Genomic DNA, 144,179 nt, shown 5'->3' with positions numbered 1-144,179 from the left:
GGGTCTCTCCAGGATCCCAGCTTGTCAGGATAGGTGCCCGTGTAAACAAGTTTAAATATTGGCAGTGAGGCTGTTATCATGCAAAGCATGCCTGGGGCTGCACAGTGCAGAAAGGAAGTTGCAGCCAGCCCTCCTTCCCCCACCCAAACTCAACATCTGTGATTCAGCACTGAAGGCACCTGGTGGGTGGCCAGATGGCTGATTTACGTGCAGACTTTAACGAAGGCTTCCAGACTCACTGTTAACTCCACAGAACGGGGCTGTTTTCATATCCCTGCATCGTAAGAGCCTGGCGTGCGTTTGCACACATCCCATGACTCAGCTCAGCCTCACCAGCACAGGGAACACTAGGGCTGCCACAGCAGCAAGAGCCAGGAGACCCAGTGTCTGTCACAGCAGCTCACATAAACCTCAGGGGAACTGGCCAAGCCTGCCTCTGGGAACTAGAGACCTGGAGAAAGCCCCTGAAAGAAAGCATTCTGGTGGGATTGATTCCCTGAGGCCTCTTTAGGGCATTGTGCTTCCAACTTCTTAGATCAAAGAGGCAGCCCTAACCCTACTAGCACAGAAGCTCAGGAGTGTGGGCTAGTGGTGAGAGCCAGGGCTGGGGGTTTGGGACTCCTGGGTTCTGTTCTGCATGGTTAAGTCACAAAGTCAGACTAGGTCTGCAAACATCCCTGCTGGTTTAGCTTGTGTGGATCCAGATATGAATGGATCAAGCCCCTAACACACTTATGTGTCATGTTTGACAGGGAGAGGCTCAACCCTGGAGCTGAAGGCAGGCAAGGGAGCAGCCTGTGCTCCAGAAATCCAAGGATCCCACATGGTGTCTCTTCACTAAGCTCCGTCTCAGTCAGTAGAGGCCGACTCCTCCATCTGCGGATCAGGGAGGATCATGACCATCCCCACCTGCTGAGGTGAATAGTTAGTTCTTTCCACTTCAGTACCCTCTTCACATGGCTGCCAATTGAAACCAAACAAAACTAGAGAGCTCCCATCATTCTGGGGGAGGAAAGACTACTGCATGCACGTGCGTGTGCACGCACACACAAACTTTCTGGCAGCAAACTGCAGTCACCTCTGGGGTAGAACTTGGCAGCTCTTCAACACAAACGTTCACTCCTCAGTCTGACATCTGTTAACCTATAGGGACCATGGAGTCAATAGCAAAGCTGGAGGGGGAGAGCTTTCTCAGCAATGAAGTTTCCTCCTAGCAGGTCTCAAGACTAGCACAAAACACACCATCTTCAGAGTTAAATGAAAACCAGCCTCTGTGAAAACCCTCCCAGAAAGCAACCTGGCTACTTGACCCTGAAACAGGCTGATAATCGATGGAGAGGGCACTAAATCATCTGTACTCAGTCATGGCCCAGCAGCCACCCTCCCTGCTGCTCAGTCCCATACACTTATACCCCATTCTGTCTCCCCTGGTGCAGAGCGTCTCTTCCCACAGAGGCTTGCAGGTGGTGACTTCTCCTATCACAGTCTGCCTCTCAGTGGGCACATCTGCACCAGATGCCCACTGCACAGTTGGTACTGCACAGTCATTTAGTACTTGGTTATGCAAGTACTAAATGACTGTGCAGTAATTGGCATTACTGCACAGTAGCATCCCAGCACAGTTGCCTAGTGGTGCTTACTGCGTGATAGCTTGTTACTACTGTGCAGTAGCATTGCAGCACAATTCATGCCTGATGACGCTGCTGTGCAGTAGTAATGAGCTACTTTGCAGTAAGCGTCTCATGTAGACAGCCAGTGAGAGCTGCTCCCTGCCCTCCAAGATCTTAGCCTGCAAGTCTGTGGTAAAAGTCAGAAATTTCATCACGGCAAACTCCTGCCCTTTGGAGGAGACAATTTTACTGATCAATAAGGCACATGATTTAGGTCACATCTGAAGCGCCAGCAGCAGCCATCTTTGTTCCCATAGTGATCACTGGGTTCAATAAATACAGACATATATGAATGAGAAGAACTAAATAATGAATGTTATTGTAGAGCAGTAGGCCACCTCTGCAGACCGTTGGTCTCTCCCTATCTAACTACCCTAACTGAGGAACCATCTTTTAATTCCCAACTTATGTAGTCTTCTACGTAAGAACATGTCTTTAAATTTTATCACTACAGTTCCCTATCAGCACCTGAGGCTTGATTCTTCTCTGAAGCCTGATTCTTGTCTGCATCTTATGTAGTCACAACTGTACGAAAGAAAAACTTGCCCATGTGCTGTCTCCGCTTCTGCAATGCTGGGCCATGATCTTGATGGAGATGAGGGAGATAAACAGAGAGAATATGATGAGAGCATCAATAGCATGTGGCAGGCCAAAGAAGAGCAGGACCCAGCCCTGAGCCATCAGCCCACAGCTGAGCACCTGTATCTCACCCAACAGAGGAGTAATGACTTAGCCCCCACCCAAAAGAAATGAGTCAGGAGCTGTCCTGGTAAAGCACTCCCACCAGGATGCTATGTTGGATCCAAACACACTATCCCAAGGGCTTTTACATTTTTCCAGATTTCAGTATAGTCCTGTCTCCCTGGTAAACACTGTCTCCTACCTCTCCACAGAAGCAGGATCTATGGCCCAGCTGGTCATGGCCACGAGGACCATCCTGAGACACTTGTTGCAGAAGCGCACCCCTTCCCAGAGCTTTGAGCCTGTAGGTATACTTGACAGCATGATAGCTGAAGCAACTTACAAGATATTCTGCAGTTTTTTTAACATAATTGTTCTTTACTTTGCCTAGCACAGGAGGCAAACAGATCTAGACAAAAAATATAAAACACTGGTACACATTGCACTGCCTCAGTTTCCTCCCTGCTCCTGACCTTAGACTTAGACTTTAGGTTTAGGTCAGGGTCTTTCAGGGATTCCAGGAGCCTTTCTCTCTTACACATGACTTCTTTTCCAGAACATGGAAACTTTCTCACTTGGAGACACAGCTTTGTGCTCCATTCTTTTCTCCCTCTCTCTGCCTCAGACAGTTGATGAAAGGGCTTTTTTATTTTTATCAACCAACTTCTTTGTCAGGTGAAGCCCTGATCACTGCTTAGTTATCTCCTCCCTGGGATTCAAGCTTGGGGGAAAAAATAGTTTGCATGAACAGCAACTACCTCTTTATCCAAGGGTGCTTCATTTCAATAGAAAAAATATCAAAGTTAAATGACTCTCTGTTGTTAGCCCAGTGTCAGATGTAAGAATTTATTCTGTTACTTCTTGTAGCTATTTAAGTTACTACAAAGACAAAAGACAGGGGAGAAGGAAGACACACCCTGCATCTAAGGCAGATGCATATTGAGGGTGAAGTTACATGTTACATTTAGAGCATAAGTCTGGGGAGTGTTAAGCAGTGTTAAAGTTAGAATGTGCTGTGAGCAGTCACAAGTTAAAGGTAAATACCGCTTCTTCCCTACATGGCTCTGACTTGCCACTAGAGGGCTGGCAAACAGGTGCATGGCTAGAGGCCAGGACACCGGGGCTCTATTCCTGCTCTGGATGGGGCTAGAAGCAGTGCATCCTGGCATGCTGGAGGACCTTAAATTGCTTGTTTTATCTCCATGAAGCAGACTGAAGTTACCCTAACATGAACTAGGTAGCATGGCCTAACATTAACCTTCACCTAAAGTTGAGATGCCCAGAGGACACTTATCATGAGTTAACAAGCATTCTGGTGCAGACACTCATGTTTCAAATGCCCTTAGTATGGTCTACATGCAATATGTGACTTCACCGTCATGAGAGTTGCCAGTAGCCTACATGTGGGATTTGACCTTTTCTAAGGGTGGTCCTGAGTGCCCAGAGCCAAAAGTAGAGTTACCGTCGTTCATCCCAAATGGCTTCCTAGCTGCCCTGCCTGGAAAACCTCCAACTCCACCCAAGGGCTTGAATGTCTGCCACCTTGGCTGAGCTGGTTCGTAAAATATTAAGCAAGGCCTAGCAGCTGGGATGTAGGTACAGCTGGCACCTTTAAAAGGCCTGGCTGGCTGGCTGGCTGGCTGGGAAGGCCATCTAAATACCAGCTGGGTCATGGTTCAGGCTGCAGCCTCCAGACTGTCAGGTGCTATGCAGAGGGCTCCGTCTGTAGACAGGAAAAAGTGTCTGTGAGCAAGGCTTAGTCATAGGCAGAAGCTTGCAGCTAGCACCTTGCGAATCAGCCCTCAGTCCCTGTCAAGTAGAGTAGTCAGTGCAGGACTCACCACTGCGTCAGGAAGCTCAGATTGCTCAGCTGCTGAAGCCCTGGCCCAGTGACCTGGGCTTGCTGGAATGGGTCAGAGATGAGAGAATGGTGTGATGGAAGCACACAGGCCACATCTACATGCGACGTTGACTGTGCAGTAGCTCGTGACTACTGCGCAGTAGTGTCATGTGGCAGGAAGCGTGACACAATGTTACTGCGCAGTAGGCACGAGCTACTGTGCAGTCAACATCACAAAACAGCCATTCCTATGCACAACTACACAGTAACTCCAGTTATTGTGCAGTCGTTTTGTATAAACAAACATTAAATGACTGTGCAGTAGCGACTGCACAGCCAGCATCTCGTGTAGACCTGTCTACAGAATACTTCCTCATTGCACTCTGAAAGCTCCTCAACCCCAGAGTTTCCCTTCTTTAAACAGCTTCCCCTAGAGGTGGCTGCTCTCAGCTTCCACTCGGGTCTGATAGGAAGCAGGTAGGATTCCCCTTCCAACCCACTGCCACCCCTTGTTCACCAGGTGTATTGCTCACTATTTAGTACGCTGCCCATGCAGAGCAGCAGACTAGAGACCTGCTTCTCCACTGTCTAGAACCTAGAATAAAAAATGCCCCTCTTCTGATACAGCAGCTGAGCCAAAACCCAAGCCAATGACCCTTCAACAAATCATAAAGAACATCCTAACTCCAACCCCACAAAAACAACATGCTCTCAACTGTGCTGGAGACTCTTTGTGCATTTTCTCTCAGCCCCACCAAAAAAGGAAAGGGCAGCAGTGTGTTCTGTAGTGCTACCCTGTGCCCTGAATTAGTATGTGATCCTCTCTGCTGAGCTGCTCTGGGTTTGGAGCTGGATGATGTCCAGGGAAGGAAGTGCTGGTATGCATGCACTCTGTTTCCAGTTCTCTCTTCACCAAGCATAGCATTTTTTTATAGGTTGACTTACTGCAGCTGAGCAGAGAGGAAGGAAGCAGGGCACTCTGGCTGGCAGCCCAATCACATGACAAGGTGGGCACCACAAACGCATTGCTTATAGCTGAGATGGAACCAGTAGAGAGGTGTCCCTGTCACAGCACTGAACTGGAGAAGGCTTGAGAACTGGAGGAGCCTATAGGAAGACTGCCTCAGTGAAGCAGGCAGTATTTTCTCCTAGCCCTCCCAGTGGGAGGACTTGTAAGGAAGCAAAGGGAAGTAGGTTATAGAATTAAGCTGCATGTATGAAGCGCCTGAGACTTCAGCCTATCAGAATGGATCTCACATGCACTGTCCAGGGAACTAGACTGGATACATGAAGCCTGTGAGAGCAAGCCCCAGAGGAAGAACTTGTAGGACTGGTCCTCAGCTCTGGGTCCTACTGAGATGAGTCAGAACAAATAGACTTCATAGAGGGAACCTTTGTAACCAGGCCTCATGGGTGATACCATAGCCTCATGCCTGTAAGCTATCTGAGGCATGTGCAGTTTGTTTGCACAGTATTTGTACAATGCCTGGCCATGACTAGTGCTCCTTGGCAGTACTCAGAAAAAAAAGTGAAGGTAGAAGCTATTGAAATGAGCCTTACAGTAGGACAAGTTGTAATGACAGAGCTGACAGCAATGGAGGGAATTTTCTGGCTACTGCAGTGACACTTATGAAAGATCCCTCTCTGTGATGGCACTCCACCCCTACATGATGCCTTCAACTCTGACCTATGGACTTACTGAGGGCCCCCAGTAGTTTTGCCTACATGCCTATAAGCAGTTTCAAAAAAAATAAGATCCCTCAAAACCAAAACTAAAATGCTGGTCTCAGTTTGGGAGCTCGTTGCACATATGCCCCCTCTCTGGTCTGAGTACATACCTAAAGGCCTAAAATGGTTAGGCCTTTTGTCTTTACCATTCCTGGCACAGAATCACATTCTTCTCCAGGTCTTAGGCTGGGGTCAGGGCTACAATACTGTGTGGTACTGTAGCCCAGGTAGGGTTTTTTTAGCCTTAACAATAGAAACAAAGCATTTAGAGATGAAGAATTTTCAACTTGGTGTGTTTATCTTACTGAACACCCTTATATTTTGCCACAGCGAGCCTAGCTTCACAGGGAAGTCTAGCTTCTGCACATGTGCTTGGTGTCAGGCTCAACAACCCCCACAGAAAAGGGCCACTTTTTATTCAACTGTGCCCAGAACCAATGTGTCAGGCTCACTAAGGGCCTTGTTACATGCTACACTGTGAGCCGCACAAATGTTGATCAGCTTAGTACTAGCTTGCAGTCACACCTTCAGTTTGAGTGGTACATCTGTAGGTAGTGACTGAGTTATGCGGAACAGGAGCTGAGTTATGTGAATCAAGAGATAATCCTGCCCTGGAGTGGCGTAACTTTGAGCCACATAAACAAGTGCTTTAAGCCACTTAAAGGTGTTAACATGTGGGCAATCCAGGAGTTAAGAGCTCCAGGAACTACCCAGAAATAACATGTAACAAGGCCCTCAGGGCCAAGCCAGCATCTTCAGGACCAATGGCTCTGCCATTGTCTTGTAACAACCCTCAAAGGCATATTGAGGATGGTCTTATCCCGAGTCATGCTCTTGTTTATTTAAATTAACGTAGTCATATACCAAACTTCCTAGGACATAACCCAGTGTCATCATCAGCAAATGTCCCAATACCCAATTACATCTACTACACCAGTACCATCAAAGAGCAGCCTCATGTTCATCACACTGGTAGAGTGGGACTGTTATTTCCCATTATCCTGTGAGTCAGTAGTGAGAGAATAGAGCATGCAGACTCTGTCCGGTGATTACATGTCTAGGCCTACACATGTCTGTGGGAGTAATTAGACAAAGGGCCAGTTTCTGACCTCAGCAATCATCTTCTGGTCCCTCAGCATAGCTTCATCTCAACTCAGACCTCAGTGCCTCTAAAGCAGGTTCTGGGCTTACTGTACCCAGAAGCACAATGGCAGTGCTTGGGGATAGTGCTGTCTGGAGGGAGCTTTGATATCAGAATGATCTCTAATTGCCCAGTGCTCCTGTATGAGGCTAGTGATGGAAGGGATATTAGCTAGGGAAAAAGAAGTTTGGGTGGCACTACTGAACCTTTGAGCCCATGCTGCACTGCTCAGAACTTCATATCCAAAACCTTCATCTATACAGCCCCAGGTGACCTAGCCATTCACAGCTACTTGAATCCCAAATCACTCCCACTTGGACATCCTCAGGTGTGGCAGGACAATAGACTTTGGTCTCAAGAGTTTTTAGAAGCCCAGAGTAACAAACAGAAGATACGGTCAACTTCAGTTACTAAAACTACTAGTCTGACCCCAGGAGCCTTGTGGGAGTACTTCAGGTAGATAATATCAGGGATTGCTGGTAGAAATATCACTGCAATTGCCACAAAGAGCTATTGCTCTTTACTTTCCATAGCTCTTTTTCCTTTTACCTCTCCACACCCTCCTCTCTCTCTCTTCCTGTGACAATCCTTTCCCCTATGCTCCTGGGAAAGAGAGCACAGATAAAGCTGATAATCATAGAGCTGGATGATGTCAATTTGTTGATACCCAGAAAAGTCTTTTATACATTTCTGAAGATCTGTCTCTAAGGTAAGCTGCAGTCTGGCATCACCTGGCCTGAGATTTAGGGGAGGCTTTCCACACAGTACAGCTTAGGCATGGGAAGATGGACCCTCCAAAGTCTGAGCACTGCAGCACCTGGCCCTCAGCAGATAAATTCTCTGGAGTGACTAGGCAGAGCTCTGTTGTGGAGTGGAGCTCAGAAGCCTGGGGTTAAGAGAAAATGCTCTCCAAAAGAAGAAAGTATTTCTGAGAAGTGAGAAGCCACAGAATGAGACCCAACTGCTATATGTGAAGTCCTCACATTTTTAACTCTGGGTGCATTTCCCTTTCCCCCCATCCCAGCACTAATGCTAGTTATTTCAAGTCCCTTGAAGTTGGAACAAACCAGTAAGCAGAACCCAAAATGGCTCCCCAGGGAGGCTCCAGTTGTGCATCTCCCATGAGCCCCATTTCCACTCACAGACTTTGCCTGGGGGAGCTGTTATCTGGGACCAAAGAACAACAGACAGCAAATCCAGCGATTGCTGCTTTCTCTTCACAAGAAAATGTGATGGGTGTGATGTGACCCCCTGAACCTGCCACTAGTGTCATCGGGAGCTCAGGCACATTCAAAGCTATAAGCAACCCCTCCTTCCCTCACCCTTTGAAAAGGTTCCTTCTTCAATGTAAGAACCCCTCACTGACAAAATATATGCATATGGGGGAAGGTCCTGCACCCATGTATTGGAGGAGCATGTGAAGCACAGCACTGCTGGGAGGAATGATGGGCTTCATGCTCCAAGTCAGAGCTGAGACCCTTTGGCAGGGCTGAGCCAGGAAAGCTGGTCCTGCTTTTACCCCTACTGACTTTGCTTGGGATGCAAGCAGAGACGTTCAGTTTCTCAGGCTATTAAAGTGACAACTTTCACCAGCTTTAACTTCCCTTTAGGACACAAAGCACTATAGCAAAATTATCCCCAAACATACTTCTCCAGACACTGAGGAAAAAGGAGTTCATTTTTTTCAGGCTGCTGTTAGAGAAGAGGAGTGTGTTTCAGCCTGCCAGCTCTCCAGAATCTAGCCCTGGTCCCTCCCCCTCCTTCATAGCCCAGGAGAGAGCTCAGCGGGCCCAGCTGTCTTCTTGTTCCCACCTGGCCAGACGCAGAACATTAACAATGGCTGGTATGAATTACAGCTGGCCTTCATGGGGTCTTTGTATTGCTTTAACTGCATCTTCTTAGAAGCCCTGATAGGTAAGGAGGCATTTAGTGCCCCCCTCAACCCCCACGTGGAGGATGGAGTTTTGTTCACAAACATGTGCGCCTACCGATATAGCTTAGCCTTGCCATTTAGACTGTCACAGTGCAGCCAGTACAAACGACATGTGGAGGTCAATGTGGAGAGTTATATTCATCTCTATGGGCTGCAGTAACACATCTGCTCCTTTGTCCCGGTGCCAGAAGCAAGCCATCTTCCTCTGCTCACCCTTGGCCCCCTCCCTGCTTCATGAAGACCTGGACCTGGCTAACTCAGTTTTGTGGAAATAGCCAGCTGGAAGCTTCCCTCCTGCTTGTCTGTCAGCATGTTGAGCACTCTACTTTATGGGAGTTTTCTTGATTGCAGGCTCTGACTTGGTACCCTCTGGTAACCTTCTCCTCATTTTTCCTTTTATTCCTTGTTTAATTTGGCTGTAAACCACTGATAAATCCACTTTCTGATTCACCTACCATAGGTCCTGACCAACTAATTTCTGTGGAGGAGGTGAGATCTATTTACTCAAGGAGGCAATGAGGTCATTTTTCCCACTTCTGTCTGTAATGGAAAATGATGTCAAAAGGGAAAGAGTGGGTTCAAAACTGTGCTGGCCCAAGAATGAAATTTGTTCAGGCACGTCAAGACCAGGCATCTCCTAGAGCATCAATTCCCCGCTCTAACCACTAAACTGTTCTCCCTCCTGGAGCTAAAACCCAGAAGTCCTAGCTCTCAGTCCCATATTATAGCCACTAAACCCCACTTTTTTCTCACATTTGGGACAGGAACCCAAGATCCCAAATTGCCAGTCCTCTGCTTTCACTTTTAGACCACATTCCCCTCTCAGAGCTGGAAACAGAACACAGGAGCTTTGCTTTAACCACTAGAAGCCCTGTGTGGGGTATAGGAATTCTTGGTCCATCTACAGGAACAAACAGGCTGTGTGGAGGCTGCTTACAGTCTCAGAATACACAGCTACATCCGTTCACATCCACAGTCTTATATAGACTACACCAAAGAATGTCCCAGGCAAGGTGTGCGCCCAGCTCATCAGTGGTTCTCAACCTTTTTGGACTCAAAGCACTCCTAGTTAGACTTAAGGCACCCCTTGGAAAATGCCAGTTCTTAGTTTTCTCCCATTTTTTTGGTGACAGAAAAATAACAGAGCAAGTCTTCTGTTGCAATGCCTTAGACATTGTACCTTTTCAGTAGAAGAATGGAAAGGATGCAATGCTGAAAGAAAAGTACTTTGACCTAAACTAGATCTAATGGTCCTCCAGAAGTTTGTCTTGTAGCAAGTATTTGTTGGTACCCTTCTGGCACTGGCTTGCTCCAGCACCCCACTTTCTGTATCCCTTTGTGTATTGTGTCCCATCACAATCTAGTCTTGACCACATACCCCACTCATCCCTGTTTCTTCACTTAGACAGCCCTTATACTCCGTAAGAACCCCCCAAATGCAAGGGGAACAGCAGCAAGACACTCTGTCCAGTCACTCGCTATAGGAATATCTGGGAAGGATATAGCATTTTTGTTTCTGGGCCTCCATGAGAAAGCGCTAAGTCATAGAGACAAGTTTGAGTTCAATGAGCATGGTGAGGCCCCTGGCTTTTTCTCTCTTACATGACAAAGTTCAGCTGTCTACAGCCAGTACCCATGACAGTGGGGGGTCCAACGAAATATAGTGGCCATGGCCACTAAGAGACAAGGGGACCTTCAGGTAAGTAGGGTATGTCTCAAGGAGGTGTCCACTACATCTGCTACCTGCCACTGTCCATAATAGGGTGCTGAGCTGGATGTCCCTTTGGTCCAACCCCATAAGGCAGTTCTTCTGATTTCATTATCAGCGCAGAGACACAGACACTGTCTGGGACCTTACCGTCTACACCCAAAATAATTTGTTCATAGCAACCTGCGTTGCTACGCAGACAAGCAGCTGCAATTTGCACCAGTTGAAGATTTCCCCATTTCCTTGGCTTCATTCCCAGATATAGAAGTTATAATAATCAAGCTGGGAGCCTGTGATTGCATGGGTCCTGATGTCTGATCTGCATATGATAAGATGGGGGCCATGAGGTGATCTTTGACAAATGAGCTCCGGATGTCATGACTGATTTTATCTGCGTGCACATCACCATTTTCAAGAATCTCAGAGAGCAACTCCCCAACATCATTCTCACTGCGAGACTTGGCAGAGGGACTGAGGTGTGGTCTGGAACAACCAGCAGGCTGGGGACAGTCTGTGTAGTGAAGATACGAGGTTTTCCATATGTCATTGCTTCACTGGGCTCTACCTCTGCTGTTCAAAAGCTTCACACGGCCCTAATTTGCTCATTGGTGGAATAGCTTCTGTTGAGGCCCCAAGAATATGCTCTGCAGCAAGACACCCTTACAAATGGAGGCTCAGGGAAAGCTAACTTGGAAGCCTCTGGCAGCCTCAGCAAAATGGTGACTTCTATTAAATTTGAAAACAAATGATGCCAGAGGTCTGGTACCCCAACTTCACTCTTCATTGGGTATTAATTTTCATGTATTACACAGTGCTTCAAGATCTGCAGTGTGTTGCAGAGTTTGGGTTAAAAATATGGGCAGATCCAAGATTTTGAAAAGGAAATGTAGATAGTGATATGCATCATCATACATAAAACAGCATGCATTTTTCTTCAGTTAAAAATAAACTAGAAGCTTTAGTATGCATTAGGGGCCTAGGATTGTACTGTGTAGTTTCAGATTGAAGCAAAAACAAATTTAACTTCATTAGAATGTGTTAAAAAAACCAAAGCGCGCACACACGCACAATCTGCAGGGCTGTGAAACAGAAGCTTCTTTACCAGGAGCAGCTCACAGACTGCAGAATTGCTGCACAAAGGATAGCTTGATTGGTGGAGCACCAAGACCATTAAGAGGAGAGGGTCATTGACACCTGGGGAATAAAGAGTTTAGAAAGTATCAGATAGATTACAATGAGCCATGAAATTGAGTGACTTTGTGGTGGGTTGTTACTCCCTCAGCCAGGCCCAAGAGCCAGCCTTCCCTCTTTCCTACCTCAAACTAAACAAAATAGCAAAACATAACAAAACAAAACAAAAAACAACAACAAAACCAAGCCCACCCCTCCCCCACCTCCTAGCTCTCCTATGCACAGCAAAGACTTAACAACCCAGTGCTCCAGTGCTGCCTTTTCAGCTTCCCTCCCTCCCCAGCATCCAGGGTCAGCTCATCCTATTCTGCGGGACCTGTGGCCACAGGGGGCCCCACAGGCAAGGGGCTGTGCCCCACTTGCCCCCCACCGCCTGCACTATGTTTAAAGGGCTCAATGCAGACAGGGAGCCCCTTCCCAGCTGAGCAGGGGAGGAGTTCCTGGCTCTGCCTGGGCCCAGCCCTGGCCCTGGGGTGGGAACCCAGGCATCCCTAGCATGTGCTGCCCCAACCCTGTGACCTCAGCAGCACAGCCCACATGCACACAGCCCAGCCCCGACTATTTTATTTCAGTGAGTTTATACCACAATTAAATGCAATTCTGATTTTTTGATGGATCAGGGAGCCCCAAAACTATAACTTGCAGGGGGGCCCAAAAAATTGTGGGCCAGCCCTGCCAGCATCACCTCTCTGAGAGCTGGCCCAGAGCTTCTAGGCAGGCAGGCTATTCCTCTCTATCCCAGACGTTCCCAAACTTTTTCTTATTGCATACCTCCTTCCGTATTTACCAGCTGGCCATGTACTCATAAGAGCATACATTTTACATTTTAACCCCTTAAATGCCAATTATTATAATGAAAATTAAATCCACCATTACACAATTTCTCCCACATACCCTCAGAAATGTCTTGCATCAGGGGTATGCATACCACAGTTTGGAAACCCCTGCTCTAACCATCTGTAGCTGGGCTCCAGCCCCTGAGACATGCACCTTCTTTCACATCTCCCCTTCCAAGAGTAGAACCCGGGATACACTCTTCCATTTTAAACCCCCCGCTCCATTCTTAGGAGAAAAAATCTATATTTCCATGTGTAGTCACAAGGCAGTAGTGTTTTGAGAAAAATCAAAAGGCTGCCGGGACAGGCACCATTTTGTCAACCAGGGTTGGCCTTCTGGAGAGCATGAAGCCATATTAAAGAGGCATGGTCAGTGACCAAAAAAGTGGACCACTAGGAGGTAATAACAGAGTGTCTCAACTCCCACTTAAATTACTAGACACACCTTTTCTATTACAGCATACTTCTGTTCCTGGGGAAGGAGCTTCCTGCTGAGATACAGGATGGGGTGTTCTCCATCTTCAAACTCCTGGGAGAGAACAGCCCCTAAGCCTTACTCCAAGGCATCCACCTCATGAACTCCTTTGTTAAGTCTGAGCTGCTTGGGACTTGCACACTGCATAGTAGCCATTTTACTGTCCCAAATGCTGCTTCATGCTTGGATGACCACTGGATCCTTAGAGGTGCTCCCTTTCACAGCAGGGCAACTAGTGGGGCCTTGATGGCAGCAAATTGTGGGATGAATCACCTACACTAGCTCACTAACCCTAAAAAATGACTTCACCTGCTGTTTGGTTGCTGGCACTAGAGATTCTACCAGGGCCTTTATTTTGTCCACTAAAGGCCTGATCTTGCCATTGCTCAGTATATCTCCTAGATATCCAGTCTCTGTGCATCCCAGGTGACATTCAGCAGGGTTGGCCATGAGGCCAGCTGCTTATATTGACTTCAGCACCTTTCTCTCCCACTGGGAAGTGTTCTGCCCACATGCTGGCAAATATCACTACATCATCCAGATAGGTGGCTGCATATGCCCAGTGTGGCAGAAGTATTTTGTCCATTAGACATTGGCAGGTCACAGGGCCCCCCATGAGGACCAAAAGGTAGAGTCTGAAAGTGCTCGAGTCCTTAGGGTCTTGCAAAGGCTGTGATTTCTCAGGATGCTGGGTCCAGAGGTATTTGCCAATACCTTTTGGGTAAATCCAGGGTAGTTATGTACTTCGCATGGCCTATTCCTTCCACCATTTAATCTATTCTGGGCATAGAGTATGCATCATACTTTGAATCAGTACAAAACCAGATGGTGTGATGTGGGCTTTAGCAACAAAACAATCGGGGTACTCCACTCACCGGCAGATATCACCCCTATGTCCAGCATCTTCTTAATCTCTTGTTTTACCATTTCCTTCAGCCGTGCTACAATTCTTCGGAATCGCACTTCCCACATTGAGAGTAACCCAGTGTTTGATTAACATAATTCTGCCCGGAATAACTGTAAACACCTCTTTAAATTAGAGTCAGGTTTTTGACCAGTCAAATAAAGTTTGATAAATTGACCAATCAAATACCAGTCAAAAAAAAAGTTTTAATTGCCAATAGGTCCTAATAATACACAGAAAAAGCACAAATATTCCATTAAGCGTCTGAAAACAATTTTTTTTTAAATCATATTTCTATAAAGAAAACTACCAAAAAAATGTAGTTTTTTTTATAAAGTTGCTATAATCTTTGGTTAAAAATATGCAGTCAATAGACAATATTTGACCAGTCAATTGACCAGCTTGCCAACCCTACTTTAAATTCCTCCAGTAGGCATTTTACTTCAGCCAGTTGGTTTGGGGTCAAACACTCCCCTAGCATAAGGGCAGCCATAGGATCTGGTGGGGGATCTGCAATCCCCAGGTCAGCTCCCAGAAAACATGTAGGGATCATACAGGCTTCTCAGGCCTCCCAGAGCTTTAACAGGTTAATATGATATATCTGCAAACCCCGTCATTTCCCTACTTGAGGAACTCCATATTTTACCTCGCCTACCCTCTGCAAGGCCTCAAAAGGGCCTTGCTATTTAGCCAGCAACTTACTCTTGGAGGAGGGGAGAAGTAAGAATACTCTATCCCCTGGCTGATAAACCTGGAGCTGGGCATTTTTATAATACTGCTGTGTAGCCCTGAAATTTTCTTTTGCAACATCACCCACCAGGTCTAATCTTTCCCATACCTTCAGGACATATTGGACCACATTCTGTGTTGTGCCCTGGGCCTGCCAGGATTCTTTAAGAAATCTAGCGCACCCTGGGGCTGCCTCCCATACAACAATTCAAAGGGCAAAAAGCCCATGGAGGACTGTGGAACCTCTTGAATTGGCAAACAATAAGTACAGTAATAATCAGTCCCAAATCCAAGCCTCTTCCAGGACAAATTTTCTTAACATCCCCTTCAGTGTCCAATTAAATCTTTCAACTAATACATCCATTTGGAGATAGTACACTGAAGTCTTCACAGAATGGGCCTTCTATAAGCCCCAAACTTCTTGCAGTAACCAGGACATGAAGACTATTCCTTGGTTAGTTAAAACCTCTTGGGGAATGCCCACCCTGGAGAACTTCTGCAATAGCTTAGAGGTCACAGTTTGCACCAAGCCGAGCAAATTACCACAGCTTCAGGGTAGCAGCTCACATAGTCAAGCAGGACTAGGAAAAACTTGGACCCTCTTGAACTGGGTTCCATTGGTCCCACCAGTCCACTCTGACTTACTCAAAAGGTATGTCGACCAATGGAACAGGTACCAGTGGGACTTTGCAAGTGGGTCGGGGTGACCAGCTGGTATTCGGGGCAGGGTGCACAATAGTCCTTGATTTCTTGGTATACCCGAGGCCAGGAAAACCTTACCAGCACTCTATACTGGGTCTTTTCCACCCCCAAATGGCCTGTCCATGGTACATCATGGGTTAGTTTTAAACTGTGGCTGCAGTACTGCTTCAGCTCCAATAGTAAGACCACCAGGTCCCCATGGCCTTGTCTTTTGTCGCTCTCAACAAGAGTTCTTATTGTAACTCAAAATCAGAGTCCTGGGCTGCTAAGCTTGCATCTACTATGACCGCATTGGCCAACCTCAATCAGTCATAAAGAGGACCATATACCAGGTCTTTCCTTCGATCACAAATAAAATCTAGGCCTCCCCCACCTAATCCAGTCCGCCCTTTCAAGGAGCTCCTGGGGTATCCTGACCTTCCAAATCCTCTAGAGGGCAGTCCAGATTTCACTGAACCCCAATCTCTTTCCTTAAGGATTTCCTCTAGCTTTAGATGTCCTCCTGCCTGACCTGCTGCTGGTTTCATCATGATCTGGGTTGGGGTCCAAGAAGTTCAGGGTCTGAGAAAGGAAATATTTGTGGCTCAGTGCAACTGGGGGCAGACTGGCTTCTATTGATTCTTCAAGCCAATCACAACAATTTGGCCATTGAGCCCCAGTCTCACCCCACTACCACTAGGTAAGCTAAATGGCTGCCTGGCTGGGATCTCAGAGGAGAAGGAGGTAGCGACCCTGTAAAAGGCTTTTTTAGAAACCCTGCCTGTTTCCTCCACAGTCCAGACTTCCTGGGCCCTGAAACCTGTTGACCTTCCAAGGGATCTAGACAGTCTAATTCCACCCTATGGAATCCTCTACTTTTCAAGTGGCTTCCTCCAAGCTGGACACCCGGTGGCAACACACCCATGTGAGCTCCTACTGGGAGCCAAATCTGCTCCCAGGGCCTGGTAAGCAGCTTGCACTTCCCCAGTTAACAGAGGGGCCAACCTCATAGCCCATGCATCCTGTAGGCACCAATAGGCTGCTTTCATCTGCTCAAACATTGCAAGGAAGGCCTCCAGGTCATCTACAGGTCCCATCTCAGTGAGTACTCCCCCCTCTGGGAACTAGGTGACTCACCAACCTGGGTGGAGGGGGTCTGTCTTGACTCCAAATGGTGCCTCAGAGACTGCTGCAGGTACTACTGCTCTCTGGAGCTGCCATTGCTGGAGTTGGAGCTGCTGAAACAGCTGCTTCTGTTGTCGGGGCTGCAGCCCCTCTAGCCATCTTAGCAGGGGTCCTGTCTCTATTGCAGGAGTTAACTTAGAATGCCCGTGTTCTCCACCACATGGAGCAGGTTGTTACTCCCTTAGCCAGGTCCAGGGCCAGCCAATCATCCCCATCAGCTGGCCCAGAGTTCCTGGGCAGGCAGGCTATTACTCTCTACCCCCTGCAGCTGGACTCCAGCCCCTGAGCCATGCACCTTGTCACAGACTCCCTCAGCAGTGCCAGAGTAGAAATGCTGCTGCCACTTCTAGGCAGTTTATTTTAAACTTTGGCTGGCCCAGGAATCAAAGTAGGGTGCAAGTACACCGGTGCACCCCGCTCGGATCCGCCCCTGGTTGAAAATGCATCTTTTCTTTTCTAAAGGTGTCAGGGAACTGGGGAAGTTGGAGCTTTTGGCAATGGGTAGTGAATGTCAGAGGAAGACAGTTGGTCCATGCAGAGACTGTTGGGGGTTGTGGGATAAGTAGCAGGATAATACTCCTACAAAGATCAGTAACGAATGAATTAATACTAACTTTGATTACCCTCAGGTTCTAGCAGTTCTAATCCACAGAATCCATTACCTGGCACTGATCTGTGAAGTTTATAGAGCTCAAGGGCTTTTTCAGCAGAAGTACTTCAATTTCTGATCAACCTTCTTCCTTGGAGAATCCCAGGGGTAACAGATTCTACGACCTCTGGAATGGAATGTCAAATCCCCCTACATGTCTAAGCCTCTCATGGAAATAGTCCTAGAAAATGGCTCAGCATCTTAGCCTTAGCAAGGCTTAACAACAGTGCTACAGCTATCCTTAAAATATAGGTATGTCTTATTTGCTTCAATGAGAAAGCATAGCCTCCTCCTTCAGAAAGATGTGAATGTTTGTGGTGCCTACTTTCCTGTGAAATACACACAGAAGAATTTGCTTGAAATGATTAAATGGGCAGACAAACACATAGATTACATAAGAGTTTAGAAAACAGAAAAGTAGAAGAATCCAATATCTACTTGACACCAAAAAGATGACAGCAGGCAAATGATGAAATCAGAGCTTGGCAAAAACAAGCTGTAACAAAAAATGCCTTTGGATCTTTCATAATAAATTAAAAAGATCACCGTTTTAGTATTCCATTAAAAAAATGGTACCTCCTTTCACCTCTAGTACCAAGAGGTGCATCTACATGTTTACTTTACTGTGGAATTGACTAATTAGCTGTGCAGTAAAATGACACCACTGACATGTCCACTGGTATTAGAGCACAGTAAATTAATTAACTCTGCCCTAAAATAGTACTTTCTGAGATGGTATTATCTTAGAGCAGAGTAATTAACTATGATCAAACGCTTGTGTGGACAGTGACCGCTGGGCACAAATTGTGCCTGGTCAGAACAGCCAGCTGGGGGTCAGACCCCCGGCTCCTACCAGTCCCTCTGCCATCCAATACCAGCACCCGGAGCCCAGGATTGAACTGACCCCCCCTATCCCCTGCCAGCCTGGGGCTGCTTCGCCCCAGCTCTAAATGCTGTAGTCCCAGGCAGACATACAGATGCTGCACCCAGGAGCAGTTAACTCTGCTGCTAACTGCTCCAGAGTTTATTGTATCACCTTAATCAATGGCAACACATAGGGGGTGCACAGGGGTGCACATGCACCCCCTGAGAGCATTGGTGCATCCCCTGTCAGCCAGCGTTCCCAGGCGGGGGGGGCAGGTGAGAGCACTGGTGCCCACCCTGAGAGTGCTGGCTGGGGAGTGCTCCAGGAGAAGCGGTCCCCCCGTGGCCGATCCTGCCGATCCGGAAGTACCAACAACACGCTGCTGCCAGCTGCAGGTTGGCAGGATCAGCCGCGGGGGGACCCCCTCCCCCGCCCCAGCCTATAGGATCAGCCACAGGGGACCCCCCTCAGTTGCTAACTCTCCAGTCAGGGGGGGCAACTGCCCCCCCAACTCAGGAGGCACCAGTCGCCCATGACCTTAATAGCATGTGTACATGCACCCAGGTAGTGGCATTGGGTTCAGTAAGTCCAGATGTGAACTGCTGAATCATTACCAATGTTTGCTGATACACAGCTTCATAATGATTCACAAGGAAATCTTATTTCCTCTGTAAAGACCTACCCACCTCTTGCAACATTTGTCTGTTCCCCTGGCAGTCTTCCCATCCAAGCACTTATTTTTGTTAAAGGTTATGTTTGGGTTAAAACCAAAAGTATATTTCTATAAACTCTGTTTGTTTGTTATTGCCTAGCACATCCATCTTGAAAGTGTGTCTGGCCTGTCCTCACTGACTTGCATGTATCCAGCAGGGAAAATCCTTGGGGCCTATCCTGAGTGATACATTGATCTCAGAGAGATTCAGCTGTTGTTTGGGAGTTTCCTGCCCAGTAACAGGAACCTGACAGGTCTACGCCAGATCTGATCAGAAATTTTTCTTTGGAAAATGCTATTTCCCTGAAACTGTCACTTTTTTGGCAGTTTCTCAGTAACTCAGTGTCATCTTAGAATATTTCATCTAAATAAGAGAAAGAGAAGGTCAAGACCAGTAACAACTAGGTGAGGTGACCAGCCCAGGCATCAACTTGGGGGACAGTGAAAAACAGTGGCTGTTGCTGGCAGCCATGTCACTGAGTGACAACTGGAAGACACCCCCTGCTCCTGTGTCCTGTAGGCCTGTGTGAGTAGGCAGCTATTCGATCCGGCTTCGGATCTGGCTGCTTGAGATGTCAGCGATCCAATCTGGAGCTCCAGACCAGGTTTCTGCTTCGATCCAGCTGAAGCGGCTCCGAAGCTTCGGAGCCTCCTGGGAGATCCGGCCATAGGGTATAATGGGGAATCAATGAAATATCTATAACTTTGTTGTTTTTTGTCTGATTTGGATGAAACTTGCAGGAGTGGTAGCCTCTGCTGAGAGCATGAAGTGTGACAAGTTTTAAGAAGATCGGTGCAGGGATGTGTTTTGCCTGTCAGCAGCTTGAGGTGCAGTTTCCCCCAAATGCGTGCACGGATCTTCTTGAAACTTGGCAGGCTACACGGCCTCACCAGGGGCCACCGCCCCTGAAGCTTTCACCCCACTGTGGCGTAACACATATATGTGACATGAGTTCTGCTTTCAAGAATTTGGAGAGTAGTTCCCCCCAAGCCCCTGCACTGATCTTCTTGAAACTTGGCAGGCTTCATGCTGTCAGCGGAGGCTACCACCTCTGCAGCTTTCACCTGCCTGTGGTGTAACACATAGACATGACATGAGTTTTCCTTTCAAGAATTTGGGGTGCAGTTCCTCTCCCCGAACCCCTGCACCAATCTTCTTGAAACTTGGCAGGCTTCATGCTCTCAGCAGGGGCTACCAAGTCTGCAATGTTCATCCAAATCAGACAAAAAACAACAAAGTTATAGATATTTCATTGATTCCCCATTATACCCTGTGGCTGGATCTCCAAGGTGGCTCTGAAGCTTTTCCGAAGCTCTTTGGAAGCTCCGAACTGCTTCGGAAAGCCTAAAGAAGCCAGTGCTTCAATCCGGACATGCTGCTTCGGACACCAAAGCATCCAAAGCTTCTCCAGATCCGAAGCACAGTCCGAAGCCTCACACAGCCCTAGTGCCCTGGTCACTGGGCTGTGTTCCTATTCTACTGGTCAACACATGCAACTGGGACAGGGGAGATGCAGAATCGAGACCTTGCTCCACCTGATTCAGACCAGGGACTTATCCTCCAGGCCCCCACATCCTAGGGGTGTGCCTGACTGTCTGGGCTGGTGACTGTTGTGAAGCCAAGTTCTCATAGTCTCTCCTGTTAAAGTTGTTCCACTTTGAATAATTAACAGTATTTTGCAGGTCAGGGAAGAGACTGGCTCCATCGCCCAGAGGTTAATGGGCATCCATCTGGAATATGGGAGACCTTGGTTTCATTCTCTGCTCTGATGACTATATAATTAGTTACACAAAGTAAAGGAAAACTAACAGGAGAGATCAGCAGACATCACTGCAGAAGAGCCAAGAGCCTGGTGATAATGGAATATTCTGGGACGCAGGAAATGGAGCAGGGACTTGAGCCTGGTTCTCACTCATCCAGCATCCACATGTCTTAGACAGAGCTGGTCTCTCCCTACATGTATTTGCTGGGGCTGGTGGTTTGTTTCCTTTACAAAAAAGTTTCTGAGTTTGTGAGTTCACACCACCAAGGAACACAAACACTTTCTAGACTTTAACAATTTTTGCAGTACAGAAAAACTGTTACCTACCCATCTGCACCCTGCATACAAGCAGCCTACAACAGGCTCTCAGCCATGGTGGTGGCTCGTTGTACCCACAGGCATCCCGGCATTGCTGAGACCTTCACCCAGACAGAGCCCGAGGCCCTGGACTGCGGGGGCTACGTGGTGCGGCTGCTGGCAACTAAGCATGGGGGCACCCCCACTGGTGGGGTGTGCTCCCTGGTGGAGCCTCTGGAGGGCTGGGTGCAGGAGCTCGAGGAGGAGATGTGTCAGCTGTGCACCACCAGGGCCCACAAAGACTTCATTGATGGCTACTGCCAGACCCTTCAGAAGAAGAAAGAAGAGATGAAGACAGTAGTCAACATAATGGCTAACAAAGAAGACCCACCTGGAGCCACCTGGAAGACAGTCACCTCATGCTCCAGGAAACACAGGGCCAGGGCTGCTCCTCCCCTGGCCCTGCACAACAGGTACGCTCCCCTCCTCGCACATGAGGAAGCTCAGATGGTGACACTGGGAGAGGAGAAAGGTAAGCAGCTTGCTGCCACCCACAAGAGGAGGTGCAAGGTGGTGGGGGGAGTGGGGGGACTCCCTCATGCGGGGCACTGAGAGACCCATCTGCTGTCCAGACCCCCTAGTCTGCTGCCTCCCAGGGACTCGCATCCAAGATGTAGCAGAGAGGATCCCCAGGCTTGTCCCACACTCCGACTACTACACCATGCTCCTCATCCATGTGGGAACTAATGACATGGCCAGGAGTAATTCAGACTCGGTCATGAGCAACTACAGGGCTCTGGGGGCTGGGCTCAAGGGGTTGGGAGCCCAGGTAGTGTTTATTCTGTGCTCCCTGTTGCAGGCCATAGTCCCAGAAGGAAAGGATGCATCAAGGAAGTGAACTGGCAACTCCAGCGTTGGTGCCAATGAGAAGGCTTTGGATTCCTTACCACGGCACGCACTTTAGGGAGAAAGGACACCTGGGAAGGGATAGCATCCACCTCACAAGGAAAGGTAAGTCCCTGTTCACAGTCAGGATGGCCAATCTTCTGGACAGGGCCTTAAACTAAGATTGCTGGGGGATAGGGATACACAAATTCAAACATGTCCAGGGACCAACATACAAGTAAGCCCAGTGGATAGGGACACTGGGAAAGCCACTCTTGCGGGAGCTGAGGGAATAGTTCTCCACCAGCAGGATGGGAAGACAAGGGCCTCAGTAGGAGAACTCAAGTGCCTATATACTAATGCCAGGAGCATGGGGAACAAGCAGGAGGAGCTAGCCCTCCTACTCCCCAGTGTGAGTTATGATCTGGTAGGGATTACGGAGACTTGGTGGGACTCCTCACATGACTGGAGCATAGCTATAGAGATCTACAACCTGCATAGAAGGGACCAGGTGGGGAAGAAAGGTGGAGGCGTTGCTCTCTATGTGAAAGAGCAGTACACCTCCTTGGAGGCCGACATCAGCTCCAAAAATGGATAGCTTGAAACCCTCTGGGTCAAGTTACGGGGGGTCAGTGTAGCAAGAAAGACCTAACTGTAGGTGTATACTACAGACCACCAAACCAGGAGGAGGAACTCGATCTGGAATTCACCCAAGAATTGACTGAGGCTGCATGTGCACATGACATGGTTGTCATGGGTGATTTTAATTATCCAGACATCTCCTGGGAGGAACATTCGGCCAAGTTGGAATGACCACAATCCTTCCTGACCTGTGTCGAGGAGCTCTCCCTGACTCAGGAGCTGCAAGGGTCCAACCGGAAGTGACACTCTGCTAGACTTGGTCCTGGCCAAAGGACATGACCTGGTGACTGACTTAAATATAAAGGGAAGTCTGGGTGACAGTGACCATGAAACCATCATGTTCACTGTCCAACATAAGGCAGACAAATCGGATAGCAGGAAGTCTTGGACTTCAAAAGTAGCAAAACCCTCAGTTTTTCTTTTTTTAAAATACATTCCCTCCCCTTCCCCAACCATTTCTGACTTTCTCTCTGCCCTCTCTATCCCTTATAAGTGATTACAAGTAATACTAGGTAAACTAAGATAAGTTCTTATACTCCCTTATAGTAACAAGCCCTGTTTATATTGTAAATAGTGTTCTATTATGTTTGTATTGATTTTTACTGTTTTATATTGAATTTATATGATTTAGGCCTATGTTTGTAAAGTAATGTCAAGTTTCCATTTTGAATGTCAAGCCTCCATCCTGTGTCCTTTGCCTTGGTGTAACCTATGTTGTAACTGTGACTCATGTCTAAGCAGTCTTATGTAAATTGGTTCCTGAATGACTGGGAATGAATGTGGGTGCTTGAGGTACAATGGTAACAGGCCTCTACTGAATGATCAACTCAAGGTCTGGACCATCAACTCAATGACCGGACCATTGCCTTGCATTGACTCACCCAAAAACCACAGACCTCACCCAGGAACAGAACAGAAACCCAGCATTTGAAAGACAAAGCACCTACAGATACCAGCAACCCCACAATTGTGTCCTACCAGACAATGAGGACAGCTGGATCTGCACAGAGGCATCTGAGCAGGACTGTCCTTGCCTAGACATGTCCCTCCCATAGGAGACATAGATAGCCCACCCCTATAAAAGGGGTGTTAGAGTGAGACCGCCTGGGGATGCCCTCTCCATCTGGACCAACACTGCGCCACGCCACCTATCCACCCAGAGGCCCTGCCAGCGACCCGCTCTGGACAACACCTTGCTGGAGAAGACCCTAACTGGCTATCGAGCATCAACTTACAGCCCAGGATAGGTAGCTATCATCCACCTTTCTTCCCCAAGCAAAGGACCTGGACTCAGTCCCTACACACTTTAACTTCAATCTCTCCAACAAGCCTTTTTCTCTCCTGCTACCGTTGTGTTGGTACATGTGTGAGTGCTTGTGTGAGTGCTTGTGTGTGTGTGTGTGTGTTTGTGTGTGTGTCTGTAGGAACCAATAACTTTGTGAGCTGTATAGTACATTGCCTGTCTCATAAAACTGATAATCTTGACCCCGAGTCAGTCTCTGTTTTGCTGCAGGCTCCCAATATTCTCTCCTGCCATGGCAGGGGGTCAGACTTGATGATCTACTTAGGTCCCTTCCGACCCTACATCTATGAATCTATGAATCTATGAACTAAATTCCTCGCTCTCTGACCTCCCTCTGGGCTTTGTTCCTCTCTGCCGCTCCTATCTCCCCCGACTCTGGCTTTCTCTCCCTCTCCACTGACCTTCTTGCCCTACTCTTTGGTTTCCCAGCTCCAGTCTCCTCTCTGTTCTCTGCCTCCTCCCTGATCTCTCTCTCCATTCCCGCTTGTGTCTCACCACCTCTGCCTTCTTCCCAATCCCTATCTCTCTCTGCTTTCCCTCCACGATCTCTCCCTCCATTCCTGGTTGTGTCTCTCTCTCTGCCTCTGCCTTCTCCCTGATCCCTTCCTGTTTGTGTCCCACCACCTTTGCCTTCTCCCTGATCTCTCTCTGTCCCCCGGTGTGCCTCGCCGCCTCCGCCTTCTCCCCAATCCAGCTCCCAACACCCAGAGCCTCTCTGGTTCCCCAGCTGTCTCTGCGGCTCCCCCACAGCCTCTCCAGCTCCACCTTCATGTCTGTGGCTCCCCCGCAACACCTCCAGCTCCTCCACTGCATCCGCAGCTCCCTGCAGCTCCCTGCAGCCTCTCCAGCTCCCCTGCTCAGTCTCTGTGCTGGCTTCTCCCCAGTGTCACTCCTCCACTCTGCTGGCTTTCCACTTTTTCCTTTGATTAATTTACACTAATTAACCTTAAGTAACCTCAAGCCCCAGAAACCTTAAGTAACCCCAGGGGCCACTTGACCTCAAGTAACCCCAAGCCCCAGTGACCTCGAGTAACCCCGGGGCCACTTGACCTTAAGTAACCCTGTTAGGCTCCAGGAATGGCAAGAGATGCACGAGTGAAAGCCCGCTGTGCCCCCGCTCCCCTGAAGCCCGCCAGAGATCCCCCAGCAGCCATGGAGCCCCCCACCGACCCCCAGCACAGCCAGAGGTAAGTGGGGCCGTGGTGGGAGGGGGTTAACCCCTAGAGAGTGGGAGGAGGCGAATGAGTGGGAGCTGGGCTGGGTCCCGCCCCACCCAGGCCCCTACTTTGCCCAGCCCCGCAGGGAGCCACGTGACCAGAGCCGTGCAAACAGGCTGCGCAAACAGGCGTGCTTGTCTTCGGGCGCATGAGTTAGTGCGGAGTTCGCACAGGAGGGTGTGCGGGAGGGCCCGAGGCGCTGCATGTGAGCTCCCTAGGGTAGGTAGACTCAGGCCCAGCCCACCTACCAGTGGCATGCCACGGATAGGCACTAACCTGACCCCAAGGGTCCCCTCGGGGCCTGCGGCCCCCCCTCTGGCGCCTCAGAGATGGCCATCCAGATGGAGCTTATGGTTCCGGGCTTCACGCAGACAGAGCCCCTGGCTCTCGGCTTCGGGGGCTGCCTGTCCCTTTTCCAGGCTCTGGGGCCTGGGAGCATGGCTACCTCCCCTTGTGGGGTCTGCTCCCTTTTGGGGTCTCTGGCACGCCAGCTGGAGGAGCTCCAGGCCACAGTCCAGAGACTGCGTGCCATCAGGGACTGTTAGCAGGAGATGGACTCCTACTGCCAGGCCCTTCTCCCCCAGGAGCTGGAGAGTAGACCACAGTCTCCCTCCGGGACAAGGGAGGACTCCGGGACCTCCCATTCTGTCCAGTCAGGGGGATGGACCAAGGTGGTCAAGGGCCCTAAGGTTGCCGCACCAAGGCCCCTGCCCTGCTGGAGCTCAGCAATAGGGTACAAACCTCTTGCAGCCCCAGCAGAGCCTGCTAAATTGCCAGCTCCCGCAGGCAACACAGGCTCAACTGCAGCTACCGCCCCCGCTCTCCCCAAGACAAAACGCAAAGTGTTTGTCATGGGAGACTCCATCCTAAGGGGGACTGATGGGGTAATCTGCTGCCCCTACCCCTTAGCCAGGGAAGTCTGCTGCTTCCCAGGGGCCCGCATCTAAGACATTGCGGAGAAGATCCCTAAGCTCCTTCAGCCCACAGACCACTATCCCATTCTCCTTATTCATGTGGGCACCAATGACATAGCTCAGAGTGCTCCCAGCTGGGTCATGAGGTGCTACAGGGATTTGGGAGCGGGGCTAAAGGATCTGGGGGCACAGGTGGTGTTTTCTTCGATCCTCCCAGTCTCAGGGTATGGGCTGAGGAGGGAGAGGAGGATCCAGGTAGCGAACCAAGGACTGCGGCGCTGGTGTCATCGGGAAGGCTTTGGCTTCCATGACCACAGCTGCTGGGAAGGGATGGCCTCTACCTCTCTCCACTGGGGAAGAGGCTCTTCTCAGCCAGACTGGTTGACCTGCTCCACCAGGCTTCAAACTAAGCCCACTGGGGGACGGGGGGAATTCCGCCACTGCTGGCCCACTGAGCAACTCTTGCAAAGCCAGCAGGCCAAGGCACTTAAGGGAGCCAACCCCAGCCCTGGTACAATCTGTGGGCAAGGCAAGAGCCCCCAAGAGGACACTTGCCTGCCTGTACACAAATGCCAGGAGCTTGGGGAATAAGCAAGAGGAACTCGTCCTACTGCTTAACACAAATAATTACAACGTCATAGGGATAATGGAGACCTGGTGGGACTCCACCCATGACTGGACCACGGGTATAGATGGCTATACCCTGTACAGGAGAGATCGAGTAGATAAAAGGGGCAGGGGTGTAGCTCTCTATGTTAAGGAAAGCTACGTGTCCCTGCAAGCTGATATTGGCAACCAGGGTGGACAACTGGAGACCCTCTGGGTTAAAATCCATGGGGAACACGGCACAGGGGACACAACAGTGGGAGTCTACTACAGACCTCCCACCCAAAGTCAAGAGCTTGACCAGGAGTTCATCCAGGAACTGGTTAAGGCCGCATGCTCCAGGACCATGGTTTTCATGGGTGACTTCAACTACCCAGACATCTCATGAGAGGATCACTCAGCAAAATCTGAGCAGTCGCAAAGCTTCCTATCATGCGTGGATGACCTCTACCTGACTCAAGAAGTCTACAGGCCAACAAGAGGTAAAGCACTGCTCGACCTGGTACTGGCTACTGGGGATGACCTAATCGGCAACCTAGTGATTGATGGGAAGCTGGGTGACAGTGACCACGAGCTGATTGCCTTCACCATCCACCATAAAGCTGGCAAGTCAGTCAGCAACACTGAAGTCCTTGACTTCAGGAAAGCCAACTCTGACAAGCTCCGGAGGCTTGTCAGTGAGGCCCTAGGGGACCACGACCCCAGGGGGAGGGGAGTTGAGGAAGAGTGGTTGCTCCTCAAGGGAGCAATCCTCAATGCACAAGCTAATTCTATTCCATCTCGGAGGAAAGGCAGCAAGAGGGGACAGCAGCCCCCCTGGCTCTCCAGGGATCTAGCAGACCACCTGAGGCTAAAAAGAAAGGCCTACAAAGGATGGAGGATGGGATTCACCTCCAAGGAGGAATATTCTGCACTGGTCCAGTCCTGCAGGGAGCAAACCAGGAAAGCCAAGGCTGCAACTGAATTCCAACTAGCTCCGAGTATCAAGGACAATAAAAAGTCCTTTTTCAGATATGTGGGGAGCTGGAGGAAAAGTAAGGGCAATGTTGGACCCCCGCTATACCAGATGGGACAACTGACAACTGAGGCCCAGAAAAAAGCCAACCGATTAAAAGGGTTCTTTGCGTCGGTCTTTCATCAGTCCCATGGGACGCCCATGCCCACCACAGAACAGGGAGGTCTGGGTGAGGGAGATCCCCTGCCATCCATCAATGCTGACCTCATGAAGGAACACCTTGAGAGGCTGGAGACCTTCATGTCAGCTGGCCCTGACAATCTACACCCCAGGATACTCAAGGAGCTGGCAAGCATCATAGCTCAGCCTCTAGCACGGATCTTTGAGAACTCTTGGTGCTCTGGTGTAGTGCCCGAAGACTGGAAGAAGGCCAATGTGGTGCCTATCTTCAAGAAAAGGGGGAAAGTGGATCCAGCAAACTACAGGCCCATCAGCCTAACCTCTATCCCAGGGAAGGTCTTAGAAAAGTTTATTAAAGAGGTCATCCTTAATGGACTGGCCGATGCCAACATCTACCAAGGGTGGTAATTGACAGAAGTCAATCGTCATGGTGCCCTGTGACCAGTGGGGTCCCCGAAGGCTCTGTCCTTGGACCCATATTGTCCAACATCTTTATAAATGATGCGGACATTGGAGTCAGAAGCGGACTGGCCAAGTTCACTAATGACACCAAACTTTGGGTCAAAGGATCCACACCTGAAGACAGGAGGGCAATCCAGGCTGACCTGGACAGGCTCAGCAAATGGGCGGACGAGAACCTGATGGTGTTTAACACCGGAAAATGCAAGGTTCTCCACCTTGGGTGGAAAAACCTGCAGCATCCTTATAGGCTCGGCAGTGCTACGCTGGCTAGCACTATGGAAGAAAGAGACTTGGGGGTCATCATTGAGCACAAGATGAACATGAGCCTGCAGTGCGATGCTGCAGCTAGTAAAGTGACCAAAACGCTGGCTTGCATCCATAGATGCTTCTCAAGCAGAACCGGGACATCATTCGCCCCTTGTACTCAACCTTGGTGAGGCCACAGCTGGAGTACTGCGTCCAGTTTTGGGCTCCACAATTCAAAAAGGATGTGGAGAAGCTTGAGAGAGTCCAGAGAAGAGCCACACGCATGATCAGAGGTCAGGAAAACAGATCTTACGATGACAGGCTGAAAGCTATGGGGCTCTTTAGCCTGGAAAAGCGCAGGCTCAGGGGTCATCTGATGGCCGCCTATAAGTTTATCAGGGGTGACCACCAGTATCTGGGGGAACGTTTGTTCACCAGAGCGCCCCAAGGGATGACGAGGTTGAACGGTTATAAACTACTGCAAGACCGCTTCAGGCTGGACATAAGGAAGAATTTCTTTACTGTCCGATCCCCCAAGGTATGGAATAGCCTGCCATCAGAGGTGGTTCAAGCACCTACATTGAACACCTTCAAGAGATATTTGGATGCTTATCTTGCTGGGATCCTATGACCCCAGCTGACTTCCTGCCCTTGGGGCAGGGGGCTGGACTCGATGATCTTCCGAGGTCCCTTCCAGCCCTAATGTCTATGAAATCTATGAAATCTATGAAAAGCCCAAGCACCAAGTTACCCCAATGCCCCCTAGTGTTAACACACAGCCACGAAAGTGCATGTGTGTGTGTTTGTGTATGCATACATGTGCGTGTGAACTCATAGTGGTGTTTGTGTAGTTTGTGTGTGTGTATAATTTTGTATCGCCCTCCTGCTTAACAGCACAATATTGAGATCCCGAGTGTTGATCTGGCGCATGTCAAGTCAACATAAAAATGTAAATTTCAACAAGCTTAGGTCACTAGTAGGGCAAGTGCTGTGGGACCAGGGACTGAAGGCAAAAGGTGTGCACAAAGAGTGATTGTTCCTTAAGGACGTGAGCCTTGAAGCACAAAGGAAGTCCATTCCCATGCGGAGAAAAACTAACAGAAGGGCTAGGAAGCCCTCTTGGAGAACCAGGAAACCTCTCAAGGAAAGTCACAGTCCTCTTGAGAAAGAAGAAAGAGGCTTATAAAAAATGGAAGCTTGGGGTGGGCCCCAAGGAGGACTATTCCACGATGGCCCACTTTTGCAGGGAACAGATAAGACAGGCTAAAGCGGTGACCAAACTTAGATTAGCAATGGGAATCAAGGACAACAAGAAATCCTTCTTTAGGTACATAGGGAACAGGAGGAAAACAAATGGGAGTGTGGAGCCATTGCTTAACAACTCAGGAGAGCTGGTTACCGGCACCCAGAAGAAAGCTGAACCCTTGAATGATTACTTCAACTCCGTTTTTTACCGGACCAAGGTGAAAGCCACACCAGGTAGAGTAGAGGAAGAGCACAGTAGGAATAATCACCTGCCTACTATTGTCATAGAATTGATGTATGACGAATTAATAAAATTAGATGTAGACAAGTCAGCAGGCCTAATGATCTTCATCTGACAGTGCTGCAGGAGCTGGCCAAAGTCATTGTGGAACCCCTGGCAAAACTCTTCCACAACTTGCGGTGCTCTGGAGAAGTTCCTGAAGACTAAAAGAGGGCCAATGTTGTGCTCATCCACAAGAAGGGCAGGGGGAAGACCTGGGTAACAATAGGTCAATCAGCCTAACTTCCATCCTAGGGAAAATCCTAGAAAAGTTCATCAAGGAGTCTATCTGTGATATGCTTGCAGAAGGTAAGATTCTGAATACAGCCAGCATGGCTTCGTCATAGGCAGGTCTTGCCTTACCAACCTCATTTCCTTCTATGACCAGATAACTCGCCACCTGGACATGAGAGAACAGGTTGATATTGTATACCTAGACTTCCAAAAGGCCTTTGATCTAGTATCCCACGATGTCCTCACAAGAAAATTGGACGATTGTGGGCTTAATTCCGAGACAGTCAGGTGGACTGCAGGATAGGACCCAGAGAGTTGTAGTGAACGGATCTATGTCATCTTGGCAAGAAGTGGGCAGTGGTGTCCCACAGGAGTCGGTGCTCAGTCCACTACTTTTCAACATTTTTATTAATGATTTGTATGTGGGGGTGAAAAGCTCACTGGCCAAGTTCACAGACAATACCAAGTTATAGGGAAGTGTGGTCACACTTGAAGATAGGTTACAGTTACAGGTAGCCCTAGATAGGCCAGGAAGTTGGGTGGATTGGAACCTGATTAGACTTGATGATCTGCTCAGGTACCTTCTGACCCTACCAACTATGAAACTGATGAAGTTCAACACTGAGAAATATAAAGTGCTCCTCCTCAGGACAAGCAACCCCCAACACACCTACAGGCTTGATGGCACCAAACTGACTAACACCACAAATGAAACCTGGGAGTAATAATAGACCACAGCACGAATATGAGCCTGCAGTGTGATGCTGTAGCCAGCAGGGCAAATAATACTCTGGCATGCATCAATCAATGCATCTCTAGCAAAGCCAAGAAGGTGATTCTTCCGCTCTACTCAGCACTGGTGAGATCGCAGCTGGAGTACTGCATCCAGTTCTGGGCACCACACTTTAACAAGGACATGGACGAGTTTGAGAGAGTCCAAAGAAGAGCCACCCATATGATCAGAGTCTTAAAAGGAAAGTCATGCAAGGAAAGGCTGAGGGATCTGGGATTCTTCAGACTGAGGAAAAGAAGGCTGAGAGGGGACCTGGTAGCAGCTTACCGCTACACTAGGGGAGTACATCAAGGGCTCGGTGAGCAACTGTTCACCAGAGCACCCTTTGGGAAAACCAGGAGTAATGGCCATAAACTCTTGGAAGACCATTTCAGGCTGAACATCAGGAGAAACTTCTTCACAGCTAGGGTGACCAGACTGTGGAATAAGCTCCCTCCAGAGGTGGTGCAATTGCCTGCCCTGGAAATCTTCAAGAGGAGACTGGACAGTCACCTTGCTGGGGTCACCTGACCCCCAGTTGTCTTTGCTGCTTGGTGCAGAGGGCTGGACCCGGTGATCTTCCAAGGTCCCTTCCAGCCTTACAATATATGAATTTATGAATCTATGAAACAGGAACACACAGAATTTTTTTGGATGAGGGATCCTAACAAAGGACTGCAGTAAAATCTTACTGAGAGCCAGGAGGCTACATCAAGTCTGCATGACCCATTCTGAACTGCACACTGAGTTGCCTTAATAGAAGGTGCCCCCGCACTGCCCAGGCACATCAGCTCCCTGGCCTCATTGTGGACATTCCTGAGAAAGGAAACTCATCACTATGCTTTGCTCACTTCTCACTGCCTTTACTGGCAAAAAAGGCTACAAAGCAGCTGTCCTCCCTTATGAACTGTCCCAGCACAGGGCAGGTGCAGAGCCAACTGTCCCAGCTCTGCCTGCAGAGGGTGTGTATCAGGGACACATAGGAACTGGGAAGAGGAGGGATGGCCAAAGAATCCCAATTGCCCAACAATGCCAGGCACTCCTGCTGCCCATACAGACTGTGAAAGGAGGGGGCACAAGTGCAGGCAATCTGTTGTCCACCAATGCAGCTATCAATTCCTTCACCACTCCTATCTTTAGACCACATTTAGACACTGCTGGACTACAGTATTTTCCAGGTTATCATTTTGCTGCAAAATGAACATGACTCTTCTGCATTGGCTGATTTTATTGCTAAATCCAGAAAAGAGTGAAGGATGAGTTAGCACGTTTGAATGAAATAGGAATCCCAAGTCCTCTCCCAGCACAGCAAAACCCAGCTCTGAAGGCTTGGAGCCCTGGCATAAAGGCCAGGCACAAAAAGCACCAGTGCTCCCAGTAGAAGGGTGAATGGTTCCCAACATACAAGCATAGAGGGGAAGAGAGAAATTCATCTGTCTAGCCAGCTGCAGACCAACCAGGTTTCTTAGGAAGTGGAAGAGTCTACACAAAAAGGACAGGAGAGAACCAGGCCTGAATGGAGAGACAAAGAGAGCCAGGCTTAAGAGGCATCAACTTCTGAGTTCTCACCTAAGGCAAGCCATCACTACAAAAAAAAAATAGAACAGCTTTTCCTCCTAGGCGCTGCACTGAGCCTACTGCATAAGCTTCTCCAGGTACCTGCCTTTGCTCTTCTTCAAACAACCAAAGAAAAAACTGACCTGTTCTGTACCATTAGAGCAATTTTGATGCCCCCTTCCCCACGTACCTTCATTCAGGGAACCCCGAGTGGCCGTCATGGCTTCACACCCCTTTCCTCACATGGACTGCTGTTTTCCAGCCCCATGTGAATGGCACCTGAGCAGTCTCATTCTCTGGGGCCACACACACCTCCCATCTCTTCATCTTTCTGTCATTTCAGCCAAACAAGTTGTGTTTGGGAACTTAATACTACCCATAGAGGTTTAAAGCTTGCTGCGCACCTACTTCTCCACACACAGGCCTTGCAACCAAACTGTGACCCTTTGAAGACTGAAAAACAAGACTGAAACAGATAAAAACAATAGTCCAGGGATTTTTCTTAGGAAGAAGTGCATGGAACTGGTCCACAAGCCACATCCTGGTATGTTAGCCCTCACTGCTTAAACACTGCTTATCAGAATTGGATTCCAGTGGGACCCGTGGTGCTGCATGCATTCCAGATCGTGCTCTGCCACATCACGATGAGTATAATAATCCTGACCCTCAGCCAACAACAACAGCCTAGCTGGACAAAAGCTGAATAATTCTCTGTGACAATTTGAACCAGCAGATGGATATGCCGGTGGCAAAATGAAACACTGAAGCCTGATTCTCTCATACCCCACACCTTGTGGAATCATTTGCACTGGCACAAGTTGGGTGCATCAGAGGCTATCCTTCTGGTCTCATGCTTCTACATGCTCTGCATATTCACTTTGCACTAGTGTGCTGCAAATGGCTTCACAAGTTATAAGGCAAAAGAGAATCCAGGCTGTGGTCTTGCTTCAGTGGAACTGCTTTGTTACCATTTGTTACATGCAGTACCATGGCAAGGAAGTTTGGCGCCTGGGGCCAAGCCCACAGTAGCAGCCTGCCCTTGCCCCACATGCAGATCTGGGGGGCACATGCCCCCACCATGCTTGCCTGGGAGTGAACACAGCGGCAGGAGCTGCCTTTCCCCCATCTCCGTGCCCCCACAAAACGAGCCACTTGCAGCTCCATCCCGTGCTCCACCCTGGCTGGACAGCACCTGTTGGTGCCCTTTCACTTTGGCACCTGGGGCGGTTGCCCTGCTCACCCCCTCCCCCACCTCTTGCTACAGCACTGGTTACAGGGTTGTCATTTAATAAACTTCGCTGCTCCAAGAGTTTTCTGCAGTGGTCTCAGCTAGCACGTGGCAAAGCAAATTTCCAAGCAAAGAAGGAATTCCCCATAAGCAGTTCCTAGCTGTTGGGAGGGAATTTCCAGCACCACCTTTCCTGTTGCAATAATCCTTCTGCAAGCAACAGTGTGAGCTTTACCATATAGACAGGTTATAGGTCAACAGAAAGTAAAAGTAGAATCTCTTGCCTCTGTACTTGGTCCTGAGCTGCAGACCTGGTCATGTCATGGTCCTCCTGTCTCATGCCATTCCATCCCAGGGACCGTGTCTGCAGTGGCAGAAGGAAAGCAGAAGACAGAAGGGTAGGGACCCTGTGACAGGCATCTCCTTCAAGGTCTGCCCTTCTCAGCCACATCACATCTAGTTCCACACACCCCTCTGGCTCCTAACAACCCCAACTTCGAGAACTGCTCATAAATGATGGCTGCCCCCTCTTTATTACGTTTCTTCAGCTTGGTCCCTTGCTTATGTTTTAGCAGCCCAGTTTTCTTGGGCCTCTAAGGCTGCCAGTCTTGCCCATACCATCTCAGTTTCTGAAACGGAGAGGAAGATCCTGCTACAAGACAGGGAATGATTGCAGGAATCAGACCCTCCTAGCAGGAAATGGTGCTCAGAGTCCAGGCAATCAGATACCATCAAGGTGTTCAGATAGGACTACAGGCAATCTGAAAACTGATAGATAGATAGATAGATAGATAGATAGATAGATAGATAGATAGATAGATAGATAGATAGATAGATAAAGTGGTGGACTTACCGACATGGCCCAGCTCGAACAGGCTTGGAAAATCTTCTTTTCGATTGGTGGAGCCCATCCACCAGTCAAGTAAGGGCTGGGCAGGGCTGGCCCTGCCCCTCACACAGAGGGGGGGGCAAAGAGCCTCCCAGACCTGATTGAAGCCTGCGTTCTGCAGGTCCGGCAAGCCTTTGGAGGCGGAGCCTCCAGACTGCATAAAAGTTGCTGCGTGCCCAGAACGCGGCAGATACCGCAAGGGACTCAAGAAGAGAAAAGCTGAGCTGAGAAAAGTTGGGGAGAGCTACCCCAGCGGGCGATAGCCCTAGGCTCCTGAAGACACCATCAGAGGAACCACCACTGGAGCCTGGACCTGGGAGCAGGGAGAGCCTGCTGGGCCACCCACACGGTGCACAACCCAGTGCATGAGGCCAACCCTGGGAGCTGCACAAGGCAGCTTGGGTCCCAGGATACTTGGTGCGCATAGCAGTGCACAGGGCCACCAGACCCTGGGAACTGCATGTGGTGGCTCAGGTCTGCTACCCTCAGCATGCAACCAAGGACTCAGTGCATGCAGCAGTGCACGGCATCCCAAACCCTGGGAACTGCGCCAGGCCACTCAGGTTTGCAACCCCTCCCCAGCGTGTGGCCAGGCACCCAGAAGGCATCAGCAAGGTGCAACGGAGGACCAGCAGTCCAGGTTTTGGGACTCTCATGAGGAGCCCCAAGCCCCAATGGAAGGCAGAAGGCAGGCCCCTGGGTGGCGTCAACAAGGCACCCATGGCTCCAGAAGCCTTTCCAGCCTGCTCCCTGGATCAGTGAGTACCCAAGAAACAAGTCTGCACAGGGGAGGAAGCCCTGAAAGGAGGGTCCCGAGGGATTAGGGACCAGGTGGGGCCCATCTGGGGCTGAGGGACTACTGGGACCCTCCTCCCCCTAGGAGGGTGCCAGGGTTTGGCACCCTAGGGGAACACCCAATATTCTCAGCCACGCGGGTACCAGGAGGGGGGAAAAGACTTGAGCTTCCCATTTTGTAGATAAATAGATATCCTTCAATGTGGCCTGGGTTATGTCAGCAAGTTGAGGTTTATTTGTATTTAATTGTTGTTATTGTTCTTGCCTGAACTTATCTGTTGATACCTGTGTTTATTTGTCTAGCTATATTTACCTGTTGCTGTTGCACATATTTATCAATATTTTTTTATAAATCTGTAAAAGTCTGTATCAGTTGTATATTAATAGTTATCTTTTAAGGTTCCCTGTAAGCATTAATAAATTTGTATATAGTTAAGCTATTCCTGACTCTTTAGGGAATAGAGGGAACTGGCCAGTATTTTACAGATCCCTCTCACAGCACTTCTGCCTTCTATGTCTTCTATTTGGAGGGGAGAGCACATTGTTGGGTGCGCCCACGTTACGTTTTTAGGGCTTGTCTGCGATTTGTTAGCAGGAAATTTGATATTGTAAAATACTGTGTGTCCCTATAGAGAGCCAGAAGGGGAATCATGTCAGATCCTGCGAGTCCTCAACAATCTGGGGGAGAGGCTGGGCAAGGATCCTCTGAGCAAGGAGGGGCGACAGTTTCCCCTGGTGTTACCTCTAAATGGATTTTGGCTTTGCAGGAGGTCATCAAGGAAGTGGTAAATTTTTTCAAATGACCGAGCTGCATATAAAAGACTGAGGAACTTCTCAGGATATCTCCTAGTCCCTGCAGGAGAGGAAGGGTTTGAGGCCTGGACTGCCCACATACAGGAAACTCTGATGACATGGCAGATACCGGACGAAGAGAAGCGTCGGCGTCTTCTTGACATACTGAGGGAGCCTGCCTTTGGAGTCATCCGGACCACTAAGCTCCAAATGATGTTTTTGGACAGCAATCCCAGGGCGGGGGAGCATACTACGAACTGCTTAGTACGTTCCAACACGAAGACGAGGCTGTGTCCTCGTATTTGTGATGCTTGGAGCAGGTGTGGCAGAGAGTGGTTGCACAGGGGCCATTAGCCCAAGCAAGGTGGACCATGTGAGGCTCTGGCAGGTCCAAATAGGGGCCTGGTACAGCCTGGCCCTTATTAGGGATCTGAATCTGGCTGGTCGAAAAAACAACCCTTCTGGGTTCAGCCAGTTAGTGAAAGAAATGAGGGAGGAGGAGATCCTTCACTTCCAGGATGCCATGTGGGTCCAGGAGGGAGTCTCCTCACATCAAAGGACCTGTTAGTCGGGTAATGGCAGTGACCCCACAAGAAGAGGACCCCCCAGAGGTTGAAGAAGAGTCCTCCCTGCCAGTGTTGGCAGCCACGGTCTCCAGGGCTCCTCCTGAAAGGCATCCTTGGCCCCGATCCTTTGTCCCACCCTGGAACTAGGGTTCCAAAGCTGGAACTAGGATGCTGGGAATCTGTTATAAATGTGGGGAATACAGGCACTTAGCCCATGAGTGTACATGGCTGGACAACGTGGACCTAGTTTTTCAGCGGCTAAAGACCCAATGGGGGGTGGGATACAAGGGATGGATGGAGGAGGAGAGTCAGCTCTGCCCTGGAGCCTGCCAGAATCCCAAGCCCTGGTCCCAAATTCACTGCCCGAAGGACTAATAGGTCCTAGGACAGAGGTTCCCAGTGGCAGTGAATGGCCAAAGGTGTGTGGCCATTCTGGATTGTGGGTCACAAGCAAGGTTCCCTCTAAGCTGTGCACATGCGTGGCTGCACACAATAAAAAGTCTTTCCACACAGTAACTTCTTAATGCTGTGCATCCACCCAGAGAGGAGCTGGGCTGTGGCAACTTGTAAACTTTGGGCACGGATCGTGGTGGAGGCACCAGGGCCAGCGCGGGACACTTACCGGTGATAAGTTCCGAGTTCTCACTCCTCCGCTCCAGCGAGCTTCACCCCGAGCCCGGCGCCATGTGTCTCCTCACTTCCCAAGGTGAGGTAGGGGTGGGAATGGGGGCTAGGGCTGGGGCTGGGGCAGAGCCAAGCACCTTGCCGGTATGTTGTCACACAGAGGAGACAACATAGCCAGCATCTTAAAGAGCACCCAGGACCAGTCTGGATTTTAGGTAAAACTCCGTTTGTTCTGGTTTCATACAAACTTAACTAAAAATCAGAATCAGGCCCGCCCTCCTCTACATAAAATCTTTGCCCTCATATTCAGAAAACTGTCAGCTCACTTATGGTCTTTCTCAGGTCTTTGCAACAGAAAAAATTCTCTATTGTTTTTTGCTGGGATACAATGTATAGGCTAGCTATTGAGCTTCAGTTAGTTCTCTGTATAAGCTAGCTACTGAGCTTCAGTTAGTTACCTGCTGTTTTGGTTGCACAACACTGTGCTCGGTCTCCCTGCAGTTTATGGGCATGTACAGAGAAACGCACCAACTTGGCTAAATTGCATCCAGCTTGGGCACTAGCTTGGTTAAAGTGGACATGATTCTACCATGCACCATATAGTGTTGCTTTTTCTATCTGTGTGTTATACTGTGGGGCGGACCAAAGTGGCGCATGCCGAAATGGGGAGGTGGGACCATAGATTTAACAGATTTCATAGACGTTATTTGGGAACACACCGAAGCGGCATGCTCACGGACCGAAGCGGTGTGCTCACGGACCGAAGTGGCGTGCTTGTGGATCGCTACACCTTAGAGGGAACATTGGTCACAAGTGACCATCATATTTGAGTGCTTCTATAAAAAACATCTTCAGTACATGGTGTTGCATCCTCTTACTGGGCTGTGTCTATGTGGGCTTAGTCATAACCTGTACCCATACCGTGGGTACTTAAGAAATTCATATTAAGTTCCCCGCGTCTGTGGCTGGGATGGAGAAGAAGATGAACTCCATTGCCATAGGGTGCCCTGACCCAGGTTGGATGAAGGGGGCCTCCCTCCTCATTGGGACTGACTTCAGTATATTCCAAGTCCTGGCCCATTATTGTAAGCACTGTATGTTCTGAGACCTATGACCAGTGGGAAAGAATGGGTATGGGGAATAGGCCTGTGCGAAGTGGCTAGTATTCACTTTGGATTCGGACAATTCGGGGGACAGTGATTAGATTCGGTGATTTGAATCACTGTGCCAAATTGATTCAGCTGAATCGGATTCAGAGATTCAGCTGCTGCCAAATCTCTGAATCTCCGAATCAGCCAAGCCCATCCCCGCAGCCTTCCCCGCTCCAGCTCCCGGCACTTTGAAGAAAAAAAGCCCTGATTCAGTGGATGCTGCTGGGTGGGGGGACAATCCCCGCTGCCCCCAGTGCCCCACGCTACATGGGGGCTCTGCATGAGCCCCCTCCCCCCACTCTGGTGTCCCCCCCCCCATGGCTTCCCCACCCACTGCAGCTCTGGCCCTTTAAGAAAAAAAAGTAACCAAGAAAACCCCTGGACTCACCATTCCTGCAATGAGTGGCGATCCCGCTGCCCTGCACCACATGGGGGGGGTGTCCCAGGGTTTTTTTTGGTTTTTTTTTTCTTAAAGGGCCAGAGTCGCAGTGGGCAGGGCAGCCTTTGGGCGGGGGGGGGGGGCTGGAAGAGTGGGGGGGCACCAGGGAGGCTCATGCAGAGCCCCTCCATGCAGTGTGGGGCAGCAGGGATCGCCCCCTCCACCCCACCTGGCAGCATCTGGTGAGCACTGTGGCTTTTCCTTAAAGGGCTGGGAGCTGGGGCAGGCAGGGCAGCCATAGGAGGGGTTGGGGATGCAGGCAGGGGATCAGAGCTGGCAGGGGTCCCCTCATGGTCCCCTCCCCCACCCCCTACTTACCGGCTTCAAGTCCAGCTAAAGCTGCCTGCTGCAGCCACCGGGGACTGCCCAGATCGTCAAAGCTCTCCAAATTTTTTCCAAAGATTTGGAGAGCTTTGAATAGATTCGGACCTTTTAATTGGTCCCCTGATTCGATTCAGATTTGGAGATTTGGCCAACGAATCAGGCCGAATCTCCTCCAAATCAAATCACCACCCAAAGCTTAGCACAGTCCTAATGGGGAAATCCCTCCAGATACTGGGAGCTTTGCATTTCTCCAGGGTGGCCCTCCAGAAGATCCCTGCCCAAGGCCAGTGGGCCCTACCCACTCACTACATGCAGGTTGGTGGGGGAGCCCCAGCAGGTAGGGCCCATTGTGGTGGAGACCCTCCCTGGAAAAGGGGGATTGGGAACTTTGAGAGTCCCCAATGGAGTATTCAACACTTGAGAATTGAAAGGGGAGCAGGTCACTGTAGTGGTGGTAAATTCTTCCCTAAGGGATGTACTAGAGCACCTGGGGCAAAAAGTGGCCACTGTACAGGAGGCAGATGTGATGAATCTGGTGAAAAGGTATAGTGCCCTGCACATTGATCCGAACTGGTTTTTCTTTGGGGATTCCCCCGCACCTGAGGAAGGAAGGCCCAATCACGGAAAAAACTCCAGGACCAGGCCAACGTATTTTCCCTGCATGACTGGGATGTAGGAGAGGTGAAAGGAGTTGAGCACCAGATATGCCTTAGCAATCCCAGACCCTCTCGTGAAAGGTTGCGTTGCATACCGCTGGCCAAGATGGGGGAGGTCTGGCACCATCTGCAGGAGCTCCTCAACCACAAAATCATCACAGAATCTAAAAGTTCCTAAGCCTTGCCAGTTGTGATTGTGTGCAAAAAGAATGGGAATCTGCAGATGTGCATCGACTACTGTGTATTGAATGCCTGCACGGTGGTCAATCAATACGCTGTCCTTCAAGTGCAAGAGGCCCTGGACTGTCTTAGGGGCAGCAAATGGTTCACCATTCTGGACCTCCGCAGTAGGTAGTGCCAGATCCCATTGAGAGGCAGATAAAGAGAAAACCACCTTCATCTGCCCACTGGGGTTTTTCCAGTTTGAGTGCATGCCACAGGTCATTTTAGGGGCCCTGGCCATGTTTCAGCACTTAATGGAGAAAGTGGTCAGAGATATGCATCTAACCCAGGTGCTGGTGTATTTGGAAGACCTCATAGTGTTTGGGAAAACCCTTGAGGAGCATGACAAAAAGTTTCTCCATGTACTAGACCATCTTGAAGCTGCTGGGCTTAAGTTGGCGCTTGACAAGTTCAAATTCTGATAGGCTTCTGTCAAATATGTGGGACACATTGTATCCCAAAACGGAGTTAGCACTGACTCAAAAAAGGTCAAGGCTGTAACCACTTGGCCATGTCCTTCCAACTACAGGGAACTTCAGAGATTCCTAGGGTTTGCAGGGTTTTACAGGAGATTTGTACTGGACTACGCAGCCATCACGAGGCCCCTGAACCAACTCACCCGAGGGCATCAAATAGGGAAGTCTTCTAAGAAGCGGGGGGCCTGGGACCTGGCCCAAAGGGTTCAGAAGGTGCACAGCCCCACAGAGCCTTTTGGGGTGTGGTGGGGCGCTCAGTGTGAGGATGCATTCTTCAAAATCCTCTGGCACCTTACAGAAGCACCCATGTTGGCATATCCTGACTCAAAATTGCCCATTCATTCTGCACACAGACACCAGTCTATTGGGGCTGGGGGCTGTCCTGTATCAACTACATGAAGGATGGCAACGTTCAGTAGCTTATGCTAGTCGAACTTTAGCGCCCACTGATACCCAATACCCAGGGCGCAAGATCAAGTTCCTGGCTCTTAAGTGGGCAGTCACTAAGAAGTTCAGGGACTACTTGTATGGAACCATGTTCCAAGTATGGACCGATAACAATCCCTTGACTTACATACTGACCAGTAGGGCTGTGCAAAATTTCACCAGCTGTTTTGTTTTAATGCTGTTTCGACTCATTTCGAGCCTGAAACAGCGAAATCAAAATGAAAGAAAGGGCTTCGAAACAGCCTCAAAATGAAATGAGGGCAGTCAAAACATTTTGAAAGTTTCAAAATGTTTTGAGTTTTAAAGCTAAAGCTGGACTTGCCTACAGGAAACAGAAAGTAAGGAGAGGGAGGGGGAAGTGGGAGGAAGGACTGCTTTGACATTGACTACGTAGCTGGCCAGTGACTGTGTCATGTAGAGGCCCCAGCACCAGCCTTAACACACACAAAGTTACATGTCATGAGTTTTGCTTGTCAGCAGCCTGAGGTGCATTTTCCCAGAAACCTCTGCACCTATCTCCTTGAAAGCTGGCAGGCTTCATAGCCTCAGCAGGGACTACTACCCCTGCAGTTTTCACCCTGCTGCACCTTAACACACACACATGACACAAGTTTTGCTTTCAAGAATTGAGGTGCAGTTTCCCAGAAACCCCTGCACCTATCTCCTTGAAACTTGGCAAACTGCATGGCCTCAGAAGGGGCTACCATCCCTGCAAGCTTCATAAGAATCAGGAAAGAAATGACAAACATATAGGTAGTTTTGTGCCTCCCCATTATAGCCTATGGGAGAAACAGTAAAACAGTTTCAACCAAACGAAACAGAACAGTGCTTTCAAAACAAAACGAAACTCGAAACAAAACACTGTCCTGCTGAAACGGTGAAACAGAAGTCGAAATGAAATGGTAGTGTTTCACACAGCCCTACTGACCAGCACAAAGCTGGATGCGACCGGGCATCGGTGGGTGGCTACTCTGGCAGACTATTCATTTAGCCTGCACTACAGGGCAGGGCGACAGAACATTGATGCCGATGCCTTCTCAAGGCTGGCATCCCCAACTGATCGGGACATGCTGCTCCCAGGGACACTCCAGGTCCTCTGTAATTTGTCTGCGTGGGACCCTGTTGCTGGCGGAGTGAACACGATCTGTACAGCTGAGACCCTAGAAATACCACCCAACAGGATCCTACAGGCGCAGATACAGTATAAGACCCTAACCAATGTTCCATCTAAGGAGTAGTGGTCCGTGAGCGCGCCGCTTCGGTCCATGAGCACACTGCTTCAGTCCCACCTCCCCCTTTCAGTGTGGTCTGCCAGTAAGTGTCCCTAAGTAAGTGTCCAGGTGGGAGCAGGCAGGGTTCGGCTGCCACCCTTCTCCATGCTAACTGCTGCCCAGAGCAGTGCAGTGGAGTGCTGTGGGGCAGCCATGGGCCGGACACAATCAGTTGTAGCTTAACACCTAAAAACTTAAAATATAAGAATCTATCATGGTCATAACTGAGAAACCTATTTCTGATTTACTAGATACTGAGTATCTTACTATAGTTGTGTCAAGGTAATTTTGAATGAAAATGTGAAGCTATTTAAATGCACAGAAATATTTATTTTTTTTCATTAAAGAAAATTTCTTATAAATTCTGGATACCAAAGGAAAAAAAAAGAGGTATGTTTTGCATTCAAAACTAAATGCTTTATTAAAAAGTATTATCCATAATTAATAAATTAATTATTTGTTATTGCTGTACTCTTCAAGATTTTAGAACTAATGTGTCTCATCCTCATGTATCTAGTTTTTATGTCTAGATTGAAAGAGGAAAAAACAAGTTTTCTAATCCCATTCTGTTTAAACTTTAAATAAAGTAATAATTGATCAGAACTATCTGAATCAAGTAAAGTACAGAAAATCTCTCTCTGCACCTGCAAAAGAGGTTAATATTGCCAAAAGTTGCTTAAGACCTTCGTAAAACTCTGGTTCCGTATTTTTATCAACAAAGTTTTACCAGTTCAGTGGTTTGGTTCTTTTTAAAGTTTTGACGAAAGCACTCTATCCAAATTCACTCCCCAAGGTGAGGCAAGGCAGGGATGGGGGCTGGGGCTGGGGGCTGGCGCAGGCTCCGTGGAACTGCTCCACTCCCCAGCCTTGACACCATGTGCTTCTTCGCTCTCTGAGGCGATGCAGGGGAGCGGAGCAGTTCCCCGGAGCCAGCGGAGCCCACCCCAACCCCCGTTCCCATCCCCATCCCTGCCTCGGGGAGGAGCCGCTGCCTGCCCTGCATGAGGAGTGAGGAGCTTACCTTTGGTAAGTGTCCCACACTGGCCCCAGTGCCTCTGCCCCACTCCACACCCAGCTCCTCTCCGGGCAGGTGCGCAGCCTTAAAAAGTTTGTGTGCAGCAGAATTTTTACTTGTGCGCGGCAGCACAGGCGCAGCTTAGAGGGAACACTGACCCTAACCCCTGCTGTTCTTCCCCAGATGACAGCAGCCAAATGGTGCAGGGCCCAGGAGCAAGATCCTAATGTGAGGGACATGTTGTGGGTCTGATGGAAGAGCACTGAGCACCCTCCCCACCATTGGACAAGTCACCCCTGCAGCCCATCTCCTGATGAGAGAGTGGGAAAGGCTGCAGCTCATCGACGGGCTGCTGCACCGTGAAGTACAAGACCCAGAGGGAAGGACACTGCTGCAACTGATCCTTCCCAAGGAGCAGCAGGCGCTCACACTCAGGGCCCTGCATGATGACTTCGGTCATCTGGGCATGGAGCACACCCTGGCTCTAGCCAAGAAACATTTCTTCTGGCCCCGGATGGCGGAGGACATGAAGGATAAATGTCTCAACTGTGAGAGATACATAAAGAGGAAGACCCTTCCGACCCGAACAGCATACTTGCACACCATACAGAGCTCGCAGTCATTGGAGCTGGTGTTCATGGATTTTTTATCCATAGAGGGGGAGGGAAATCAAAAGGGCAACATATTCGCAGTGACTCATCACTTCACCTGATACACACAAGCCTTCTCCACCCACGACCAGACCACTCGGACAGTGGTAAAGGTGCTTTGGGAGAAGTACTTTTCAGTGTTTGGGCTTCCCGCACAAATACACTCGAACCAAAGCTGAGATTTTGAAAGCAAGCTACTAAGAGGTGTTTGCCATCACAGGGATTTGAAAGTCCCGAACTACCCCTTACCACCTGCAGGGGGACCCGCAACCAGAGCAATTCAACAGAACACTCCTGACTGTTCTCGGCACCTTAATACATGAGCAGAAGGCCACTTGGAGCCAGTATTTGGCTCATCTGGTACATGCATAAAATGCTACTCGTAACAGTGCCACTAGGGTCAGCCCCTGTCTACTGATGTTTGGGCAACAACCCCGATTGCCCATAGACTTGTGTTTCAGGATGGAGAAGGCCTACAAGCAGCACTTAACCCATGGGCAGTATGCCCAACAGCTGCGGAACCGGTTGAGGCGAGTGTACCGACCAGCAGCTGATGCCGTGGGGAGGAATCAACAGCGCCACAAAAAGAACTATGATGCTCATGTATGGGAGCAGGAACTGTGCCCAGGGGACCGGGTGCTTTTATGCAACCTCGGATTGGCTGGCAGACATAAGATTGCGGACCAGTGGAGGGCTGAGCCCTACACTAGAGTTCAGCAGATGGAGAACTTACTGGTATATGAGACTGTCCCAGAGGCTGGGCCTGGATGAAAGCGAGTCATACACAAAAACCTCCTGCTGCCTATAGGGGAACTGGTGGGGCCTTGCCCACCAACTCGACAATCTCCACAGGCCCAGCCCCAACTCTTGCCAAGAGGTTACACCTGCACCTGATCCTCCACCCACTGTAGTACCAGAAGACTCTGACTCCAACTCCGACTGTGGTAGGTGGTATCCATCTGAGCTCCAGCCCAGCCTGACGACTCCCACTCCAGAAAGTGAACTGGGTCCAGGGCCTGATGTGCCTGAAGCCATACCCATGGGAATTGCCGGGGAGGGTGATCCACCTGCAGGCTCACACAGAGAGATGTCTTCACCACTTCCATGCACCAGCAGAGAAGGCACTGTGGGTGACATGAGACCCGCACTGCCTGGGCCTCCTGGAAGTCCAGAGCCTGACCACAGTCCTTGCCCCAGACATGACCGTAGGCCTGTAAGGTTGTTTACTTATGATGCCCCTGGGATACCGGAAGAGGTACCCATCACCACCCCATGGGTCCAGTGAGAGTTGGGCTTGGGGAAGTGCCCTTCACCGGGGATGGTACAAGTTCCCACAGGGGGGAGTGTGGCAGAATTACCGACACAGCCCAGCTCAAACAGGCTCGGAAAATCTTCTTTTCAATTGATGGAGCCCATCCACCAGTCAGGTAAGGGCTGGGCAAGGCTGGCCCTGCCCCTCACACGGAGGTGGGGCAAAGAGCCTCCCAGACCTGATTGAAGCCTGCATCCTGCAGATCTGGCAAGCCTTTGGAGGCAGAGCCTCTGGAGTAATTAAAAGTTGCTGCATGCCCAGAACGCGGCAGACACTCAAGAAGAGTGAAGCCAAGAAAAGCTGGGGAGAGCTGCCCCAGTGGGCGATAGCCCCAGGCTCCTGAATATGCCACTGGAGGAACCACCACTGGAGCCCGGCCCTGGGAGCAGGGAGAGCCTGCTGGGGCACCCACACGGTGCACAGCCCGATGCATGCGGCTGACCCCGGAGCTGCACGAGGCAGCTCAGGTCCCAGGATACTCGGTGCACATAGCAGTGCACAGGGCCACCTGACCCTGGGAGCTGCATGTGGTGGCTCAGGTCTGCTAGCCTCGGCGTGCAGCAGAGGACTCAGTGTCCCAAACCCTGGGAATGGTGCTAAGGCACTCAGGTTTGCAACCCCTCCCCGGCATGAGGCTGGGCACCCAGAAGGCAAGGTGCAACTGTGGACCAGCAGTCCAGGTGTCAGGATCCTCATGAGGCGGCCCAAGCCCCAATGGAAGGCAAAAGGCAGGGCCCTGAGCAGCCCCGACAAGGCACCCACGCTCCAGGACCCTTCCAAGCCTGCTCCCTGGATCAATGAGTACCTGGGAAATGGGTCCCCACAGGGGAGGAAGCCCTGAAAGGAGGGTCCCAAGGGATTAGGGACCAGGTGGGGCCCATCTGGGGCTAAGGGAGTACTGGGACCCTCCTCCCCCTAGGAGGGTGCCAGGGTTTGGCACCCGAGGGGAATGCCCAATAGTCTCAGCCGCATAGGTCCCCGGAGGGGGGAAAAGAGTTGCATGTCCCATTTGATAGATAGATAGATAGATAGATAGATAGATAGATAGATAGATAGATAGATAGATAGATAGATAGATAGATAGATAGATAGATAGATAGATATCCTTCAATGTGGCCTGGGTTATGTCAGCAAGTTAAGGTTTATTTGTATCTAATTGTTATTATTGTTCTTGCCTGAACTTATCTGTTGATGCCTGTGTTTAATTGTCTAGCTATATTTACCTGTTGCTGTTGCACATATTTATCAATACTTTTTTATAAATCTGTAAAAGTCTGTATTAGTTGTATATTAATAGCTATCTTTTAAGGTTCCCTGTAAACATTAATAAATTTGTATATAGTTAAGCTATGCCTGGTCCTGGCCTGACTCTATAAGGAATAGAGGGAACTGGCCAGTATTTTACACATCCAGCTCACAGCACTTCTACCTAGCTACCTATCTCTTCTGTTTGGAGGAAGGAGCACATAGTTGGGTGCACCCAGATTATAGATAGATCAGATTAGATAGATAGATTAGATAGATCTTTCCCTCATTCCTTCACCTTCTCTTCATCAGTAGTGTTTTAACCCCCAGCTGCCAGTTGGCGAATCATTTCCAATCATCCTTCCACACTACTGGGAAGTCTGTAGCATAGGATAGGACATGTATGAGCTCCTCTGAGGTCTTAAACAGTATGAGCACCCCCATCCCACCATTTCCATGGCTTCTGTCTTTCCCTTCTTTTACCTGAGAACACCAAGTGTGAAGGGTCTGGAGACAGCAGGGACAGGAGCAAGGATCAGAGAAGAGCCTGAAAACAGCGTTGCCTACAACAGTGGTAGGTCTTACTGCTAAATTTTCTGAATAATGAGGGATGAACAACAAGAGAAGCCAAGACTGGACAAACTCACCAAAACAGAGATCTATTCCCATTGGGGTGAAGAGGCACCTGGGGTGGGGTCTGGCGGCGAGCAAGGCCCTGCCTTGCTTCGTTGGCTATTTGTCTGTCATAACCATCCCTGCAGAAACCTGTCTTTTTTCCTGTGAAAGCCCTGGCAATGCTTTTGCTAAGGCTCCCTTGGCTCTCTCTCAGTTAGACCAGAGTGAACCTATAAGTTCATCATGGGGGCACAGAAGGGACTTGGTGAGGTTTTATTCACCAAGGTGGCCCCGGGGGATACAAGAAATAATGGCCACAAGCTAGCAGAGAGCAGATTTAGACTGGACATTAGGAAGAACTTCTTCACAGTTAGAGTGGCCAAGGTCTGGAACGGGCTCCCAAGGGAGGTGGTGCTCTCCCCTACCCTGGGGGTCTTCAAGGGGAAGTTAGATAGGCATCTAGCTGGGGTCATCTAAACCCAGCACTCTTTCCTGCCTATACAGGGGGTCGGACTCGATGATCTATTGAGGTCCCTTCCAACCCTAGCATCTAGGAATCTAGGAATCTATGGACCCCAAGGGCAGTTCTTTACCTTGCCTCTGTGCAGTCCGGCTTGGGTAGGAGCCAGAAGCTCTTCCAGGCTCACTTTTCTTTCAGAGGGGATAGCCAAACAGCAAGCCCATAAGGCAGGGAATAATCCAGGCACATAGCTTTGGGGGCTGGATCTGAATTCTTGGTTAACCAAAGCCACAGATCTACTCTATTAGAGGAATCCCAAAATGAACTCTGTGGAGGCAGCTGCAGTCTCAGTCCCTCAAGGCAAATTGTGGCAAGAAGGAAGCTGCAGCCTCACAGAGACAAAATGGGTAATACTTCACCAGTGCCTCCACTCTTTCAGCAGCCTGACTCCTATGCCAGCTTCTCAATTCCTCAACTCCTTCTCCGCACCATCACCTGGACCTAAGCAAATCCATGAGCCACTGAATTTCCCCTTTCTGTGCAGGGAACATGGCCCTAAACAGATGACAGGGTCTTCCCCTCCTCCCCCCACACCCATTTTTCTGCATTGCTTGCAATAGTTCATGGCTGGTTTTCCTTGAGGAGGAGCCCACACACAGTTTGACTATCAAACCCCACATGTGGCTGGAAAGTCATGAGGGGTTGTTTCTGCTCCCTGCTGTAAGATTTGAAGAACTAGCCAACATACCGGTGAGTTCTGAGTGTCAAATATCAGAAGCAAATCTGCAGCTGGAAATTCAATTCAAGGGGACTTTACTGGCCTGATAAACCACTACAAGTGTTTCCAAAGTGAAGAGGGACAGAGAGAGAGAGAGAAACAGAGAGAGAAGATTGGGGATTGACCCCCTGCATCCATTTGTCATTGCTGTCCACTTCTGAGTGGCTGGCAGGTTGCTCTGAAGTGTACTGCCTGTCACTGCCAGCCGTGAATATTCAGGCTCCCTATCTTGCATTTCTGATCCTTCAATCCTGTTTGCATACAAATGCCCTTCAAGATAAGAAACAAATGAAGGAGACAGAGGCAGGATTGTTTCCAGAGAGAATGGTTCTCTCTACTTTTTTCCCCATGAAGAATCCAGAGCTCTAAGTCGCATCTGAGCCAGAGGCCCCATTGTTTTCCTGGGGCCATGCTACACCATTGTGTCTGGGGGAGCCAAGAGGCCAGTAAGGGGCAGTTAATTCAAAGCGTGCATCATCCCATGCGAGTGACACACTGTATTAGCTGTTCCTTGAGCGGTGTCACTGAGGGAGAAAGGTTTGTGTAAAGTAAATTATTACTGTTTACTGTCTGACAGTGCCACTGAGAGGTTCCACCCCAAATCATAGTCCTTTTGAACCAAACAAGGGAAGGAAAAGTGGGGAGGAGAGTTAAGGCTGAGGTTGAGAAAGCCCCCAGCAATGAAATACCCAAGACTGAATCTCACTCACACACAATAATTCCACAAGCTCTGAGTAGAAGGGGGACAAGACAGATGGGCATCATGCAGGGAATGGTCAAGAGCAGAAGCATAAGGAGCTTCTGTTCTCACCTCCTTAGGCAACAAGGGCACGTTTCATAAAGAGACAAGGAAAAAAGCTCAAAACTGAGAGTAAGAAATGTTTTGCACACAATGAGTAATTAATCTGTGGATCTCCCAGTCGTGGGAAGTCATTGAAATCCAAGGACTTAGCCAGATTCAAAAAGGGACTGGATGGTTATATGGGTGACAAGAATAGCCAGACTTACAACAGTCAACACTGACAGAAGGTTTTGGAAAGGATATTGGACATTGTGCTTTAGGGCTCAGACCCGTCTCTCACACAGTGATCAGACGGGTCTGAGGGAAGGACAGATTACACTTTAGCTGCCTCTTGCAAGATTCCCACACCTTCCTTTGAAACTGCTGGTACTAAGCACTGTCAGACAGGACACTGGACTAGATGGGCCTTGGGCCTAATCTGAAGTGACATTATTGGAAGCCCAGGACACAGGGGAAGCTGCAACTTCTGGTTGCCACTGTGCTGCTGGCATGAGCACAATTGTGATCACCCAGCTGCTGGCAGCAACTGCTTTTTTTCACTTCCCCCCACCCCTCCCAAGTTGGCTCCTGGGGCAGTTGCCCCAGGTTTCCCTGCCCTAGGTATGCCACTGCAAGGCCCTTCCTAAGTCCCAGTGCTGCCAACGGATGACACTGGGTTACAATTAGCATATTTTTATATTCCAGCCCCTCCATATTACCATACAGTGAAGTCATGTGGGGCCGTATTACCAACCTTTGTATTAACTGTTGATCCCTCAATATTTGGGGTTTCCCTTAAAGCCCTGGCTCTCAGAGGCAAGGGATTAGGTGTAGATTCCATTTCTGGAAATCATGGAACAAAATTCCATTCTTTAAATATGGAAGTTTCTGTGATGGTGGAGAAAAGCTCAAAAATATGACCCCAAATGGAAACTAAAAGGGCTGAGAAAAAAGAAGACAAAAAACCCACAATCCAACATACAAACTGGTCTTGAGAATACTGAATCTCAGGGAATATGAAGACCTTGAATCATCCCTGAGACATGTACCATTAGCTCTTTTCAAGCTCTGGTTTCTGTGCCTCGGCAACCCTTTCCTCAAGGAGGCTTTCTCTGGCAAGTGCTGACAACCCCCAGGATTTAATCTCAAGTTCCATGCATAACCTAATGGCTCAAAAACCAAGAGAACAAAAAAAAAAAAAAAGAACCCAGCATTTATTATTTTTTAAAGAATCTTGAGTTTTCAGAGTTCATCTCATGATGTGCCCACCCCTTTCCCAAGTCATGAGTTTTGAACATGTGCAGTTGGCATCACTGCTCTGGTCAATCTCCAGCTTTGAAAGGGTACCTGTTTTGCCTTTCTCATTGCTCCATTCTCTCAGGGTCTTGAATCATGGTCTTCTTTCTGCTCCCTGGGCACATCTACATGTGCCATTAATGCACCGCAATAAACTGCGGAGCTTATTGCTTCACAGTTTTTGCTCCAGGGAAGCACTCAGTCACACAGTTTACATGTGCATCTGGACAGAAGGAATCAGAACTTGCTGTAGAAGTGATATCTTTTATTAGACCAACTAGATTTTTGCAACAACAAAAAAAATCCTTATGTGCAAGCTTTCGGGCACAAGCACCCTTCTTTGGGCGTAGGAAAAAAGATTGCAAAAGTTCTCCTAGGTAGACATGAAAGTTCATATTTCATAGGAAAGTTGAAGGTATGGTAAAATCTCCTGTTTGGAACAGCTCGTTTTATGCAGATTAGGCTCAGAGAAAAGTTGAAATAGTCTGTTTACCTCGAAGTTGTTTAGTGGCAAGCAGGATGTAGAGGTATATTTCCTTCTGGTTATGATGTTTCACATTTCACAGAAGAGTATAAAGATGGAAGGCTCTTCTGGGCAGGAATTTTTAATGTGGTGAGGCATCTCTGGGCTCTGTGATAATGCAAATTACCTCGAACAAAGGCAGGAGTATGGTCTCAGATTTCAGGTAGTAAAACTTGCTTCCTCATAAAATTATGAAGATTTCATTTTTAAAAATGGCTAAAATTCTATATTTTCTGTGTGTCAGGTATGCAGGTTCTAGCTGTATTGGTCTAGAGGCAAAAGGAATCAGAAATCTCTGGAGAGCAGCACATTCAGCTGGGTCGGAGCAGCCCTGGCTGCCAGAACGTCCGGGAGGGTCAACCTGACAGCCTGGGGTGGCTCCAACCAAGCTCAATGTGCTGCAGAGGGGCTGACTAGGGCACAAGTGTGCTTCAGTGCAGGGCTAGCCAGCAGGCAGTCCCCATGCTGAAGCACCCTCATACCCCAACCAGCCGGCTCAGTGTCTACACATGCGCTGCTGCACATGAAAAACTCCACAGCAAAGTAGGACTTGTATTTACAAGTCCTACCCTGCTGCAGAGTTTATTAGTTTCATGCGCCCTAATGGGGCACACGTGTAGATGCCAAGACGTTTACTGCACAATTAATTACTCAACTACATAGTAAACATGTCATGTAGACATACTCCCTGAGGAGGAAATAAAAGAATTCCCCTTTAGCCCAGCTTTTGGATGAGAAAAAAAGGATCCCACCTCCTCAAGGCCTCTTCATGCTAGGGAGCTGAAGGGCTTTTCACACATAAATAGCCACAGGAGCCCCAGACTCTATGCAGCTCATATCACACGTGCTCATATCACATGTGCTTCCTTCCAGGAACCCTAAAGCAGATGTTTCTCCTCGCATACTGCACTTCACCATGGTCCGGGCCACCCCACAGTGCCAGCAGCTTGGGAGTGAGTGTACATCTACTCCTGGTTCAATCTATCTATCTGCTGAGCTGTCTCAGCAGTTTCTAACACATAGTAGTACATAGGATCTAATCTGTGACAGCTACACAGACAAAGGGACCATCTAGGGAGTAGTTCCTTCCACTCTTTCCCCGACTCCCTCTATCTGGGATGTATTCTGGGTAATGAAGGTATTGTCAGGTCTCTCCCCTATTGCTGCATCCTATTAATTTCTCAGACTTGGAACTCTTTCCTTGACTGTTCAGCTAGATCTGGAAGAAGAGCTTTGGCAAGTACTCTGGCAGCAAAATGCCAGCCCTGTGACAGCCTGCCAGTTCCTGTGGTTACACAGTCACACTCATGCAGAATGTTACAGACCCAGCTCCTAGAAGGAATGGCCTTTACATTAGTGACAGACCACTCAGGGGCACTGAATGCACACAGGCTATAAAGCACCACCCTGCTCACCACACACACAAGGAGAGGGTTTCTTGCTGGCACTGCTCGCTGCACCTCAGAGGGGACAGAGGGGACACTTTGGGTTCCAGTGGCTGCATTTAGGGGCGTGAGTATGCAAGAGTGCATGCATGTGTGTTTTGGTGGAAAGGAGCCTGCAGGTACTCTATGTATACCCAAGCCAGGGAAAGAGAGTTTTATGTGTGTGTTTTATGATGTTGGTGGGTGTGAAACTGGGAAAGCAAAAGCACTTTCCCATGCTGTGCGTGTGTGTGCACATATGTGTTGCCATGTTGCCCGCATGTGTGTGTGTGTGCGAATCTCCATGTTGTGACTAATAGGCTCTTTGTTTAACCAGAGGAGAAGGAAAAGGAAATCCACATGTAATGAATCCATTTATTTTATGGAGCTCCCCTGGAGAGGGGCAGGGGCACAGGACTCATGCAAAGAGTCAGGCCACTGCTGTTGGAAGGGGGACACCAATCTGGTTTTGATTTTCATTCATAAGTGGAGGCGGCCACACAAGCCAAAGCCTTGTAAACTCCCTGCTGAGGAGAGTGGCCCATTGGTGTGAGGCTGTCAAACCCTGTCCTGGCCATTAGTGCTGAGCAGTCCCTCTCCCCTGTCTGACTAATGCCAGACCTGCTGTACTGGCTTCCTGAGATGTGTTTCCCCATGCAGTGGCCTCCCATTATGAAACAGAAACAGAGCTGTGCTAAGTTGGGGCTGAAGCCCTTTTACTAAGGAGCAAAAATCAGGAGCAAAAAAAAAATCAGGAGGAAAATGTACTGAGCATGTGCAGTGCACAGGGAATTCTGGGATTGTATTTTCCCATTGCATGAACATTTACCTAACAGAGCCTGTCCTATGTGGGTCACAGGATAAGGACAAGTTATGGAAAAGCTACGTAATAGCAAATGCAGACCATACTTGTGGTACCTTAATAGGATGAAGCAGTGAACCCCACAGACCACCGTCATGTCCCTCCCCATCCTGTTGTATTATAAAATCCAGTGCAGACTGCACACTTCTGCCCAGAATATTTCTCCACTGACTGTAAGTACAGTATAATGCAAGCTTATGCTATGCACTTCATTTTATTCCATAATGAAATCCCACTCATCATGTACACTACATAATGTGCACTGTACTGTTACAGACCAGCACTGATTATAGACCATGATACAACCACTTTGCATGCTATACACCAGTACTGACTGCTTGGCACAATCCAGTGCACACTGCATGCTTTAAAGCAGCACTGACTGACTATACACCACAATCCAGTTTTTCTCTCATAAAATTCTGTAAGCTGCCATGTACAAAGAGCCTAGGCCAGAGACAGGATGGAGTGGAAAGACACCTGGGAGTGCTGGACTGGAGGGAATGGCTTGGAGAATATATACAACTGACTGGAGAGAACGGCTTGGAGAATATATACAACTCACTCTAATCATGTTGCACATCTCATACAAAGCATCTGGATTTGAGCAGTAAGTGGCTGGTAGAATTTTCTTTTACTGGGAGGCACATCTCAGCTAACAGACTGTCTCCTGCACCAGCTTCCCCATCACCCAGGTATAAAGACATACCAAGGATTGGAAGGGAACATGACAAAATTATGCTTAGCCACTCTGATCTTCCCTCTGATAGCATAAGATTTCTTAGAGACTGTGCATTGGTGGTATAAGATAGAGCAACCTTAGCCTGTTCTAACTTATGCTAGGACCCACAGGATTAGGGAAATGAAACCAGCTCCCTGATGACCCCAGTCTTCATCTGTGCCAAACAGTACTTGTATGCAAAGAAGCATCTGGCCTATTATCTGTGTTTTTAAGTTATAAATGGTGTATTTCAAATACAGGCAGTCCTTGACTTACAACGTTTCAAGTTACGCTTATAAATTGACACCCTGATTCAATTTTCTGATGTCAGTTTTGACTTTACAACGCTTGATCTGACGCAATGCCACACCAGCGAACAAGTTCACTGCGTCACCCATGTCCCTGGAGAACATCTGTCCAAACTTGCTTGGACACCTTCTTTAAGAAAGCAGACAAGGCTCCAGAAAAACCTGCAGCCAAGACTTCTGAGAAGACTCCAGCCAAGAACCCTTCAAAAAGTCCAACCAAGAGCCCTTCAAAGAGTCCAGCAAAGTCACCTCAAAGAAATCCTTCCAAATCAATATGACTGCAATTTACAATACAAATGCATTAATGTAGCTATATTATTCATCTATAATTGATTGAGTACAACATTCTAGGTTATTTTTGGTGAAAATAGGGTACCAGGCCTTGGTTCAGGAACCTATCACCATTTATAACATTGTTTTCTATGGGAAAAATGGTTCCGAGTTACAATGTTTCGACTTAAGACAGTTTTCAGGAACCAATTGTGTTGTAAGTCTGAGGACTGCCTGTAAATGTAAATGACACACAATTCTCACTGCTGTCAACATAAAGTTAATGTGGGATCTTCCCAAAGCAAGTCAGAAGAGCGTCACTCCAGATTCCTTCATTTCTCCACCCTGGGAATAGACGGTGAATCTTCTGTCATGTTGGAGGCCTGCTACTGAGGGATCCATCTCATCTCCACCCTCAAACTTTGAGGTTAGCTATGAAAGTGCCAGATCTTATCTAGGTACATAATTTGGATGCATGAATAAACTAATACACTCCTAATGAATACATAAATGAGCCTTTGGGAGGACTGCCTTAACATGGCAATAGGAGCTCAGTGCCAGACAGATTATGGAAAATCCACACACACCTTAGAATCATAGAAAATTAGGGTTGATAGGGTCCTCAGGAGATCATCTAGTCCATCCCCTGCTCAAGACAGAACCATCCCCACTTAGATCATCCCAGCCAAAGCTTTGTCTAGCTAGGTCTTAAAAACCTCCAAGGATGGAGATTCCACAACTTCTTTGGGTAACCTGTTCCAGTGTTTTACTACCCTTCTAGTAAGAAAATTCTTCCTAATCTCTAACCTAAACTCCCCTTGCTGCAATTTACAATTTGAGACAATTGCTCATTATTCTATCATCTGCCACCACTGAGAACAATCCAGCTCCTTCCTCTTTGCAACCACCCTTCAGGTAGTTGAAGGATGCTATTAAATCCCCTCTCAGTCTAGACTAAATAAGCCCTGTTCCCTCATTCTTTCCCTATAAGTCATGTGCCCTAGCCATCTCACCATGTTGCCCTCCGCTGGAACCTCACCAATTTGTCCACATCCTTTCTAGTGGGGGGCCCAAAACTGGACGCAGTACTCCTGATGTGACTTCACCAGTGCTGAATAGAGGGGAACAATCACTTCCCTTGACCTGCTGGCAACATTACTATCATAGATTCATAGATGTTAGGGTCGGAAGGGACCTCAATAGATCATCGAGTCCGACCCCCTGCATAAGCAAGAAAGAGTGCTGGGACTAGATGACCCCAGCTAGATACTCATCTAACCTCCTCTTGAAGACCCCCAGGGTAGGGGAGAGCACCACCTCCCTTGGGAGCCCGTTCCAGACCTTGGTCACTCTAACTGTGAAGAAGTTCTTCCTAATGTTCAATCTAAATCTGCTCTCTGCTAGCTTGTGGCCATTGTTTCTTGTAACCCCCGGGGGCGCCTTGGTGAATAAATACTCGCCAATTCCCTTCTGTGCCCCCGTGATGAACTTATAGGCAGCCACAAGGTCGCCTCTCAACCTTCTCTTGCGGAGGCTGAAAAGGTCCAGTTTCTCTAGTCTTTCCTCCTAGGGCTTGGTCTGCAGGCCCTTGACCATACGAGTTGCCCTTCTCTGGACCCTCTCCAGGTTATCCGCATCCTTCTTGAAGTGCGGCGCCCAGAAGTGCACGCAGTACTCCAACTGCGGTCTGACCAGCGCCCAATAGAGGGGAAGTATCACCTCCTTGGACCTATTCGTCATGCATCTGCTGATGCACGATAAAGTGCCATTGGCTTTTTTGATGGCTTCGTCACACTGCCAACTCATGTTCATCTTGGAGTCCACTAGGACTCCAAGATCCCTTTCCACCTCTGTGCCACCCAGCAGGTCATTCCCTAGGCTGTAGGTGTGCTGGACATTTTTCCTCCCTAGGTGCAGCACTTTGCATTTCTCCTTGTTGAACTGCATCCTGTTGTTTTCTGCCCACTTGTCCAACCTATCCAAGTCTGCCTGCAGCTGTTTCCTGCCCTCCGGCGTGTCCACTTCTCCCCATAGCTTTGTGTCATCTGCAAACTTGGACAGAGTACATTTCACTCCCTCGTCCAAGTCACTGATGAAGACATTAAAGAGTATCGGTCCAAGGACCGAGCCCTGTGGGACCCCACTGCCCACACCCTTCCAGGTCGAGACCGACCCATCCACCACAACTCTCTGGGGTCGACCCTCTAGCCAATTCGCCACCCACCGGACTGTGTAGTCATCCACGTCACAGCCTCTTAACTTGTTCACCAGTATGGGGTGGGATACCGTATCGAAGGCCTAAGTCAATGCAGCCCAGTCTGCCATTAGCCTTCTTGGCAACAAGGGCGCACACTGCCGGCTCATATTCAACTTATTGTCCACTGTAATCCCCAGGTCCTTTTCTGCAGAGCTGCTGCCCAGCCAGTCAGCCCCCAGCCAGTTCTGGTTCATGGGATTGTTCCATCCTAAGTGCAGGACTTTGCACTTGTCCTTGTTGAGCCTCATGAGGCTGAACTCCTCAATGAGTTCTTTGCCTCAGTGTTCCTAAGTGAGGGGCACGACAAGTCTCTCACTGGGGTTGTAGAGAGGCAGCAGCAAGGCACCAGACTTCCATACGTAGATCCTGAGGTGGTGCAGAGTCATTTGGAAGAACTGGATGCCTTTAAATCGGCAGGCCCGGATGGGCTCCATCCGAGGGTGCTGAAGGCACTGGCCGACATCATTGCAGAGCCACTGGCGGGAATATTCGAACGCTCGTGGCGCACGGGCCAAGTCCCAGAGGACTGGAAAAGGGCTAACGTGGTCCCCATTTTCAAAAAGGGGAGGAAGGAGGACCCAGGCAACTATAGGCCAGTCAGTCTCACCTCCATCCTTGGTAAAGTCTTTGAAAAAATTATCAAGGCTCACATTTGTGAGAGCCCGGCAGGGCAGATTATGCTGAGGGGAAACCAGCACGGGTTTGTGGCGGGCAGATCGTGCCTGACCAACCTAGTCTCTTTCTATGACCAGGTTACGAAACGCCTGGACACAGGAGGAGGGGTGGATGTCGTATACTTAGACTTCAGGAAGGCCTTCGATACGGTATCCCACCCCATACTGGTGAACAAGTTAAGAGGCTGTGACATGGATGACTGCACAGTCCGGTGGGTGGCGAATTGGCTAGAGGGTCGCACCCAAAGAGTCGTGGTGGATGGGTCGGTCTCGACCTGGAAGGGTGTGGGCAGTGGGGTCCCGCAGGGCTCGGTCCTTGGACCGATACTCTTTAATGTCTTCATCAGCGACTTGGACGAGGGAGTGAAATGTACTCTGTCCAAGTTTGCAGATGACACAAAGCTATGGGGAGAAGTGGACACGCCGGAGGGCAGGGAACAGCTGCAGGCAGACCTGGAAAGGTTGGACAAGTGGGCAGAAAACAACAGGATGCAGTTCAACAAGGAGAAATGCAAAGTGCTGCACCTAGGGAGGAAAAATGTCCAGCACACCTACAGCCTAGGGAATGACCTGCTGGGTGGCACAGAGGTGGAAAGGGATCTTGGAGTCCTAGTGGACTCCAAGATGAACATGAGCCACCAGTGTGACGAAGCCATCAGAAAAGCCAATGGCACTTTATCGTGCATCAGCAGATGCATGACGAATAGGTCCAAGGAGGTGATACTTCCCCTCTATAGGGCGCTGGTCAGACTGCAGTTGGAGTACTGCGTGCAATTCTGGGTGCCACACTTCAAGAAGGATGCGGATAACCTGGAGAGGGTCCAGAGAAGGGCAACTCGTATGGTCAAGGGCCTGCAGACCAAGCCCTACGAGGAGAAACTAGAGAAACTGGACCTTTTCAGCCTCCGCAAGCGAAGGTTGAGAGGCGAACTTGTGGCTGCCTATAAGTTCATCACGGGGGCACAGAAGGGAATTGGCGAGTATTTATTCACCAAGGCGCCCCCGGGGGGTTACAAGAAACAATGGCCACAAGCTAGCAGAAAGCAGATTTAGATTGGACATTAGGAAGAACTTCTTCACAGTTCGAGTGGCCAAGGTCTGGAACGGGCTCCCAAGGGAGGTGGTGCTCTCCCCTACCCTGGGGGTCTTCAAGAGGAGGTTGGATGAGTATCTAGCTGGGGTCATCTAGACCCAGCACTCTTTCCTGCTTATGCAGGGGGTCGGACTCGATGATCTATTGAGGTCCCTTCCGACCCTAACATCTATGAATCTATGAGATTTCTTTTGGCTCAATCCTCATTTGTCCAGGTCACGATGAATCCTAGCCCTACCCTCCAATGTATCTACTACTCTCCCTGCTTGGTGTCATCTACAAACTGGCTAAGGGTGCACTCTATGCCATCTTCCAGGTCATTGTTGAAGACATTGAACAAAACCAGCCCCAGGACCAACCCCTGGGGCACTCCACTTGATACCAGCTGCCAACTAGACATTGAGCCATTGATTATTACCCTCTGAGCCCAATGCTCCACCCAGTTTTCTACCCACCTTACAGTCCATTCATCTAGCCTGTACTTCCTTAGCTTGCCTGCGAGAATGTTGTGGGAGACTATATCAAAAGCCTTGCTAAAAATCAAGGTATCCACTGGTCCCCCACATCCACAGAGCCAGTCACCCTGTCATAGAAGGCAATCAGGTTGGTCAGGCATGACTTGCCCCTGGTGAATGCATGCCAACAGTTCCTAATCACCTTTTTCTCCTCCAAGTGCTTAGAAATGGATTCCTTGAGGATCTGCTGCATGATTTTTCCAGGGACTGAGGTGAGGCTAACTGGTCTGTAGTTCCCTGGATCCTTTTTTTTCCCTTTCTTAAATATAGGCATTATGCCTGCCCTTTTCCAATCATCCAAGACTTCTCCTGATCATGATGAGATTGCAGAGCCATTGGCCATCATTTTTTAAATCTCATCGGCCAGCTCCCTTAGCACTCTTGGGTGAATCCTGTCCAGCCCCATGAACTTGTATATGTCCAGCTTTTCTAAATAGTCCCTAACCTGTTCTTTCACCACTGTTGGCTGCTCACCTCCTCCCCAAATTCTACGGCCTGGTGCAGTAGTCAGGGAGCTGACCTTGCCTGTGAAGACTGAATCTTGCCTATGAAGATCTTGCTAACTGTCCAGCATTGCTAACTGTCTATCATTCAGGTCCCCACACATCCACCTTTACCAGAAAGAACCAGAGTTTCAGTTAATCAGCATAGGCAGAAATTCTTGTATCATTCACATACACATTGTTTTTTATGAGAAAGGCATCAGTTGTCTGCTGGCCTAATGCCTAATTGACTTCTGAAAGCAGAAGGTGGGCAACATGTTGCTCCTGGGGCAGGATTAGACCATGACTGTAGGAGGTCGGAGGAGGTCAAAGGACCATTTCTAGCTCTTTAATTCCCTCAAACCTTCTTAGCTCAGCAGGATTCACAGTGTGTGCTGCAGCAGAGAAGCAGGCCATTCCTAGGTGCCATCATTGTTTGCCCAAACAATCTTTCCACAGCTCTCCAACAACTTCTTTTTGTTAACAAAGTAAAGGCAGCAGCATCATGATTACTCTCCCAGTAATAAAGCTATCAGTTTTGTGCTGCCCTGGTAGTTCCAAGGAATACTGAACAATTTCCTCCTAAGTTCCTGGAAAACCCACAAGGCTGCACTACAAAGGCCAAGAATGCACTGCCATGAAATCCGAGGCTAAGGAATGTGCCACTGGGCAGGTTTGTCCCTGATGCCAGTGGGAATACACTGTTCCATTGCTCATGGGGCAGAATGTAGCAGTAAGGTGCTACTGAGTTCTCAGGTAAGTCCATGAAGAGTCTCACAGATGCTGCTTTTGGAGGAACTTTAAATAGCCTCCCTTCCACCACCTCACAGTTTGAAATGCGGACAGATGGGTCTAGTCCAGGGATGGGCAATTATTTTGGGCAGAGGGCTGCTTACTAAGTTTTGGCAAGCCATTGAAGGCCACATGACAGGCAGCCCAGGGCAGATTAATATTAATTTTCTAAATTTTTTAGGGGCCCCGCAGGCCGGATAGAATGGCCTGGCGGGCCGCATCCGGCCCCTGGGCCACATTTTGCCCACCCCTGGTCTAGTCATAAAGTCTATGCCTAGTAAAACATTAGGAAGAAAGCATATAACTGGTTGCATATGGCAGCCATATTTTGGAACAGCTTTCAGTAGACATTGAGTTCCACGACTACAGGTCCATGCAATCAAAACCAACAGAGACTGGCTGAAAGGTTATAATGGAGTCCTCTGGAGTTTTCACTAGGGCTGCTTGCTCTTTCAAGAGCCCCAGCTTGATGGTATCAGGGTATCTAAGAGCCAAGAAGGGCAACAACTGGTCAGGACAGGGCAATCTCCTGGCTGAATGAGAAGCAAAATGTGAACACTGTGTCTTGATTCTCTCACGTGACCAAGATTTTAACATTCTTTCCATGCGACTGAGCTGAGGTGTCCTCAGTAACACTAGAAAGAATATTGTTAAAAAGATAAGTGCTGTAGGAAGTAGCTAAATTAATTACTGTCCCTCCATACAACACTGTGGGTTGAACATTCCAGGAATTTGGGTTCCTTTGTACTATATCTGTCTCCCTAGGTTCTTACCTGGCCTCCACCATGGCACATCACAATATTTAATGTATTTATTTTCACACACCCCTGTGAGATTGAGAAGTGCTATTACCCCTGTCTTACAGACAGGCAACAAAAGTACAGTTCTGTCTACTATCTCAGTCTGGGAGGGAACAAAAATAAAAATCACACCCCTTTGCCAGTATAGTTCCATGACAAAAAATCTGGGGTGTGGAGATGCAGCTTTAACAAGAGAAGAGTGTGTTTGTCAAGTTAACCTATGTGACTCAGGTATGTGGTATCCTGCCAGCATACATGTTATGTCTACTAAAGAGCTTTTCTGACATAAACCTGTTGACACAGCATACCAGCAGGGGCTCTGTAATGTAGATGTACCCAAAATGACTTGCCCAGGGTCATGCAGGAAGCCTGTGGCAGAGCCAGAAAATGACCCCAAGTCTCGTGCATCCTACAAAAGAACCCTAACCACAAGAAGCAAGATGTTGAAATGAAGAACAGCCTAGAAGTGTCCCAAGAAACCTTACACAACCTTCAAGAAGTTGCAATCTCAACAGAGACTGGCCAAAGAAGCCACAAAAGAGTGTGAGCTATGTTACCTGGCCTGCACACAGCCATGCACCTTATGATGTACTCACACACACTGTTGTGTAGCCACATGACTTATTTACACCCTCCACAACATGCCTGTGCATACTACAAAAACACTAGAATATTGGCCAATGTCATTTCCTGCTCTCCAAATGTTCTTCTCTACCCAATTTCTCTCTAGCAATTAAATCTGCCTGCCAGCCTATTTCACATTCCTCCCTGTGTCCAGAATACAAGCCCTCTCTTTTATGAGATGTATTTCAGTCTCTCCCAAGGCCTGGCATTTGCAACATCTGGAGAGGAAGTAGAAATCAACAGGCCAATGTGCAGCATACAAGTTTCCATGGGATGGTTGGCAGGCTTGGCTCTACTGGATTCAGTGATTTGGCCACAGCCTCCAATTGCAAGGCCTTCTTGTTCATCAAGATGACACCTCCATGGGGGCGTGACAGACAAGAAATAGGACCAACCAGCTCTGCTCAATAAGAATAGGAAGCCCTTTCCTGGAATGCCTCTAGTGATCACAGGAACCCATCACCCAGGCCGTGGAGCTAAACACACGAGTCCAGAGAGAGACTGAATAAAGAAGGTCTTAGCCTGACCACAGAACACTTGCAATCAGCCCAATAAATGCTGCCACTTATAATGCAAAGTCTATTGGCTCCTGTGCTAGCTGTTTGGACAAGGTCATGACAGGACCTTCTGACTGACTCTCAGAGATTAGCCCAACCCTGATTGCAAAGGGCAAAGCAGCTGCCAGCTGAGGCCAACATACCATAGGTCTTACCAGTTCTGCTAAGAGGAGGTGACTTTCATTCAAGAGTAGTTTGCCCAGAATAATACCAGCACAGGCAACTACATGCAGATCTTACTGATCTGACCAAGGGAAAGCGACTCCTAATCAACTCCAGGTGCCACCAGATCAGTCCTGACTCACACTAGCTCCCATTAATCATAAAAGTCCGCCATTGTTTGACCGACTGACCAAGGTCCAAAGAAAAGAGCACATCTCCTCTCTCCTGGACACCCAAGCAAACCATGAGTGGAACATCACCACTAGGAAAGCTTTCCCACATATTACTCTGGCTGATGTGAGGGGTCGTTTTACAGAGAGGATGTAATGGTGCCAGAATTCTGCAAAGATTCAAGTTTCTGTGACCCTAAAGATGCCCATCCAGCCATAAACAGGCCAGTAATGGTCAATACCCACAACTATCTGGATGTACCAATCTGTCATAGGATACACAGATATATTGTGCTATGCACAAGGGATTTAGGTTATATGTAAGCCTTGTTCTGGCTAGGGGTGTACAAAGGTGGGGAACATGAAGGAGGGAAAAACAAAGCCAATGTGAATTTGTTTAAAAATTCAAGAGACTTCACAGAGAAATATCTGCAGTACCCACACCTGGGCTCAGCTCTACTCTACACGTGTATCAGCAACATGAGCTACGCCAACAGCCACGAGCATGCTGGCTGACACCCCAGGCCTCAATGACAAGCACTTTCACAGCTCCTCTCCTGCTTCCCCCATAAAATGGCAATATCTGCTGCACTACGCTGAGGCCAGCTTTCCACACTTCTTGTTGCTGCAACCACTTGCAGAGCAAGTTTCCTTACCAAGAGAGATCTCATCTTTTAAGCAGTCAATAATGCAGTTCCAGAGAGAAAGACATTCAAGAGCTCCTGGTACTTTGGAAATGAGCCCAGCATCACTTCTTTCCAACTCACCACGCCCTCTCCCCACCCCCTAAAGCCCTCAACAGAACAGGGATCTAGAAGGATTGCTTTGATTAGATGCTTTGGCCACTTAATTGTCAGACTTGCGTCTATGGCCCCCACCTCACAAGCCCAGCTGCCTCTCCCCCAGCACAGGCCAGTCTCACAGTATCAGCAGACTGTGTGGGCTGCTTCGTTTCAGGCCTGAGAAGCCTCCAGCATTCCCTCTCCAGCTGTGTTGTCGTCAGCGTCATGCTGACAGATTCAAGCAGTGAAGAGAGGGTTGTTTTTCTAACTTGTCCTCTTTTAAGAAAACTTTCCCAAGCTTACTCCTCTCCACTATAGCAGGGATCACCTGCTGCTCACTGATTTCATATTCTTAAAGGGAAACTGCAGAATAACAGATATCCAAATCACTGCATCTAGGAGAAACAAAAATAAATCACCTGAGCCCTAGCCAACCCTAGCCTGCACCGTTTCTTGTTACTTCAAGCCTAGATCTCCACACCTTCAATCCATCCCCTAATTCTGTCAATGTCCTACAATCCTGACCTGCTATTCCAGCCCCAAGCTCATACTATAGTCTGCAGGTAACCTTCAATCCTGACCTGCAGCTCTCCATGGTGTTCTAGTCAGGAGCTCCAGTTTAGTTCTGTTGACGTACCTCAGCACTGACTATTTCAGTACTGGGACCCACTTCATAATTCTTGACTTGCAGGCACACCCTACCCCATATCCAGATTTTCCTCAACCAAAACTACTGGTTGTAGAGGACAGGAACTGCTGTCCAAGATGAGATCCATTTAGTTCAGTTTCCCAGCTCTGATAATTACATCAGACACTTCAGAGGAGACAAGAACCTGCACCTAATCTACTCTTGTTCTATTCTCTGAGACTGGTTTAAACCCTAACACACACTATACCTTCCAGCATTTTCAACAGAAATAACTATTGCCCCTCTTTATATCATTGCTAGCTATATAAATGTCCAATCCTCTTTGAAATCATGCCAAGTTCTTGGTCTCAATGACTCTTGTGACAAGTTCCAAAATCTAATTACAGACAATGCCCACTTAACGCTGTTTCACTTAGTGCTATTTTGCTATAACGCTCATTTTAAATTGATACCTGATTTCACTTAGCACTCAGCAAGTTTTGTTATAATGCTCGCTGTTGTCATCTTGGGTCATTAAAAACAATCACAATCTTGGGTCGTCAAATGCTTTCAGTTTCACTTTACACTCATTTTGCTTAATGCTCGGTTTTTCAGGAACCATTTAAAAGCACTAAGTGGGGGTTGCCCGTATGTGTTGTTCAAAAAAGTATTTACTTTTATCAGCTTTGTATCAGTCACTCTGATTTCATTAGGCACGTCTACACATGCATTAATGCACCATAGTTATGGTGCATTAAGTTTAGTACCTATAACAGGTACTAACTCAATGCATATTAACCAGTACCACTGCGCAGTAGCACCAGCACACACCTTTTTAGTGACACTAATGCACAGTGGACTAATTCTACTACACATCAGCATGGCTTCTACTGTGATGCTCTAATGAGGAGAATTAGTCTACTGTGCACTTAGCATCTTGTGTAGATGTGCCCATTATGTGTCCCTTTGTTATGCAGGAGGAGGTAGAGAAACTCCCAATCTCCCTTCTCTGTAACACTGGTTAGTTTGTACTTAATATAAAGTTATCACACTCTTCCTTATTCCCCTCTTTTCTAAAGCAAATAATACCACTTTTTTTCAATTTTTTTCTGACTAAGGTGACCATATATCCCAGTTTGGCTGGGACAGTCCCAAATTTTGTAGGCCATCCCAGCATCCCAAACAGTTGGTGGTAACAGAAACAAAACTCCTCAATTGGTGGCACCTTCCCACACTGCCCAGCCTGGCTCCTCCTGGGCAGCGGCTGGAGATTGGGGGGAGGGGGGCAATGCTTCCCCTGCCTGGGGCGGAGACTGGACAGGTAGGTGGGTGGCTGTGTCCCAGATTTCCTTAAAAATAATATGGTCACCTTATTTCTGAGATTTTTTTCACTAGCCTTTGATCGTTTTTGTTCCCCTTCCTTGGAGCTCCTCTAAGGGGAGCTGGACGTGTTCAGATCAGCAGGTCCAGATGCTCTCCACCCCAGGGTGTTGAGGGAGCTAGCAGGGGTTATTGCAGGGCCCTTGGCATGGCTTTATGAGTGCTCGTGGTGCTTGGGCCAGGTGCCAGATGATTGGAAGATAGCCAATGTGGTCCCCATCTTTAAAAAAGGGAGGAGGGAGGACCCGGGCAGCTATAGGCCCATCAGTCTTACCTCAATCCTGGGGAAACTCTTTGAGAAGATCAAGGAGCACATCTGTGATGGGCCGGCATCGGGGATGATGCTCAAGGGCAACCAGCACAGTTTCATTAGGGGCAGGTCATGTCAGACCAACCTGATTGCCTTTTATGATCAGGTCCCAAAAGCATTGGATGCAGGTGTCGCCATGGATGTAGTCTTTCTGGACTTCAGCAAGGCCTTTGACACTGTCGACCACCCCATCCTCATTAAAAAACTAGGCGACTGTGGCATTGATGCCTACACAGTCAGATGGATTGCAAATTGGCTGAAGGGTCATATTCAGAGGGTGGTGGTGGATGGGTCATATTCAACTTAGGGGGAAGTGGGCAGCGGAGTCCCCCAGGGCTCGGTCCTTGGGCCCACACTGTTCAATTTCTTTATCAGCGATTTGGACGACGGGGTGAAAAGCAACCTGTTCAAATTTGCTGATGATACCAAAATTTGGGGTGAGGTGGGCACGCTAGTAAGAAGGAAAAGACTGCAGCAAGACCTGGATAGGTTGCAGGGGTGGGCTAATGAAAACAGGATGCGTTTCAATACGGACAAGTGCAGGGTGCTGCACTTGGGCAGTAGAAACCAGCAGCACACTTATAAGATGGGAAACTCCCTTCTTGAGAGCACGGAGGCAGAAAGGGATCTTGGAGTCATCATTGACTCCAAGATGAACATGGGCTGACAATGCGAGGTCATGGTCGGCAGGGCTAACCGGACCCTATCGTGCATCCACAGGTGCATCTCAAGTAGGGCCAAGGAGGTGATCCTCCCTCTCTATGCGACACTGGTCAGGCCACAGCTGGAGTACTGTGTCCAGTTCTGGGCACCCCACTTCAAGAGGGATGTGGACAACATTGAGAGGGTCCAGAGGAGGGCCACCCACATGATCTGGGGACAGCAGGGCAGACCCTACAGTGAGAAGCTACGGGACCTGAACCTGTTCAGCCTTCACAAGAGAAGGCTGAGGGGGGACCTGGTGACCGTCTATAAACTCACTAGGGGGGACCAGAAGGGTTTGGGGGAGACCTTGTTTCCCCTAGCGCCCCCAGGGATAACAAGGAATAACGGCCACAAGTTGTTTAGATTAGACATCCATAGGAACTACTTCACAGTTAGGGCAGCTAGGATCTGGAACCAACTTCCAAGGGAAGTGGTGCTGGGTCCTACTCTGGGGGTCTTTAAGAAGCGGCTTGATGCCTACATGGCTGGGGTCATTTGAGCCCAGTTTTCCTCCTGCCCAGGCAGGGGGTCGGACTTGAAGATCTACAAGGTCCCTTCTGACCCTACTTCTATGATTCTATGATATGATAATTATGCAAAATCCTTTGGGCCAGAGTGATCAGACCCACACACCATGCTCCACAGAAGACTATATGCATGACTTAGATCATGTGGCAGCACAGGTGCCACAAGTAACCTCTATATGTATCATGTGACAGATCAGTGAAAGGACAGGGAGCGCAGTGGCAGAGAGGGAGCAGAAGGCAATGTAGCAGATTGGGAAGGGAGCATGGGGAAGGAAGCAGAAAGCAGAGCAGCAGATCAGGCAGGGGAAGTGGACTGGAGTGACACGAGGATGGTGGGGGGCTAATTTGGGGCAAGCCTACCTGTAACAGGTTAGATGCCTGAGGACCATTGGGACACCCTCTATAGACCGCTTCATCCCTGCTAGGCTCTCTCTCAGCCCTGTCTCTTAAAGTCTTGCCTTGTTTTCACGCCCACCACATCTTGTTGGAAACTTAATGAAAGGGGGGCTGCCTTCAGAAACTGGTATCCACAGTACTCGCTCCCTTCTCCCATGGTCAATTTCTCAGACCCATCTTCCCTTAAGAGCTTAAGTAGTAACTTCCAACCACCTCCATAGTCACACCCATGCCTCACTGAAGGTATGCAACATCACATCCAGTGGGACACTCATCCCCAAAGCCATCAGGCCACTTCAAGCCTTTATTCCCTTGTTGGGGCCTCGACCTTCTTGGCTTTTACCCCTCTCCTCAGGGTGGGCCCTTTTGGCTCAGACCCACCACACCAAGACTGGCTTCTCGGGCTCCAGCCCTTGTATTGCCCTCTTGGGCTTCTATCATTGCACTGCCTGGGTTATGGGCTTGCTGGCCCCAAGTTGCTGCTCTTTTTGGGGCTGTGACTTCTCTAGCCCCTGTCTCTGCCCCTCTTGGGTTTGTGGGCCACCTCTTGGGCTCCAGGCCCTCTGGCCCAGGCTCTGGGCTCATTGCCCCCTCAGGCTCTGTGCCTTCTAGCTATGCCTTGAGCTTTCCCCCTAGCAGAGCTCAAGGCAACCACATGCCCCTAGGGCACTAATGAGACCTCCAAAAAACCACCCATTACAGTCCCACCCAAACCACTGGTTAGCAAACTGGCTGTAGCACAAGTCTTATTCCTTCAGGCTGTGCAACTAACCTTAGTCTTCATAGCCATCCCACTGCTCAGCTCTGCTTTTTTAAGAACCAAGCTCCATCCCTGTTGGCTTATAGCCTTCGAGGCAGGCAGCCCACACCCAATCCCTCAGAACAGAGCTTTTTCTCTGGCAGCCTGCAGAGACAGACTGCCCCCCTCTCCCTCCAGCTCTTGGCTCTTATACTGCCTAAGCCTTGCCCTAAAATTCAGGTGACTCCCCTTGTCAGCTGACTTGCCCTCGAGGTCCTTCTTTAACCCCCACTTTACTAGTTGCTACAAAAACCCTGCCCTTAAAGGAGGCACACCACTTTCCAGTAACAAGGCAAGGGTTCCTTGTTACACTGCCAAAAATGTTGGCCCCCACTGACTTTGACAATAGCAGATTAGCAGTTTCCATTTCATTCTCCATCCCATTTCTGATGCATCCATACATGAAAAAAGCCATAACATAATGCCAAACAGTGCCATTTGTTCTGACTTCTAAAATAACTATATTGAATCTCATGCTGCTGCATTCACAGCCTGAGAGAGCAAAGTCTACTCCCTGTACAAAAGGCACACTTCAAGATACTTCCAGTTTAGTCTCTGTGGTGCATTTAACCCATGACTTATCTGACGAAGGCAGCTATGAATGAAACGAATTAAAACCAATTGCCAAAGTAGGTTTTTGAGATATGGGCACTAGAAATGAGCAAAAACTCCCAATTCTTTTCATATGTGGACTGCCAAATAGTTGTTGGAGAGGGATAGCTTACTGTGAAATGACTTTTGTCCTTGGGATGAATATCCACTTAAGAATAAAACAAAACTATTAACCTCCCCTCCCCCTAAAAACCCAAACAACCCCTAAAAATCCCAAAGTTGTTCCCTAATCCAGAATGTGGTTTCTAATTCCAGCATGGGATGGTGGTTGTACAAAAGGCAGGAGCTGCTGCCCAGTGGAGCAATAGGGATGATGTTTCCAACAGGTGTGGACCAGGTGTGAAAAGTAGAAGGTTAGCGCACCCCATCCATCACTAAACAGCACATCTGCAACAAAGGAAATAAATACTAACTCAAGTCAGAATCTTGTCTGGAGATGAGCTGAATTCTCCCCTGTGGCAACTGAAAAATATCCTGTGGTATGGACTGCAGCTGTACTGATTTATTGCTGAATTGTATTTGTCCCTGTTCAAGAGGCTCTCATTGCCTCTTCTCCAAATGATAGACAAAGAGTTCTAGTGCTCTTCTGAATATCATTCCAAGTCCATTTTTGCAGTTGCAAGAGCAAACATTGAACTTGCAGTTGTCTTGCCAGGCTCATAAAAAAAGCCATCAGACTCTGGCCAAATTGAAAAGAACAGTGTGTTTTATGCACATCCATTTAAACTCTCTGATCCCCAGTATCTCACTTTCATCTCTGCTAAAAGATTAGCTTTTTCTTCTGACAGCTTCAACCTCATCTGATTCACTCAGTGAGGATATAGCCTAAAGCTCTTTTTGCGGACGATCCCTTGCTATCTTTACAACACAGCCTTGTGTGACACCATGCACGAGACTGTCTCTGTACAAATAACAGTGCATTTCCATTTTGAAGTCTCATGCAAAGGGTCAGATCCTCAGTCTCTCCTCCCCCTACCATATATACACATCATGATACTTCCAGGAAGAGGTAAGGGAAGGAACAGTGCAAGACGGTTGAGTGCTGGAGTGCAATGAACTCTGATGACCCTGAGCAGTGGAGTAATTCATATCACAAAGCTTTAAGAAATGCAATGGCATGTAGTGTTTTCATCTAATTGGTGAGAAGACAAGTGCTACTACATCTCACAGCTTCCAAATTTCCTGCAGGCCCCTGAGTAGGAAAAGAGTAAATCCCTTTCTGTGTATTCCTTTAAGAAATAATCAGTGGAAACCTGGGATGTTAAAGAACAGGAAGCAGAAAAAACACAATTAGCACTGAAGTCAACTGACTTGAGTAGCCTAACAATCTGAACTTCCTTCTAGAATTCCAGTCAACCAATCTGATTATCTGCCCAAAACATCATCCCAACTACAGAGGCTTTTCCAGAGTGAAAAATAAATGGGGAAAGAGAAAAACACACCATCACAACCCACATGCACGTACACCATGATTAGTATTTCCTTGTCATTTTAAATTTTAGAGGAGTTTGGGTTTCATAAGTTAGTACTTTTTTTTCCAAAATACCAAGAAAGGTTTTTCTATTGTGGGACTTTTTTTTTCTGAGTTGAATCAGAATCAAATACTGCCAGAAAAGCAAACCTATTTCTCTCAGGATTTGCAAAGTGATTTCTAGGTCCAGATAAAATATGCTCTGTCCATTAAGGCTTTATGTCAAGGCTCCACCCAGTACAGAATAGTGTCAAGGTTAGGTGGTACTAGCAGCACCATGATTTTAAGTTTCTGACTTCACCTGGGAAACTGTAGCAAAAAGAAACATGACCATGGTGTTTGCTGCTCCCATGAGGTAACTACTCCTGTGTGCCCTGATCTAAGAAATACTGAAGAGGCTTAAATGGCTGAAATCTCCAAAAGATGAAGGGCTCTGGGACAACCTCTGTTGGACTCTGTGTTGCAGGGTTTCAGCATAATGTTCCATAATGGCAAGAAAGAAGACTGAGCACACAAAAGGTCATAGGAAGAAGGGCAAGACAAAATGAATAGGCAAGGCTAGCTGAAAACAGGCTCCACTTAAGTTGCATACAGACCTCACACAAAGCACTGAGAATTGGTCAACAGATTGAAGCCATCTGGCTGGAGGAGTCATTAACACCAAAACCCTGCTGGAGGTCTCTCTATCATGTCCCATAATGCTCTAACATCAGAGCACAGTATTTCTCCATTCCAGGGTAGTAGAACTAAACCTGGAGACATGTGTGAGAAATGGACTCTGTACACTTTGTCATTCTAATAGCATCCTCAAAGTACATAGCTCCAGTTGGCACTCCCTCTTGCAAAAAGGTTTCAGTTCTTACCCTATGCCCTGTTATGTAAATCCTGCTGCAGTAAAAGGCTGGACATCTAATTCCTGGCACTGGGAGTACACCGCCTGCTCTGTACTCAAGAAATAGTGCATATCTTGCCACTGATGCTCTATGTGGTTTTATTGCAGGGATCAGGCTGAGGATGTGGATCTTTCTGCATTTCAAGGCTGGGCCTATGGATCCTCCTTCACTCAGAGCCTGAGAAGGTGAAGCTTATAAATGCCCACATTAAAGATGCATTTATTCATTATTAGATGCCTGTGCTCCAAAAGGGCTCAGGACAGCTTACAAGGAAAAAAACAAAATAACTTATGCAAGCAGATACAATATTAAAGAACATATATACTTATATAAAAGAAATCTACAAACAGTACCCCAGGTTAACCTTGTTGGCTAAATGCTTGCCCAGATAAAGGTCTTGTAGCAATTTTTGAAAATGGCCAGGTTCTGGCAGGACAAAGAGGGGAGGGAGTTCCAGAGCAGAGGGGTTACAACTGAGTAAACTCCCATGTGTTTTCACCAAGCGACCTTGGCACACAGATGGTACTTGCAGGAAGTTGCTCTTGGCTGATGTTATGGATCAAGGTAGGACATAAGGGAGAAGGTAGTCACTTAATGTACACAAGTTCCATACCATTTAGTGCCTTATTAGTCAAAGTCAGCACCTTGAATTGCACCCAGAAAGTTATTGGGAGCTAGCACAGACTCGGCACAGCAGTGATATTCAGAGAAGTAGTTTCTATGGTGATATAAGACCACCAAAAAGAAAGCTAGGGGACGGTTGGCATTGCACACATTGCCTGGAGGACCTCATAGGTGCATTTAGGACTTTAGTAATAACAAGAGGGAAGATGATTCTACTTCAAAATCCACTGCTATAGCAGATTACTGGTTTTGGCCCTCCGACGCCCTCAGTGAGGGACAAACATAAGATTCAGCCCACATGAAATTACACACACACACACACACACACACAATGATGTCTGAGGACACTTGGAGGACCAAGTGGATTTCTGCTCCCTTCCTGAACTCATCCCTGAACATACCTCTTGCTGAAGTAAAGCTAAACATCCATCACCACCCTGCCTCATTTTTGTCAGAACTCCCAATATGGTCATTGGTAATGCAGTTTTATCATGCCATTTAATAGTCATAAAGGGGTCACAGTGAAAAGAGCAAGAGATAGAAATGTCTCAAGACACAAGGTCACATACCACAGACATCATTTTATAGACCAGCTAATCTTTATGTACCCATTTTATCTGCAAATTAACATTGCTTGTGCTTTGATAACAATGGACAAACTACAGTACAGCAGCTGCTATGCCGGAGTGGACCATTATGAACTCATCTCTGTTTTTTTATTGTTTATTCTTTTAAGTCCTTTTTTTCACTTGGGCTGGAAAAGAAAGAAACCTCATTGCTCCTAGAGAAACTCAAGTGCTTGTTGAGAGTTCTTTGGTCTGGTTCCTTCAGTGTTGTAGCTCAGTTTCTGTTCTCTATCATCCTCTCATACAATCTAAGTTTTAAGAGTGGCAGAAGTCAAGATTCACAAGGCAACGGTTCAGCTGGTGCCATCACGTTTGCTTGCCTATACAAAAAAGTCAAAAGCTGACAAAAGCCATAGGTATTTTTTTAATTATGAAAATCTCAGAAGCCAGAAAGAAACTTCAGGGATCAAAAAGCCTCTTCCACCTGAGAAAACTTTCTCTGTGACATGTCAGTTGATGTCAGTTAAAAAAGCCACAGACAGTAGCAGCTGAAATATATAATAGAGAAAAAACTTTCAGGCTGAAGTGCTATTGCAAAAGGACGTTGGATTGAGTTCCCCACTGGATTGTACTTGTTTATACTTAGCTTGAAATCTTGGAAGGAAAATGTAATGAAATTATTACTTCGTTATTTTACTTTGAAAAATAACCGTATCCATTGGGAAAAGAAGAAAACCTTGGAAATATAAACAAGTTGTTTTCAAGTAAGTTGTTCACTTGTAGTGCCATCTCCCCTCCCTTCCTAGTATCTTCCTCCTGATTTTCTGCCTTCCATCATCATTTCATAACCCTAATTCCCCATTTCTGTCTCAATAACCTCCCCTCTCATCTTCCCCTCTCTGTTCCATAAGAGGAAAATGATTGCCAGTTCTGCAAAAGTCTAAGCATTTAAGGTATGCTGCCAGTCTATATTAACTTCTACCTGCACACCAGACCCTTGTTTGTGAAACAAACCTCACAGTAACCCAGATGATGGTTATTCATCAATGCTCAGAACAGCTTATGAACTGTAGTGGCTTATGGACTATTAAGCTATTTGTTGAATTGGACCATTGCTACCACTGCACTTGGCTGGAATGGCTAAATGATACTTAACTAAGAGTAACATTAACTGATAACATTTCTATGTAAGTAGTGAGGACTATAAATAAAACACAATGTATAAAATACACTCCTAGTCTTTTACTTTTCCAAAAGTATTTGCAAAATTAAGTGACTATTTGATTTGTAGCATATATAGATACCATAAAAATAACTACAAAAATGTACTGTGATTATTATTCAAAGTGCCAGTTTTGCCTTAGGGTAAGAGTCAATAACCTCTCTCTCGCTCTCGTCTGCACCCCCCCTTCCCTGCTAGTGGGCAGCTGCCTGGAGCAGGGATGCTGTAATACAGATTAAGTGGCAAGGGATGGTCTTTAAAATTATGGTACTATTTTAAGAAGTTTGTATTTTGTTAACATATTGTTAACAAACAATATTGTAGAAACAGAATGAGTTGCCTAATTTAAAATATTGGAAAATCAGTCTTCCATCTTAAACCACTTTTCTTTTGCCTCTGATCATTCTGCACTGGAGCATCATAATATGATTTATGATAACAATTGCAGACAACAATATTTTGCAACCAACTCACTGGCAAATTCAAAAGGTTTCCTAACTGTCGGAGGGGCTTTTCTGGATCCAAGTGCTGAATGCTGACCTGCAGTGACCCCTTCAGGAAAATATACTGTGGAGAACAAACCTGGGTGGGCCATGGGTGTGTGTGGAAACTAAATGACCTAATAGGGTTTTCCATGTCTAATGTCTTCATTTCTTTGATCAGGACTGACTGGAAGAGCCTCAACCTTCTTAATCATGCATCTTGCCATTTACAAGGAGGTATTGATACAGGGGAGACTCACACCATCCACTGGCAAGGTCAGGCCAGCTGCCCTACAGGTGAAAACGGAAAGCAATAATATGGGAAATCAATGTGAAACACAGCAAAACAACAACCCTTCAAATACGGACACACAGAAGCTAGTTCAGACAAGGAAAATAAAGCCTCACACCAGCATTTCTGACACCTAGAAAACTGCACAACACTTTGCTAAAAGTAATGTCCTTTCTTTGAGGAATGAGCCATGAAATCTTTAAACACTCTAAGCAATCAGGAACTCAGTTTCTCAGCTCATGTAAAACACAGCATTTCACTGCTGCTATCTTCATCCTACCAAACACACACCACCTTTGTGCATTGGTTTCATTTTAAGTTAGAAGGAACAGCATTCACTTCTGAATGAACACCGTCACTTGTTGCGTCCTACAGGTTTTCCTTGATGATTTCTCATTCAAGTACTGACCAGACATGGCTTGAGTTAGTACTAATAGGGTCTTAGCCCAGAGCTGAATGGTCGCTAGTTAGAAGTTTGAGAAAAAGCCTCCGTTTCTTTTCTCCTTGTTGCAACATAGATAATATTCCATGTTACTTCTCTTCTTCCCTAAATACAAGGACTTAAGAAGATGAACAAATTTGGTAACCACTCCAAAAACTAACCACTTCCAAACTGTGAGAAATCAGAAGAATGACAAATTTCCAAACTCGGAAAGATAAAACGGGCCTCTACCCAAATTGGCACATCATTTGTTTGCATCCTTGGGACTGTACAATCTACACTGTTAACAGTTATTGTAGAAAATGCTCTCAGATTAAGTAAACACTAGGAGGAAAAAATATAGTCCGCCCAAAAATTGGCATGAACATAACTAATATTCTTTTCTGCATTAAAATGTGTACTAATTAAATTCCTCCAGGAAGTTGGGGGTAAGCTATTGGAGAGGGCAAGGAAAACAAATTAAATACCGTATCTACACAACCATTAGCCTCATTTTGTAGGACCAGCGGCTTCCCAACAGTGTTGCCTAGACATCTCTAGCCAAGGGTCAAAATTATCTCAAGAAGCTCTTGAAAAGCTCCCACGCTGTTTGCCTCCTTGTCCTTTTTAGTGCTGAGCTACCATTGCATTGCCCAACTGTTGCTCTCCACTTCATCTGAAAAGCAGTCTGTGCCTTCTTGCTTTTCTGTCCTTTTGTGGCAAGCCTGCAGGGAGAAAATTTGCATAGACTGGATCTAATTTAAGATATTCTACAAACTTTCCCATCAGTTTTGTGCAGCCAGATCCTGCTTACCAGCATACATCTTTCACAGAGAAAAAATGTAATTTAAAAAACTCATAAAAATGTGGTATCTGCATCTAATCATGCTCCTAAGCCAACTCCCCATAGGGCAACTATTCCTGCACCAGAAATGGGTTAATGTTTTGCTTGGCAATAGGGTTTACAGCAGTGGCTCTCACCTTTTTAGACTCGAGGCATCCATCCATAGACTCCAGGAACCCCTTCAAAAATGCCAGCTCTTACCTTTCACTCCTTTTTTTACTACAAAAAAATATACTACAGCAGTTTTTTTGTTGCAAATAACTCAGCACAGCAGGTCAGAATGGTTTTAACACAGTGGATTCCTATTCAAAATCTCTGGGTTTATCTTGTAAATTGTGTTTGCACACCTGACCACACCAACACTGTGTGGCGCCCGTGAAAAGATCTCAAGGCATCTGGTTGAGAACCAGCGGTCTAAAGCTTGGACAAGCAAGACAATCTCCTACTACTGTAAAGCCTCGTGCTCGCAAAGCAGTGGTCCTTAACCTTTTGGCACTTCATAGTTTCTAGAGTCGGAAGGGACCTGAACAGATCAAGTCCAACCCCCTGCCCTGGGCAAGAACAAGTGCTGGGATCATAATACCCCAGCCAGATATCTAGCCAACCTCCTCTTGAAGACCCCCAAGGTAGGGGAGAGCACCACCTCCCTTGGGAGCCCATTGCAGAGCCTGGCAGCCCTAACCATAAAGTAATGCCTCCAGATATCAAGCCTGAACCTGCTCTCAATTAGTGGCTGTTATTCCTTATTATCCCACTTGAGGCACCCCTCAGAAAATGCCAGCTCCTGGTTCTGACGTGCTTTTTGACTACCAAAAAATAGTTAAAAATACATAAGAAAAAAAAGTGATCTTTTTTTCAATCTATTCCAGGTTTCCGGAACACCAATTTTCCCAGACACACAACGCGAATGAGCCTGCGTGCTGGCGTGTATCAGTTATGGATTACAGTGCACAGACTTTCCATCAGGAAGGCAGATGCATGCTAGTTACATTTTTTTTTTAAAAAACCACTGGACTACCGTATAAATTGGATTCCACGTTTAATATTTATTTTAATGAACATCCTACCACTGATCTCCCAGGTGACTCTCAGCAGTCTTCTGGAGATATCTAATCCCAGGGCAATCCTGGATGGCTGGCAACCATCCCAGAAAAAACCAAGAGTGATTCTTCTGCCACAAAGATCTCAGAAAGGCTGGAACAGGTCAGAATGGGCGTAACACGATGGATTCCAATTTGAAATCTCTGGGCTTATCCTGAAACCTTGTTCACGGCACACCAAACCATACCGAAATGGTGGCACCCTCAAAAGCATCAAGCGCCAAGGCACCCCGGCCACAAATCATCTATATAAAGCCGGGACAACCAGGATGCCCTCCTGAGGCTGGAGCGGGCGGGGAGTAGGAGGCCTGTAAACCCTCGCGCTCCCCCGCAGCAGCACCAGAACCCCCGGCAGCGGGAAGGGGAGTGTGGAAGGACAGACGGTGCCTCCTGCTGGGGAAGATGTAGGGTGGGGGGTGATCCTTATTGAGGGGAACTGCCGCAGAGAGCCTGGCTTCGCAGCCAGGGCGCTAGGGGGCAGTTTTCACTATCCAGCCCGACGAAGCGAAGCCCGCACCAAAATGGCGCCAGCGACTGAGCCTCCTTCCCGCCCGGGCTGGAGGTGCGGGCGCCCCGGAAGTGGAAGTGAGGTCACGCCCGCTTCCAAGATGGCGGCGCCCGGCTTGCTGCGTGCGGGGTGGAACCGGCTGCTCTCCGGGTTCCTCTGGGGCGGCGCCGCCCGGCTTCCGGCTCGCGGGCTCCGGCAGGGTGAGTCCTAGAGGGTCGGTGCCTGCCGGGGGGAGGTCGGGCTGGGCCGCGCTCCCCCCGGCGACACCCCCAGAGTCGGCTCCCCCCCCCCCCGACTGCGCTTGCTCCTCAGACCCGCACGGGGTGCCTCGGGCGCGGAGACCTCTAGAGGGGTCTCTGCAAGCAATGACGCATGGGGGCGTCGCTCTTTGATGACGTTGTGATGAGAGCGGGGGGGAAGCCCTGGAGCGAGGCGGTTGCCAGAGTTATGGGCTGCGAGAGAGAGGCGGGACTAAGGGCTGGGCGCCTCGTGGCAAGCCCCGCCCCCTTTAGTGGCCTCTCCTGTCTCCTGCCTGGGGGTAGCCTCAGCTTTGCTTCCCTCTCACCTGGGGCTGGAGCAGAGGCTGGCCTTTGTACCCCGTAGTCGCAAGCTGGGCTGTTGATCCACAAGCTGAGGTCCTGAGGCCCCTGCCACACGTTACATATATTATGTGCGTCAATTGCGCAATAAATTTAAACTGTCTGCCCCTGCAAAGCAATTATCCCATCATTAACTAGCGAGGCACACAATCATTGTAGAGCTGCCACACATGCCAAGTCATTACTGCACCATAAAATGGACTCTCCAGCTATAAAGAGAGACAGTGGCTAGCGAGCTAGTGCTTGAAAATGTGTAATGACTTTATAGCTGGTTTCTGTCCAGCTTTCATTTGACCGTGTAGTAGGGCCCCCTCACATCATATTGCAGGTGTTAAATGCGCAGCTAAGAGTCTGGCTGAAGAGTGCAGTACTAGGGGCCCTGCTACCTACAGGTTTCCCTCACTTTGTGCTGTGCATGCCTTCCTGGAAAACGGCATATCACTCGAATTTGCATAAAGCTTTACACTTTACAATGTAACAGATAGGGATAGGTTCCAAGACCTCAACTGTGCTGACCCCCAGATCCATTGCTACCACTTTTAGACAGTTTTGGTACTCGCCAACAGCAGACAGTACACACAAACACAGGGCACTATCATCATGGGGATGGCAACTGCAGAAACGCATGTCACAGATAACAAGCGAGGAGCACAAATCTACACAGGAGACTATATTTTGGTGTGTGTCACTCCCACAGTCCACCGCATAAAGCAGCTGACTGCGGGCTTCCACCACACCAGTCATGTAAGAGTGAATTTACCTCGCAAATTCACTCTTTTATACCAAAATAATGAATTTTTGGTATAAAAAGGGACATCGCATAAGAGCAAATTCATACATACAGGCCCTGCATAAAGCAAGAGAAACCTGTATTCAAATGAAAGCTGGTTAGAAAGCAGCTTTAGAGTCATGATGCATTTCCATGTACGAATTTCATAATAGATTGTCTCTTTATAGCTGGCAAGTCATTTTTATTGTGTAATAATGACTTTGCACGTGTGGCTGGTCTACATTTATTATGGGATTCACCAGTTAATGGTGCAATAATTACTTTGCACTTGTGGCTGGTCTTGCTTTGCACATTTATTGTGCAATTAAGCCACTTAATTTCTCCCATCCCCAGCCATAAAATGAAGATAATCTTTTCCTTCTCCAGTGTTGCAAAGAAAAAAAAAATCTATTACTAATTTAGGTATTACAGTCAAAGGAACACATTAGTAACCAATGTGAAATAGCAGTGAGTATCTGTTGTCTTCAGAATTGCACAAATTAGGAAAGACTATGGTATGTTGATTTTTACTGCGCAGACCTAAGGAAGAATGCCTTTGATTTGAAAACTTGTCTAACTCTTATCCTACCTATGCAGTTGGTCTGATGGAAGATAGCCCTATAACAAATCCTTGCCACTAGCATAATTTCTGGACCATCACGGCTACATCATCACTCTAACACTAGCAAGAATTAAGGATTTCAGTTTTACTTATCCATAGCTATGAGTGGGAGAAGTTGACACAACAATTCTGTTCTTTCGGTCTGGCCCATCTGAAGTAAGTAAGGCCCCATTCTAAGTGCTTTTGCAATTAGGAGAGCAAGAAAGCTGCAGCTGCTATATGCAGAAGCTTTAACTAGGAAAGAATTGGAATCTGGGTAGGCAAGTAAAATGCATGGGTATTTTCAGATTGCTTTTGTTTGTGCTGGTCTCTGCTGACTTCTCAAATCAAAACTAACAGCATCCAGGTAACTTTCAACTAGAAATCATCTGGAAAGTTTAAAAATTTGAAGAAAATATAAAGACACTGCAAGAATAGCAATCAAATAAGAGGTCCCCAGTTTGAAAGAACTGCATGCTACTCTGCCTTCCAGTAGAGCAGTGGTGTGCTTTGTTGCAAAGTTGCATTATTTTTTGGTATCAGAGTCCCGTATGGTTTTGGATAATTTATTGATAAAAAATCACATACTCCAGCTTGAACAAGTCTGTGACCTTGTTTTCCCTCTTTATTTCTGCAGTTGTGGAAATTACTGAAGGAAATACAACTGTTGTAAGTACTTACTTTTTTTTATCCAAATCACCATGTATACTACTTGAAAGCCATGTTGTGTTTTTCCTGTACAGGGAGAAATACAGATTCTTTTGACTTTTCTAGGATTGACTCATCAGGGTTTTTTGTAACATTGGTGTTCTGACCTATTGTGATCAATAACAGAATTACTCTCTTGTTTTTTGCCTATAGAAAAATAAGTGAAAGTTAAGAGATGACATTTCTGAGGGGTACCTTGAATCTAAAAAGCTTGGAAGTCACCATTTTAACTCTATCTTGTTGACTGAGGGAGTTTGTTGGATAGCAGGGATAGGATTTTTTCAGATGCAGGGCTATTGTAAAGGAGTGACAAGTGGCCTGGGACAAAACCTACTAGGGTCTAGGCAGAGATCCATTCTAACTTCCATCATATAACCTTGTTAGTTCATCTCCATCTAGGTTCGCAGCATCCCTTGCTATTTCAGACCTTGCTGCTCCCCTTTCTTGATCTGTACATGCCTTTTGCTTCTGATTTCTAATACACTTGCTTGTTATTTTGAATGTGTATGTAACTTTGGGTCATAAGTGATCTGAACTTTGCACTTGGGACCTAGTCAGTATTTAAGGTCTTTCCTTAAGCGAAACAGATCAACCCAGGCAGATTAGAGAGGGAAGATTACTGTGTGAAAATAAAGGAGAGGGTGAGGTTATAAAACAAATGTTAATAAATACATGTCATTAAACTCTGTACATGCAAATGCTTACAGGGTCAGGACAGGCAAAATACCAGAAGAGTTATTAAACAAATGTGCTCTTTAAACTCGGCGCACTCCCGTGCCAAGCCCAGCACATGCCCAGAAGAGGCATCGTGTTAGTTGGACCTGGCTTGCCCAACTTGTATATAGATTGGGTGCTTTAGTGGGGCTTTTTTGCCTCTTATCCAGTAGCTGATTGAACCAGCTTTAGATTAAAATTCCAAAAAGCCCCACAGATGCACCCAGTCTATACGGATGCTGCAGATCCGGGTTGAACTAACATGCTACTTCTTCCAGTAAAGCCGGGGGGTGGGGGCAGGTTGTAAGCAGCCATAGTGTTAGATTTGGAGGATTTTGTTAGAAAGATTTGCAAATTTAGTGGAGCACCAAAATTAACAGGGGTGGGAGGGTTGATTTACTACATTTGAGTTAAATACCTAAAGTTGGGCTAAGGAATGGATTTGAAGGAACTAAACCTTTCAGGTGTTTGAAAAGTAGAGATGCACCAATACATGGGTCCATATTATATCAGCACCAATAAAAGCAAAATTGACGTTATTGGTAATCAGCGTTTTTTGGCTGATTTGGACGATAACGTTGCCAATAAATGCTGTGTGTATGCATGCAGCCCAGCAGCTTGGAGAGCAGTGTCCAGCTGGTAAGTCTGTGGCAGGGAAGGGGCATGGGGGGACAGGTCGAGGCCCTGCAGTAAGGGAGGGAGTGGAGCTGGGGCAGGGGCAGGCGCTTCCCAGTCAGGGCAGGGTGCAGGACAGAGCTGCAAGCAGCTTGGCGAGGGGTGGCTCCTGCCATTGGCGCACCCTAGGGGAGGCACAAAGGGGCATATGCCCCCTGGATCTGGGTGGGGTGGGGGTGGTGCTGGGCTCTTTTTGGCAGGGGGGCTGGGCTGGGGCTATATGCAGGGTGGGTGGCAGTGTCCTGGGAGGAGGGTTCGGGAGGGGCCTACGGAAAATTCTAGGGTGACTGTAGTCCACCCCATAACATCCCCTCTCAGCACTGCTGCCCCCTGCTTCGTGCACAGCCTCAGCCCAACCCCCCGCCGGGAATAGCCTGGCGTGCTACTCCCGGCCTCAACTCACAACGGTAGCCTGCCCTCACCCCGTGCACAGATCCAGGGGGCATGTGTCCCTCCATGCCTCCCCCAGGATACACCAGCAGTGGGAGCTGCCCCACGCTCTCTGGACTAGCCGCTCATGGTCCATCCCACACCATGCCCTGCCTCACTATATAGTACCTGCCCCAGCACTAAGCCCCACTCCCTGCCTCACCGTGGGGGCTGTGACCTTCCTCCCCCCTCCCCCCCTTCTCCCCCACAGACTTACCAACCAGACGCTGCTCTCCAAGCTGCCGGGATGCATATCGGCAGTCAGATCCATATCAGCTGATATGCCTTGTTAATAATTGGCCATTGATATCGGCCCGAAAAATCTTTATCGGTGCACCCCTATTGAAAAGTGTAAATGTCAGAAGGAAGAGATTATTTGGAGCATTATCAGTAGAAATAAGTGGGAATTACTAGATGAAATTCAAGATGAATTGCAAAGGAGTGTATTTGGATTTTCTTAGTTGCTAGTGATGCTTGGGCAATGCTGGCGCATTTTCTGGGAAGTTTTGATTTTTACATTATTTCTGGTTATTTTTACATTAATAAGTGTCATGTCTTCGTTGAAACCTGAGCATCTTCATGGTGCATGTGTTCGGTATTTTAGATCTGTTTCATTATGTAAAATAAAAGACCTATCCAAGCTGCTAGATACCTTTGATATGAGACTGATGAGTAAAAGCAACCAAGGAAGTTGGGGAATGGTGAGACCTGTCTTTTTTCCCTCAAAAGAGGATCGAGCAGCATGCTTGGAAGGTCCATAGTCTGAGACTTTTTCAACCCAGTGGGGAGAATGAATCCCAAAACTGGAATGTCCTTAGGGAGAGCACCATGTTAAAAGCAGTTTATTCTTTTATAAACAAGTGGCTTTCACTTTGATGGATTTCTGAATTCTACACGGTCTTTATTTTCACAGAGGAAACGTGCTCCCTAGAGAGAGTATGTTGGAATCATTTAGACTTGAGATAACAAAATGTGTCCAAAATGGATAAAATGGTCACAACTGTCTGGCCAGATGTAGAACCAGGGGAGATCCTGACAACTTCTGATGTATAATTTTTCAGTAGCAGTGGAAGGCCCATTGATAGTCACAGAATCTCATTACAAATGGTTTACATTCATCATCAATTACAGAGACGGACATAATCCCTGCCATACTTCTTGCTACTCGACCCACCCTATCAACATTACTTCAGTCTTACCTGGATGCAGTTTCAAACAGCTTGTCCTCAGCTGTGCTTCAGTCTTTATTGAGTGTTGGGGGACATATTTAGTGTTTATCTGCTGAATAAATCTCAGATGCAAGAGGGCAGGGCTTCATTAGCATACTGGAAGTGCACAGCCTGTGCTGCCTCGTTATGCCTCCCACTGAGCCACTACGCATGGTGAATAAATGGGGTAACTGCACATGATAGTAGCCAGAAGTGGAGGAGCAGTAGCTAAAAAAAATAAAATAATAATACGCTCTCTACTTTCTCTGAGAGGGAATTATATATAGTATCAACACGGGGGCGAAATTTATATCCGTTCCCAGGATGAAATCATTCAGCAAAGCAACTAATGCAGTCTTTACTATCATCAGGTCTGAACCCAGCCTGACACCAATCAAAGCTTACGATGCAACCAGAAACTATTAAGTTGACTTGCCACAAAATGACCTTACCCAGGAATAAAAGATTAGGTACCAGCCTCTGCTTGGCTAGCTTCTCAGCTTCAAGATAGGGTTTTTGAACGACCACAAATTGAACAAAACCTAACTTAGCAAAATTGGCAGCATGTTCTCTTTTGGAGAGAGATGGGAGTTGTTCCACCCACAGCAGACCCTATTGTTTCTATGTGGAAGTCACTAGGCAAAAATGGCAGAGACCCCAAGCATTGGTTGTGGTAGAAGGCATTTCTGGAAACTCATGCCACAATGGGTGACACTGGGTCAGCTGCAGAAAACTTAATATTTGTCTCCACTTGATATTACACTGCACTGACAGAGTCTGAAAGCAGGCAGTCTGAATCTGCTAATTTTTTTCTGACAAAATAACATGGCATTCCTTCACAATGTGTGGAGGGAGGAATAAGCTGTATCGGACGTTTAGAATTAGTTAGGCTTTCGCTACTGCAAACAAATTTACCGAGTGACATTTAGTAGGCCCCTGAAGTGGTACTTAAGAAGTCTTTGCTTTCAGCATAGCCTTGGCATACAAACTTAATATTGTTGGCCCAATTGTGCATAAAAGGCACAAGGCTTTAATTATCCATGCTTTTATTATGTTCCTGCTATCTTGAGGTCCTACTGCCTTCCTAATTTTTCATTGATAGCTGAGATGCAACTTATTGTTATAGAGCTCAATTTTTTTAACTATGATTCAACTATTTAAATGAAACTTTTTGACTAATTTTGGAGAAAAGCTCTGCTAAGTTTAACCTTACCTTTCCATTCAGCTAAAAGTTGAGAGGATTCTTGCTCAAGAGCTGAAGACTTTTTTAAAAATAATGCCCGCACCTCTTTTTCCCCCTAAACCTCCACCCACCCCCGTTTCATTTGCAGGTTCCTTTAAGAGGGCTTAAGCTGCAAAGTCAGGAAACACCACCTAGCAGTGAGATGTGCTAGACCGTGGAATATTTTTCTAAAGGCAGGATAGAAGTATCATTATATAATTTAGAGCAGTGGTCTCCAACTTTTTAAAGTAGGAGATCACCTTTGGCATTTAAAAGCAACCCAAAATCTACCATGCACCCTTTCCCCCCCACCCCCGCCTCCCCCCACCCAGCAGGTAAGTCTGTCGGGAGGGAAGGGGGAGAGGCAGAGGGGAAAAAATTATTTGGGGACGCACCTCCCCAGCAGTAAGTCACACCTGGCCGGGGCCCCACTCAACTTACCCTTGCTCCTGCCTCTACAGCACTGTCCCTCACTGTGGGGACCTCAGTCTAGCCCCCGCCCGTTCCCTTCCCCATGGACTGACCTGCTGGGCTGGGGCGTGCACATGCATGCACATGGACATTCAGCCCCCAACCCCAGCCTTGAATCAACTCCAAGAAGCTCCGAGATCTACCACAAGAGGCTCCAAGATCTACTGGTGGATCAAGATCCACTGGTTGGTAACCACTGATTTAGAGTTAGATTTGAGAACATGCACGGTCTGGGGGTTATCTCCTTATACAGTGCTGAGTGTGCTGTTGGATCTCAAGTAACAGACCTTCTTTAGCTCCCCAAAGGCATGCATAAGCCTAGACTGTGCTTTCCACATGATCACTTTATCCTTCAATTTGTTTCCTAGATTGAAGGCAAAATAATAGAACATACTGAAGCACCAGCTCCTCCCAACCCTTCTGGTCAGTGCCCCATCTGTCGCTGGAACCTGAAGTACAAGTACAATTATGAGGTAAGTTTGTCAATGTTGTAATCCATGAAAAGGTTCCTCCCCCAAGTCACAGAGCTAGTTAAAGATTATTCTCATGGCTAAGCCTAGCCTTCCATTACTGAACTGCACAACCTGCTATTCTCTTAGCCTCCCGGGCATCACAGAAATTTTCAGCTGTCTCCACTTCCTGTGTCAGTGGTTCCTACAGTGCCACAGCTGTCTTTGCCCATACCTGAGACATGTAGTTGAATTCCACCCGAGTACAGATAGCTACTTCTGTGCAATCTAGGACACCTCTACATCACAGTGGCAATAGTCCTGCCCTGGATATCCCTGAGCACATCCAGCCCTCCTGCTTGCACCTGCCTGTTCCAAAACCATAAATACACCAATGAAGGTGCTCTGTGGTTGGCCCCAGCACCTGATTTCAGGCCTTCAGGCTCTAGTATGCTTGAAAGCAGCTCTTGGAACATCTCAACTGGGCTTTTCCTGGAGGTGGAGCATATGTGTGGGAGTGGGTGGGCAGGGCACGTTTAGAAGTGACCCCACTGGGGCTTGCTACCACTGCAGTGGAAACATGCCCTTAATGTCCTGCTGTGTAGTTATCTGAATTGTTCATATGTTGTCTGAAGCAGTTTGTGTAGGAATAGGGCATGTGGAAACATATGTGCATCCCTCACTGCCCATCTTCTGATCTGGAATTGATGTAGCATCCTAACAAGGCCCAATGTCAAAGATATATCATGACTCCAGTGGGTAAAAAAACCTGTTTTATAGTTAGTCTCATTCAGGTACATTCCTGACTTTTGGAAGTTCAAAAGCAAGATCTTCATTCCCAGAGAGTAATTTGACTTCTTTAAATGCTGTAAATGTATCACTGCCATCAGCTACCTTTTATAGCTGGATAGTAAGGAATGAAATTAAGCTAGTGGATTTTATGCCCCCATCTTAAAGCTCTGCCTGCAAAGGGAAACAGTCCACATTTGAAGCCCCTTTTGTGTTGATAGGAAGAGAATGTATTTCAAGAAAATATTGGGTGGGGGGAAACTGCTCTGAAGGAATTACTAAAATTGTGAAAGGTGCTAGGGAAATCCTATGGTACACTATTATTAAGGCCCTACTGAATTCACAGAGGAAGTGGCATGTACTGTGACACCCTTTCCTTCCCCATCCCGCTGCTGATTGGTGGAGGAGCCCTGCTTATGGCTCACTCCTGATTGATGGGGAGGCAAAAACTGCAATTTTAAATATGGTACTGTTTTTGCCTCCCACCGCTGATTGGCTGAGGGTCCCTGGCAGCCCCACTGCTTGCAGCTGATCAGCAGGGAGTCAAAATGGCACCATATTTAAAACCACAGTTTTTGTTTCCCTGCCAGTCAGGAGCAAGCTGCAAGCGGGGCCCCTCCACCAGTCAGCGGGGAGCAGGAAGGGAGGGAGGGGGAACCTGCAAGATCAAAGGGGCTGCAACGCATGCCACTTCTGCATGAATCCAATAAGGCCCAAAACTCAACAGTGTCTTTGGGGAAAAAAGAGCACTCGGTGACCTCTGGAAGTCCCTTCCAGCCCTACTTCTCTATGACTCTATGTGGGATATAAGACTTGGAGAATGTAGTTTTATAAGAAGAGGCTGTTTAAAGGTGTGGTTTTAAAAAATAAAACAGCTAAAATCCCAACAATCAAACAAAAATTGTGTACTGAGAATGAAAAGGAAGGGAGCCAGACAAGAGTGCACAGTTAAAAGATAAGGCAACTAAAATGCCAAATAAATTAATGCCAATGGGATTAAGGGAGATACTGATACAAATACATCTGGAGGAAAAGAAATGCTTGTGAGTAAAGAAGTCCACTACTGAGGAAGAGGCTGAAACGCCAAAATGTCTGAGCTACTCAAATATATCTGTGAGAAGAAAATTAAGGAAAGGGAAAGTTTGAATAATTAGGTAACATTGACAGTCTTGTAAATGAGCAATTGCCAAAAAAAAAAAAAAAAAAGCGGGTAAGGAAATACTTAGACATTGAATTGAAGGTCTGGATCACATGCATCCCACAGCTTCTTTAGGGATTAGCTAACAAACAAACTGCTCCATTTTCTGTTTTGCAAGGCATGAGAAACTGAGGAGGCACCAAAGGATTTGAAAATAACAGATGAGGTACCAAGTATCTGGAAAACAAAAGAGTGATCCTGAAATCTACCATTTGGTAAATCTAATTTAGTAAATTCCCCGCAAAAAAGAAACAGGAAAACATTACAAAGCGCTCACAGAATATCAGAGCCAGGAACAACAAGGAGTAATATTATGTAGGTTATTAAAAAAACACGATCAGGAAAAATCATGCCAGACAAAAATTTTTACTTTTTTTGGTTCCAGTAAATTCGAGGTCTAACTTTCACTGAAGTATCTCATAGGGTCTGATGAAAACTTACTTGGAGGTTTAAATTGGCTAGAATGTGAGGAAAACTGGGATGACGTAGTCTAGAGAAGAGAAGACTGAGTGGGATTTGACAGCTTTCTGTGTCTGAAGACTGTTATTAAAAGAGGATGGGATCAATTGTTCTGTGTCCACAGGAGAGAGGATAAGAAGTAATTGGTTTAAGTTGCAACAAGGGAGATGTAGGTTAGATATTAGAACAGGGGCAGGCAATTATTTTGAGCAGAGGGCCGTTTACCCAGTTTTGGAAGGCTGTCGAGAGCCGCATAGATAGCCCCGCCCCTTGACAGGTGCCCCGCCCCTTGACAGATGCCCCGCCCCCTATTCACCATCTTGGGACCAACGTCCCAATGTCTGGGGACCAGTGTCCCAGGGTCAGCACCAGCAGGGCCCAAAGCGTGGCACAGGCTGGCAGGGGTCCATGGAGCTGGGGTGGGCTGCTCCAGCAGGCGGTGGGGAGCTGGCCTGGCTCCATAGAGCCCTTGCCAGCTGGGACCCCGCACTCCTGCCACCCTGCTCTGGGCCCCACCGACACTGGCCCCTGGACACCAGTGCAGGCCCTGTGCTCCTACTGGCTCCTGGCCTGCTCACACCCAGTGCCTTCCAGCCCTGCGGCACAGGCTGAGGGCAGCGCAGAGCCCAGATCCCTGTGTTCACCAGCAGGGAAGAAGCTGGTGATGAGCATGGGGAAAAGTGGCCCCTCACCTGCCACTCACCTGCCAGATGCGGCCCACCCCTATATTAGAAAGAAATTTCTCACTATGAGAGTGACAGATTACCTAGAGAGGTTGTTAGAATTTAAGTTGTAAGAATTTAATTAATTCTACCTATCTGGGATACAGGTATGATCCAGCCTTTAGTAAGAGGTTCTGACTAGATGACCTCTTGTAGTCCTTTCTGGACCTATTTTTGTATGAATCAAGGAGATGAGCATTGTCAGTTAATTGAGTATAGACCAGAGGGTATTATTATCCTTAAATTGAATGCTGTAATAAATGATCAAATTGATTTGGTATGAGGGAAAGAGAGGGAAGAGTTCAGTGTGGTCTGGTGTTATAGTCAAGAGAGTGTAGAAGAACATCAAAAATGTGTGCTAAAGCTGTAGACATTTCTAAATTGGGAGGAGCTGCAAATTCCAGCAAAGAAAGTAAAACTACTGCGAAAGCAGGAATTGAGACTTACTAAGTAGTGCTAGCCATGCTTGAATGCGGATATCTTTGTTGGAATCTTTTTTCTTTCAACCCTGCCTTGCAGAGGGGCATTCTCCATTGTTTCTTCAGCCCTTGGTCTTACTGAGATTTGTGGCAGAGGAGATAGTTGGTGCCAATTACTGTAGTGGCTTATGCATGAGGATGTTCATCCACTGAGATTGGGACCCCTAGTTCATTTCATATAATAGCCATTTAGTAGCCGTTAGAGACTAGTTTTTGCTTTCCGTCAGTCTGAAATTAGATTGGAACCTGCAGCTGAAGCTTCAGCCCCCATCCTCCTCCCTGTTACATAATGCCTGGAGAAACTCCCAAGAGTAAGGGAGGAGGAAGAAAGTCGATTCTTATGTAACCTGAATTAAAGACTGGCAAACTTGACTGGTACAACCCAGTGCTAACTTTGTTAGACAAATAGAGCGGTTCCCAGGAAGAACAAGGGTGTTAGCAAAATCTGTCAAATGAGCCAACAGCCTTAGCACTGAAGGTGGTTGCAGGTATTGCGTCTGTGCTACACTTCAGCCAACTGCCCTTGGGATGGAGCATGCTGTTTGTGCATGGTTTTGTTTATCCCGTTCATGCACACAGTCAGAGGTAAAGGCCACTTGTTTATCCGTTTTCCCCCCTTCTCTGCTTTGAATCTCATTAGTTGAAGTAGGCAGTAAATATGTCATCTTTCTTTGGCAACACATAAGGGAGACCAAGCTGAGGCCTTTGCCTATGAGTCCTAGATTAATTCAGTCCAAGTTGTTTTCATCAGATGCTGCAGATTACAGGGGTGGGAATCTGGGTCCAGCCTCTCTGAGGAACTGTCGAGTGATTAAAGCAGATCTGTGGTTCCAGCCTTGGCTGTCCACTAGCACAGAATGTTAATTTCATGGAACATGACGGCAACACACGAACTTGCCAGATTTAATATTTTTTCTGTAACTGATCTACATAATACTTATTTGGGTCCCTCCCCACGCTGCCTTCCACCCTCTCTGAAATTTGACTATACCTGTTTGCTGTCTTTTTTCAGTAAGATGCATCTCAAAGTATTTTGGGAGAGGCACCTGGCATGTCAGACCTGGGACTCGTCTTTGAAAGTGCCATAATCTTTGTCCAAGTGTGCAGCACTTCAAACCAAAGGACTTGGAGAGATATAAAGAGCATCTTCCCCAGTCTTTTCCCTCTTTGCATAGAAATTGTTGATATCAACCCTGTGACTCCACAGGGAATAGCAGTAGCAGTACTTGGACCACACATACCCCAGGCAGGGGTGCTAAAGGATATCCCATGGTTATGCCATACCCCATGAAAGCCTATGGCCTACTTTGGCTTTCCAATGTTACAGAGACTCAAGCAGCTTCAAACTTAGCATTAACTCCCACCTTCAATCTCCCCAAGGAGCAATAGGGAAAACTAATAGAAAAATTTGGAAAGCTTTAACCTCCTAGGCACTCAGATTTGAATTCCTCTAATCAGTTAGTGAAGTGAGCTGTCTGCTGGATGAGAAAGTTGTTGGTACTAGGGAGAATTGGATGACTGAAGGAGTTATGACATGGAGTCTTGTCCCAGATTACTGACTCCAGTCCATTTCAGCAAACAGCCATAGTCTACTAATACAGGTAGCATAATTGGCCATTTAGTTATTGCCAACATGCGCTAGGCCAAATATTAACTGGTCCGCAGTCACCATACTTCTTTTTTGTCCTCAGCACTGAGGCTTGCTGGTGGAAGATTCCATAAGCTTTGTGGTTCCTGTTTTCTGGATAGATCATCACTCCACAAGGTTGTTGATTATGTTGTATTAGCAATAAGATACATCAACTATTTAATATAAAGGGTCTGGTTCTGAATAAAGAGATTAGGATGGAGCTAAAACAAAGGAATCATAGGAAGGTTGCAGGGAGGTAAATGGCAACAGAGTCTTGGATTCTCTGATGCAGGTTTACTTACACTGCAAAATGCAACCAAAAAATCTCTAAACTCTCTTTTACAACAAGGTTTGTGTGAATGGGGTGCTATCGCCTCAGCCATAGCACCCGGCGCACACTGTTACCCCAACAGTTCATTTTAGTACTAATTTTTGCCTGGTACCATAGTGTTGGATGTAGTATATAAACCTACATAGCTGATTTCTGTGATGTGCGTCTTGTATTAACTTGACCATAGCATAGCATAGATCAATTTTGCTTGCACCATCAGGCTAATAAGGATTCAGAAAAGGGAAGGAAACGGAGAAGGAAAAGTTTTAAAGGAATCATTGTGAAATTGAAGAGCACCAAATTATTTCTCCAGTCTGCTTAGAGGCTGGGGGCAAAGCAGGTCTGTGAGTGCTCAAGAGTGCTAGGGTTATCTACCCCAAAATGCAACCGTTCTGCATTCTCTTGCATTGCTTTATGTCAAAGGGTGTCTGACTTGTGTGGATCCATATGATGCAGTTTTGTCTGCTGTCAGGTCTCTTCGGGTTCTCAGTAATATGTGCACAGTCTGTCCACCCAGAAGATGAAAATGTTTACAACTGCAACGGAGACATATACTCCCAGTCAGCTGGTTGAGTCAGTTAGCAGGGAATGTCCAACTGATTGGGGAAAAAAAACCAAGAACAGGGTCTGCAGAGGACCCTTGGACCAACAGATGAAGATGTCTGTATATCCAGGGGGTGTGTCAGTATTGGCCAGAGGGATGTTGCTGGCATTTGTGCTGCATGTGGAAATTGAAAGCTTGTATCTGAATGCTTGACTGTTTCTTTTGTTGACCTGAATGCAACAACTGCTAAATAATGCTTAACACTTCTAGGGGTTTACGTTGTAGCCGTGTTGGTCTAAGGATATAGGCAGACAAGGTTCCTTGGGTGAATTTGATATCTTTTATTAGACCAACCCAAATGGTTGGAGAATAGTTATTAAGCAAGCTTTCGGGTTCAAAAACCCTTCATCAGGCTAAGGACGCTGCAGCAGTTGCTGCGTGCTCTTCCCAGAATACAGACCCAAAGATATCACTGAGCTTATACACTTCACCCTCACACACAACAATTTCACTTTTAATAATCAACACTTCCTCCAGATGATGGGAACAGCTATGGGCACTAAAATGGCCCCACAGTATGCCAACCTTTTTATGAGCCACCTGGAAGAAGACTTCCTTAAGAACTGCACCATCAAACCCTTGCTGTACTTACGATATATCGATGACATCTTCATCATTTGGAGTGAGAACCGGGAATCTCTAATTGAGTTCCACCAGAAATTCAACAGTCACCATCCCTCCATCCGACTTTCTTTAGAATACTCCAGCACCAACATCCCCTTTTTAGACACAATGATCAGTATCCAGAAGGGTAAAATACAGACCACAGTATACAAGAAACCCACAGACCAACACACATATCTGCACAGAACCAGCAATCACCCGAAACACACCAAAAAAGCTGTGATATACAGCCAAGCCCTTAGATACCACCGCATCTGTACTGAAGAGAACACACGGGATTGCCACCTCACCAATCTTAAAAAGGCTTTCACCCAGCAAGGACACGCCTCCAGAGAGGTAGATCGCACGTTTGAAAGAGCCACCTGGATGCCACGTGAAGAACTGCTGCAGTACAGAGGAAAAACACCCACAAATCGCACACCGCTGGTTATGACCTATCACCCATCCCTTGAACCTGTACAGAAAATCCTCAAAAAATTGCAACCCATATTAGAAAAAGACCCTATTCTTAAAAAAATCTTCCCAGAGCCACCCATCCTAGCCTTCAGACAAGCACCGAACCTCGCCAACCTCATCACCAGAAGCAAACTTCCTCAACCCCAGAACCCACCAAAAGGATCCAGACCGTGCCATGACAAGAAATGCAAAACCTGCCCCCACATCTCCACCACCCCCACTGTTACTACACCCCACAACAGAGGCATCAGCATCCCAGGATCTTACAGGTGCACCTCCAGGAATGTAGTATACCTCATCCAATGCACCAAATGCCCTGATGGAAGATATGTAGGAGAGACCAAGCAACAACTGCGCACTAGAATGAACGCACACCGGAAACCCATCAAAGACAGAAACACCCAATTACCGGTGGGGGCACATTTCTCACAGGAGGGCCACTCTCTCTCCAATCTCTTCAGTCCTGATCCTCAAGGGAAATTTACACAACACATCCCAGAGACGAGCCTATAGCTCCATTTCATCAACCTGCTGGATACTAGAGATCAGGGACTAAACATAGACACTGGATTTTTGATACATTACAATCTGCCTGGCAACTGACTCCCCAGCCCAGCCCAGCCCCTGGCTTCTTTACTTTTCATTCCATCCAGGAAGAGCACGCAGCAACTGCTGCAGCGTCCTTAGCCTGATGAAGGGTTTTTGAACCCGAAAGCTTGCTTAATAACTATTCTCCAACCATTTGGGTTGGTCTACTAAAAGATATCAAATTCACCCAAGGAACCTTGTCTGCCTAACACTTCTAGAGATCCTAAGCTGTAGGGTTAACAGCAGCATAATTTGAAAGGTCCCTGAATCCCAACTGAATCCCCAGTCTACTCCCAAGAATTTGCTGGTACCACAGCTGCTTCTTCCCAATGTAAGGTCCCTGTTTGAACAGCCCCACCTAATGGAAGCACAGGCAAAAGGTTGAAGGTCATGGTTCAGTCTCTTATGAAAAGCTTCACCTTGTCATGATCGACCAGTTTATGGAGTAGTCTCCACCCCCAAGGGACACTGTGCCCAGGGGACATGATGCATTCTGCTGTGGGAAACTGGATAAAGGCATTGAGGACTGGGCTTTGACTCAGGAGGTGCCTGCCAGTCCTGCATTCCTATGAGTGGATAGTAGAGAACAAACCTATAGCTGAGTGCCCAAGGGAGAAGCCAGACATGGCTGAACTCAAACTCTGATGTGTGACTTTAAAACAGCTTATGAGGAGTTAAAAAGTATACCGTCCTTCAGGAGTTGTGTACTTACCTAGATACGCAGTGTGCAAATTACAACAGATCACAGTCTGGAAACTGTGAAGTCGCAAAGATTGTAGATGGCATAATTACTCCCATTCGTTAAGTCTAGGGAATCCACAGAGAAAGCAGAGCCAATAGGTAGCATGATGACTGATGAAAGTCACTGCTGACAAAATGCAAGGTAATGCATGTTAGAAGGAATCTCATACATAGTGCTAGGGGCCTCTCTGACCTAAGAGTTGTAGCTGCTAGGAAGACTCTGGCTTTAATAGTTTTACCTCTTTCTCTCAGGATGTCTTATTGCTGAGTCAGTTCATCCGTTCTGATGGAGGAATGCTGCCCAAGAGGATCACAGGTCTATGTCCGGAAGAGCACAAGAAGATTGTCGTGTGTGTGAAGATGGCTCAACGAGCAGGTACTTTGTCCCCTCTGGGGACAAGCTTCATGCTCCCTTTAGGTGACATTTAAATCTTAGTGAAAGAGGGTGAAAACCTGGGGGGAACCCTCATTCGCAGGCTGCCTAGTGTCAGGACACAATGATGGCTATAGGCATTCTGCTTATCACTGTCTGCCAGGAATGAAGGAATTCCAGCAGTCTCCTTTTTGTCACCCAGCCCTTGGATCTCTCTGGCACACCTTAATCCCAGGCTGCAGATTAGTCCACCATTGCAGAAATCTATGGGGAAGGTTTCATTTCCCAGTAACCAGTGTTGAGACGACAGCATTTGAAATGGTGAGCTTTAGTGCAAGCCTCCTCTTAGCCAATTAATATTAATGTCCTTGTCTAGCTCTGCCACCTGAAGGTAACGGTGGAAATATCCAGTAAGCGAAGTTTCTTCTGCTGAATCCACGATAAATGGCAACAGATTTGAGAGGGTAGATTGTCATCCTGGAACTAAATAGATACTGATGCCCTTATTCTGGGGAAAAAGCACCATGGTGGTGTCTTCATTGTTCACATGTAGTTGAGTCTTTGATTATAAGTTTCAACTAAAATGCAACACTTCCAACAGTACTGTCCCTCTGATCTAAGCTAGGACACTGACTCAGTATTAATTCTGAGGAAAGACTGGTTCTGAACTACAGCATCTCCTGGGTTTTCTCTGTAGATCTCCCAGCTAAATACCAGTGCGGTACCAAGGGACTACTGCAAAATCTCTTACCTTTCCTTTTCTCTCTTAGGTTTGCTGCCAAACCACAAGCCTCCCCTACCTGAAGTGTTTGTTCCCAAGAAAGCCAAGCCTAAACTCAACAGGTAAACAGCCTTGACTTGTCTCTTTCTTTGCGGGGATTGGAGAAGGAAAGGCGATTCTCTCCTGAACTGGACAGCCCAGACCTACAGAGCCAGGAAGGACCCCATGCCTATAACAAGGGTTGGTGGCACTTCTGAGAAGGAAGTATCTAATGTTGTGGTTCATAGATTTATAGATTGTCAGGCCAGAAGGGACCTTGGAAGATAATTGGGCCCGGCCCCCTGTGCCAAGCAGGAAAGATAACTGGGGGTCAGGTGACCCCAGCAAGGTGATGGTGATGGTTTCTTGCCAACATTACAAAGACCAAAGACTAACTACACCTCATCCACCCATACAGAACTAGGACATGACCAGGCACATAATGTTCCCTTTCTGTTCTTCACATCCTACCAGCCTTCCCACCAATGGCAGTAGGTAGAACAGGAATGGGTGACAGCTGTTGGTGCAGCACCCTGAGGCAAACATACAGGGAAACCTGCAGCTCGGGCATGGATAGAAGGAGCTCACTGCAGGCATGCATGCATGCTGCACTCTGCCTTGTCTCCAGTTTCCCCTTTTGACTTCAGTTGTTCCTTGCCCTTGGCTTGCCCTTCCTGTGCTACAAGCTCTCATCTTCCTCTACCTTGGTATCCTATCCCCCCTTCCCCTCTCCCCACTAGTATTGAAAGGCCCCTGGCCATTGGTGAGTGAACTGAAAACCTCCCCTTCCCTTGCTCAGTGTTAGGAGGTGCTAATCCCCTGTTTATGACCTCACACTCTGTTTCCATGGGGATGTCAGAGCAGTTTATGAAGCTTGTATTAGCAGGCTGTGGGGTTACCAGAGGCCATGGGCCTGTTGTTGGAAGAATTTAGACTCCAAGCCTCAGGTTGGCCTTGAAGGTCTGATTTTGGATCTGGTTGTCTCCCATGGAGATCTGATGGGCAGTTCTTGGAAGTTTCTCTGAAATGTTGCCAGGTTGTATATCATGATGTCAGCAAGGTTCAGAAACTGGGGGTCTCCACATCAGAACCCCATGTCTGAGGACACTGAAGCCATACCAGACATAGAGTTCTGTCATCTCTAAAATACTTCATTTATATTTCTTAAAACTCTCTGGGTTTTACTTATCAGCTCTCTGTGTGTTTTGTAGCAGCTGTGGGGCAGAGTGTGGTTGCTGTTTAATGTTCACAGGCCAGCAGGATAGTACAGGATATGGACAGTCCGATGCCCCACTGGAATGGATCCCAGAGTTTAATACCCTAGCTCAGCTCAGTGCTTCCCAAACTTTTTTCCTTAGCATGACTCCATTTCTTCAGCATGGCTTCTCATTCACAACCTCCCACCTCCATCCGCTGATGTTGTGACCCCATTTGGGGTTGTGACCCACAGTTTGGGAACCACTGCTCTGTTATGTTCTTCCATGTATATTTTATGTCCCTACAGCCAGCAGCATCTAGGGGCACATCTGGTAGCACAGCACCCCCCCAAAACTAAGCTAGGGGATTGCCATTTGAATGACCCTTGCTGTTTCACCAGTACAGATCTGCAACACCCTTAGTTTTCTCTTCCAACAGGGAGGAAGGAGGTTGGGGTTTGGCTTGGCCTGGGAAGGTAAGGCAGGGGTGTGACTGGGGGAGTCAGCGTGTAGAACTGAATGGGGTAGGTTGCAAGGCCTGTGTTTGTAGTTTCCAGGGGAGAGGGGAAGGAGGGTCAAGAGAACAGGCTGGGAATTGGGGAAGATGAAGACAGAGCTGAGGGAGTCAGTTCAAGAGCTGGGATGCAGTAACAAGGGCATTTCAGGAATGCTGCTGTGGTCCTTTAGGGTATTGTCTTCTCTTATCTGTTGGAGGTAGAAAGCTCCACATTTTTGGAGTTTTGCCATGTCTCAGCTACTGTAATGGTGCAAGGGCTCTGGCCACATGCCTACCCCCACCTGTGCCTCCCACATTGCTCTCTACTACAGTAGCCAGCATTGCACAGGACAGGAGATGTTAACCACTACCTTCCTCCAGCTGTGGGGGGTGAGGTCATTACATGCCACCCAAACCGCCACCTCCTATTCCCTTCCTGGTACACATCTGCGTCAAACAATGCTCTTGTGGTAGAGACACTGGACTAGGCCTTAGAGCCTGGAACTGAGCCAGGACTCCCACTACACGTCCTGCCTGACCTTGGACAAGTCATCTATTTTTTCTGCACCTCAGTTTCCCCATCTTTAAAACCGTCTGCAAATCCATGAACACACAGGAGGTGTTCAGTGTCTGTGGTGCTGAGCACCCTAAAATCCTACAGCAAGTGGCTATGACTGAGTTGACACAGTGCTGTGAAAGTTGGGGAAATTTAACCAGTTTGCACAGCAGACCTTTGAAGTGTAACATTAGGGCTCCTGAGGGTCACTCAGCCTATCACTATGCCTCTTTTGGGCTTACTTTCAAAGGGCCCAATTCAGTTAGTGCTTTAGCTGGGGGGCTAAGATCACATAGGGAAAAGGGTGTCTCTGGAGTGACAGGCAGTTAGAGGGGTCTGGCCTCTCCCATCTATCCCTTCACAGGCTGCTGTGTTGAGTACTCTGGTCCTTGCTAGCACAGCTTTCTCCACCCCACTTCTGTTTCCTGACTTAAGTAAGAATTCAGTAGTCAGTTTTGCATTTTTGTTCTAAGCCTGGGGGTGTCCCCAGTGAGTGTATGCCAAGAGATGTCCTTATAAGAAGCTGCTGCAGTAACACCAGATGACATCCCACTCCATTTATTAAAGCTCTTGATCACCTTCTGAGGCAAGGGAAACAAAGTGAAATGTTGTTCCTTAAGTGCACCCCATGCAGCCTCTGCGCTGTCCAATTCTGCTGTTGTGCTGCTATTAGTCCGTTACTGAGTTTCCTGTATGTGTGATGTTATAGTGCCTCTGAGTGCCTGCCACCAGCTGGCCCAGTGAGCCTCTGAGTACTACTACATAGGAGAGCCAGGAAGACAGAGCACTTGACATCTCTCTGCATTTATCCCTTAAGTTGGTTAATGGAGCATCACAGGGAGCCTGTCCAGCTTTGGGGTGAAGAAATATAGCAGGTAGGTTGTGTTTGGAAAGTATGAGTTTGTAAAGTCAGGAAGAGCAGAAGCCTAATTCTTGGAGGGTGTCAGTGCTGAGGTGAGCAACTTGTGTGGATACCTAGCAGTCTTCTAGCTTTTTTAAAGTCCCCCCTCCACATTTGCTCTGTTCCTCTCTCTCCCTCAACCCCTTGTTCCCGGTCACACATTCTTTTGCTGTGGGGACCTGGCATTTCCTTCTCTGCTTTGCCCGTGTAATGAGAGTGGTTCGTGCTGTTGGTTTGGTGGAGGGTGACAGGATAGGCAGGCAGGGTTCTGTAAAAACCTGAGGTCTGCTTTCCAGGTGGCAGTGAGAGCATTGCTCCAAACTGAAGGGCAAAGTGTGTGAGCATCTTATCTGTAGTTACACATGCTCACATCCTTTCCTCACTGTTACTGAAATTCCTCTCATTGCTCCCCTGTGCAGAGAGATAAGTAACTCATTCAGCCATCTCCATCCTCCTGCTTGGCCCTTTGCCCTGACTTTAGAAATGCTGCACTCTTGTTTTGGTTGGGGCTAGGAAGGGACTGCGTAGTTCTGTATGTTGCTTTGAAAGACCTCTATGAGATGGTGTCAGGCAGGACAAATGGGATTGCGTGGGGATGGGCTGAAAATTAAAATCTTTGGTCCTTTGAAATGCTTTGTTGACAGCTGCTCCGAAGTCCTTTGAGCAAGCACTCTTGTTGGCAAGTGAAGTGGTAGGATCAGGATTGTTTCCTGAGATGGGAAGCTGATAGACTTCCTCCCACCCATCCCTATTTAAAGGCAGAAGAGAGTTGATATTAGCAGCTGTTGAAAGCAGGCTGCCTTGTACCTCAGCGCAACACTAGCTTTATTTCGTCCCCACAAGCCCCACACATCTTCCTGCTCCCTGGATAGGTACAGCAGCAGCTCAGCATCTTTGCTAGAGATAGGGGCTGGAGCTCTAACTCTGTTTTCCAAGGTTTGAACTAGATCAGAAAGTAAGGAGTATGAGAGTACATCAGGCACCGCTGGGGAGCCAGCAAGCTCTACTTTCGTATGCCTCTTGAGAACTGCAAAGCAGCAGTTCTTGGAGTTTTCCTCTGCTGTACTTGGCCTCCTCAGCCTGAAGTGAATTGAGCCGGCTTCACAGTAGGGACACTCAAGCATGTGCTGGAAGTTATCACCCATATAAGGCAAGGTGCCACAGTAAGAAATAGTCAAGGAAGATGACCGCTGCTTTAGGGAAAAAAGAGTTGCTCCCCAGCAGTTCCCACTTGGTACATTGAGATTAACTTGTTTATCCCTTCCTTCCCACCTGCAGATATTTTTGCATGCTCTATCCCTCAATAAAATGCGTCGCTCATACACGCGCTTTGCCCTGCACATACACATACAGCATGCCTTGTCTTCACATTGGTTCCTCAGGGAAAGATATACCTGCTTCCTTTTGACCTGAAACCAGTTGCATAGTGTTTCTGGTATGCAAGAGCCTCTCTTCACCCTGCTCTGTTCCCTAAAGCATGAGGAGTTACCTGGCAGCCTCCCCTTCCTCCAGTCAAGGTGCTCCAAACAATGTGGCTGGTGGTGCTTGAACCACCCATTCCTGTTTTTACTGCTCACTTGTCAGAGGAACAACAGTATATACTGGATCACTGGAAACAGTGACCTCTTGTGGGCCCTGGCAGCTTCTGAGTGACATGGGGTATCTACAGAGGAAGATGGTCTGCTTTAATCATGGGGAGAGTCCCCATTGCTGTAATTCAGAGGAGGAGTCTTGGGAGGGGCAGAAGCAAGTCTAGTGTAAGAGTGAGATGTCCACACAAGCTGTGATCTGAGCATGGTCTCGTGACAGCTTGGCTGGATGGAGGAGATCCTTAAGCAGTTCTCAGTGGCTGTCTGGACACCACCCAAGTGAGAGACCTCCTTCTGTATTTCTCATTTCTTGGGTATTACTTCTCCCCTTATTTATTAAGTTCCTGCTTGACTTATTGGCATGAACGTGAGCTTGTTAATACCACCTGTTACTTGCTTTACTAGCACAGGGCTCACTATAGAACTATGGCTCTCAAGGTACCCTGTGGCCTGTGACAGATTGTAACTCTTGTCCCATTTGCTCCTCCTCCACTGGACATTTTCAAGTACTTGGCTTAGTCTTGAGGCTTCTCCTGTTTCCACAAAATAATTCCACATTTAGGCTGAAGACAGGGGAACAACTCTTGACAGAAGATGTTCCCTAAATGTTCCTTTTCTGTATTTCATCCCATTATTCTTGGTTTTGCTTCTGTTCTGCTCTCACCTGGCATGTCATAAGCTATTTAGTGCTGCAATGACATTTATTTCAGCAGCCAGCTACAGAGGCGGGATTTTCAGAGATTTCACCAGCACTATGTGGAACTGCAAACCATATTCAGATTCCAGAGCCATGTGTGCAGGCCACACACCAGAACAGCTTGGGAAGCTGTCAAGAGCAGCTGCAGATCAAACCTCCCTCCTTGCTTTTAAGATTATAAACCTAAATAGTTGTGCAGCTTCCCTTCCAGTACGTAGATTATTAGAGTTCAAGTGCGGGTGAATGCTGATCTGAGCTGAGTCGCCATTCCAGAGGTAGAAGCTGGAGTCTGTTACGTGGATGGTGCCCAGGTTGTTCCTTTGGCAGGGACCAAAATATTGGTCCAAGCAAAACTTCATGAAGCCATCGCTTCCAAAAATGAAAGAGTTTGTAATAGGGAGGGAAAGTCACCACTTCCCTAAGCCTGAGAAGGATGCTGATCCCAAGGCATTGCCAGCAGGAGGTGCTGTGGACTGTGAGGTAGGAGTATGAGGATTTGGAGAGCTTGCAATTACTCTGTTCCCAGACTCTCACCAGAAGGAGGTATTTATAGGGGTTGAGGCAGCAACACTGAGGCAGGTAGCTCCCAGCTCCTTCAGTTATACTTCTTTGTCTGCATCTTGGATGAAAAGAAGTTGTTGTGTTAGGTGATCCCATCATATTTGCAGTTGCCAAACTAGAAGGAAGCATCCCCTGGATATTCTGCATCTTTGTCAGGCTCTGTGGATTTTCCTTTCTTCTTTCTGGGAGTTAAATCTAGCGTTGTAGCTATCTCTGTTTAGCTCAAGCAGCATGTGGTTTCCCTCATCTACACTGAAAGTCTGTAGCCTTGTTCCCTGTATTCTGTGTATTGTGTGAATTCAAAAGCAAAGAACCAAAGCGGCTGCAGGTGAGTGAAGCCAAGAGGCATCCTGGGAAGGGGATATGGCAGGGAGAAGGCAGCCGTGCCAGCACTTTGATGGAGTACTTCCTGCGCAGGCTCGAGCCCTCTGCCTTCTCTTAATCCAAACAAGAGCCAGATTGAAAAAGTTTAGTCAGGGTTCAGAAGTTCAGCCTTGAGCTGCACCAACATGGCTGCATGCAGGGCTGCAGCTGCCCCATGTGCAGGTGATTTCCTTTGCCTTAGCACATGGAAGCCCTGTGCATCTTCCCCAGGTGTTAAACAGCAGTTTCTGGATACATAGTTAGGATGTGGAAGTAGCTAATTATGCCCTTCCCAAAGCTCTCGTTTGTTGCCTGCATTATTGTAATGCCCAGTGGTCTTAGTCATTGACCAGGACACAATTAGGTTTACACAGCACCAAGCACAGAACAGAAAGATGGTTCCTGCCACTGTCGCCAGATTGATAGTCATGTTCATCTTTGGCAATCAGTGGGGCTTCAGTGCTTTGACAGCGGCTCATGTTCTTAGCAGTATGTGTCATGCATCTACACTGTGAGGCTTTATCAGGCTCCAGGCTTAGCCCTGGCATCACTGAACTGGGTAAGAGGATCCTCATTAAGTGCAAATGTTTCTTGATTGTTATAACAAAGCCTGCTGCTAAGCAGAGGAGTCCTTAAATACAACAATGGCTAGTATAGAAACTTGAATAGGTGCACAAATGACAAAAAAAGGCATTGTACGTGGAAGCCAAATTTGCTTGAAAATTCCAGGTGCTGGGCAGGTTCCTTGGCCTTCCCATGTGTGGGTCCTCCCCCTGTCCCTGCTCCCACCTTCCTGAAAAAATGAGTCCAAACAGTAAAAGTGAGGGGCTGGACAGTGAAGAGGAAAGGAGCTTTGCAGAGGAACAACTGCTTCCAGGCTTGAGGGCAGTGCTTGAATCAAGGTAAAAAAAAGCAGCAAAAAAGTAGGACAAGCTTGAGTTTTAGACAAAGCTATTAAAAACTGAAAAGGCAAACTGTGCTCCAGGAAGGGAGAGCGTCCAAATGTCTGTTTCAACTAACAATGAAAAGCCCCAGCCTGCTCTCTGCAAAGGAAGCCAAAAGGCGGGAGTGGAGGGCTGGATTAGACCTGCTCAAAGCAAAAATAACAAAAGCTTTAAAATCAGGCCATTACTAAATCCCCTTTCCTATGCAGAATTGAGATGTGCACGTCCAGCCCCCAGATGAAAATAGAGAGATTTCTTAAAAAGCCAGGGTTTGTCTAAATCTTCACACAGCATTGATGGGTATATCACATTCACAGTGCTTCCCTCTTGCAGTGAGATCATTCGTTATCATGGGAATACTTTCCCATAAGCAGATGGTCACATGACCAAAATGGCACTTGGCATTTTGTGATGGCTTGAAACAATTTGGGATTTCCATCCTCCACTGTAACTGGAGTCTCACTGTATCAGAGCTTGCTGTAGCTGGATGTCTCTGTTGCCTGTGACATGTAAAAGAAGATCTTCTCCCCTTCTGGCCATTAAAGATCTTGCAAAACCTCATCCCAAAGTAAATAGCATTAATCCCATTTTTCTAAGGAAGTGAAAGAGGCTCCAATTCTGAAGGGAAACAATAGTAGGGCACATCCACTAATGTAGAAGCATAACATTAGACATAGAAAGGGACTGACTCAGTGCATACAAATGCCCTGATTCTGTGTTGTGCAACTCTCCTTCTCATTTTGTCTGTCTTGTAGTTACTTATTTGTCCTGGCTACTTAGATTGTAAACTCCTTGAGGCAAAGACTACTTATTTGTTTGCAAAGCACCTGAGAGGCCACTTCATCTGAGTGGCAGGAGTCCTTGGATGTAATTTGTTTTTCAATTGTTTGGGACCCTAAAAGAGGGAAACATGCTGCCAAAATGTGTGTGGTCTTCCTCTATTCCATAACTGCGTGGCATCACAAACTTTTATTTTACAGCTCCCACGCATGTGGCAGAGCCTTCATTGTACAGAAAAATTAAATAGTTCCTGCACAGAGCACCTATTGGCCAAATTCATGCATGATGCACATGAGGGACAACAAAACCATCATGGGGTAGGGTGACAGATTGGGTTACACAAGGATCTTCTGATAATCCAACAGAAGCAGGCAGACAACCTCACTGGACAAAGTTTTTTACCCATCTGTTCCAAACTCTCTTTTGTCCAAGTGCTGTTTGGGAAGGTTAAACCAGGGGTTCATTTCAGATTTTCATTGTCTGACAAAATTATCTTTCTCCGAGGACCTATTATTCCCCCTCTACTGGTAGCAAAAGGTTTAAATTATAACAAAACTCCGGGGCGCCCAGCCACAGAACTAGATTTCCAGTAACTTGCTGGATATGAGATCTCAGCTTGTGCTAAAGGCCAGACACCAGCCCCCAGGTTGTTCAGATGCAGGGTTATTTGCCAGGCATCAATTGCTCTTGCTGTCTGGTTGGAATTGCTGTATTTCTCATCCCAACATCTCTTGGAATGCAAAGTTGTTTATAGGACATCATAACACATATGTGGATGAGAATAAATGATTTGGCTAGAATCCTATTTCGAGGTGCCTGCCCAATGGAAATAAAGGGAGACTTTCAGTTGAGAGTCTGGCCTTTATAACTGGTCCACTTTGTTACTCAGACTGGCTGAGGAGATGGTTTCTTAAGAACATAGAATGGGGGAATAAATATAAAGCTGGGTTTTGATACAGCAAAGGGATCCAGCCCCACATCTGGATAAACTGAATCAGATAGGCAACTTGCCAGGAGCCTTGAGGCTACACCTAATGTATGCAGAAGGAAGCTCATGGCAGTTGCTATTGGCTTCGATAGAGAGGTGCAAGATAGAAGCTCCAGGACACAAGACACCTTCTTCCTAGTACCTCTTGAACCAATAAGGTTTTTATATATTGAATCCTGTAAGAGTCCATGGTCCTCACCTCTATATTAAATAGGTAGGGAGCCCAAAGTCACACTGGCCCACCCATTTTATAGTCCTTTTCTAAGTTATTAGCCTAAGACTGAAATGATTTCTTGTTTCTTTGTTCACAGGTATCTCACCCGGTGGTCCATCAAATCTGCCAAACCTATCTGGAACAAAGGCCACAAATGGTGCAAAGTCCCCAAGGTAGTTGGACATCCTGTGCTGCAGGACAACATCAGATATGGGAACAAACCTATTTATTTGAATCACTGAGGTGCAGTGGAAATTTTTTTTTATACCAAACCAGGAGAGGAGCAAAATGTTCATTGTTTCATTGTGGCCCAGGAGATTTTGACTGTGGTTTTTGCAGCAGCAGTCCACCAGAGAAGGGAATCTCTGGAAATTTTTGCCTCAGCTCAGGTCTGCCAGTGGTCTAGGCTTTAGCACTTGTGACTGAGGGGGAAAAGGCCTTGCTGTACCCTCTGCTACTTTGCCTGTCATGATGAAAATTGTGTTAATCATTATTGAAGTGGAATATTTTTATAATCTGTAATGTCCTTAGCTTGAAGCAGAAAGCACGTGGCAGTGGCAGGCGGGCATTTGGCCTGATGACTGCACCTCATTATCATAACTCACTGGCATGATCTGACAAATATAGAACGCATTTGACATTTTGTAATGACTTGGCCTGTCATATTCTTCTTGCAAATAAATTTGTTGCAAGCTACTCCCTCAAGTTTTTTGTCTGATGCCTGGAACAGTGTATGGTTGGTGCACATGTATCATGCTTGATGAAATAACTTCATATCACACAGCTATCACCTACTGAACCCTTTGCTTCCAAAGTCTCAGCTATGGGTCTGTCAGGAAAGGAGATTAAATCTACCAGTGTTAACTGCTGCTTCCTTGCTCATGCCTGCTCTCATGTCTCCTTAAGGCTGCAAAATTATGTTACCCATGGAGGAGTACATAATAAAAGCAGGTTGAGTTGCGTACAGGTTTAGCCAGGAATCTCTGCTAGCATCTGTCATCATGTACAGGAGAAATGGGTGACCGTGGCTGGTGTTAACCAAGAAATCAAACAGGGATTGTTTATCGTTTGAATCTATGAAGGGGAAGCCCTGGAGTCAGACCCTTGTAATTGCAAGATACTGGGTCCCCTCTCAAAGAACACAAGTTGTGGATTCTGTAGCTCTAGGTTTGTCCTTTTGAACTTCTCAAATAATCCCCACTCAAACTGGATATAGAATATGCAAAACTTCAAATCACTAGGTTTCATAGTGGAACAGTAGTGACTGGGTGAGATGTGCATGAGGACTTGCTGTAGCACTTTTGCTGAGATATGTCCAAGAACAGAATTTCCAGCAAACAAGCAGGCTTAATTCCATGCCTTTTGTACAGTTAGATCTTTCATCATTGCCACTATGAGCTGGAAAGACCCTAGGTTTGGCAAAGCATGATCTCTGCAAAGTCAGACCCCTTCCCTCCCCCTCCCACCCACTGTCTGAGCTTGCCATGTAGTGCAGACTTCTAAGCAAGAGGGAAGATGCTAGAATGTAGAACAAAGGCATCTAGATGCTCCAATTTTCTACAACCAACACTTCTAATTTTCTATTGACACACGATCACAATGGACTTACATACTGCTGAGAAGATAAGGAGCAAGTCTCAGTGGCTTGGCATTCAAAGAAAAGGCCTTGGTTTGATTTCTGAGCTGAGCCTCTTCTTTCCTGAAAGAAAGTATCATTTTCTTTTACCTGATTTAGGATCTACAGTGGCAGACTGTTGAAAATTCATTTGAAAGGGCTGAGGGAAGAAGACACATAGCAAAGTATTGAGAAAATCCTTAGGGTGCCATCTGATGCACAGAAAATTCCAGCTGATGAATACAGAGCTTTCACATATGTGTTTATTAGACTAAATTCTAAATACAAATTCTCCAAGTATAAAATATAAATGGAAACATTCTGTCCTCGGTACAGGCACGAGACTCACAGCATGAAGGGCAGGTCCATATTCTTCTCACCAGTGCCAAAGTAGACATAGCCATACTGTTTAGTCATGGGGATGTGGTAGAAAGTTAATCCTAGCCATAGCAGGCTCCTCAGGATGACCACGGTGCCTCCCCTCTCTAGCTGGATGCTCCAGGATCCTATGCAACAATATACATTGGTGAGAGTCATCACAGATGACTGTGTGCTGAGGTCAGGGAGCGGTTATAGTGGGTGCCCCTAGCTAGAACATGGAAGTGAATTCAGGGGTATACAAGGCTGAGGTGGCACAGTGGCATTTCTACTACCTGACTCTGGGGGTGAAGTGATGACTGAGGAACTGCTAAATTGGTATCTGTACCCTTCTGCTCCAGCCCAATAGCAGTATGGGCTGCCTTTTGATTTCCAGGCATTCCCCTCTGGTTTAACTCAGCATGTTCCCACAGCTAGGATGGGACAGGAATTATCTCTGGTTTATGCCTAGAAGTACAGAGATGCTATACATGACCATACCAGGTACAGGGCAGAAGATATTCTAATAAGGTGTCTCTTGCCTATTTGGTCTGTCTGTGACATATAAGCTATGTATGTAGACCTGACCCAGAGAAGCTCACATGGAGTCAGGTACTGAACCAAGCCTCTGGCAACCAAGGAAGGTTAGTCTACAGCTGGGGTCTGTTTCCAGGAAGATACATGACATTAACAACAGGAAGACACAGGCCCCTGGCAAATGTTAATACAATCACAGGACTGGGATCTGAGGAAATGTATCTGTGATCACAAAAACTACATGCCCTGTCATGCCAGATGTGCACAGCAGGACACAGTTTTGGGAATCCAGGATAAAAATTCAGGTCATAATCATGTGACTGCCAGTGCATAGGAAGCCCAGTATCTGGGACCTGCTCCTGATGTCTGGTTTTCTACATGCCTGGACATTCAAAGGATGCCATGCTTCCTGCTATGCCTTTTGAACTTGTCAGTACCTGGGGAGTCTTGGATCCTAATTCTGGGTTTCACATCCACTGGCAAGTTTAAAGGCCTACAGTGCAGCCTGGCACAGGCTGTACCACGGGGGCTTACAGGTGCCAGGCAGAGGGATCCAACAGGCATCCCCTGCCTAGCAAGTCTAAAGCTCTGTGATGCAGCCCTTCCTGTGGGCTGCCTGACAAGGCATTTAAAGGTGCCAGTGTGGGGGAGCTTTTCAGTTTTCCCTCCCCTGACACCTTTACAAGCCCTGCTGTGTAGCCATACATGTTTAGCAAGGCTTAACATGCCACACATTCAAATTAAAGTGCCATGCATACTAGCCACAAAGATGTCCCACCTTAAATATGCAACATCTTTGTGGCTAGTATGTAAGGCACTTTAACTGAATCAATATTGAGTTAATTGAATTAATACTGATAATCACGTTAATTGAATTAGTAAGAATTAAATATGAAACATCTTTGTGACGGTTGCTATTTTATGGTGCGATAAATTGGTTGAACGTGTGTCATGTTACAGTTTATTGTGTGATTAACAGGGATCCAGGTTTTCCGTTTGCTGCAGAAAAATGCGGATTTTCCTCTTTAAAGGAGAAAACTGCAAGAAACAGCGGGTTTCCCCTTGCAAGATTGCAGGCTGGAAGGCTGCCAGGAGCTGCTTAGGGCTGGGAAAGTGGAGGAAGGGGACTGAAGGCAGGGGTCACCATACACATGGCCAGCATACAGCCAGGCAGGGTTGTAAGATGCAGGTAAATCTATGGGGGACAGAAATTGGAAGGCCAGGGCTTGGGGACTGTCTGGGGAGAGTATGTGGGGCATATGAGTCTGTGTATGCATGGCAGGGATGTGTAGGGAGGGTATGGGTGTGTGGGGGCTGGGGGAACAGGTGCCTACTGGGGATGGGGATGGAGCTGCAGTAGGGCAGGGAGGACAGAAAGAAGCTGCCTGCCGCTCCAGCGGAGAAAGGAAGCAGGAAGACCCTTCAGGGCTGGCAGGCTACCAGGTCAGCAGCACCAGGACTGGTGCGTATGCTCACAGGGGCAGGATGGCCGGGAAACGCTGCCAGGGGGGAAGGTGGCCAGGCAACCTGGCACAGTGTTGGAACTCCAGCCTGCAGTGCTGGGGGTGGGGCTGTGACTTGGGAGTGAGGGACAACAGCATGGGCAGGGCTGCTTAGCAGCCCAAAGCAGCTGGGGAGACAGCTGCAACTGGACACGCATCCTGGTAAATGAAGGGAACAGGGAAAGTTCTGATTTTTCCATGATAAAAACCCCCCAAAATCAAATGCCAAAATATAGGTATTTAGAATGTATTTACTCTAGTGATTGAGGCACTGGTAGGCTTCCAAATGGCTTTAAAATGGTAAATATATTAATAAAACAGTGTGTTCAACTAATACGTATATATATAGTGGCATTTCATTTTAGTTGCGGAAAAACATTTGATTTGGGGGGTTTTAATTGGAGAATTGGGGGGGGGGATTTCTTTAGAGAACCTGCAATTTTTAAACAGAGAAAACCAGGATCCCTACTAATTAACAAGATGTGCCAGGAGCCACAGAAAGGACTTTCCAGCTCCAAGCAGGATGATTTTCCCTGTTGAAGTTGCTGGAAAGGAAGACAGAAAAAGAAAAGGCAGGAACTCTTTGCAGAGCTTCCTCCAAGTTCACATAGTTTATGGAAGAAGTTAATTTTCCTCTGATTTTCTTGGCTCCACCATTGAAGCATGTGTGGGGTAAAGCAGAGGGAGAAGGATTAGTTTCAGTGTTAATTTTGATTTAGTTCTTCACAGGAGGTTAGGAGCCAGTGTGAAAATGCAGTTTCTCCTGGAAGTGAGGAGCTTGGAACCACTGAATATTTGTTTTGTGCTTGATGACAGCTCAAGAATAGTACTGGAGAGGAGAGGACAGGAGTATTTAGATTTGGTAGGAGGGACAAAGAGCTGCTGAGAAAAGAACATACAAGCTGCAGCACCAAACCATAAAATGTAGAGGACAGGGCTGCTGGTGAACCATCCAAACAAAAACAATTTAAGGACATCAGGCCCCAAATCAGGTGTACAGCAACTGGATCTGTCAGGCTATTACTGGCCCAGAGTCTAGCTAGAATGGGATCCTGTCTGCATCAGAAGCCAACAACTGCTGCTTCCAGAGCAAACTAAAAGCCGCGCAGTGGCCAATTAAACAATATTAAGCCCCATAGAAAGGATGTTTCTCCCCGCTTTCACATTTTGTGCTGATCAGTTTATGCCCTGACTCATGATTAGCCTGATCCTCTTAATCTTAGGGCCTCAGCTATGCTGTTCTCACTCAATCGTTCCAAAAGTTCTTGGAATCTCCTATTTGCCTTAGTCTTTTCCTGCAGCAAGTTCCACAAGTTTATTATACCATAAAATATGCAAAGTAATTCCTTTATTTCTTTTGATTTGCTACCTTTTTAAAGAGCTGTTCCTATCACAGACAGTTCAGAATCTAAAGGAGCAGCAAGCTGAATTCTGTGGCACAGTTGTTGAGTTTGCTGACAGACTAACTCTGGCAGCAGTATAAAATACAAGGGAAACATTCACAATGTTAAAGACCCAGGGGGTTTCAAATGCTGGATGACTAAATTATTTCTGACTCACCCAGCTGCGTATTCCCACTAAAAACAAACAGCTGGCTTTGCAGTTTATTAAAGCATTAATTAACAGGGGCAGAGGCAGGGCAGATGGATGACTACCTTTGTACCTTCCCCAGGCTGTATCATTCTTAGTTCAGCTGCTACTTAAAACCTAGACCAGTATTTTAAAAACACTAGCTTTGGAGGATGTCTTTTATGGTAATTAAAGAATTTACCTAGATAGTCTCCAGGCCTACTCACATGGTCACATGCTTGCTTTCCTTACCAGACATGTAATTAATACATGCCATGGTCCAGCCATGAGTCAAATGGAGATTATAACCATCCCACCCTCCAAAAAAGAGACAGATGGACTGTAGTGGTCTTGTATTAGAGATGCATAGATCTTATACATGTCAGCACTTAGAAAGCATGGTCATGTACACTATGGAAAAATCCCAAAAGTGACAGCTCCTTAGCGAACGTCCCATGACTAGGCTCCAACACTTTGATGGAGCAGCAGGACACTGCAGCCACCTATTGTCCATAACCAAAGCACAGACCTCCAAACAAAACTCCCCATACATTCCCCCTACAAATTTCTGTTGCTTCCAGCTGAAATAAGTACCACAAGGAGTTGATCATGAATGGCAAAAACCTGGGTCTGAATTTGCCTTTCTCTGCTGCTGCCGTTGTGAAGGAGATTAAAACAACCTCCTCCGCAGCAGCTTTTGCAAAGCCTCAACCTGAAAAACTGACCCAAGCAGCGTGCCAGCTCTTCATCTAATCCCAGATGCAACTGGCTCTGGCTGCAAGTGGTTTACATTACACGGAAGAAAGCACTGCTTAAGTCTGGGATAATTTCTTAGGCACCAAAGGCAGGTAATGCAATGACAAAATCTCTTCACTCTCCCCAGTTTTGAATCAATCCTGTGAGAAGGTGTTCAAAAGGAAAGTCTGTCCGAAGTGGGTCCTTGTCCTGCTGGGCTGGTGGACTCCTATAAGAATGATCTAGTTTGCCAGTGCTTCCTGGCATAAGGTAAGTTACCAGTATCCTTAAATATATGATACGCTGTCTCCTGTTCAATCAGGCATTTAACAGAAGTGGGTAAAGTTGGTCTCCCTGTCCTAAACAGTTTACAATTAAGGAAAAAAAGGAAGCATGAGGGCAGGCAGAGAAAGAGCAAAGATAAGGATATGGATTGTCTCACAAATCACATCTGGACTCCAACCTCCGGATAAGCTCACAAAGTAAGCAGTGGAGGGCAACCCCAGCAGTGACTGACAAGAGCCAATATTTTCAGCCCCTAGATCTGGGTTCCAGAGCTAGATACAGAACAGGTGTAAGGCCTTCTCAGGGCAAGGGTCAGCAGTCACACATCCTATCCAAACTCACTGGAACTTGCAACTCACTTAACAAAAAACACACTTCCTACACAGCTGCAGACCCTGGCAAGAGACAGCAGAGTTAATGTAAGCTTGACCAGTTCATTTCTTTCTGAGATCCCTGGCTGTTGTGATGGACAGCTGCCACTCTTTCCTGAGGGGCCTCTCATCTAAAAGGTACCATGGGACTCAGTTCTGTCATGTCATGTAAGAAAGGGTGCTGGAAGAGACTGAGCTGCTGGACTGTTCAGTCTTACCCCAGTAGAGCCCACAATCCCCAATTATAACTCTTGACAAATACAGGCAGTGCAGTTCCACTCATGATGCAGACCCCTTATGGCATGAAGTTCTTGAAAAACAGCAGATGATGCCACCTGGAGTCCTAACAAGTCACAAGTGATATTGGCTGGTAGAAGGAAACATGTAAGGAACTACCTAGAACTAAGGTCTCACCTTCCACTGCAGCATGTCTTTGCCGGTGGGTAGTCTTAGGGCTGCCAAACAGCAGCATCGGCAAGTGCTTCTGATGACCAGACAGCTGTTTCCACTCCTGTCTGATACACCCTAGCCAGTGATCAGTGCATTAACTTCTCCAACCTGGATTTCTGCACTGCATCCTACTAAGGGCTGAAGCCAAGGACCATTCAGGTGCTGAGGCTGGTGCACTATGGTCTCCCTTTGAAGGGAAGTGCATCACAACAGAGCCCTGTGCTCTACCTGCTCATCACTTTTCAGATTCACATCAATGTCTTGGTCCTTATATTCAAAAGCTTTAAAAGGATTGAACCCCACCTACCACAGCAGGTGATTCATTCCATTCCCATCATGTTTGTTGCACTCAAAGGAGAGGAAGCAGGTAAGGGAGCTTAGAGGCTTGGAGTCAAGCTGTTTTCCTTGGAGGATGAGTGGCTATGGAGCCTAGAGCTCAGTCTTGATAACAAGCAGTTTCTGCACCCTAAGTGGCCTCAGTGGTGGTAGCTGCTATTCTAGTGCACCTTCAAAACCTATGCCTAGGACTGGTGCCCTGGTCACTGCCTAGTTATGCTACTGTTTTGATACAACAATGCAAAATCCACCTTTTCAGGCAGGAAGGTTGCTACTGAATCATGTCATCAGTCATCCTAACATGACTCTCCTGGAGCCCAATAATTAGTAACTAAGCATTACAAAAGAAAAGGAAGAATATGCCTTCTTCCCTTTTGAAAGACTGCTACACACATGCATCCAATAAAATACAGTACAGAAGCAGCTCAAGGGAAGGATGAAAATGAAATGCATTGTTTATACTGTGCTTGTCCTTCCTGATGCTGCAAGCAGGCCTCACAGTGAGGTCACTGCATCTGGGAGGAAGGATGGGTTTGCGTTTAAGCATAAGATGAAGAGGCAGGACTCCTAGGTTCTGTTCCTGCCTCTGCCGTTGACTCAGCACAACCCCTGGCAAGTGATTCCACTTAGTGCTTTCTCCTTTATACAAGAGAGATAATAGCTGCCTCGCTGGGAGACTGCAAAGCTTCACTCATTAGTTTGTGAAGCATTTGGCGACTCTCAGAGGGACAGTTCTAGGAATTACAGAAATCATTTGCACTGCAGAGGAAATGTAACGTATAGGCCAAAGCCCAGCATGTGTTGTGGCCCGTACAGTGATCAGCTCAGGCCCATACCTGGGTCTGACCCCCGAGCGTGCAGTAGTCAGACAGAGACTAATGGAGCAACAAGGGCCTGGAGGTCACTGCTCTTGTGGCTGAGGTTTCCCACAATCACACTGTTCTGGTTTAAGTTTTCTTGCTTCAGAATAATAAAAAGGACAATTTACTTTTTAAGTTGCACCCGCCAAAGTTAAATAAGCTGAGCACTGTCTGTGCCGAAACGATTGCCTGTCCCAGCTCCAGAAGGGAAGGGAGGGAGCTGCTGTGTGGGAGGAAAGAGCATGGGAAAAAATCTCCTCTGGATGGAGATCTGGAGCTTCCTATTCCCTCTTTGGAGCAGGCTGCAGACCCCACCCCTCCAAATGCAGGCAAGAATTCTAAGGAGTTTACATCTTTCTAAACAAGAGGCAGCTTTGAAGATCCTGCTGCTCAACTGGTATTAGGTCACTGCTTCTTTTATGGTCTTATAACAGCTGCCAAGAGACCAGGGCTGCATTTCAAAAGTCAACCTCCCTCTCAGCTGCTTCTTCCTTTCCAGTCTCTGAGAGAAATCCATCTCGTCCCCCATGTCTGTCTCAGATCTGGCCTGGACTTGGTAAACAGAGGTGTGTAAAACACTAAAAAACGAGAGGCTTTTCAAGCAGTGTTTGTTGCCAACAAGCTTGTCCCTATAACCTGTCCCTTTTCAGAATGACCTCCAACAACACTGCTGCTTTGTCTCATTTGGGAGTGAGTCTGAGAACAGCAGCTTTATAAGTAATGCTGCCCTGACACAGACGCTCCATGTCCCAAAAGGTCACATGGGGTAATAAATGACAAGTCTTAATTCCTCTTCAAAGGAAGAAAGGTCCTGTGGCTAGAGGAGAAGGGGCCTGACTATTCACCACTAGCACCAGGCACACACTGCAATAACAGTGTCTCACACTGTTGCGATGCAGCCACCTCTGGGCAAAAATGAAGTACCTGCTTCACAGCATATATGTTAACAGCCACGAACAGGACAGCACAGCTCAGTCCCCTTCAGAGCAGCCACGCTTCACCTGACCACACTCACAGAGCTTCACTTCCTCCAACATGTACACTTCACTCTCCCAGACTTGGCAACCCTGCCCTGGGGAAAGCTTTGCACTGTTAATTGTCTGTCAACAGAGAAAAGCTGCGAAGGAGGGTGGTCACAGGGGACGGGTCCCTGTGCTCCAGCTCTCATTGGGCTGCAAGGCGCAGATATTTCTTTCCTTGTGGGCTGTCTGTGGAGCAAAGCCTTGCTGTTCTCTGAGAGGCTCAGCTCCATCACTCCACTTGCTGGCCACCAGCAGAATCTTTCCTGCTTTCTGGACACATCACCAGTGACCCACGTGTTACACTGCAGCAGCTAAAATGTCCCATTTAGTTTTGTTAATCAAAACTAAACTAAAACACAGATACAAGCAGCCACCAGAGCCAGGAAAGGGAGCCTACAAATGTAGCAAGATGTTGCCAGCAGACTCCTACCACCTTCAACCTTCCTCTTAATGAAATAAATACAGATGCACCAAGGAGTCCTGAGTAAAAAACATTTTCACCTCATGGATTTCTCTCTACATTTCCCTCTCTGGCTGTGAATCAAAGCAAAAAGACACTACTTCTTAATTCAGCACAAGCACTCTGTTTTCCCTGGGCAAGAAGACCCCCAGGGGTTGTCCTGCTCTCTCCCAGTTTTACTTTGATCAGGCACAGGGTGGAATTCATACCCCCTGCCTAGGCCCTGCTGGCCTAATACCACCTGACTTGCAGGTAGGGATTAAAATCCCTCCACCAGCCGTATTTCTATCATAGGGAAGGCAGCTGCAGATTTTGCAGAGTGCCAGGAAAATCGGGATCTGGAACGGAGTTTAGCACTACAAAGCACATTTCAAACTTGTTGAGGGGAGGATGGTTAAAATCCCAGCCTCTTCCTGACCGTTCTGATTTGGACGACCGCAACACCAATCACTTCATCTTGGGCCCTCTGTGGTGGGTTTAGAAATCCTTTGGAGTTGCAAAGCACCCTCCTCTCTTCCCATTGGATCCTGTCACACTCCATATTTCTTGCTCAGCTGGTCGCTGTGGAAACGTTTTTGGAGCGTGCCAGAAGTCACGTAGCGTCTACCTGGGGAGCCCCTGCATTAATCCGTCACCTTCGCAGATTTCTGCAAGCCCATTGGCTACCAGGAAGAAAAAGAAGGAGCCTCTCGCCCTTCCTTGCTCTGAATGAAAGGCGCTTCCTCTAAATCTTGCTGCTGGATTTCAGACTCAATTCAGCTTCTTTAAGGCTTTTGTCACGGAACAAACGTGACGTCTTTGAATGAAAGATTAATAGTTTAATGAAAGGGAGCAATGGACAGCTTTGTTCCAGCCTTAGGAGCCCTCTTCCCCTCAGAGCTTTGGGCCACTGTCGCTTTCTTAACCGAGGGGAATATTTGCCTGACTCTCAGAGGAGATTACGGCCACCTTGTAAGGCACTTTACATCGCCTGATCAAAAGGGGCTGGCCATTTTCAGGATGTGGTAATGACATGCAGGGGCTGGATTACTAGGGGTAAAGAACCTTGAATTCTGTGGCAGCACAAAGCAAGAGATACCAGGATTCCCACTCACTGCACTCCCAGGCCTCATCTCATTCACTGCACGAGGGTCAGAGGTCCACAGAGACTGTTACTTCCCTGAGTTAGGGGGGAACTAATGGGAGGGGCTTTGGAGTCTCCAACTCAATTGGAGACTAATTCCTGCCCTTTTAAGAGGAAACAAGCTATAGATCAGCATTTGTAGTAGCTTTTCTGTTAGCAGACTTAATATTCACACCAGTGGAAATAGACATAGGCTTCCCACTTGCTCAAAAGATTGAGTCACATGGTACAATGTCAGCAAGGAACAATACAGTGCCATGCGCAGGTACCCAAGCTAGTTCAGAATGAGCTTAAATACTGCAAGTAGAAAAGCCACGTTACTGCAGCACTCCACCTTGAGAAGCAGGGTCTGTTAACCCAGGGGAACCGTCACACCAATGTGGCTAGTCTGCTTCCAGTATCTAAGCCAGCTTGGGTATCTCTCCCCAGCACTATCTCCCTGTAGGCATACTTAAGAGTGAGTGACTGTCCCCAGCCATTCTTATCTCAACACAGATATACCCCTTAGACCTGCAAATGCAGAACCCCAACACACTGAATTGTGTAGAAATCCTTAGGCGGTAGGATGGTGCCATGTTGACTTGCCTTCCTCCAAAATGTCTGTGGTCAATGGAGTAAGACTGCTGCCTATTTATCTACTATGCACTGTCACAGAGAGGAATGATATGGCCCCATCCTGCAAGATACTTTTGCTGCATAGCACTCCAACTGTTCTTCTATATGGTCACTTATCATAGCAACTGCTGGTAGAGTTTAAGGGACAACAGTCTCTCTCAAAGAAATGAATGATCATTCTAAAAATCAGAGGTGGAAAAAGAAAACTGAATGTGCAAGGGGACTCTGAAGGGCATGCAGCACAGCTCCGCTACCCTGAGCAGCTGGCAAAACAATAGCCAGGACACAACATAAATGCAACTGACGTCAATGCCAACCTGTGAGCAGGAAGGATTTGCCACTTCACACATTGAGTCTTGTCAGATGCAGACTGTTCCTGACACAAGCCAGCTCAGGTAAATATTCTCTGACTTCCAGTAATACAGTGACTGCACTGGGATGTCACTTTCATGTAATTTCTCATCATTCCCTAGAATAGTTTATTCCACAGCTGATTTATGTGGTGATAAACCAGAACACCTGGTTGTAAAATGTTTTTTTTACCTGCATTTCCCATCAGATCAACAAAAAGGGCATTAGCAGAAGCAAAATGAGCAACTGACCAGGAAGCAAAGTGAAAATAGAGTTGGAGATGATTTTCTTTTTGTAGAAAAAGAAATAACTTTACATATAAAGCCTGGAGAGCTGCTGCAAGGACTCAGCCGCAGTTCTCATTATCTCACTGTAGCAGTCAGGAGGGTAAGAGACTTCCCCACAACCCTGAATTGATGGACAACGCTGCTCCAGGATAAACTCAGCCAAGGCCCCTGGCTAAACAAGACCCCTGAAGCGATGGAGAGTTGGGACCCAAAGATAGTGAATGCACCGCTTTATTCTGAACAGAAGTGAAGCCCAAGCAAAACAGGACTTCATTCCAGAAATCAGGGCAGACCATGGACAGCAAGCCCAAAACTATAACACGCGCTGACTCTAGACTTGTCGTGCTGTGCTGCCACATGAGGGATTCCAGTTTAATCAGGAACTCCCGAGCTGGCAGGGGCCCAGCTCCAGGGGGAAGGAACAACTTGTATCACTCTTTAGCAACTCACTGCAGGAGCTGCGCTGACAAGCTCTGAAGAATACGGAGTCCACTCAGCCTTGGCAGGATGAACAGGCAGGGCTGTTGTGGAGAGCTTTGAAGGGCAACATTATGGAAGAACTAAATGTGCACACATTCACATGTGCCCACACGCACACAAGCGCATGCTGGAGATGCTAGAAAAGCTTTGGAAAAGCGCACCAGCCCTTCTCAGAAGCTGTGTGAATTCCAGTAGGACATAAGAGGCTCTTCTCCAGATGTACAGATTGAAGTGTCAATATACCACATGCCGTCAGGTCTCCCCGTCCTCACCTTCTACACAAATATTCTGAAGCACTCTTCAATAGTTTTTTCTCATTTTACTTTTTGATAGCTTCCTTTACTAGGATTAGCACATAAGCCTAGTAATAATGCTGACACCATAGTGTCCCCTGCTGGAAGATCCTGTATATAACACTTCTACATCTATGCCTGTGGAGGGGTCAATTTGTTAAACACTGGAGAAACGTGGAAGGACTGTGACCTAATCTAATAATAAACTGACCTTGCTATTTGGGTCTGGGTCCCAGTTTTGAAAATTCTCTAATGTCCTTATCCACACTGATGTGCCCTACTCAAACCATGTCACTGTGCTAGTGCTTACTTATCAAAATAGCCACTATAACTAGCAAGTAACTCCAAAGGATGTAGTAGCTCAACCCCTCAGACTCAGCTGCCAAGGAGGTTATTATCTCTTTTACCTACGAGGAGGATATCTGTGAGCTATGCTGGAGAATATAGGCCATATTCTGGCCTCCTCTGCTTTAAAGCATCCTTCCCTCTGTATCACTGCACACCCCTTTCATTCATGATGAAGCCATTCCATTTGGATTTCAGTAAGGCAGCTTGAAAAGCCTTGTCCCCATGCAGCTCTTGGCAGGCAGAGAAGTAAAGTGCTCTTGCTCTCAGCTTTCACAGGGCTAAGGAGGTGCTGCTTATTGTTAAGCAATGAAAGGGGAGAGCTCAGGTCACATCTGTGAAACGTTAGCAGAGAAGGGAGGCTGGGTGAAAGTAGGTGGCCAGCACAGCATAGCACTTTGCTGGATTTTGCAAGGCCACTGGGGAGATAGGCAACCATTTGTCTTAGAGCCCCGATAACAGGCTGTCTTGCACTCCACTGGCTAGCTGAGGGCTGTAAATACCTCAGCAGACACAGACCCTTCCAATGGCTGGAGACAGAGGCTGATAGGGGATTAATCACAGGGGGGGGCTTTGAAAGGTAGTTAATTAGCTGTGTTAATGCCAGGAGATAAAGCAGGTTCAGGTCTCTTAGCTTTCCCTCCCAGCACCTGGGGCTTCTTGAGGCAGAGGTAAAAGTGCTACCCAAATGGCTTTGTGAGGGTGGCCAAAGTAAATGCAATACCAGGCTCTCTCTCCCACTCAAGAATGTAGTCTCTCAATCTGCAAAGGTCCATTAAGCACTGGCTTTCATTGTGCAGATAAAGTACACGCAAGCCAAGTTCAGAGGGGTGTACAGTACTATTTTAACCCAGTCCAGCCTACCCTTTGGAAAGTTTAAGGAAGGGCTAACATGTAAGCGTGAGGCCAAGTGGTGGTCACTAACCCCTTCACAGTACTATGGAGCAGCAAAGTGTCCTTCACTGCCTTTTGCGCCACTCTCCATTTTTTCTACAAGCTTCCATTGCATTTAACTCCTTCCTGTGGGTGAACTCCAATAAAGGGCTGTGGAGCTGAACTCTCTCATTTGGGGGGGGGGGGGAATGGTTTTTATCACAGCTTTTTGATGACCTTTATCTCTACATCAAGCTGCCTCTATTTGATCCAGTGATCTGCAGCAAATTCTTAAGTGTCGGTTTACTCCTATCACTGGCCATGGGTTGGAACCATAAAATATCTGTATTCTCATCTCCTGTTTCACTTCCTCCAAAGGATTCTTCTGCACCACTTACATCCCCTCCAATTCTCTCCAATCCCTTCCTTCCAGTCTTTTTCCATCAGTAGTTCACTCCCCTTAATTTTCACTTCCCAATCAATCCCTTGAAGTAGAAATCTTTTCATATGGTTCTCCTTCCCTTATTCAACTATTAATTCATATCCATTGAGTACTAAATCAACTGCAAGTGCACCAGCCAAGCCAAGAATTATTAGCATTCTCTTTGCCAGGCTTCTTTCCATGACCTACATGTATATGAGAGACAGCTTCAGCACTACTTGCTGAAATGTTCATATACCATGCATATTCCTGGTGAGTTGCAAGCCAGGCTGGCAACTTGCCAGAAGCTGAAAGGCTACCTAATGGGCATAAAAGTTGAGCAGATTGTCTGCTTAGACTGGAGCAAACAAGCTTATCTACAGACATATGGACAGCAAAATCTACAGGTCCCAGCATGCAATGCAGTCTGGCCATTGGGATCAAAAGGAAGCTTCACACAATCAGCTGCTTTGGTGACAGATGCTCACTATCACCAACCTCAAGGGTTCAAAACCCATGGATCAGGCAACCAAAAGTCACCAGGGTGGCTTAAATTGCAGGAGATTTAAAAAACAACAACTACATCGGATCTTTTATTTGCCTTGTGGTTGAGACTGCCAGGTTTACACTTTCATGCTTTTCTCTGAAATCACAAAGATATGAAATGAAAGCTGAGATTCTCACATCACCACTTACTTCTGAGAGCCACATTTTATGATGGGAACCCACTTGGCAGCCATCATAAATTATCTGTAGCCAATAAAAAAAAGAAAGCTCCCCCAATACAGTTGTTGCCTGACTGCTTTTAGACTGGGAAACTTGTTTCTTTAATCCCTCGGTCTGGTCCCTCTGTCTTGAAGCTGCTCCTGAAATGTTTATGGCCGCTGCAGGCTGGGAACACATATTCACACAGCTCCATCTCAGCTGTCCCCTACTCAGCATACTCATTGGAGAGAGCAGGAAGGCAAGTACCACAAGGTGTGCACTTTATTTTGCTCATCTGATTTCAGGTGGAATACAGCAGGTCAATCAGAAGCACAGAAAAGCAGACTGGCTGTGTGGGACTTGCATTATTACTGGTCAGACTACCAAGCAAGAAAGACTAATACATGAAAAGGTAACTAATTAGTTAAAACCCTTTTTGTTCCATCTCCAGAGAAGACAGGCCCAGCTTGCAATAAGGGAGTAGGCAGACAAAACAAAGAAATAGTTTTACTCAGTTCCAAACCAAGGATAAGGAGGCCATTTTAGCCTCACTCGCAATTTTAAAATGTAACAAGGGGCTTTAAGGTAACCTGCCTCTGAACTTTTACAGTCTCTGCCAAAAAGAGACCCTGGCCAGGAAAAGCAGGACATGCTTTAGGTCAAGACTAAGAAGCTCTGGCAAAGCTGTGTTTACTGTAGGTTGGGACTAAGGTGCTCGGCATAACTGGTTAGGAAAGGAGAGCCAAAGGCTGGGACAGCAGAGGATGCTTCAGCCTAAATAAAGCAACTTTGTCAGACGTGTGTAAAAGAAACTTACCCAGCATCCACCCACCCTGTGCCTGCTTCTGCCCAGTACTATCTGCTCCCTCATTTTCAAAAATAACAAGTAACAAGTTGGGGGAAAAGGAAGCTACCTTGCCAGCTGCACACTTGCCCATGGGGCAGGCTGATCCATTACTTTTAAGCTCCCAAACAGAGGTGTAAATGTCCAAGACTATGTCCAGGGCAGGCCTCCCTCCCCCTTCCTCCTGCGCCTTCTGGCCCAGAGACTGCAGCTGTGGGCAGCACACAGGAGCAGCAGTTCAAGTTTGCTGCTGATGAAAGGAGATGATGCCTCAGGTTTTTTTGCATCCACATCAAGCAAGCAAAAGAACCTCCCATTTTCAGTGGCAAGAAAATGGTGACATGTCTGCACAGCAGCAAACTCTGCTGCTGACCTACATTTCCCTTGCTGCAAGGGCTGGAGTAAGAAACTGTAAATGGAGTGGGGAACAGGAGGATGGGGCGCCCCCTACTCCAGTCTGGCACCCTTCCTGCTTTTTGTGCCCTAGTTGCACACCTGTCCTATGCTACTTATGAGACTGCTTTCCACACCTTGCAGACCAATCAGGGAGGGAGTCTCCCTTGCTGCGCTTGTGAGCAGTCCTTGCCTTGTTCCCATAACTCACCCTACTCCATACTGAATCCTTCACTAGCTGAGATGCACCTCAGCATGAGTTGCCTTTAAGAAATATCTCCTTTGCAACAAAGGCAGCAACCTTCCCAAAAGAGATGGCAAAAGCTCACCTTTCCAGTGACCTCAGATCACTATGTATGCCTCTCTTTTTTGATTCCTGTGTCCTAGTGCAGGGTTAGCCAATACACAGCCTGTGAGCCAAATGCAGCTGAAAGAGTTCTACAAAGCAACTGCCCTTATATCTAATAGGCACTGATGGGGAATTGCATAGGTGGCCCTGCAGTCTTCTGAGGTTGACATTCCACATTACAGATAAGTTCAGCCCATGTTAGGTCATATAGGCCAACAACCAGTTGCCAACACCTTTGGGGCCACCATTCTAGTGGAAGCATGGAAGGCTCCAAAGTTGTACAGCCTGCTGCAATAGCTCTGTGTTCCTAGTTTGATTAAAGAGCCCTCCCCTTAATGAACCCCAGAAGAAAAGGATCCAGAATAGGAATATGGATAAAGCCTGAACAACACAGTGCAGCACTGCTGCTACAGCACTGAGATGAGATTAATACATTTCCTTAGCAGAACAGAGAAGCCACAACCAGTAGGCAATGCTCTACTTTGAGCATGACAATAGGGTGCAAAGCAACATCATGTGTAGAGCAGTGTTTCTCAACCTTCTTATGCTTCAGGCACCCCTTGCTGGACTCAAGCCACCCCTCCATAACTTTTGTAAATTGAACACCCCATTTCAAAAACAAATGTATTTATTTGAACTTATCTCCTCACACTTCATGGCACCTTTCAAAATGGTCTTGAGACACCCCACAGCACCTGGCACCCTGGCTGAGAAATATGGGTGTAGAGACACCACAGGCTGGCTCTGAGCATGCTAGCGCTAGATTTAGAACTGGGAGCAGCATAGTTACATCAGAGTGGCACTGCAATTAGCTCCCTTTGTTCTCAGCAGAGCCAATTTGTCTGGGTGCAGCACTATGCAAATGCAGTCCCTCTGCTTCTGGTCCTGCACATGGAGCCAGATTGGGGTATCTCTGCATGGCCATACAGACATACCCTTCAAGTCAAAAGGGTAGGTCAGTCAGTTCAGTGAGGTAGACGCAGGCTCTCTTCCAGGTACACCTCTGCAGTACAGCCAGAGCAGCAGCAATCCCAAGGAAAGTTGGGCACAAGTTTTCATTTTAACCCTGTTTCTGCTTACTCCAGACTTTTCAAAACATTCAAAATGCAAGCTGAAGTCTCCTAGACTGATTTGCTGCTCTGAAGTTGATTTTTGGTCAGGTAAGTTTGAGTGTGCATGTGTGTCATGTCCAAGATAATTATACAAAGTCTGGGAAGATATATACAGCCTTGGCCTCCTCAGTCCAGCAAGCCAGGCAGGAGTCTTATGCAGAAAGCTACTGCTGTGGAGTATAACAAATCTAAATCCAGATTTGGGGACAGAAAAAGCTCATGGCACCAGAATAAGGGAATCCTTGGCCTCAGTCAGAAGCATGCAGTAATCCAGCAAAACACAGACAGAAAGAGAGAGCTAAAAACTAGAAGTAGTTAATATTTTATAAGGAGCAGACTGCATGTTTGTAGAATTAAGTGAACTTCCAAACCTAGCAGAGCAGTGAGGAATGTAACTGCAAAGCATGTGGGACTTATAAAGACTCACTCTCCCTCTATGCTACAAACTAGAACTCAGTCAGAGCTCTAGAGGCAGAAGAGCCACATAAATCCAACCTGCTGGCATCCCTTCAGAGAAAAAATCCTTTCAGAGGAGTCCCCTGTGGGCCTTTAAAGAGAAAAAAAAAAAGGACTATCCACCAGACTGATGGGATCTGAACTACAGATATGCTGTAACATGCACATGCATGCACTACTTCTTTCTCCTTTCAGTTTGTTTTATCCTGCCAGGTAACAGATTGTTATATACTGCAGCATTTCTAATACAGTTTATCAAAGGAAAGTTTGAACCCAGCCTCTCAAAGATAGGAGCCTGGCGTTAATGAGAGCCCATTTAGATAAAGGAGAGCAATACTGGGTGGGATGGGAGGTGTGAAATACTTCAACCCCCATAAACTTTCCTCTATCACTAGTAGTGTTATCTCCCCCAGCAGGGCAGCAGCTGCTCCAGACCCCAACCTAATCAGGAGGGAATGCGGAGCTCTGGCTCAGAAGAGCACTGACAGGGGTCAGAAAAATGTTACCTGCTGTAAGGATATGACAGTGCAGTTTGGGTTTGTTGGGAGCATCTTGTCACTGTAAATGTCTTGGATTTCTCAAGAGAGGGACCAAGCATCCTATTCACTTGTGCTAGACATTGCTCCTTTAGAACTGTCTTTATTAAGAGACAAAAGTCTCCTCCTAAGCAAGTCAACCACACTTTGTCCATTTTAAGATGTGGCAAGGCTACCAGCGTCACCTTCCCTTTGCTCATATCCCTTGACAGCTCTCTTAAGGAGTGTCTGTTTACCTTTGGGTATATCATGCTCCAGAGAATCCAGGAAGTCAATGGATGGGTCCAGGTCAGCCTTTTCCAGGAGTGTTTTGTTCTTCAGGTTAACAGGCTCCGTGAAGTGGAAATAGGAATTTAATTTCTTTGCCTCCGTCATGGAAAGACCTGTAATACGAGTAGTTGGAGGCCATCACCACTGTACCACACGACAAACTGTGAAGAGCTCTATTCACTCATGGCTCAGATCAGAACTACATCTTCCCTCTAACTGTGTCCCAGGGGCTGCACAGAAAGGCAGAGATCTCCTGAAAACAGATGACTGCACTATGCTGTGCTAGGGCAATTTTGCACGCACTGCTAAGAGTAATCCCTGAGTAGTACTGGGCACTGGTCACAACAAACTCCCTGTGCCCCTTTGTTTGCACCCTGTCTTCTATAGCACTTTAACTGCAATCCAACACTGCTAGAAACTCAGTGAACCAGAACATAAAGGAAACTCCACAGTCAATGGCTCTAGAGACTGAGCCGAACCAGATCCACTAGCAGTGTGAAATTCTTCTCCTCCCATCTCCCAGAATGGCCCACTTGATATTAATTATTATGTTGGAAGCCTCTGTCAGCTGAATTAAAATGGAAGCAGCAGCAGCAGATCCTTTATCCTCTGATCACCAAGTCTAGGGAGAGGAACAAGCCAGAATCCAGAGTACCAACTAGGAGGAAGTCATCTTTACTTACTGTTTTTGCATACAAAGTACATACAAGCATCCTACCCCAGTAGAGATGATATGGATTTACCTTCAAAGTTCCTGTTTTCATGGACAGGTCCAAGTGGCGTCTTCACAAACGCGCCCCGTGGGATGATACCCACTGCCCTATCTATTTGTTCTATTGTAGCTACAAGTCGGGTCTCCTCCTTAATAAAGAGCTTTAAAGAAAAAAAAAGCAAATATAAAGACCTGGCTTTCCTTACTGGAAACAAACTGAGGGTGCCTGTAGGAACCACAGTAGAATCGTCAGCTTGGAGTTTGATGGAGAATCAGATTGCACTTACCCCACTGTCATCTTCATATATCCTGTCACTGTCTTCCTTCCTCTCAGGGGATTCGTACTCATAAGAAGGATCCCCCTGGAAACGGCCCCTAAGCCCTGCAGTCTGGGCAATCATTTCCTCAGTGGCTGGGGGCAGGAGGCTCCACTCCACACAGTTCAAGCTGTCCACCACCCAAACACAATGAAGAGCAAAGGTTATTGAAGCATAGGGGCCCTCATTTTCAGACATGCTGCAGCCCCCTGGGTGCCTTGCAGGAACCATCAATGAACAGGTGATGAGCAGAAAAGCCCTATAGCTTACAATGCTGGAAACCATGTGCTTCTTCAGAGCATCAGGACACATGCCTAAGACAGAGGGGCCATGATGAGGGGCAAGAGAAGCAGATGGGGGGAGCTGCTGTGAGATCTTGTCCTCTGCTCTGCACCCCCAGAGATGGGCTAAAGAAAAGACGACCTTGTTGCTGAGGAGCTGGGCCAGGAAAGAGGTCTGTGCTTTGCACCCAGCTCTGCTCCAAGCTCTTTGGGCAGGCTCCTAGGTTTGGAAATCCACTTCTGGGGGCATGGTTTGTGGATAACTCATCAGGCTCTGTGTGGCTCTGCTGTATGATCAGTGACAAGAGGAAGCACATCAGAGTGGGAAAGCCATTTGACAGCCAGGGGCAATGGCAAAAGCCTCAATCCGATCCCCTGCCCACCCTCAAGCTCTGCAACACTAGGAAATCCCAGCCTCACACTCTTCTCAGCCACAGCCTCTGCTCCTGGACCCTGTTAGGTAGAGTTACCATATGTTCAGGTTTTCCCTGATGTCCTCTTTTTAGGTTCTCCCATGTCCATCCAGGCAATTTTTTAAAATCTGAACAAATGTCTGCGATTTTGCTCTGCCTCTGCTCAGCATCAAAGTTTTTCCTGACACTTCTTAGCTTGCCCCAGCAAGGAGCTGCTTGGGGCTGGGGACAATAAGGGAGAGCGCCTGGAGGCAGGGGCATCATGTGTGCTGAGCATGGCCCTGGCAGCTGCAGACACGTAAGTCTGTGGGGGGCAGGGGTTGGAGGGCCAGGGCTTAGGGATGGGATGGGAGGGGTGTATCAGCATGTGAGTGGGACAGGTGCCTGCCGGCACTGGGGCTAAAGCAGGGCTGGGTGGGGAGGCAGGGAAGGTGCCTGTCCCTCCAGTGGGGATAGTGGGTGGGAAGGTTCTTTGGGGGCAGCAGGGAGCTGTGTGGGCAACAGGGCCGTGGGTTGGGATTGAGGGGCACTGGCAGGGCTGAGGAGGGACAGGGGCTGTGGGTTGGGAAAGAGGAGTACTGGCAGGGCTGAGGGGGCTGTGACTTGGGAGTGAAGGGCACCAGGGGGCAGGAGACTGTGGGTCGGGGTTGCAGGGCACCAGCATGGTCTGAGGGCCAGGGTACTGTGGGTCAGGAGTGAGGGGCGGCAGCAGCAGAGCTGGAGGGGCTGTGGCTTGGAAGTGAGGAGCAGGGGCAAGGCACAGGCATATCACTGCCCCCCACATATTACTCCCTGACAGATGTCCTCTTTTCTGAAACTGGAAATATGGTAACCCTACTGTTAGGACATGACCTGACCCCAAAGTTGCAAACCCTCCTGGACTAGCAAGGAGCCTACCAAAATCAGCATCAATCTCCTGGTGGCTATTGAAAACAATATGGGAGATTGATATTGTGAATGAGTTGAACAGTACAATTAATGACCAGAGGTACACCGATACATCGGTCCCATATCGGATTGGCACCAATATAAGGAAAATTAACATTATCAGCAATCGGTCTTTTTTGGCTGATGTGGCCAATAAATGCCCCGTGCATACACGCAGCTATAGCGCAGTATGCAGGCTGCCAGAAGCACAGCCGGCAACATGGAGAGCAGCCAGGTCCAGCTGGTAAGCCTGTGTGAGGGAAGGAATGTGGGGGAGAGCAGATCAAGGCCCCTATGGTAAGGGAGTGGGGCTAGGGCTGGGGCTGGAGCTGCACAGCTGGGGTGGGGTGTGGGGCAGAGCTGTGAGTGGCACCTCAGGAGGGCATGGGGGGGCGTGTGGCCCCAGATCTGCACGCGTGGTGAGGGGCAGTGCCAGGCTCTTCCTGGTGCTTGGGCTGTGGCTGCGCTCAGGGCAGATGGCAGCAGCCCTGGGAGGGAGGCCATGGCAAATTTCAGGGGTGGCTGCAGCTCCCCCCAAAGCCCTTCTCCCAGCACTGCCACCACCCACCCTGAGTGCAGCCCAGCCCAACCCCCCTGCTGGGAAGAGCTCGGTGCCACCCCAGCCCACAGCAGCAGCCCTCCCTGCCCTGCGCAGATCTGGGAGCACGCAGCCCACTTGCCCTCCTGGGGTGCACGTAGCAGGGGGAGCGCACTCTGCCTCCCACCTCCTAGACAAGCTGCTCACAGCACTGTCCCGCGCTCCACCCCAGCTGAATCCTGGAAGCCAATGGATGGGTCCAGGCCAGCCCACTCCCTCCCTCCCGGCAGGGACCTTGACCTGCCCCCCTCGTCCCTTCCCCCACAGACTTACCAGCCAGATGCTGCTCTCCAAGCTGTCCCGCCGCATATCCCTAGTGGGATCACCATGGGCCCACGTGGCCCGTTAAAAATCAACCATCGGTACTGCCCCAAAACATCTGTATCGGTGCACCCCTCGTCATGACATTAGGTCACGTTGGAAAAAACACATCTCCTGGGCTGGCTTCGGGCAGGCCGGCCCACCTCCCCACGCACCTGTAGAGGCGCTGTGGCGGCGCGGCCAGGTCGGTGGCGCGGCCGTCGGCGATGTAGTAGGCGGCGCGCAGGCCCTGCAGGCGGCCCCAGAAGCGGACGCGCTGGAAGCGGTAGTCGCGGCGCAGCAGCAGCAGGGAGGCCCCCAGCGCCGCGCGCTTCTCTGGGCTCAGCCCCGCGCCGCCGCCCGCCGCCAGCGCCAGCGCCTGCTCCAGCCCCAGCCCGTCCGCCTCCATGGCCCCGCGCGCCCGGCAACCGCCGCCATGGAGACGCGGCGACGCGCGAGGCGGGGCGGGGCAGGGAGGGGCCGCCGGGGGCAGAGGGCAGAGGGGAGAGGGCCCCGCGCGAGGCGGAGGTCACGGGGCCCCAGCTAGCGCACTTTTTACATTAAAAAAAATCCTGTTCTCCGCGGCTGGTTGGTTTGCGGGGTGGGGGTGTTAGTCAGAGTGTGAGAGCGCAGCGCGCTGGCGCCGTGGCAACCGGGGAGGGGGGGGCTGGGAAGAATGATGGTGTTGCCGTGGCAACAGCCACGCCCCCGGCGCCATAGCAACTGGGGTAAAATGATGGTGGTGCCACGGCAACAGCCACGCCCACGACGCCACAGCGGCTGTGGGGGGAGAAATGATGGTGTCACCATGACAACAGCCACACCCGTGATGCCATAGCAACGGGGGAAATTATGGTGTTGCCATAGCAACAGCACTCCCCTCAGGGCCTGGCAGCCTCCCAGCTGGCCCTCAGGCCCTTGTGCCCAGGAAAGGGCTGGGCCCCTTGCACTGACAGGGCTGGGGGTGTTTCCATGGGACTTCACAGGAGCCTGTGGGGTGCCCTGCCTCAGTGGCGGCATCAGTATCACCAGGGCCCCGCAAAGCACGGGGGAGCAACACCCTCTTGTCTCCTAGCACACACAGGCCTCCAAATCCCTCTGGAGAGCTTGAATAACCCCCTCACCCCCATGACATAGCCACTCCAGGGAGCGTGGAGATCCTGCAAGAGGAGACACCCAGACGGCCCACAAGCCATTGCAGTGGGGAGCAGCATATTGCCCCAGGCAGAGGCAGGCCCATGCTTCTTGGGCAGCCTGATGAAAGAGATGCCTTCTGAGAGAGGCTGTGCCTGGTCCCCTCTGGCTGAGCAGACTACGGGCTGCTCCTGGGCCAAGGTGAGCCCCCCGTCCCTCCCCACAGAGACACTAGGAGAGACTCCTACTAGGACTCCCTTGGACACGTACTGCACCTTGACCTCAGGTGGCTGTGAACCCTCAGGGTAAGGCTGCAAGGCAGGTGGCTGATCAGTGTATCTTGTTTGAATGCTGCTAAGGGCTCCTTCCTTCCCCTTTCTTCAGTACACAACAGCCGCGGACCCTGTGAATTTTGCCACCACTGATGTCCTCTTCCCTAGTTACACTTATTGCAGCGTCTGCAGCAGGGATCAGGCCTGGGCTCCTGCTGGGGCAGGCAATGCTTTGGCAGGCAGGAAACGGTGCCTGCCCCAGAGAACTCACAGATCAGTGTCAGACAGACATCATGCAGAAAGTGAGTGGAAGATGAGAACAATGGGAATAAGGTGAAGTGTCTGCACAAATTGATAATGTGCACATCCTCCTGGCTCTGAATCATGTCCCAACACAATTTTTTAAAAATTCTTCATCAGATGATAATTTCCTGCATTCCCTTCAGATTTCTTCTTCACCTCACACCTGGGGGAAAATAAGTGACCCTAGGATTGCTGTCTGCCAGTTTTGTATTTTGCTGGCTTTCCCCTTCTCCCTGGTTTTTGACCCTGGTAGACAAAGCCTTGGCTGAAATGAGATAGCTGGGGACAGTCCTGCTTTGAGCTGGGGGTTGGACTACATGACCTCCTGAGGTCCCTTCCAGCCCTCATTGTCCATGATTCTATACAAAAACAACCCTCAGCTGCCTCTCTACTGAGCATTAGTACATACAATGTTAGTTCAGGGTATACTTTGCTTCCTGAGATGCACAGCACACAGCTGGCCCATTATTTTAGATTCATTCTGGTGAAGGGAGACAGGCAGAGAGCCCTGCAAACTGACAACCTCTACTTAACCACAGGTCACACAGGACACCTACTGGCCACACAGGCCTCCTGTATGCACTTTCCTATGCCATTATACCTTGCCTTGATCTGGAGGGACAACCTAGAAGAGTCCAGTCTTCATAAATCCATTTAGTCTTTCTAGAGCCAATTGCAACAATGATTTTTATTGAATGGATATCTACCCAGTAGGCACTAGATTGAGATCCCAAATCATTCTATATTGGTCAGTTGGTCATTCTACAGTGGTAGTGAATTTCCATCACTGTCAACCATAGCTGGATTCAAACCAGATGCCAAGAGCTGAAAGGCTCTTTATCCCATTACCAATGCTCTAAGCCACCCAGTCTCCAGTCTCTGCCTGTCTTGACTGAAGATTATCGAGGAGGAAATCTATAGCTTAAGGAAATTCTTCCAGGTTCAATAAAGCCTGGTGGGTAACTGTACTCAGTCTTGCTTTGTCCTGACCCCAATTACTAAATACCGATAAGGATTGGGAAGTAAGTGGTTGTATTATTTAACAAATGAAAGGTCAAAAGCGTGGCTGTTCAGCAAGGTCAAAGGTTACCATCACTGTTATTAAACAATTTGAAAGCAACCTCTCCCATCAGCAGCTGCCCCAAGATCAAGCAACAAGCAACTGAGGAGCCAGGCAGGCTGGGAAAAGCAAAGCATGGACCCCAGACAAAGTTCAGTCCGAATCCACATAGTAAGCTTAATTTCTAATATGTGCTTCAAAAACAGCAAGTTGAGCGTTCCAGAAATGCACACCACTTGGTTATCAGCACAGCTGGATCTTCTGCTGCTCCCCACATGGGCACAAATTTGTATTTGCCCCTGGAGTTTCACCCCCAGCATCATTTGGGTGAGATATTAAACTGAGGTTCCCTCCACTCATCTCTCATACAGTAGTAAAGATGACACTGCAACTTTCTAAAAAATGTCTGGAATAATGTTGGGCTCAAACCCAGACATTTCGTTTCTGACTAGACTAGTTCCAGTGCTGGAAACTATGAGGGCTGTAGCTGAATCCAGAATAGCCTCTGCAAGTTTTGCACTAAAAAGTACTCCATGACTTTGTAAAGCACTTGAGGATACCATGACTCAAAGCTGTTACAGGAAATCAATTTCTCCTCAATGTTTGTTTTGGGCATATCAGTTGAAGCAGAAGGAACAGGTGTTAAACCGCTAGCTCTCTCATGTAAATCTGTTGGGGATAGCTTAATAGTGGCCGGGTCTGTGTCTCTTTATCTGCTGGTGTAGCCCTGAAGGCCAGCTCTGGAAATTACACTGTGGGACAAATTTAGCCCTGTCCAATAATCCATTGTTGATACTGTTAACAGAGAACTAGATTTGGAACTTCTGAGGCAGCTCTCGGAGACCATAAAGGCTAGGGAAGCAGTAGTCATGGGGGACCTAAACTACCCTGACATCTGCTGGGAGACGCAGACAGCAAATTCCCACCATCCACTATCCTGTGTACAGGACCTCCACCTGACGCAGGAGGCACATGGTCCCACTAGGGAGAATGTCTTACTGGACTTGGTATCGGCAACAGGGGATGACATGGTAGCGGACCTACAGATCAGTGGTCACCTGAGGGACAGTGACCACCAAATAATAGAATTCACCATAAGGCGTAGAGTGGGCAAGGTAACTAGTAGGGTGGAAGTGCTAGACTTTAGGAAGGCTGACTTCAGCGAGCTCAGGTGTTTAGTCAATGATGCACTGCAGAGTAAGAGATTTGGTGAGATGGGAACCCAGGAAGGGTGGCTGTGCCTTAGGGAAGCGATCCTTTGGGCACAGAGGGAGATGATCCCAATGCGGGGGGAAAGGGGGAAAGGGGCAAAGAGGCTTCCTTGGCTGACCAGAGAAGTCCAGAGCAGCCTAAGGGTAAAAAGGAGGGCATATGAGCAGTGGGAAAAGGGAGAAATTACTAAAGAGGAATATGCCTCCTCAGCTTACAGTTGTAGGGAGGCAGTTAGAAAGGCCAAAGCTACCATGGAGCTGAGGATGGCATTAAGGATAACAAAAATTGTTTTTCAGATATATAGGGAGTAAAAGGAAGGCCCAGGGCGGTATAGGACCACTACTGAATGGGCAAAAGCAATTGGTGACAGACAGGGGAGACAAGGCTGAACTCCTCAATGAGTTCTTTGCCTCAGTGTTCCTAAACAAGGGGCAAGACAAGTCTCACAATGGGATTGTAGAGAGGCAACAGCAGGGCGCCAGACCACCAAGCGTTGACCCTGAGATGTTGCAGAGTCACTTGGAAGGACTGGATGCGTTTAAGTCGGCAGGCCTGGATGAGCTCCATCCGAGGGTGCTGAAGGCACTGGCTGATGTCATTGCACAGCCACTGGCAAGAATATTTGAACACTTGTGGTGCACGGGCCAGGTCCTGGAGGACTGGAAAAGGGCCAATGTGCTCCCTATTTTCAAGAAGGGGAGGAAGGAGAATTCAGGCAACTACAGGCCAGTTAGTCTCACCTCCATCCTTGGTAAAGTCTTTGAAAAAATTATTAAGGCTCATATATGTGAGAACCCAGCAGGAAATATTATGCTGAGGGGAAACCCGCACGGGTTCGTAGCAGGTAGATCATGCCTGACTAATCTAGTCTCATTTTATGACCAGGTTACAAAACACCTGGATGCAGGAGTAGGGGTAGATATCGTTTACTTAGACTTCAGGAAGGCCTTCGATACGGTATCCCACCCCATACTGGTGAGCAAATTAAGAGGCTGTGACTTGGATGACTACACAGTCCGGTGGGTGGCAAATTGGCTAGAGGGTCGTACCCAGAGAGTGGTGATGGATGGGTTGGTATTGACCTGGAAGGGTGTGGGCAGCGGGGTCCCTCAGGGCTCGGTCCTTGGACCGATACTCTTCAGTGTCTTCATCAGTGACTTGGACAAGGGAGTGAAGTGTACTCTGTCCAAGTTTGCGGATGATACAAAACTGTGGGGAGAAGTAGACACACCGGAGGGCAGGGAACAACTACAAGCAGACCTGGACAGGTTGGACAAATGGGCAGAAAACAATCGAATGCAGTTTAACAAGGAGAAATGCAAAGTGCTGCACCTAGGGAGGAAAAATGTCCAGCATACCTACGGCCTAGGAAATGACCTGCTTGGTAGCACAGAAGCAGAAAGGAATCTCGGAGTCGTAGCGGACTCCAAGATGAACATGAGTCGTCAGTGTGACGAAGTCATCAGAAAAACTAACTGTGCTTTATCGTGCATCAGCAGATGCATGACAAACAGAACCAGGAAGGTGATACTGCCCCTCTATCGGGCGCTGGTCAGACCGCAGTTGGAATATTGCGTCCAGTTTTGGGCGCTGCACTTCAAGAGGGATGTGGATAACCTGCAGAGGGTCCAGAGAAGGGCCACTCGTATAGTTAAGGGCTTGCAGGCCAAGCCCTACGAGGAGAGACTGGGGCACCTGGACCTCTTCAGCCTCCGCAAGAAAAGGTTGAGAGGTGACCTTGTGGCTGCCTATAAATTCATCATGGGGATGCAGAAGGGAATTGGTGAGGCTCTACTCACCAAGGCGCCCCCGGGGGTTACAAGAAATAATGGCCACAAGCTAGCAGAGAGCAGATTTAGATTGGACATTAGGAAGAACTTCTTCACAGTTAGAGTGGCCAAGGTCTGGAATGGGCTCCCAAGGGAGGTGGTGCTCTCCCCTACCCTGGGGGTCTTCAAGAGGAGGTTAGATAGGCATCTAGCTGGAGTCATCTGAACCCAGCACTCTTTCCTGCCTATGCAGGGGGTCGGACTCGATGATCTATTGAGGTCCCTTCCGACCCTAACATCTATGAATCTGTGAATCTATGAGACAGGTTTGGCTTGATGCACTGGATTGCTGTCTGTCCTCACAGCACCAGAGAGAAGTTGCCCATGGTGATCTGAGATGCAGGACAGGGTTGCTTATCCCAAGCGTATGGTGTATAAAGCCAGGCCCTCCTCATGGATGTCACATGAGTCCTGGGCTATCATGGGTTTAAAAGTGATCAGGCCTGTGAGGGGGTTTTGTGCAGAAATTTAGCATACAAGAGGACAGAAGAGGCAATGAGTGTTTGTAAGTGGAAAATAAAGTGTTTAACTTTCAGAGGTAATGGCAGGACTGGGTGAATAAAGGGGTGTGCACCTACATGAATGATAACCAGCCAGACAAACTTCATCAGGAGTTGCAAAGCGAAACACTGAGATACTTGGAAAGTAAAGAGAGTTCTGGAGCTCAGCTGACAGATAACCAGAGAGGTCCCCTCTCCTCACCAGACATGCTTTATCTTCATGTGGGGTTTGTAAAAACATGAGAGAACACAGTTTAGTGCAGAGTGTTGCCAAAGACAGGCAGTTTCTTTTGGTTTTTTTCACAATTGTTGCCAGTTATACAATTACCCTGAAAATTTCAGTCGCCACCTGTCCAGTTGCGTTTCCTCAATAGAAGAGACTTGAAGCAGTTGTCATGTTTCTGTAGTTTTAGGAGATCTGGAAAGAAAGGGGTGAAGATACTAAGTAGTCCAGACTCACTCCACATGTTTCACATCTGGAATCCCTGTAGTAGCATTCTCTGTAACAAGAAATCAGGCCAGTAGGTCATGATGGGAACAGCTGTGCTGAGACAGAAAACAAATCTGTGGGCTGATTGTGGCAGGCTCTCCTGGGAGACTCTCTTTGGTAGGAAGTATGCCCAGACAGTGTGGTTATCTTTCCCTAGTCACAGAAGAGAAGTCAGGCACCCGAGCCAGAAGAGCTGACCTTACTTTGTTAGTTATATGTAGCTTTCTCTGTCTTCCAGTTTCATTTCACTCTTATAACTTCTATAAGAGCACCTATCTTCCTTCTTCCTGCTGTGGTAGGGACAAGTAAAGAGTTAACTATGTAAGAAGCAGCAGTGTACTGCATATATATAGAGAGACAGACAGACAGACAGACAGAGAGACAGAGAGAAATATATATCTACATATCTATATCCTGTCTGAGCATCGCAAGAGTAGCTGCCATTCTTGAGATACAGGCTTCTGTATGATATTGCCCCTGATTTCTTGTTACAGAACATGGTGCTACAGGGATTCCGGATGCACCCACCACAGGCTTAATCAAATCATGTGCCACAAAAAGAATCTATTGTGGAATTGTATCCATAACTCTCGAGTTAAGATTCCAGGAGCATCAATCTACATTTATTGTTGACAACATCTTGAAGTACCCATCACCCTAATACTTTGGCACCTTCGATGCAAATAATTTGAGACAGCTCAACCAAGGACAGACATCTTCCCTCATACTCTAAAAGCTGCAAGCTGTGGGCTTTGATAACTACTATTTGGAAAACATTCTTGAACAGATTAATCTGCTGCCAATAGTGTCTGTGCCTTAAAAGTTCAATTCTGGGAATCAGCTGCAGTTGGATCATCCGGTAGGCTGTACTTGCTATACTGGAGGCAGGAAAATAGGTAGCTCCTAAAAGCATGGCACTGGCATGACTTGGTCTTATTAGCCTGTCATACAGAAAATACTACATGTAGTATAGTTTAGCTTGGTGGTGGCCAAGGTCTGGATGACCTATAAGGAAAGTATACAGTCCTTTGTCCAGCTGAACATGGAGATGGTGTTTTTGGCTTAGTGTTTGAGAGTTTGAAGCAGAAACAGATCCACAAAAACTCTGGGATTATAAATAATCACAGGGCAAATTCAATTAACTAAACGTGAAATCACACTCCTTGATATTTCCTCAGAACATGTCTTTTAGCAAGCTTCTCTTCAATATCTTCTGTATCTAGATGTAAACACGACCCTACTTTGGCCAGATATCAGAAATTACATAATCTGAATTCCCTTTCCATTCTCAATTCTGCTTTTGACACATTTTGACTTCTTTGCGAAAAGCCCATCTGTCCTGAATCTTCTCAGTCCCAGGAACCCATTTATGAATATTAATGCTTAAAAGACTCAGGCACTGAAAGAAAAATGGGGATCTGGGCTGATTGTTTGAACATCAGTCTACACTACCCTTCTCCTTAGGTGTTTCTCTTTCTTTTGATGGGAGCACAGAGACTCTGCCAGTATGTCCGCCAAACATACATCCCTCTGGGGTCACCTCCTTTAGTAACTCTTGCACTCCTGTCATCTCACTGTGACACAATTGCCCTACAACATTATGTGGTGCTGACATTTTTATCCAGCTCCTGTCTTCCCACTGTCAAATTCAAGCCACATTTATTACAGCAACAAAGGGATACGCCACATTGCCTGATGATTCCTTTCCCTTCTTATCTTCCATGTGCACGCCCACATACTTGCACATACAACACGTAGGCCTCTTCCACCACTGCCTTACAGTTTCAGTAACAGAAGGGGGTTTCCTTGTTTCTGTCATGGGGGAGGAGGGGAAATAATTTTCCAAGGGTATAGAGAGAATTTGGTCCTTCTGAAATCCCCAACCTCTCCTCTCTGCCTCTGTTCAGATCTGAGCTGAGATTGAAGAAACCTGAGATGGCCCAGGAGAGAGAACAGCAGAGACTTCTGCCTAAACTGTTTGAATAGCTAATACCCTATCCAAATACTGGCACCTGGGAATCCTTTAATGACTTAGCTGGTACTTTTGGGCAGACTGAATATCTCCTTTCAACAACAAAGGATCTTCGATTATTATTTATTTATCTGACTTCAATAGTGTAAGCAGTTAGAAAGTAACCCTTCCTTGTATTAGGCTGCCGGGCCTCTTCCTCTAGCCTTTCTACTGGACTGGATCCATATGAGGCCCCATTTAACTCTTATATTGGTATAAAACCAGAGTAAACAAGTCAATTGATGGTAAAGGTGGCATTTCAGATTTATACCCCGTTTTCTGAGAGCAGAATTTATCCCTGCTAATTTGATGAAATCCTAACCATGCATGCTCCCCATTCAGGAGGGTATTGTATGTGAAGTATTTTAAACATTTAATGGATTTATACCCCCAGCACAGCTATTGAAAAGCTAAGTAAGCACTTGTAGCCAGGAAAGGGGGGAAGGTGGTGGCATGTCACTGAAAGAAGTGATGGACCACCCTGTTGTGTTTTATATCACACTTTGGGAAATCGTTGCAATCAAGTGAGCTTTTATTGACAGGGCTCCGTCCGGGTGGATTTTTACAGACTCCCGCTTGTACCAGAGAGAGATTGCATAAACTGTGGCTTCATAGGTGTCAGCGAAGCCTCACTCAGTCTTTTTAATGCCCTGATCTAGACTCATAATCCCTTAAAATTATTTCCTGTCTCTCTCCTACCCTTCTTTACTTGTCTGTCCTTGTCTGGATCCCTCCCAAGTCCAAATTAACTCCATAAAACACTGATTCATACAACTTCCCCATCACCTTTTCTTGGCTTGGTATGTTTTCCAATTCTATGATCTCTAAAAGTCTAAAAAGATTTATGGCAAAAAAAATCCACACAGCAAATGCTGCTACTTCAGAGCTCTTTAACCCTGGGATACCTGGCTTACATTGGTGGAGCAGAGGGGCAGTCTTTTGTTACATTTTTGTATAGCACCTAGCCCAAGGGTCATCATCTCAGGAAGTGTCTCTGAGCCCTGCTGAGATACATGGAAAAAACTGTAGGCAGTGCTAACTGCTTTGCCCTCTGGAGACATCTCTGTGGTCAAACCAACATCTCTCTAGTCCTCCATGCTCCATCCTCAGAGACTCTTGCAACACAGGGATCCTACCACTAACCAAAAAGATTTCAGCCACAGAAGTTTTCTGGTGACAGTAGCAGACTCCCTTTCCCCAAACTCTGATTGTCCACACAGCAGCACAGTATGTGGCTGCATGACAAGTACACTAGCCCTAGATTCTGTAATCTCGGCCTTGTGCAGGACCTCCAAGGCTGTTAGGTTTGTCATATAAACTTTTGGGACATAGTGTCTCTCACAGTAGACCGCAAGCAAACCACAGCACACCCAGCTCTAGCAGTAAAGTTATCCTGTAATGGGGTTCTAGTGCTGATGTTAAGAAACTCATGTTGCCAAAATAGCAAGACCTGAAGCAATAAGGGAATAATACTTTTGAGAAGGATTCTCCTTCCCATAAGAGCACTAGATGTAAAAGTGCTTCAATTCTCACAGCTATCATCATCAGTAGGGGGCCAGTATGAAATATTTCCTTGGCACGGACCTTCTGGTTGTCGGAGAAGTCACCTCTGCACAGGATTCTCTTGAAGTTCTGGAGCTGCTGGACTGATCATTCTGGGACTTCTTTGTTTCAGCGCCCAGCTTGATTGATTTCAAAATATGGAACCACTTAGTGTTTCCTTTTCATTTGATCCTAGCTTTACTTCAGCCCCAGTTAACCCACAATTATGTCTTGGGAACACAAGATCATTTATCGTTGAAGTGATAGGATGCTGTTCACAGCTGTGTGAACTTCACTGAAGACAGGCTGAGGCTGCAACCTTGCTCAAAGCTTTATCCATTTTGTGTGTGTATCCTAACAGAAACAGGAGCTCTGGTGAGCTACAGAGCTGCTAAGAGGCTGACAGTTCCCTCTTGAGTGAACAAAGTGAAATCAGAAACCACATAAGGGTTAAAACTCTCATATCGTAGCAGGCAAAAATGACTAGCAAAACTCCCATTGATTTCACTGAATTTACCCAAAGAGTGGGACCCTGGGTCCTGAGAATGATGCAACAGCAAAATGGAGGGTAAGGCAATTGTACAAATGTGTGTACTTAGTCTGGCATGGAGAGACAACTAAACAAACCCATGGATCGATGGGAGGATAGCATGGAGAATGTTAGAAAGTCACAGGGGCTATGCGATGGTGGTTTGATCTGAGCTACTGTGAAAGAGTTTTGCCTTTGATGGGAAGGGCATAGAATGAGGCTGTGATACCAGTCAGCAACATTCTCCCCAAAAAGGTGCCTTTCTACAGTGCAGACCCATCTGAATTCAAAGGGACAGAGGGTTTTCTCCCAGGTTATTTGCTTTGAGAGTATCCCGGTTAGAACTGCATAATGATGCTAAAGTCCATTGAGTTGATTGTCCAAGCCAGTAGTAAGTAACCTTGGCTGATGACTAGCTGCCTTGCGTGCCCTATAAATCCTGCCTTGTAAACATTCCTAGACTTTCTACCCCACGGAGCAGCCCCCTCACCCATGCAAGAATGTCAAGCAGGTAATTCCTGCCACGCAAACATTCAAAGTATTAGATTGGGGAAGGGGGGGAGGTTTGCAGGAGATCTTTTTTGTTTTGTGTTTCAGTGCAGTATTAAAAAGGACCCTCTTGCGTGCTATAAACATATAATAAATAGCAATACATTGTCATTCTTGGTCTCTTCTTCCATTGGTTCTAGACTGAGTGATTCAGACCACTAAACCCTAAGGGGGAGAGAGAAGAGGTTTCTTCTTCACATTTGATTAACCCATCTGATTTTTTATTTTTTTATCTGCATTTTTCTCTTTAAAGCTCATTGTTTCCTGAAGAGGTTTTTTTTATTCTCTAGAACACATTTGGCCTATACAGAGGGAGCTATCCTTTTCTCAGTCCCTGAATATGCCAAACAGATGTGGAATATGTATGAGGGACAATGTATATGGACTGAATGTTTAATTGTTAAGGAGCTAGATCATAATTAAAGGGACTGGAGAAATTGGTCAGGACAGCGGGCTTGTAAAAGTGGAAAGCAGGAAGGCAGTGAAGATGGAAGGTTTCTTTGGGCTGCTCTCAGATAGGAAAAACTTGGTAAACACTGCCCTCTTTGTTCCACAAATAAGAACGCAGCCTCCTTCCTCTCCCTATTCCTAATCCCATCTGAGGAACAGGCCAAGGAGATGGCAGCAGTTCAGCATTGCCTGTTAAACCTTTGTGCATTTGGAAAGCATGTGCAAGTCGGGGGTGTTCACAGCTATGGGAAAGGCACAGCAAACCTTTACAAAAGGAGTTGTTACAAACATGGCCACAAGAGCGATTGTGCCCTTGCAAACATCAGTGCAAGGATATTCTGACCTTCCATAAAATCATCAGAATGGCACCCGTTTAAAACCCGGTTTTGGTTGTTTGTGTTTTGTTTGGGGTTTGTTTGTGGTTTTTGGTTTGCTGCTTTTTTTTTTTTTTTTGGGGGGGGGGGGGGGGGGTTGTTTTTATTTTAGGAAGCCTTAGGAATTTGAAGCCCCTTTCATTATAAGGGGTTTTGATAGGCCCTGAACATGTGGGTGTATAGTGAGATCCTCACACACAAACCCTCACCTTTCAGGACTCTTAAGTACCTGTGAACATCAGCAGTGGAATTACTAGTTCCGCCAAGGACCGTTACAGCTGTGTTGGAGCCTGCTCTTCTCTCCCTCCGAGTCATAGGGAAGGTAGTAACAGCAAGGGCACAGTTTGCATTTAGCACACTACTTGCAGCGATGCCTTAGTAACAGGCAATGAAGAACAGAGGTGCGAGAGGCTGATAGAAAACTTCTCACATATAGGAACAAAAGGAAATGATCATGAGCTGAGCACATATGGGCGAAGAAGAGCTAAACACAGCACCTGATTTCATAGAAGGGTCTGGAGACTAGCAGGGCTGCCTGACCAGGAATCACACAGCTGCTGTACCTGGTTCACACACGCAGGTGCTGTAGAGGTCCAGAGAGCATCTCTGTTTCAAGAACTAGATGAACAGGAAGCAAGGAAAGTTAAATATTTGGGGAAAGAGACAAACTGTGCCAAGTGACAGCTGTTCTTTAAAGGGTGGGCTGCATAAATGCCTTGGGGCCTCATGCACCGGCCTGGGACTCCTCTCCCCAGAGAGGAACTCGGTTGGGTCAGAACATTGCTCCCCACAGGAGGTAAATTTACTTCTGCACAGCGCTTGTTTCCTTTGAAATACATTCCACTGCTCATCTCCAATATACTCTGACCTTTCAACCAAGTGAGGTTTCCCCTCTACATCGGTACACATCTGTCTGTCTCTGCACATCTATCTGCATCAGAGAAAAAAAAAAGTATTCCAAAAAAACCCTGCTCTAGAGATCCCCTGCTCAGACCCCAGACAGACGGGTGCTTCTGGCTCTACTTTGCCCAACAGCTGCTGAGGCAACCCAGGTTGTTGTTCCATGTGCTTTGTATTATATAGGATTGGGTCTGTACCTGGATGCATTTGGGGGCAAAAGCGCCCCTATCTGGAACAGTTCCCATATTGTGCAGCACCAGGTACGCTGACAATGCTCTACCGTTATTACTGTGGTCCTCAGCCCTTCAAGGAAATAGGATACGTGATGATGAAGGATGAATAACTGCCAGAAGAAGCAGACTGCTTGCCAGCCCCATGAATTCTCTATTGTGCCTAGTGATGCTGCTGCTCCAACCATCATTCAGTGAGGAGCTAATGAAAGGTGTGACCAGTCAGTCCTTCTAATCAATGGCCCTCTTTTCTGTTCCTTTGGTCTCTACCCTCTGCTTTCCTCTTTCTTATCTTATTTCCTCTGTGTTTCCTACCTCTCTCTGTCTCCACTTTTTACCCTTCAGGTCTGAGGCAATATGCCTCATTGGGCTTGTCCCCCACATGCAGGGGCACGTGCTTCCAGCAGCATAAATAGTAGCAGAGCAAATTTGTGCTGCTACTTTTTGCCACAGTACACACCCCTGCACACATGCTTTGGTGCAGGGCAAAATAGCCTGCTTTGGGCAAACTGCTCTTTCTGGAGGACTGAGCCTCGGTGTCTGCTGGTGCACACTCCTGTAGCATGCACTGCACTGCTTTTTTTGCAGCATTTTTTTTTTTTGCTACCAGAATTTCCCGATAACAAGTTTTGCCCCTGCACTGCAAATTTGGAGTGCAGGACATTTTTTAACCTGTCAGGCATGCAGTTTGCAGCACCACAAACTGCACGTGCCTGCACGTCTGGATCTAGCCATTATGTTTATTTCCCGTAATTCACTTCTGCTGGCTGATCTGCCATAGCTGGAGGCCCATAGCGACTTTGGCACTGGCTCCCACGTGGGATCCAGTAACCTTGGCAAAAGAATTGATTACAGCCTGGAACTGAAGGTTTCCTTATAGGGTCCTGAAGGAACACTACAGAGCAGGGGAGAACAAAGGGGAATAACAGCTGAGACTAGTTAGCATTAATTTGTAGGAATTAAAGTTTTGGTCAGAGAACTGAAGCTTCATGCGCAGCACTTAGATGGCTTCCAGTTCTGCTTGCTGTCTGCTTTGCCCAGGGCAGTGGCTGCAGTAGCAAGAGGACATTTGTATATACACCAGCCAAGCCAGAGTGTCTCCTTTCCTTTCCCCCACACTGATACCTTTGCCTACAGCCCACTGCAGCAAAATGTCATCCATCAGGATCAAGGATATCTGGATCCTCTACCCATTTTAAGTAAATGTCACCTCAGGAAGTTAAAAATAGCTTTCTAGTGTGTGCTGTCCATGCCAATGATTGTGAGTAGGGCAGTGGCTTAACCTTTTTGAACTCTAGTTACCCCTTATTAGATTTGAGGCGCTCATCAGTGCCTCTTTAACTTTGGCACCCCACCATAAATTTTGTGAATTGAATGGCACCCAGTTTAAAAAACTAACATATACATTACAGTGCTTACTTTGAGGATAGGGCATCAGCCAGGCAGGGACATGCCTGGGCCTGAACTTATCTGCCCATCTTGTCACACCTCATGGTACCCTTCAAAGGATCTGGCTACATCCCAGAGTGCTGTGGCACCCTGGTTGGGAATCAATGGTATAGGGCATTATAAAGAGGCAAAATCACTACTGTCATTTTTATAGTGTCATAAGTGCACCTCAGGCAGGAGACAAGGTCCCTGTTCCAAGGAACTGACAGTCTAAATAAGACATGAAAAAAGACTAGGAACAGAAAGAGACATGCCTTCAGGGCCTTGTCCCCAGAGCAGTCACATCAGTAAGTGATGCTTGTTTCACGCAGGGGGTTGGAGTAGTAGGGGTAAATTTGTCTTTCTTCCCCGTGAGAGAGGAAGTAGGCAGGACTGGAGCAAAGAGCAGGGTAGAAAGTGGGTCAGAAGAAGGAATTTGTGGAGGTCATTCAAAAAAGTGAAACTGCTAGTCACACATGGCCTGGGACCCACCCCTGAGCCAGTAGCTCTGCTTCTTGACCTTTTATCTGAGATCCAAATAGTATCACAGGAAACATGGAAGGGGCCTCCTGGGCCATTAAGTCCAGGCTCCTGAACTGGTGAGTAGTCATTAAACACAGGAATTCCTCAAATCGCCACCGTGAATACTTGCACACAGTTGCGAGGAACAGTATCTAAAGTACCCACCACAATGCCCTTTGACATGCCATAAGCGAAAAAAAAGAAAGACGAGCACTGTCAATGGTCTGCTGCTGCAACAACAGAGAAGCAGCTAGTTAATATATGCTCAGATCCTACAAAAAGGACCCTGCCTGTCCCACACTGCAGAGGAAGGCAAAATCCCCACAGTCTGTGCTAATCTGACCCAGGGGAAATATTTCTTCCAGAGAATCAGTTTAGGATCTGATTTTGTCTTTTCTTTATTGTTTTATCATAATACCTGGAGGCATCAACTGAAATTGTATGATCTACATTACTATTGCACCAGGACCCCACTGTACCAGCAGACAGAGGACTAAAAAAGACAGCCCCTACCCCAGAAAGCTCACAAGCTAAGTAGGCAAGGGAGATGAAGCATTGGACAAAGTGTGTGTTATCCTTTTCATTTTCTAAGTGGGAAACTGGCACGCTGAAGGGCCAAGTGACTTGCCCAGGGTCATAGAGTAAGTCTACAGCAGAACCAGGACTTGAACCCAACCCCCTTGAGACCCAATCCAGTGCTCTCATCACAGTGCCATCACTTCCTATGTCAGAGACTGTGTCCCACTTTTGCACAGAGGGGGCTTCCTGTTGTAATGGGAGTTTGTAGGAAAGAGCCTATGAGACCCTCTTGCTCCAGGGCACAAACCAGCCTGTAGCTGACAGGCGTTAACAAGAAACAACCTTTCTAGACAAGGTATTCCTTAATTGTTCCCTTAGGGATTTTATGACAGTAGCTGATGCTGACCACAGTTGGGGAATGGGATAGTGACTAGATCGACTGCTGGACTGATCTAGTCAATTCCTGTGTTCCTGTGTCCTTCTACCTCTCACCCCTGACTGTAACAAGTGATCCCCCACTGTGACAGCCCCCAGTAGCATTACAGGGAACATGTGGGGACAGGAAAACCAGAGACTTAGAAGGAGATTGGGTGCTGTCCAGGACATGTGTTCTGGATGCTGTACTGCACATCCTCTTCAGGCAGAACTTATCTGGCTCTGTCACTGCCTGGAAATAGCTGGGTGATGGTCTGGAATACGGGAGACACAAACAGCTTGTTTTTCTAGCAGCTGAAGTGGTTGCAGCTACTTGCTGTCCTGCAGGTGGGCAGTGGGCACTCAGCTGATGACTCATGAAGCTATCAATTTGCCACTGTCATCACAACTGTTAGAGGTCCATTCCTGCATCCACTCAGTAAATAGAGACTCATCACCATAAAGCAAGAAGCTTCACTGGTCCTCCATCAGCCCAGGGAGCCAGCGAGCTGCTTGCTGAAAGCTGCCTTCTGTTTGCTTTCAGCCGTGTCAATATTGACTGAGTGAAGCTCCACCTTTGCCCAGCTGGAGCATGACGGCTTTGCCACTTTTG

The 144,179-nt window shown here is 47.5% G+C and overlaps 2 protein-coding genes across 3 annotated transcripts; one reads left to right on the top strand and one right to left on the bottom strand.

Moving 5' to 3' along the window:
* Positions 1-77,395: 77,395 nt before the first annotated feature.
* Positions 77,396-104,894, top strand: MRPS18A (mitochondrial ribosomal protein S18A). The gene is made up of 6 exons (XM_006276347.4): positions 77,396-77,514; positions 79,921-79,952; positions 85,079-85,183; positions 94,033-94,156; positions 94,924-94,996; positions 104,296-104,894. The coding sequence occupies exons 1-6, from the start codon at positions 77,415-77,417 to the stop codon at positions 104,438-104,440; spliced, it is 579 nt and encodes a 192-aa protein (XP_006276409.2). The 5' UTR covers positions 77,396-77,414; the 3' UTR covers positions 104,441-104,894.
* Positions 104,895-105,794: 900 nt separating this feature from the next.
* Positions 105,795-127,873, bottom strand: RSPH9 (radial spoke head component 9). 2 transcript variants are annotated; one of them, XM_019500647.2, is made up of 5 exons: positions 127,475-127,873; positions 124,750-124,909; positions 124,494-124,623; positions 123,717-123,863; positions 105,795-105,897 (listed from the first exon to the last, which is right to left on the bottom strand). In XM_019500647.2, exons 1-5 carry the CDS (start codon positions 127,705-127,707, stop codon positions 105,851-105,853), a joined length of 717 nt encoding a protein of 238 aa, XP_019356192.1. In that variant the 5' UTR covers positions 127,708-127,873; the 3' UTR covers positions 105,795-105,850. The 2 variants fall into 2 exon arrangements, with proteins under 2 accessions (XP_019356192.1, XP_006276410.1); XM_006276348.3 differs by lacking the exon at positions 105,795-105,897 and adding an exon at positions 106,059-106,319 and having other exon boundaries at positions 127,475-127,860.
* Between the last annotated feature and the right edge of the window lie 16,306 nt (positions 127,874-144,179).

Source organism: Alligator mississippiensis, chromosome 1 (assembly GCF_030867095.1).
Source record: "Alligator mississippiensis isolate rAllMis1 chromosome 1, rAllMis1, whole genome shotgun sequence".
Taxonomy (NCBI): domain Eukaryota; kingdom Metazoa; phylum Chordata; order Crocodylia; family Alligatoridae; genus Alligator; species Alligator mississippiensis.
This window is presented reverse-complemented; position numbering and strand designations above follow the sequence as displayed.

What these genes read in the sequence shown, in the direction of transcription:
- MRPS18A (XM_006276347.4), top strand. Translation starts at nt 77,415, where the DNA reads ATGGCGGCGCCCGGCTTGCTGCGTGCGGGGTGGAACCGGCTGCTCTCC. An exon ending in AGTACAAGTACAATTATGAG is followed by an intron (nt 85,184 to 94,032) that starts GTAAGTTTGTCA and finishes TCTTTCTCTCAG; the next exon opens with GATGTCTTATTGCTGAGTCA. An exon ending in GCCAAGCCTAAACTCAACAG is followed by an intron (nt 94,997 to 104,295) that starts GTAAACAGCCTT and finishes CTTTGTTCACAG; the next exon opens with GTATCTCACCCGGTGGTCCA.
- RSPH9 (XM_006276348.3), bottom strand. Translation starts at nt 127,707, where the DNA reads ATGGAGGCGGACGGGCTGGGGCTGGAGCAGGCGCTGGCGCTGGCGGCG. An exon ending in CCGCCACAGCGCCTCTACAG is followed by an intron (nt 124,910 to 127,474) that starts GTGCGTGGGGAG and finishes GGTGGTGGACAG; the next exon opens with CTTGAACTGTGTGGAGTGGA. An exon ending in TGAAAACAGGAACTTTGAAG is followed by an intron (nt 123,864 to 124,493) that starts GTAAATCCATAT and finishes CTCGTATTACAG; the next exon opens with GTCTTTCCATGACGGAGGCA.